This window comes from Thermobia domestica, chromosome 9, assembly GCF_964235325.1.
Source record: "Thermobia domestica chromosome 9, izTheDome1.hap1.1, whole genome shotgun sequence".
Lineage (NCBI taxonomy): Eukaryota > Metazoa > Arthropoda > Insecta > Zygentoma > Lepismatidae > Thermobia > Thermobia domestica.
Window position 1 is genome coordinate 129593899 of NC_137462.1, and position 144179 is coordinate 129738077.

Genomic DNA, 144179 nt, shown 5'->3' on the forward strand with positions numbered 1-144179 from the left:
ATCGAGGAATAATCACCGAAAAACGCTTACTCCTAGACCGTTTGGCCGATCTCAACCAAACTTAGCACGCTGATAGAGTATGTCGTGCTGAGTGACAACATAGGTTGAAATCAAAAATCCGATGTACCATCGAGGAATAATCACCGAAAAACGCTTCCTGATTACGTAGTTTAAGCTCGCTCAGCTCATTTCATTGCAATCGGGTATATCCATTGCATTCCTAGTTTATATATAAAATAAGAATTGTTCCTCTTCTGGGAGGGGGGCGATCGCCCCCCCCCTGGATCTGCCCCTGCGTCCATTAGTCCTCACTTTGACTCTTGAACAAAGATGGACTCTTTAAATTCTGTTTTTCAATAGATACTTGGAGTGATTATCTCAGCTGAATTCGTTAATTGAGTCAATCTGTTAATAAACTTAACGGGTAACGGTGACTTACGCTCGTCTGTTACGTCATCCGATATGTCTTGAACGAAAGAGAATTTTTAAATTTTGTTTTCTATAACAGATAATTGGAGCGATTATCATACCATAAGTTAATGAAGTTAATCCGTTAACTTCTTAAAGGATAATGATAATTTTAACGTTAGTTATCCGTATCTCATTTTCTACTGTTGAAAAAAAAAAATAGTAGAAGTTACACATCTACCTGTTAGGTGACAACAAACACCCTCCAAAAGCTGACATCTACCGGACGAAATTGAAAGTTCTAGTGTGTAATCCTTTTTCACTATGTACCGGAGTCAGTATTCGTATTTGAGAGAAATGTCCCTACGCTCTAGAAATTTTGTAGGCAATTTTAGCAAATAAAAGAAACTTTTTTTTTCGATAAATCATGAAAATGCAGGGAAATTCTTGCGCTGCGTGACTGACCAATATAAATGGTTACATTTTTCTTTGTTCTTTAGAAATAAACTAATACAATAGAAATAGTTTGGGTATGTGTGTAGCGGATCAGTGTATCTGTTCAAAGTAGTATAATTTGCATCCATTGCAGGATAATTCAATTCCGGTTTTAACGTTGATTGCTATACATTGAAAACGATAATACATAGCGAGAGGCGGTTCTCTAGAATCAATTAAGTGTTTTATTTTGTCTCCAGTACAATATCTCTACTAAAACCGGAAGAGTTAATAAATCTACTACCACTTCTTGCTTCAATATTAGCTGAGAAAATATCACGGCATAAAAACCAAATTTCTTTACACGGTGTACACTTGACTAACACTTGTTTACCTGCTTTTCCATAATATCTTTGTAGAAATGGGGTTAAAACTCAACGCGTAAAAGTCTACTTGAAAATGGGGTAGATACTTCCCTCGTGTACGCCACCAATGGATAATGAAATAAGGAATTTTAAGTTAAAACTGTATTAGTTTACTATTTTTAAAAAGATAAAAAGAAAGAGTGTTACATATTATATTATTTTATTTATTTTTAGATCGAAGGAACATGGAATTTACAAGCTGTGACTTCCTCTTTTCCGCCATGCTTTTCACTATCTATTTCGAGAATCAACACTAGAACAGTATTGCTGGAAGGTCTCGTAAGAGGGAAAAATTCAATTAAAATTATTTGTCAAGTAGCTGGACCTGGATCACTTGTATGTCCAAATGAAAGTAAGTAGACACTTTCCATTTTATTTATTCTTACTCAAATACGAAAATTCATACAAAATTGATTTAGGATTTAAAAATTAGATTTCTGGATTGAAATCTACGACCAATGTTAGCCCCTTCACATATGAAGGATAATGTCCCTCGGCGATCACACTATCCGAGGAAAGATAAGGAAGAAAGAATTGGGGAAGAAAAGAAGCTGCCTGGAACCTATATGTTAGGTACGATCCCGGCATTTGCCTGGTGTGAATGAGATGAAACCCAGGGAAACCTCACTCAGAATGGCTGGCTTGAAAAAGTTTTCACACCTTTTTGGCCGAGTGTTCCCACTTGGAATCAAACCCGGGACCGCTCGCACCAAAGACGAGGGCGTTAGCTGAGCTACGCAAGACCACCTCATACAAAATTAAATACTATTATAAATTTAAGAATTAATCTTTTTACAAAACGTATATTTTAGAGCTAGTGAAATAATAAGCACGTCATTTAACAACAATAAATAAATTCAAACGATAATATATAAATGATTATAGAATGAATTATAAAAAGCTTAAATCAGTTATTGCAGAATGTCTATAAAAAATACTATAATACGGCTCCAAAGTTGCGCATTGTGCTGTAGCCAGTGGCGTATTTAAGGCGGCTTCCGGGCTTAAGGCCCCGAAATTGTATTTACTATGTTAAAGTAAATGAAATATTTTGGAGAATTTTCACATTTCCAGGAACAAAGTTAGCCAAGCCCCTCAGAAACAAAATCGTAAATACGCCACTGGCTACAACTATGAGCTTAATTTGAGTTCAACATGTTGGTTTTCCCAAAACAGGTACAAATATTTCTTATACCACCATTTTTAAGTGCTATTTGAAAATTGAAGTATTAAAACAGGATATTATTAAACTAACTGTACACAAGGTGAAATAGAATAAAAAAAAAATATTCCTGTAAGCCTTAAAAATTCTGTTCTATAGTTTGGTTCTAATTTCGTATTTGTACATTGAAAATAACACAAGCAATTAGTGTAAATGACTATTTTTATTTTGGAAGGTACGTCAAAATCTGATTTGCCTTTTCTGAAAATAATGTTAGATATACGAACATTGCTTGGAAAATGAAAAAAATGTAAAGGGAAACGATATTTCACATCAAAATTTGGAAATTTCTGTTATAGTACATTCACTTTTCCATAACATATTAAACTACTTGCAATAGAAAAAAATATTATTACGCATTGAAATGAAAGAAGTGGTTGTGCGAAGTGGTATGACGTTTTTAATTTGATCGTCATGAGGTTATGTTATTCATGCTAAAGGAATGGATGATATATGATGATAGTAGAATTGTTGATACCAGGTAGTGGAAGGAAAGGCGAAAATTGGAGAAAAATACTGGGACTCATCATGATCAAACTACTATCCCTTTCAACAGAAATGTCTTCTACCACTGAACTGTCGCTCCCTTAAAATACCTGCAGACTCCAGACATTTATATCTTGAGATGATGAAAAGTCAAGTTGACTATTGGCGGACATATGATACGTCAGAGTCGTTTTTTTAAATAAACATACAGAGTAATATAAAAAAAAAGTAACCCAATTAAAATCATAAACTTTTCAGCCCTGCACTTCAGCTGATAACAGGGATAGACCAAATACACTGTAAAAGGGGAAGGGGAGTAAGAATGCGTACCTTTACCTACGAATTTTTGACACAACCATGTTACTGCAATGTTATACTATGATGTTACATTGTAATGTTCCTCTCCTAACCTCTAGGGTCTTTCACAACAGCATATCTCAAAAGGGCCATTTTTGAGTTTTGCCACTTATCCATTAAAGAAGCGATATATCAAAAACATTGTATGAAAGTTCTGCAGAATACACAGTAGTTACTATTAATTTAACACGTTTTAACATGCGAACAAACAACAGCCGTTTAATTACACTTTCGATAAAGCAAAAAAATATCGAATTGAGTTTCAAATCCGTTTAACCAATAATGATGAAAAGTTTGTCAAAAAAAAAAAAAAAAAAAAAAAAAAGCAGCTTTGAGAGGAAGAGAGCAATTATATTAGAAAAATGAGAGCAAAACTTGAAAACTGCTAGAAATGGCATTTTGTCTTATGTAAATGTATTTTAGGCGGAAGCTCTGACTTCTAAATCCCCTTTGAATTCTGCCTTTCAAAAAAACCTTTATATATGAGGAAGGAGCGGAAAAATCTTTCTAATAGGGGTCCGTTATTATTTTCCAACTCTGAGGTTTGTTGCTATTAAGAAGAATGACATGCGATAAGTTATACAAAAGTGAAAAGGTATTTGCCAGGATATCTGGTAGAAGGCAAGCTACAATAAATTAACAAATAGTTGTTTTTGATTTGCCAAACTGGAAAATACTGTAACAATAAATGTTTGTCTCTGATTGGTCGAACAGTACCGACGGCACTTAAAGGAAACTTGAATCTTAAAATTTGGTTTTAACATTTTTGGGTTAGATCTAGCTCGAAATATATTCAAATTTCACATGAATAAATTTACGAGCAATAGAAGCACTTATCGTGCATAAAATTATTCAAGCTGAAATAAAACACTTTAAAATATATTTTTTTTAACAAAACACCTCCAGAAAAATAAATACGAGCAGAATCAAATTATGTTTCCTCTAATACTTCACACAAAGCCTACACGTATTTCCTTTAACCAACTCTTAACGTGCTACTAGCATCACTACTTCACAATATCCAGATACTTTAAAACAAATCGGAAATTTAAAATCAGTTTTAAAAATGTCCACCTTTAGAAAGGAATGAACAAAACTAGTTGAAGATAAAGAGAATGCTATTTCAAAAACTTTCTTGAATTTGCACTTTTTTGTGTGTGTCATTTGTCCTTGATTCAGATTGAGCCAACAAGATCTTCACCTTCAGAATATTACTTAACAATTTTAGAGGAATACTCACGAAGGGAAAACACCACGGAGATCAAACCCCACGAAGGGAAAAACTCACGCTACGATCTCGTAGTTTGTAATTAAAGCTTATATATACGCATATATCTTGTTATTTCATCTCATAAATACGAAAGGGAATTTATTCTTCAGTGACCGCTGAATAAAAAGTTGTTATACTTATTCTCAAGGTTGTTGATTTAAGTCATGCAAACGTTTGAACTGATTTCCCCTTACCCTATGTTTAATTATGTTCCCACCTACTTTCTTTGTCTTACATTTCAAACTTTTGTTGCCTCTTACATAGCGACAAATCTATTGCACTTCCAATGCTATTCTACGTGCGCAATGTTCTACTATGATTGGAGTTATGGTTGCCCACGAACGGAGACAGAGCTCTTCCAATAGATAGGCGACAGAGACACTTTTTGAAACAGAACAACACTTTTACGTGTCGTCTTTTCAAAACGAAGTAGCTTCAACTTCAATCTCGTAGACAATTATATTCGAGATGATCATGAACCTCACAATTTTCTTTTGCCAACTTTATTAGTGTCCAAAATTTAGTAGCAATTTATTTAGAGTCTAGGTTCTATTTCGCTTCAATTGCTCACCGCGACGTTCCATAGACGTGTGTTTGTGCGATTTTTAAGTAGGAGTACAATAATATCTTGCGTAACACGGTTTTGAACAGCGTGTGGTTCCCTCTACCGCGGTTATTATTATTACACATATTTATGAGTTGGTGATGTGCCTGTCAAATCATTTTTTCTTAAATAAAATAAAACCAGTTAAGTAGCACGTATGTATGTATAATACTGCGAAATCGAGTCGGCTAATGATTTGTGATATGATGATGTTAAGTATCGATACAATGGAAGGATGGGAGCGAGCTGGGTGCGGTAGAAGTTCCCGGTTCGATACCAGATTATGTTAGTTTGTGGTATACAACATCGTGTCCGTGGGTTTTCTCAATGTTCTTATGTCTTCTACCACGTTCTCATTCCATTAATTCAATTCAAAATCATCCGATTTCATTAATCGTCCTTCTCCTTTAGCCTACAGGTCATAAACACCGGTCGTAAAACCAAAAGATTTCCTTTTTCATTTGGAATTCAAGAAATGTTACAGTACTTTGCTTTTAACGTTTTCATGAATTTACAGGATATTCTGTATGTATATACTGAATATTTGCTTTTTATCCTAAATTTCTCAATTTCTGTGATGAACAAACTTAATTAAAATTCATTGCTTATAGACCTCGAAGACTACTGTTTTGCATAGAGAAAATACACGGTACTGCATTATTTTGAACAGCTTTTGTGCATTTGTTTTCCGGGAAAACGCACTCTACAATCTGCAACAAATATTATCATACTTTCTATCAAGTGCTGAGATCGCATATATCAAATTTGAGATCTCGTTTATATAGTTTATTTCCATCGAAATTACGTAATTTTAAGTTTCATCTCCATCTATGTCAAATCTTTAAATGAAAATAGTGTTGATGCAGTGCGAATATAGGTACAACATGAAAAGAATTAAAACCTAGCCTTTTGTTACTGTAAAAACATAATCTTTTTAAATAACTAAGAGGGATAAAATTATTATAAGGCATAAATGGCAGATACAATTGATTACAGGTAACCTAATTTTTTAGCACGTAGATTTAATTCCTTGCCCATAGGTACGTTGAATGTATTTCGAACCCAGGAACTCCTAGCGGCGCCCGAAAATCTAGCAAACCTTTGATATGGCAGTTGCTTATTAGCAGTCAGCTGCTGTAGGCCAAACAGTTTCTCCGAAATATATTTTGTTTGAAAAATCACCAAAACGTGTACCGTAAACGGTTGTAGGACTTTATTGTGAACTATTGCGGTGGTGAGATTTAGGAAAGTAAGTTAAGTCGACCCAGAATAACGTCAAAATAGCAATATTGAAGTTCCTCTTATGCTTAACTTTTAAGTATTTTTTTTTCTTATGCACTTCCAGAAACACTAATATCTCTCTTAAACTTAAAACCTAGCTAGTTACAAGATAATATCAGATAGTTGCGGGTTTGAAGACTCTGAAATGTTGTGATATCGTACTCTGTAATTTCTAATTCGTATTCAATTTTTTTTAATTAATGTTGTATAAATCAACAACTTTTTGTCTGTATTCCTACTGATATTATATTTAATTATCTATGATAAACAATAAACACTTTCTGAAGTTTATTCAAACTTGCAATATATATATTTAAAAAATAGTACTAATAACACATGTTTAAAACTCAAAATTTATTAATTTTTATTTTATTTATGCACGCCACAATTGTCTCTTATGAAAAAGTACCCAAATATTGGTTTAAAACCTCTTTAATCATTCTTCTTGAAGGATCGGTGCTAGCCTACCTTTTAAAATTATTTTGCTTTTTTTTTTTTTTTCAATATAGTACAAATCAACTTTGTTTCATTTTCTTCCCGAATCAATTTTCTTACAGAACAAAGACAATATTAACATCTGTGATATGCAACAATATTACTGTATTTAAGTATGTTTATTTTCTTCAAACTTATTTTAATATTTCATGTACCCAGTCATTAATATTTTATGTTGCAAAGAAGTGTAATCTAGTTCATATGAGACATTGACAGAAATATATATAGATGAAATGTCTTACAGGTACCCAGTTTAGAATAGTGAAGACTAATCCACGAAGCTATATGGTTGCGAGTTATTGCAAACTGAATGCCGATGGTACAGATGAGGATATTTGGACGGGTATCTTCACCCGCAATGAAGCAGTCGTAACAAATGCAGAAAAACGACAAATAAACAATGTACTTCGCAACGCAGGTATCAGCACAGACTCGTTTCAAAGTAATATTGCACAATATTGCTAATAATATCAATAATTTGTCATTCAAATATAATCTCGGAGTATTTCATGTGATATTCTAAATGTTTCAGTAATACAATACTTGTAAAGCTAATAAAGTTCAATTTCTTTTTTTCACATGTTTATTATTGTTATTATAAAATAGCGCAATTAACATTCTAACAATCAGCAAATTTAACATTGTGATTTTACAGAGCGATCAAAGTGTCATACTAAAAATAATGGTGTGGGTGACGAGAAGTCTGGTAATTAAGGTAAAAACTTACAATGCAGTACCACAGCAACAAAATGTACACATTGGAGGAAAGAAGTTTTATTCTGGAAGAGTATACATTAGGAGTTTGATTTACGAAACATGCCGGCAGACAATGCAGAGGTTTATCCAGGGAAGGAATCTCTGAATAGATCAACCATTAAGGATATCTAACATAAATTCAAGGAAGCTCAATGTACCAACTCCCCCCCCCCCTCAAACGGCTGACCGATGGCTCTGACCGAAGACAAATTGACGAATATCACTGCAGCATTAAAAAAATAATCAATAGAAGTTCTTGCGCACTTGGTCTAGTCAAAATGGTGTATCTTACGATACAGCACGTACCCCTATGAGTAATAGTAACAAATGTTTCGATGCAAAATCACAGTTGTGCAGGAGTCAGGTGTCAGGTGTTGAGAATTGCCACTGTTTCATGAACGCCTGATGGGAGACGTTGGACAGCTGGTATTGGTCATACGAGGATTGATTTCGCCTTGACGGATACATAAATTCAAAAATCCCCGTTTGTGGCCCATTGAGAATCCGCATGTACACACTAAATCTTCTTTTCACGCCCCCGAAAGATCGGATGGTGTACTACGTTTCCAAAGAGAATTTTCAGATTCTTCTTTCTCACGACGACCAACTGTGAGCATTATCTTAGCTGATCAGGCAATTTTTTGCAAATCTGATTAATGGGAAGGAAAGGACAGTTTTAACAGCACAGTCCAAATTCCCATAACGCTCATGTGACCATGGAATACTTGGAATTGGTCGTACCAAAGCGAATCATTTCCATACCGCTCCCTACCTTAACCCACCATACTTTTTTCTTATGGGGATATCTAAAATCAGCAGCTTGCGTAGTGCATCCGCATACTTTGAAAAAATTGGAGACCAACAGTCAACGAACTGTGATCAACATCCATCGTTTAGCGTTCCAGAACATGCTCAGGAACATAATCAGAAGGGTACACATGTATGAAACAGTAAATGGTGGTCATTCGCAACATCTTCCATGCGTTGCATGACATATTGATTACCCTGTATTAGGATCTTTTCTGTACGTATCGGACAATGTGATGATATACTGACTTGTGTTGGTAATATTTATGTTTAAAATAACCAACATTCACTAGTGACAATCTTCTGCACGCAAATTTATTGAACATAAGTTACTTCTAGTATGTTTGGAACTAGAAGTAACTAAAAATATATAACCTGAGGTTATATATGTTTTTTTCTGATGATAAGAACTGTAGTATGCTGAAATAAGTGTTTGTCTTCATTCTTCATAGTATAGAAAATACACGATTACTTAATATGTATATAGTTCTATAGAAAATTGTTTGATAGCTGATTTCCTACTCCGTAAAAGATACGTTTATTATATCTTTATGAAATTTATTTATTTGTAGAAGGTAATTTCAATATTTTCTTCAATACTTTAGAAGCAATAATGATAAGGCATATTATAGGCAACTGAAAGAGATCATTATTGTAAGTAAAACATATTGACAAAAATTAATTTAAGTGAATGAAGATGTCACTTTCGAGATCTTACAGAACCAGCTTATCAAGAACGAGATATGGAAATTATTTTGCTACGCTTAGTAATTATACTATTGCCAAAAGGCGACTTACACCTTCTATATTTCTACAAAAAAAAGTTCATACCGTATTTGGCATTCCCACGCTTATAAATTCTAAACTGTTATGTAAGAAAGTAAGAATCACAGGAAGGATAACCGAAGTTTGTGGATTATAATGTGAATATAAACCCATCTTCTACAACAAATATTCGTTCTGTTAATGTCTTCATCATTTGTTGACAATAGTCCAAACCATGAACAATTAAAAGTACTATTTAATTATGAAGTCTTGTTATGAGATTGGTGCTACTGAAATGTTCGACTTTACGTCTGGTAAGAAACTATCCTCTCTGATGCAATCAATGGATGGATGAAAGTCGCTTGTACAGTCCGCAGCAAAAAAAACTCCAACATGAACATGTAAGTTTATTGTAAAACGATTCGTGCTGCTTAGATGTTATGTTGATTCCCTGCGCATTAGGCGTAGTTTCACAACAAACTTACATGCTCATGTTGTAGGTTCTTTTGCTGCGGACTGTACAATGGCACAAACTTCACACATTTTCGGAAAACATGCTGAGGTGTTGAGTCAATAAGGTGTCAATGTCTTGTTGAACAGACATTCTAAACATCTAGGAGTTAAAAACATCAACAGTGTATTTTGGCAACAAGTGGTGAATGAACGCGCAATACTCAATTGGTTCGTGAAGTTCCCTGCCGGACGGTGACACAAAATTAGAAATATTCCTCACGACCTCCTACCTACAGAATATTCCGATGAGTTCCTCAGGAACATCGTGAAAGTGGATCCACGGGAAAATATGCCTGCAATCCCAGACAAGTTTGGCATACATAATATCACTTTCGTTCAGTGGAACTGGTAAAGTGAAAAAGTTCAACTTATGGGTTTACATCAGTTCATGCGGCCCACAAGGATGTGCGGCTATCCAGAGATGTACAGTTCTTTGGATCTACGAAATAACTAGGAAAGTTTCCTGTATCGAATTGTCACTTCTGATGTAATGGTATACGACAATCGTAAATAGTCAGAGCAATGAATTAATCATTATTAACGCCAGAGACAGTAGCTTAACGCAAAAATGTCGAGCCCCCCGCAAGATTATTTTTGGGCCCCCTTCCCATGCCCATTAATTTCCCACTATATAATGTCCCAGTAGAAGACAATGGTTAGATCCATGGAATATGATAAAATTACAATTAAAATTAATACTCACCGAAAGAAACAAAACCTTCGAGTGCTAAGATGATTTTTTTAAACTGATGTTGCTAGAATGGATGAATATTCACCCAGAACATATTTCTATTTTCTAAAGTAAATAATGTTGTTCAGGGAAATGGAAATTCTATATTCAACTCACATTTTGTAACCTATAGTTCATGGAATTTGCTTCGCAGTGGACTCCCAAACGCTGCGGGCATCCCCGCACTGCAGGCCTACGGGCCCCTCAGTTACGCCACTGGCCAGAGATGTTTTCTAAAATCACCTCTCCTTCCAGGTTCACGGTAGCTCACTGGTAGAGTTCTCATCTCTGATGTCTGGGGGTCTCCAGTTCGATGGCATGTTGCGCCAAGTGGACTTGTGGTGGGCAAACAGCATGTCCGAGGGTTATCTCAGGGCTCTTCATTCTCCTACATTATTCATTCCATCCCATCATTTATTAATCTTCGTCTCCTATAGCGTACCTGGCATAACCGGGGGGATAAAAAATTGATTTCACTAGTCCACACACAGAAAGTATTGTTGCTGGTATGGTGATCTATAGCAGTTTTGATTCATGATGCCTTTCTCCATTGAATAGACACCATCATTGCGACACTTTTCAGAGTTGAACTCCATGAAATGCACCGTAAGCATCTAACAATATGACATGATAGCATCATGTTCACGACATTACACACTCACATCTCTTCACTGTTCATTTGAAGTCATGTTAGTTCGGCAAAATGTGGAATTAGTTTAAGTGAAAGTAGTTTAACGTCCCACGATTATGTTCTTCAGGCGAAGAGAGACGATTATTAAAACTAGTGAATAACGATGAAATACTTGTTGGAATGAGAAAGTGGGAGGAAACGGGAATATCCCGTGAAAGCCCACAGGCACGATGTTGTCCACCACAAATTTACTTGGCAGGGAATCGAACCGGGGACAACACACACTATTGTTAAGCACTCTACTATTGAGCCACCGTGTCCGCAGTTTTGATTTTAATGTCCTGCTTTCTTATTGATAATATGGAGTAAATGAAACTGTAATCGCCCGGGTGTCGGGTCGCTGTTCGGGCTTCCATTTATTTGTAACCGTTTCAATTCAAGGTCTCCTTTTGGGTGAACATTTATCTGTAACCAATCCGTGTAATCTGGTCGCTGTTCGCGGTTCGTGGTCCTACCAATAAGTATTCCCCTGAGACTGGAACTTACCTGGACAGGACGATGAAGGACCTCTCCAAGAAGAGTTACAAATTGTTCCCAAATCGCTCGTCGGTCTCAATGATGAGATGAGCATTAGGCGCCGAGAGGTTCGGGTGTCTCGTCTCGAGAATTTATATGCGTCGCAGAATAAAGTACAAATCGAAAATAATAATCACTGTCTTTACGAAATATACAGAGCGTCCACAAAAAATACTTCTATAACTTGGTGGCGGTTATAAAACTGATTTGAATATATATATTGCAATTTAAAATCTTTGTTTAAAACTAAATCCTACTTTGTCCTATGTAAAGTTGTGAGCAGTGGCCTACACAATAGGTTTACGGTGCTTAAACACTCTTCTGAGCAAAATATTATGGAAAAATAAACATTTACTGTATTAAGACACATACGAAAATCACACGTGGTCCTGAAAGGATATGCGATTCAGTACTTGTTCCTCGTACGTCACTGGTTGTCAGAATATGATGTTTAGAAGAGAGATGGGAGTCTAAGTTGTTTGGGAATAGAACTGTACTTTTAATTGTGTACTTAAGCTATTGTGTCTGTTTTGTTATAGTGTTGTTTTCGAAAACCATTGAGTAATTTTCCTGTCTGCACGTTCTTGCTACGTTAGTATTTTAGAGGACCACAACAAGCAAAACTTTGAGCTTCTGTTCTGAGAAATAGTATAACCATCATTAATCTACATTTTAGGTGTAAAAAAATCAGTTTCGTTTCACATTGTGATCTACTCGATTTCCAAACTATGCTAACCAAATACTGAAACCTTTGTCATTCTGATTGTTATTTACACAACAATGGAAGGGTGTCAATTGATACCACTGTGAAAGTACGGTACCAAATTGTGAACTATATGTTATATTCAAGTAAAACGAAATAGCAATTTCTTTATAAGCCTTATTTATTTATTTATCTGCTTCTATAGACATGAAACAAGGTTTTATTTGGAAAGACTCTTCATCTTTTGTGAAACACCACAAAATACAGTCCTTGCTTTGGGTTAAACATAGGCTAATGCCACCTTGAACTTGCTACATTTAATTCTGCTTCCCCCAACACAACTTCCTTTTTTGCATCGTTTCTCTTTTCCAGGGGCGTAATGTAGGGGATGCAGGAGGGGGCAATTGCCCCCCCCCCAAGAATTTGAGGAATGCATATACTTACTTTAATCGACTATCTACTAATATATAGTACAAAACGTGCAAGTCTTACGTCGGTGGTGCTCTTGCCCCCCTCAAGCGAAGTCTGAAATGACACCCCTGCTCTCTTCCTGTAATATACTCAGGCCAACGACTAAAGCCATCATACCTTACATCAATAATCAATCTGACTCAGAGGTGCTATTCTAATTGATTGACAATCGGTTCTCTCTCTCTCTCTCTCTCTCTCTCTATATATATATATATATATATATATATATATATATATATATATATATATATATATATATATACGAAGGGTGATCAGAAAGTAAGGTTACAAAGCCAGCAGTGAAACATGTATTTATTACAACCAGTACAGCCAACAGGTAGTACATACATTAGGTTATTTTTTAACATAGTCTCCATATCGGTCAAGGTACTTGTCGTTTCGTGGGATGAGTTTGAAGATACTTTCCTGGTAAAAATCCTGTCCTTGCGTGTCCAGCCACTTCGAAGTGTTTTACCTCCTTGTCTGAAACGAAACGACGGCCTCCTAGGTGCTCCTTCAAGTAATAGAACAGGTGAAAGTCGCTTGCAGCGAGGGGGGCGGTCGATGATGTCCTAGCGAAATTGCTTCAAAAGCATGATGGTCTTCTGGGCTGTATGCGGGCACGCGTGGTCGTGAAGGAAGCTGACGCTCTCAGTGAGAAGTCCTGGTTATTTCCTCCTGATTGCTTCGCGCAGTCGTGTCAAGGTCTCACAGCATCGGTCAGCGGTAACCGTGCGCCCTATTCCAAAAAATCTTCCCGTCAGATGATGTCTTTGCCTTTAACTCCTTTGTCTTTGGAAAGAGGGGTGTTTCTACTCTTTTGATGACCTCTTACTGCTGGGGATGTAGGGGCGCGGTGGCTCAGTGGTAGAGTGTTCACCTCCGGTGCGTGGGGTCCCTGGTTTGATCCCAGCTCGCGCCGTGTGGACTTTCTGGTGGACAAACACCGTGATGGGGGTTTTCTCGGGGTTCTCCCGTGTTTCTCCACTTTCTTCATTCCACCATTTCATTGACTTCTCATCATCACCGTTTATCTTGGCCTAACCGGCATAAACGTGGGACGTACAACTTAAAGATTTCATTTCACTGCTGGGGATGTAATTGTGGATCCATGTTTCTACACCGTTGAAAAGCAGTGAAGAAAACAGTTTCCTTTCGTGAAGAACTGTTCCACAAGTATCGGAATCTTGTCCCCATGCACTTCTCCATATGTTGGTTGGGCAGATTGTGTGGAACCTATCGGGAACAAACTTTCCGGTACTGCAGAATATCGTGCAGACTGTGACGAACGCTTCCGAACGACATTCCCAATTCGGTCATCATATGCCGTAATGTGATCTTTTAATTTCCTGAATCAGCTCCTTCACGCTCGGCCGCTGCGCTCCTCGTCGCGGGTCGGTGACGTTTTCTCTACCAACCGCTAACTTTCGATACAATTCTGCGACATGCTGACAAGACATTACAGTCCTTCCGTAAACCTCTACCAGCTGCCGGTGAATTTCAGCTGCAGTTACAGGTTTTGCCCACAGAAATCGAATAACCGACCGGACTTCTTCGCGAGACCAGTTTTCCAAACGAGTAGCAATTTATACTTAACTACAACTAGTACCGTACGTGGCGCGTGGCTGAGAGTCTGCACAGTTGCTGAAAGTCTGCACAGAAATATTGGTCTTGTAACCTTAGTTTCTGATCCTTCCTCACAAGCACACACACACACACACACACACACATATATATATATATATATATATATATATATATATAGAGAGAGAGAGAGAGAGAGAGAGAGAGAGAGAGAGAAGTAGTTCTCTTAGGAAACAAACCATACAAGGTAGACAAAACCATTTTTTACTGGATACCACAAGTGACAAATAGCGACCTACACAGCATCCTAATGCAAGGTGGTGTGACGAAATTATGTAGCACTACGAATATGTTGGAAATGAATTGTCCAAGATAGATAATTGTCAAAAAAGTATTGGAAAGACTTTGTAACGTATATTGGAACCACCATCTAAAATGTAACGATTATTAACTTATTATTTTTTTTTCACGTTACATTTAGCCCACAGTTCGTATAATTAGTCAACACGATCAAATTACTTTAAATCAGACACGTCACTTATATCTCTATTACCCTTTTTTTTTTATTCTTCCACAACTTCATTAATAATAATCTTCTTTTTCGGTCGTCATAGCAACCTTTAAACAGCTATTTGCTATTACTGTAACTAAGAGTACAGTTTATACATTTAAAACCAACATAGATTTTCAGCTACTACGATTAAATCTTATTTCTTTATATTTAGAATCAACAACATATCTCTTTTCTTATTTTTCTTCTACTAAACAGATTGTGTACTTTTACGCACCGTTGCCCAATCAAGATACGAAAATGGAAATAACATATGCCATAGATATACAATAACGTTGTAGACCTTCATCCAGCAATGAATCGACAATTGTTGATAATAATATGTATATATTTCAAATATAAATAAACCACTTCACCCATATAATCCCAGTTCTCATTCTTGATTCTCATTCTGAGCATTTGAAATTAAGGAACAAACGCTTATGTTTAACCCTATAGTTATAAGAATTTCTAAAAACAATGACACTTAAAATAAAATTTACCGTTCCCCCACCCCGGCATTAATCTTGTGGTATGTACAGAGCAAAGCAAGATTCTTTAAATAGGCCAATTGCTTTTGTCTGTGAAAAATTTATATTTAACAAGCTCTCCCCTCCAGCAGCGTGATAAATTGAAACTAAATGGCTTTCTACTGTGTGCGTGAGTTAATGATTTGGTATAACAAACGGTTCTGTGAACTCGAAACATTTTAACAACCGGTTCTAGCGACCCGGTGCGAACCGGCTGAACAGCACCGCTGGTCTGACTTTGGGTAACACAGGCACTGAAGAACTGGTATCATCTCCATCTTCCTCGAATTCAAATTCATCAGATCTTGGTCGTCCTCTTTTTTGGTGATTGTCTGATGTTCTGTGTTCTCCATCAAAGTAAGCGCTGCTTCAGCAATACTATTTCTGAACGTAAGAAGATCTATCATTTTCGCCCTATTACCTCATAATAGTTGCATGTCGCGCTGATTTGTAGACAGGAATTACATACAACCAAAGCTACTAAGTGAAAAATGACCTTGAATGTCCACTTCCTAGATTTGACTCAAATTCTGTCAAAAAGACACAAGGAAATAAATCTTGTCAACGCCTCCCATAAAAGTACAGTACTCTTTCGCAATACGAGGCCTGCAAACTGTAATATGAGCTTTCTGGGATGCACTCCATCTCTGAATTGTATCAATATTTTGAATTCCGGCGTATAATGAGATAAGCCAGCCACCAAACAATGCAGAAATCTTCCTCTATAGGAACATAAATATTAGCTGCACCTCTCTCTTCTTTTTGAAGTTTCTTTTATCCTTTGAGGTAGCATTTTTGTAACCTGTTACGACTCATACACAAAACAAGTGAACCCATACATAGGAATGCGTGGCCTCTGTAGGAGCAAACGAATATACGTATACAATACGTCTTCCAACTAAACTCACCCTACACGAACTATTTCATACAAAACGTACACTCCAGATCAGTGGCAGCGTACGGCGAACTAGGGCCCGGGGCCAGTGAAGGAAAATGAAGTCCTTTCGTGCACAGTCATAATTTATACTCCTAACGACGGGGACCCGTTTGAATTTGGGGGCCGGGGCGGTGACGCCGCCCACCCCACCCTTACGCCGCCACTGCTCCAGATACATCTTTCCCCTCGAACTAGGGTGGTCAGAAGGCAATGATTGAAAAGGCTGACACATTGACTTAGAAAGTCGGACTTTATGAATTTGTAAACCTTTTCCCCACATATGACAATTAAATTCATTAATTGTGTTTAGGCATCTTTGGCTCACGCAAGCTGGGAAAGATACATTTACATGTTAAAATTCTTATCTCATTGATATTTCTCTGCTCCTCGAGTGGCTTTAAATAGACGCTTGCTCTGCAAGAATTCTGTAAATACGTCACTGCACATTCCATTCTCACTTTTTCCTTCAAAGTTGAAACGAAGTTCGGACTTATTAGATATTAACTGTGGAGATATTAAGTCGGTGGCGTTCTTTTGTCCAAGCAGCATTTATTGATGAAAATACACGTTTGCAGTAAGCATTAGGGACTACAACTTTGTATGGAAAGAATATATGAGCAGACTTTCTTCAAATTCTCAAAACTTTTTCGCTTGCTGTTTTCACAGGTTCGAAAAGTTTTAAATACCTTTAAAACAATTCAAGGCTTATGAAGTAGACTGATATTTATAATTGACTAGCTGAAATACTCATTCTTTGCATTGGGGGGCTGTACTTGGAAGTGAATACCTGTGATATATCACCATTCATCTCAGCGACCGCGAGAACTGTATATTGGACACTAATATCGGTCATTTTGGATTATTTTTACATGTCTTGGTTTCCCCTCCTGTTCTAACAGCACACTTACATAGCAGGCATATGCCTATCATGTTCCCTCAAGTACATGGGAATGTGTCCAGTATGTGCCTTATATACTTCTGAGAAAGAAATCACATGGATGGCAAGCGATAGTCAGTCTATGTCCGCCCCTAGGCACATGCCTGACATGTAACTGGAAAACGTGCCTAGTATGTTCTTGATATGTTCCCCATGCCGTAAGCGTCAATGAACAACAAAATTAATCCCCCAAAATATGTTAAATCGCCAATATGCGTAATGTGTTTACATTAAGGTGAGTCTAAAAAACGCTTTAAAGAAGTAAAATAAAATATGTAGGGCTACCCTAGGGTGAACGCAAACCACCAACCTTTGGATTACTAGCCGCGTGCCCTTCCGACTTGGCACCAGAGGGAATGAAGAGAACGTCGCTTGTAGAGAGATAAATTCTTGAGATCTTTTGCATTTGGCTAATCAGAATGCTCCTTTAACCACATATATTAGACTATAACCGTTTGGGATCAGATAAAATCTGCTCGCCATGTAATTTTATAACAAATTAACGAGTGTCTATTTACTTTATTTCATGGATCTTCCATATTCACTTTCAAATGATCGGCGACAGTTTCCATCTAATAAAGTTGTTGCGTTTATTGCTTCTAATACACAATCGCTTAGAAAAAGAAGCAACAAATGCATCAAATGTGGGAGATGAATTTACAACACCTAAATGACGAATGCCTACCACATCTTGTGCTGTTAGGGTATCCGAAACAATATGTACCTAAAGGACGTACCTAGAACATGGCAGATATAAATGTCCCAAGTGACGACATAAAAACAACTGACTGTTAGAGTGCGAGCCAAGTATATAAATGCTAAATTTGTGGTACATAGTTGCAAATATCAATTAGGTGTAATAAGTACCTAAAACTGTAGGTAGCTGAAGTACATACTTAGCATATGAATATCATATGTGCCAAGTGTCGAGTACCTAAAAAGTAGCTGGGACACCTAAATGGTATATGCCTAGCACATTTTGTGCTGTTAGGTTGTGATCCTCGGCCCACAGCCGTATGGAGTGAATTTGGAAGTTAATGCGATGGGAGTTTCATCATTGATCTCAGCGACCGCGAAAACTATGAATTCGACACTAATATCGGTCATTTTCTACTACTTTTACATGTCTCGGTAACCTCCCCCACCTCCGAGACCCCTCTGGTTCGAATTTTGAAAAAAAGAAACTCTTCGTCTTGGTCTGGGGCCTGGACAAAGGTACCCGTGACCAATATTTGATAGCTTTCGGTCCACTCGTCTGGTCCCCGTGCAGAACACAAACAGACACACAAACAAACTCTTTATCTTATTTATATTAGATATGGCCTGGCCAGGGTTGACAATGTAATGATTTTCCTATCAAATTTTGGAACTCTAAACTTTTCTTACTTTGCAACTCTCAGAAATGTACTGGTAATAATTTGCAAATTCTGAAATGTCTGAAACTGGAGCCATCGAGCCATCAGAATAATGGAAAGTTAAACATTTATAATGAGAACTGAAGAGCAGGACAAATGGGCGTCCGGCTCGACTACTAAGCCGGACACGGGACAGGATCTCCAAAAGTCGAACACTCTGGTTAAAAGCAGGACATCTGGCCACCCTACCTCGAACTCTCTCCTACTGCCCCAAACCAAATTCAACTATTAAGGCATATCAACACTTATGCATGTATGTATACGTTCAATTGTTTATATACAAGACTATTTCCGCAACCAAATGTCAAAATATTTTGCTAGAAATGATTGGCAACTCCATTACTTACATTAGTTTATAGTACTCATTTAAACACAGTGTTGTCAAATGTCACTACGAATTAAAAAAAAGAAAGAAAGAAATCTGTAGTCCTTCCTAATACACCCACGGTTTTCATCTCAACAACTTAAAACCACGAGCCAGCAAGAAAAGGTCTCTGACAGCTTGCAGTAGCATTGCCACTACTCACGTGTCATGGCTTTTTTCAGTGCATTTATAATGCCAATTTAATTAATGGTGTAAGACAAAGTGACAGTGGTTGGTAACTCTAGTACCAAAGTAGGGGCTGCATTTTTCCTTCGGATGTGGTCAGAAACGTCAGAGACCATCTTTTGTTGGCCCTGCTGTAATTGTTTATAACAGATGATTTTATTAAAATAACGTATCAAGAAAGTGTTTGAAACAAAATGTGCTTCTTACCTATGTTATATTTACGTCAACATACCGGCAATACTCTTCGAATAAAGGCAATTCATGTGGTCACCAAGTAGTTATAAAAAGAAGCGCGGATGGCAGCACCTTCTGAAAGCTTGAAGGCATATGACACCGCCGTGAGTGAAAGAATACAACTCATGGAGTTGAAAAGTACAGTATGTAACACACTTGATCCTACCAGTGGCGGATCCAGGTGGGGGGGGGGGGAGGTCGGGGCGATCGCCTTCTCCCCCGAAGAAAAGCAATCTTTCCTATTTTATATGTATAAATAAAACCCATCCCAGAATTTGAAGCTCTTAAAAGTAGCTCTAACAAGTAAGTAGCAGTATGAAACTCCCCCCGGGAGTCGGTCCTAGATCCGCCCCTGGTTCCTACGTTTTGAATATACTGGGGACCGCTCTGTAACCGGCAAAAAGTGAACTTTAGGAAGCTTGCCCCAGTACCGGACACCTAAACATTTTCTCTATTTGCTTAAAAACTTACAAATCGATACAGGAAAACACGCTGACAATAATCACAGCATTGATAATGATACAGTATAACAAGAACATTTTTATTATAAGATTTCAACATTAAATTTTTCGATTTTCTGAAATGCTCAAAATGGCGTTGGTCAAAAAACTGTTCCCAGTACCGGACAGATTACTATAAATATCAAACCGAGGAGTGGTTGTGAATATGCAAGCAGATGTTATGTTGTAGTCGTCAAATACAAATTATTTGTTATATTAATAGTATTACATTAACAATTCTTACAATATTAGCTGACACGATGAGCTATATTAGTACTTCCAGTTTAAGAGTATGAGAACTGAGTAGAAAATTAAGAAAAAGCAAAATAAAACAGTGCTTCACCACAATAATATTTCTCTCCCTACTAAATTTTACACAAAAGTGACTACTGTTACAACCGTTGGTACAAGCAACATATTTTTAAACTTCTACAATAATAATAAAACTAAGACTACAGTAACAATAATGGGTAGGAAATTAAAGCCAAAAGATATTTTAAATTAAGTATTTCATCACAGTAAGCCAAGGTGACCAGAACTTTTACTTTCAAAAACGGGACGCATACGAATCGGCGATAAGGGGGGGGGGGGGACTTTCACATTGCATTTTGGGACTCACTTGTCAGCAGTGTTTTCAATTTACAAAATACACAAGTAAGAATGATAGCACAACGTTTCTAACTTAATCACTATCCAACAATACTTTTAACTACTTCAACACTTAGAATTCCCACTCAATTCCCACTTGAACCACAGAACACTCAATTCTTATTTGAATATTCAGAAGTTCTAGACACGGCTGAACCTTCCCAATGAGTGTTGGTACGGAAGAGTGTAGAATTAGCATTGACCATTTATATTTTGAATAATAATTACGGGACATCTGGGTCATGTTTGCTTAAAAACGGGACATTTAGGCGTCCCGTTTGAGAATCAGAAAAAAACGGGACAACGGTTGAAAATAAGGGACTGTCCCGGCTAAAACGGGACGTCTGGTCACCTTGCAGTAAGCTCACTGCTTAAATTTTCACAAATGAAGTAATCAATACTTTCATGGTCGATGTCAATATCACTTTCCTTATGACGCGATTTTTCATGTGCTAGCTCTTGTCCATGAATGAAGAAGTGAAATGAAGAAAAGGGAAGAACCCCGAGGAAATCTACGTACACGATGTTTGTCTACCACAAAGCCCATTTGACGCAAGGTGAGATCGAACCAGAGACCGCACACACCAGAGTCAACACTTTGCCACCGCGGTTTGAATACGGGTATACAGGTAGAGATTATACTTTCTTTTGGGACGCCATATCAAAAGCCATTTGTTGCTATATGTTATCGTTTCTCCCCATAGTAATTAAATTGAAACTGAAAGTGGTTGATTGCTACTTATTCTGGTTAGAATAGGTGGTCAAAGGTAGAGATTAAATACATTCTTGGGACACTGAATAGATTCCAAAAATCTATTTTTTTTGGCACCTCTTATCATTTCTGTTTTGATATTTACCAATAGACAAATATCCTATACTTATGTATAGAAAGGTTTGGAAGCCTAAAACTTATCTCTAAAATAATATGTTCGTCGTATTTTTAAACATCGTTTTTGAGGCATACTGTCTGCCAAGCTCGCATTCCCTTATCTTTCCTAAATGTAACGTATACAAGTTTTAAATTCATCAGTAAATTGTGAGTCTCTATGCTGGTGACAACGAATCCACTTCTCTACAAGTCCACAGCATGATGCTCTCTCTCTTTAAATCACGAGAACAACGTCATTGAGAGATTCTCTGACACTCTCAAGTGAGTGATGATGCGTCTTCAGCGCTGATGAAGGAAATTAACCTAACGACCATTACGACATCTTCCGAGAACTACTTCCACAATACAAACTGACACTGTTTGGCCTTGACTACAGTTTATTCACATTTTGTAGAGACACTAATGTAGTCGTTTCATCATAGCCTCTAGAATTGTACAGTAATGATGCCCTTATTTCAGTATAATAGTCTAAATAAAATATTTAAAGTCGTATTCTAACAAGAAGAGATTGGAAATTTTACATGATACGTATTTATCAATTTATTTTATGCATCGATTGACATACTTTTCTTTAAAATGACTTGTTGCTTTTCGAGACCTCAGAACACTGGTTCCCAACCTGAAGGACATGAGAGGTTATCAGGGACATGCACATGTGACACTGAGATTTTTTTATAATAGGTATGACTCAGTTAAAATACAAGCGCACCCTACAATTTTTTGTTGGGAGGGTTCCAAATTTTAAGTGGTTCAGTACTATAATACATTACTTTTATGGAGTATTGAACCGGTGTTATTCTACACCCAAAAACCGTAAGTACAGTAATTGTTAAATTCTATCATCTATATTCTAAGAAAAGTGATAAAACTAAATTGCTTTTATAAGAAAAGAAGAAATAAGCATGAAGTGTACAAAGTGTGAAATCTTTATGCTACATCAATCACTTCTCTGCTAAGTAACCATAGTCTTATTAAGGAAGTGTACAAATGTACGTAGAGTTAGAAATTTTTTTTTTGGGGGGGAATCCGAACCTGATGGACCTGCCACGTGGGTACGCCTCTGATTCTTTTATATGTATCTTGAAGAGCTTTGGAATTTCCAATATTAGTGAAAGCCTGAATTACTGAAATCAGCAGTAAAACATTAGTTTGATACTTTAGTATTTCATTACAACTTTTAGCAAAGGAATGCCCTGTCACTATTATTATTTATTTCACTCTAGAATATACACAATCAGAAAGATCAAAGACAGCAAGAGATTGCTAATATTGAATGATCCTTACCAGTTGTTGAATGATCCTTACCAGTTGCTCATGAACAACGGTGACGTTCACCTCATGGAGAAATCAAAGATAATACTAGAGATCTGATATTGAATGGTTCTAAGCAGTTGATCACGAACGTCGACAAGTTCACTTGATAGATAAGTCAAAGACAAGAACACAGACCTAATATTAAATGGTTTTAACCAGCGACACTCATTTGACAGAAAATTACATTTTAACTCAAACATTTTAACAGAACAAAGCAACGATGATAAAAGCTAGCGGAACTATGTCAAATGTAAAAATTGGAGGTCAGAAGCTAGAAGAGGAGACCAAATTTACGACAAATATCAATATTAGTGAAGATTTGGAATTTGAACATATATAAAAGCATGAACAGGAAATGCGAAAGAATCTTTTAAAAAGAAAAAAAATATATTACAAGGATCATTAAAGAGCTATGCAGGACATCTAAGTATTTTTTGTGCCGTAAGGATCAGAAATGCACGAAAAAACAACCGAAAATAATTGTAAGCGTTCAAAATTTGTGTATTGAGAAGAATGTAGAAAGTTCAATGGAACAAAGGAAAAATAAACCAATACTGGTCGTTGCTACAAGAATGAGAAAAAAAAGTGGTTAGGTTACAATCTGTGAAGACTGTCTTACTACGGTTTAATAGAAGGTAAAAGAAGAAACTGAAGAAGACTGCATTAATTAAGAATATTACATAGAAGAATTCTTACGTTAAAACAGCCTGAGGTGAACCGAACTTACAAAGCCGAAACATACATTCTGTTGCCGAGCCGAGCCTGTCCCTGATCGACCTCTGCTACCGAATATAGCAATATTAGTTCTTTGGACGATGGACTACTTGCCCACCAAACTTTGTTCCGATTCGGAAAGTAATAGTGAGTTATGGGTCAGTTGGATCGCTTGGATCACGATTTTTGACTGGGCTATCTGGGTCTGGGTCTCGCTTCTGGGGTCCAGTCTGATCCTGCGACTATGACACACCCTGTGACCCGAAGATACCTAACGATCCAAAAGCAGGAAAACATCATCTGTGCAGTATTACTGCAGAATTTTTTAGTTGATTAATGATTTTCACTACTCAAGCTCGAACAACCATTTCTTTTCTTCTCGATGTGACATTCTTCAATCAAAACATTATGTTTTGAATTGAGTTTTCCCATATGTGGCTTTTGGACATAACCTATACAAAAAGAATTAACAAGACACTATTTGAACTCAGAGGTACCGTATCTTATATCCTAAAGGACAAGTTTTACAGGTCGATTAAACTTTGATGATCCCTCATAAGAAAAACATGTAGTTTATCTTTTTTCAATATTCTGACGTATTTGTACTGTGATTAACCTTGTAGTTATCTTTCAGTGCAATGCCTGACACACAAACAGACGCAAGCAAGAAGCGAGAAAGAAAAGTTATATTTTGTGAAAAGACAATGAGAGAAGAGAATAATGCTTTTTTTTAAGAATTGCATTACTAGTCTCATACATATTCCTCATGTATGACGACGTTTCATATCCGAGTCACTCTGGATCATGGGTCTGTCTATCCGGGTCACATCAGGTCACTCTGGGTTATGGGCCTGTCCGGGTGAAAGATCGTGAACCATTCCGTTACTGAATTCAGTCAGTGGTTTCCGAGAAACAAAACACCACACACAAACCAAGCCTGTCCCTTGTCGAGCTTGGCCTCCAAATATAGTGGTCTAATTGCTCTGTCTCTAGTTGCTATTTGTATCAAAATGTAAGGAACAAACCTGTTATCAAATCTTAATTTGAGGTATAAGAAAGTAAATTATGAAACGGTTGATTAGCTATATTGCAAATGCAGTGTGTACTAATAATAAAGATACATGGAATATAAAGCTGTTATCAAACGTCATTTTAGGTATAAGAAATTAAATGATGAGGTTATTAATATCTTACCAGATAATTTTATTAATATTTTATATTACATGTAAATCTTTCTGCGACTTCCAATTCTTTGTTTGACTGTAAGACTACAATTCATTTTCTTCTTTGCAGTAATCAAGTAAACTAGTTGGGATGTTTTGGAAAACGTACTGGATCCATGATTTGGTGGTACAGTTAATTCTTATTTTCTAATTAAGGTCATAATTTAATTGAAGATAACTTTACACGAATCATAAATATGCAGGAATTATTGTTTGGGTTTATAGTAATCTAAAATGTAATTTTGATTGTTTTTTATTTATTTATTTATTTGATGGGAGGACATATATGCAAACCTTGAAGTTGCGTTAAGTATTACCTTGTGTTGTGTTTCCTGAAAATCTATTTGAACAATTATTCACTAATCAAACACTGAATCATATATTCATTTATTTGTATAACTACTTTGTTCGAGCGTTCGAAAAACGTATTTTTGAATATTACAATTTTTCTTGTTATTCGAATTTTAACAGCACTAAAACAAAACTACGTAAATGAAGGCAAAAAGTAGATGAGGGGTTACTTTCCGATAAGTTATTTAGATAATATTATTAGTGAAGATGTATGACACCGGAAATGAACACAAAGTGTAGGCATCATTTCTATATTCATGAAAAAAGTTCGAAGTTCAATAGTTTCGAAGAATATATTTCACACACTCGTAATTTAAATTTTCAAATGTATTACGGATTTTTACAAGAAAATCATCATTTTTTTTAGTAAATAATACTAAACCATTATGCCATTGTGGTTGTAGTAACAATGATCTAATTGTGGAATTGAAGATAAAGTTCTTTGTACATATATATAGTGCGTTCCACGAATAACACTAAGGCCCGTCTCCTGAAGAAACGAAGACAAATAGAAACATGAAACCTTTTATAACCTTCAAGTGACATTAAAAAAAAAAAAAAAAAAAAAAAACAAGATTATGCTGATAAGGAGAATCCCACATGAGATGGGCTTAAGAGGGTTACGGGGGGTAACTACAAAATTTTAAATAGCAACCCCCATCGTGTGGTAACTCATTTGAAAGGTAATCACGTGTCGAGGCCAGTTTTGGAAATTACATGTCGCTAGCTTGTCCCTATCCAACATGGCGGCCATCCGTAAAGTACGGTCGAAGTACGTTCCCCACACAACACTTAGGCCCGCCTCGTGAAGAAACCAAGGCAGGTAGAAGCATGAAACCTTTTGTAACCTTCAAGGGACATAATAAACAGCATTATGCTTATAAGGGGAATCCCCCAAGAGGGAGGCCTAAAGGGAGTTACATGGGCTAACTACACCGTGTGTAACGTACTTTACGGATGACATTTGGTTTTCGGAGAAATGTGTATTTATTTGTCACTGAATAAAAACTAGATGAAAGATTCAGTACTTATAGTAAAACATAGAAAAAACATCATTACTACGAAAAAGACACAAAATAACCTTCTAAATGAAATCAAATCAAATCTTTTAGTTTAACGTTTTAGAAATGAAATCTTTGAGTTTTACGTCCCACGGTTATGCCGGTTAGGCTAAAGGAGACGGTGATGATGAGTGATGAATGAAATGGTGGAATGACGAAAGTGGGAGGAAACGGGAGAACCCCGAGAAAACCCACGCACACGGTGTTTGTCCACCACAAAGTTCACTTGGCGGGGGCTGGGATCGAACCCGGTTTAACGTTTTAGAGTTATGAACTTCGGGCTAAAGGAGACGGATGATTCAGACAAGTGAATGAAGATGGAAGAATCTTGATGTAATGAGATTGTGGAAGGAAACGGGAGCACCTCGAGAAAACACCCGATGTTGCCAAGCACAAACTTACTTGTCCGGGATTGAACTAGGAACTTCACGCACCAGAGATAACCGAATAACGCTTTGAAATGTGGATATGGAGAACAAGAAAGAATTGGCTATTTTGAGAGTAGAGCAAAGAAAAAAACTAGTGGAGGAAACAATTGGAGGTAAGAGAGGAAACCAAAGAAGCCCATTGGAAGTGTTACCCACGAGATGAGACGAGACGAAACGAGAAATTATATATATATATATATATATATATATATATATATATATATATATATATATATATATATATTTTGGTAAAACTATCTTCTCATGGATTCTAGGAAAGATTTCTGGTCTCGTCACATTTAGTAAATTTAGATACAACATTTTGCCCTGATATTTTTCTTAATTTCATCTAGAAGTTATGAGAATCTTCACAAGGCTGTTCTATAACAACATTTAGAATATACTTATTATTGGAATACATTATGTAATGACTTGAGTATATTTAAAAATTGGAAAAAAATGTTCTTCCATTATGTTCATACAGTTACTTTATCACTTAATAGTTTCTATAGTATGACTCATGTAACACTAAAACTTTGTTTGATAGACTAAGACTTGAGTGAACTAGTGTTGCTCATAAGATTTCGAGAAATTTCTCATATCGTCTAGATTCTCATCTCTAAAACGAGACTTGAATAGTCACTTTTTCTTCTCGTCTAGAATTTGAAGATGTACCTCTCGTCTCGTTCTCGAGACCAGACAAAACATTTTCCATCTCGTGAGCAACACTACCTATTAGGAAACTAACTTTAATAGAAAATGATTAGGATTAGAATTTCGAATTAGATTTCTGGTCTTCTGCATCTATAACCAACCATGTTAGCTTGTCACATATGAGGGATGACGTCCCTCGACGATCACATTATCGATAAAAGGGAAGGAAGAAAGGATTGGGAAAGGAATAAAGCAGTCTGTGATCTGTATGTTAGGTACCATCCCGGCATTTGTCTGGTGGAATATGGAAAACCCAGGAAAACCTCACTTAGGATGGCTGGCCTGAAAAAGCTTTTACACGTCTCATATAGCCTAGCTGCTGAAAAGGACGTTAAATTAAATTCAACTCAATTGATAAGGCTTTTACACTTTTTCGACCGAGTGTCCCCACCGGGAATTCATACCAAAACGAGAGGCTTACAATAAGTATGTGCATCACACTTAAGTGCAGTTCTGTCATTGTTAAGCAGACGTTATGTGGCGCCGTTAGAAGAATAAAAACTACAGAAGATATTAATTAAAAAGTATGAATCTGCTCCAGCAAAATAAAGACTATCAGTCAGGTTTAGTAAGTAACAACCTATCACTTAGCGAATATATATATATATATATATATATATATATATATATATATATATATATTTCGATTTTCTCGACAATAACATATGAACATCTACATACGCCTATATGTTTTTGTTAAAATTTCAATCAAATCTATCGTTTGATCTATATCTATCATCTTCAGACATTTGAATAAGAATTCTTGTTAGTTGCTTGGATTGGAGTTCAGTGTCACTTTCAATACCGAAACCATATGACAGTAGATGTAACTGTAGAATAGAAGACGAACCACCGTAATGTGGGCAAATTTTAAAGTTCTCCGAACGGGAATAGAACCAGAAACCTCGCACACCAAAGGCTAACGCCCTTGCCATTAGATCAGTAAAGAGAGCTTAAATAACGCTTCTTACAACGTTATACATTAAAATTCATGTTTTGATATGTACTTATTATTTTAGCATCTAGTAATATGACTTCCTTCAGTTACAATGTATATCGGTAAAAACTACTACTCTGAACTAAACGCGCCTTATATCGTGTAACAATGTTTGTTCCACCGAGAGTGAGATTGTAAGGCACGGGAAGGAGTAGAGCGTAAAATAGAATGAACCAGATAAAGAGCCTCTTGTGTACGTGGCCATTAAAAACCAAGCGTGATGAAGAGAATAACCTCTTATAGAAAGATATCAAAAGGGATCACGACCCCTGGTTCTCATCGTCTCATGTCAGTCACGTCTTAGCAAGGCAACAAGAGGAAACATGGAGCTTCTCATACGACTTGGGACTTTTTGCTTGTGCCTCACCATTATAGGATCACAAAATATGTTTCCTTTCAACCCCCAAAGAATTCGTCGATCGATTAATCGGACCACCAACAGGAGCAGCCTTTGTCCAACAACATTTGCAGAAAATTTTAGTGTGGATCAGGTAAGTTTTATCTTATATTAAGACATTGCCTAATTTACTGGTTTAATTCAACAGAGTCTTCATTATTGATATGTATCAAGTTTTATCTCTTCGCCTATTTTTATAGAAATACTTTCTGTCTATTGTGCCATTAACAGGTTCTTTCTGCTCCAAAAACCCATGAAATTAATTAGTTGACAGACTATAAGGAAATTAGTATTGTACTATTAATATTCTTATTTAAGTGAAATTGAAATAGTAGCACTGGCACCTTCATACTGTCCCAGGCTGACTATCTTAAATTAGGTTTGCTAATCTCAATGAGAGGGAACACGGTGATTTAGTGGTCACCCCTCTCTGGTATGAGGGGTTCTTAATCTGATCCCAGCTATATGAGTTTGTGGTGGACAACACTGTGTCCATGGTTTTTGTCGTTGATCTTCCGTTCCTTTTCCATATTCTCATTTCACCAATTCTTTCACAGACCTTTATTTCCATTAATCAACTCTCTACTTTAACCTAAAGGATATAATCGTGAAATATTAAACTAGAAATTTCATTTGGTACATTTAATTATCTTAATATGGCTTAATTTAACTCCCAGGTTTGTAATTTTTTTAAAAGTCGGAGTTCGCATTCTTTATGAGACTAGCGCACTATCGATCTCGCGCTCATTGAATAAGCCCTTGCTTGCTAAGGTATTCGGTTCGCTACCGTTAATGGGGCTCGCATGCTCATGTTCGCCCTCACAAACCTTATTCGGATTCAAGTCCTCTCGGATTTTTCCTCTAGTTTGTGCTCTCCCAGACTTGCGTAGAATTATTGGACTCGAGTCAATTGAACTCGAAATTCATTCTCTGGACGTGCCTGGCATGTATTACTAACTTGCTTATACATGTGTTATACTATTACTGTGCTTGAGTAAACCTCTTCAAAGGCGTACTGTGAGTACAACCCGAGTATTGGCTTAAATCCTACTGTAATAATGTGTGCCATTTCTTATGATCTCCTTGTTGTAAACATATACAAACTATATTCTATCATTATTTTCTGGCTCCTGTACATATTAAACGAGATATCGATCAGCAGTTACCATGTTATCATACTATATTCTAATTATATTGAATACTCATCTACTGTGTATACTGTATATAAACATCACTATATATAGCTACCACTGTACGAATGTACTCCTACTGTAAATCCTACTGTACATAAATAGATTAACAATGTATTACTGAGTTATTTGATAATTCTTCACAAGAAATCTTGTTCATATTTCATAAAAATGGTAGCATTACAATCCTACAAGACTAAAGTATTCCGTCTTTAAAAAAAATTAAAAAACACGAGTTGTAATTTAGTTTTGGACTGAGTTTTCGGAAATTTTTTACTAATCCTACTCAGATTAGTTTTCTTCGTATTTCATAAACATAAAAAATCCCATAATATTATATTACTATTTTCTATCTAAAATAATATATATAAGAAATAATCCAGTTTTGGGGCATAGGTTTTTTTTAAATGTGCTCAGATAAAAAAGATAGTTTATCTTTGTAGGCAAGTTCTCTTCCTACAACTTTGGGAATGGGAAATATTATAATATATCCATATTTCATAAATTGGTAATAACTATTGGAGTAATAAATGAAGTATGAGATACTGCAATGTATAAAAGGGGAGCAAGAAATTTTACTACGATGGTTCGTACTTATTATTATTATTATTATTATTATTATTATTATTATTATTATTATTATTATTATTATTATTATTATTATTATTATATTTCTCTTGTCAAACTCACATTAAGTGACCAATAAAACTAATTAAGACAAGTATGAGATTCCGTGTTTGTATTTCTTGTTTACTTTTAGAAGATGCGAATTGAATTAAATGAAGTCATTATTGTAAGATCTTTATTATGCACTCGAACCTTATCGGAATTTTCTAAAAGTGACGAAGAGAAAGATAACACAGACGAAATTTGATTAAATAATTGATGGATTTGTGATTTGTGGTATAAGACAGAGAACATTCTGGCTGACAGTATAATCAGTGACGAAAACTTTATTTGTGAATTGACTTACCTAATTTTTAGAAGTACTTAACTTATAAAAAGAGTGCGATGATTCTAAGTACAGTATGCAGTATCAGAGAGTCACAGTATCCCTATATGAAGCTTATAATGGAAAATGTCATTGCTCCGTAACCTTTTCTGTAGTCCTATACTTCCGGTTTACCTTATACCATAGATGTCCATATGGTTGATTCCAAGAGGCAGGAGTGTGGATCGATTTTTGCAGATACTCAATTGTGTAGAAATCTCTGGGTTTTACGTCTTACGATTATGCTTTGGAGACTAATGAGACGATGATGATGAGAATGAACAAAATGGTGGAATGCAGAAAGTATAGAGAAACGAGAGAACACCGAAGAAAACCACGCACACAAAGTACATTTGGCGCAGCTAGGATTGAACCAGGAACATCAAACACTGGATATGAGCGCTTTACCATTGAGCCACAGCGGCCCTCAATTTTACAGATCTTAAAGTTCTGTGTAACAGGGTAGTGGCAACAATCCTCTATTTGAAATCAAATATATCACTAGGGCACAGAAGTAGCTCTGACAAACTTTGACTGAATACATACATAAACACTTGAATGTGGAATAACCGTACCCAAAAACTTATGGTCTATTATGGAATACGAGCAATAAAAAAATCTTGTTATACGAATATACAATGATACATGATAGGCGCCTATACAAATAAAAAAAAATAGTTTCAAACATTAACCTATTGTTTTTCATATTTTGGGATAGGATAGTCCAAAGTAATGAAAGTGTTAGAGAAAAATGGATATTATAAATTAAATAATTTACTGATGTAATTTTCTCTCATTCGTTTCAAGTAAAAAGTTGCCAAGGAGGAGTTTTCCCTCAATTGTCCCAATATGGATGGATGCCTATAGCGAATGCCATAAGTCATCAATCTTCTAAATTATTTAATCAAATTTCGTCTGTGTTATCTTTATATTTGTCATCTTTAGACTATTCGGATTAGGTTCGAGTGCATAATAGAAATCTTACAATAATGATTTCACTTAATGCAATTAATATCTTCTAAAAGTAAATTAGAAATACAAACAAGGAAACTTATATTTAAATACTTATCTCAGTCTTATTAAATATGAGCTTGATAAAAGAAATATAGGGATAATAATAATAATAATAATAGTAATAATAATAATAATAATAATAATAATAATAATAATAATAATAATAATAATAATAATAATAATAATAATAATAATAATAATAATAATAATAAAGTACAAATCACCGTAGTAAACTTTCTAGGCCCTATTTTATACATTAAAGCATATCATGCTTCACTTATTACTGCAATAGTTACTTGTGATAGGCCTATTTAGAGAAATTATAATATTTCTCCCAAAGTGTAGGAAGAGAACTCACCTACATGGATGAACTAAATCTTTTACTCGAGCACATTTTGAAAAAGAAAGCTTATGTCCTAAATTGCATTATCTTATATTATTTTAAATAAAATTAGTCATGTAATATTATCAGATTTTTAATAAGATTTTATTTGTTTCTGAAATGCAAACAAAACTAATCTGAGCAGAATTTGTGAAAATTTTCCGAAAACTCGCGCCAAAACTAAATTGCATCTTGTCCTTTTTTTATTTTTTAAAGAAGAAATGCTTTAGTCTTGTAGGATTCTAAAGCTTCCATCTTTATGAAATAAGAACAAGATTTTTCTGGAGCCCTTTCTGAGCACATCATCCGAAAGTCTTACCCAACATTAAACTAGCCTTCAAAATTTTCCTAGAGAAATTATTTTCATAATAAAAAAATGACTAAAAATGACTAATTTTCATAATAATAGTTCCATCCCCATCCCTATAGCAATTACCAATTTACAAGAAAGTATTCACACTTTCAAATCACTCTCTATTGACATAATTTCCGAGCTTCCAACTGTGATATGGTAAAAACGTATTTGCATTATGTTCTCGGAGGGAATCAGTTTATGCAATATTACAAAGGCATTATGTATGAATAAAAGTGAAATGTGTAAAATAAGAAAGTAACATTTTTAGCAATGACTTTTCAATGACAATTATTTAAAATTTCTGGTACACTTGTAAAACATTTCAAGCTCCTAAATCAAGTTGGATTCGGTGATCAAGTAATGAATGAACCAGTTAGTGGACTTCAGTCCCTTATCTACAAGGTGGCTGGGGTGGCTCCTCTTAAACTCCTCTTAAATGTTCATAAAATGAGCACCCAAAATTGTAAGGTGAACTCAAGTTAGTCCTCCAATAAATTAATTTACCTCCCTCTTGTCTTACAAGAGACTGTGCGAACTGTGACAGCTAGATATTAATGAAAATTGGTACCCTGACTAATTGTAGATTGCTAATCATCGTGGTGATAGTCACTCTGTGCGGAAATTCGTTGTTCAGTGGCTACGTATAATACATAGGTATACCAAGAGTGACCAGGTGAGGCTGTGCTGAGTCATATTACAAAAGCGCCAGAAAAGGCAGAAAATGAAAAATATGTGCAGGTAACCTGGTACCTACGGGAGGGGAACACGTGACCAAGAACACACCAGCAGTGTCACACAAGTAGTGTTGCCATTCTAACACAAACTTATAGTTTTTAAATAGAACGTATACCATGTTATGATATTAAAGAGATTGGCATAAAACGTGAAAGAAAATAAACAAAAGACGGGTTATCAGTGTTGCCAAATAAGGCTCTAAAGTTGGAAAATTATGGGGTCCGTACAATGAAACAAACAAGTGTACAACAACAACAAAACTGCAGAAGGCACAAATGTACAGAAGAAAGTAAACCACAGCATGCACAGCATCGAGTGATTCCTCAGAAAAGAAAATGTAAAAAGATATGCTAAATGGCCCCTTTCTTATTTAAAAAATGTAACTTAATCCAAAATGGCTGCCGCTGTCGCCATAGCTTCTATAAGTTGTGCCCCCACCGATAGACACCCCAAAGCAAACAACATTATGACTCCTCACACCGTTCGACTTTTATAGTGGTGTATTCAGACTTTTGCCTCAACTTGTATTATATATAGTCCGTAAACAAGGAATCCAAACCACATGAGCTCCCGTCGGGAATCGAACATCAAAGGCACGGACCCTATCCGCTTAGCCACGAACGAGATCTTTCTTCAAACAAAGTAGTAAGACTATGAAGAATGATAGTTTCATAATTATTTTCTAGTTTAGAAAAACTGAACATTCAGATTATATCGTTCTTCATGCAAAACCACATTTTTTTTTCAAAGTACGTTTGTTTATTGAAGTTAGCATCCCTTGTCAATACAGAGCTATATGAGATGTTGATCTAATGAAGTTTAAGGTGAAACCCGAACCACGGTAATACCTTCAATGCTCTCTTACTACGAATCGAACTTGAAACACTGTTTACGAAGTACTAAAACTGTTCAAACGTCTAGTAAGCCTAATTAATAAAAGTAAACTGTAAACCCTGTTTTAACTTAATAACATTATAATTGTTTTAACTTACTGTGATTAACATTCATTGTTTCATTTTGTATTATTTACCAGAAAGAAGAAAGAACATTAAAAGGCATTGAGGTCTTCAAGAAAACACTTGCTAATGATCTAAATGCTATTATATAATAATAGAGAAGTGCCTTCTCTATTATCAAGAAGAATAAAGAAAGGTAGATTTCACAAACGTGAACTTGCAACATTATATTACTCATTTTTTCCAGGTGCTACTGAGCATTTAAGAAAAAGAGATACTTTAAAAACAATTTCCCTTTCTGGATGTCATTTGGTTCTTTTGATATTATCTCAGGCTTAATTAGGATCAGTCGTAGGTGGTAATTACTATATAGCAAGCAAATGTAGTAGTTAAGCGTTCTGCCTACAAATATAGCACTGAAATACTAAATTATTTACACTGACAAGTGAATGTAGTCATAAGCCAGATTCTTCGTGCGTAAAACTTCTCACATCAATGTGTACGACAAATTTATATTAAATTTCCGAGTACAAAGGCTGTTTTCTCCAATACAAAAATATAGTCTTTTCAATGAAGGTAATTATAAGTATTCCGTAGGTTTGATGTTATAATATCAATATAAATCTTTCTTGTATATTAACATATTATGATAATCATGTGCTACCTTAAATTTAACTGGTAGTTTTAGCATCTTTTTGTTAGTGTTGTCTCGTAACAGTAACTCCATATTTCTATCATTGCATAGCTTCAAAATTTAAGCAATTACTTTCACATAATATACCAGAATACGCCTATGCAGTTTGGGTCGTACGCAGTTTGGATTGTACGCAGTTTGGATCGTACGCAGTTTGGATTCTACGCAGTGTGGATCCTACGCAGTGTGGATCCTACGGATGTAACCCTATACAACACCCTTTGAAGTGTGACTCTCAATGCAGAACTTTGGTTTGTTAGTTGGTTTAGAGTTCAACAACCCTTCCCAATATCTATTACATATGAGGCGTGGATTGTGGGTTTATTTATTTATATTTATGTATTTTCTTCCAAAAGGCTATTATACTATTATACCAATAGTTTAAAGTGCGATCTGAATCAATGTAGTGTGTTCAATATTCTCTCACTGGGACCAACGACAGGTGTTCTAGCCACTAGATGGAGTATGGGAATATAATAAGAATTATATTTTCCATTAAGTAGAAGCTTTGCTTTGTTATAATTAAATACAAACTAATTATTTGCTGAGCAAAACTATATATTTTCATTAAAATTCAACACGTGTTACAGTTTCACCAACTAACTCTTTGGCTTCATTAGGCACTATGTGATACAGGATAACTGTACATTCGTATATACATACAACAGTTAAGAGATCTTTCTTCTGATTGGCTCTCAGAAGAAAGATCTCTTAGCTCTTGGGGAATCCCTTGCGGCGCCATTGATGAAATCAGAAAACTGCAAATTTGGATAGAGCAGATTAGGATCCTTTGAAGATATCATGCCGCATCAGGCCTACGCTCAGTAGTTTGTGCAATATTTAACTCTAAAGTTTCTTTTCCCACGTTTTCGGCAACTTACAACAAGTAAACGACGCGATTTTCGCCCTTTGTTTATAGGAACTTTTTCTTTGTTTTGCTCTCAGGAATCACCCCCTCTGCTTTTGTACTACGAATTTAGCGAATATATATATATATATATATATATATATATATATATATATATACTGTATATAGTTAATGAACATGGAAAGTAAGATAAAATATGTTGGAGCATAGTTACTCGTAGTTTGTTCCGTTCCCAGATTTCGGTGGGCCCAAGCAATGAATGTAGTTTTGGGGTCCCATTATTGGAGTGAAACTAACGGTATTTTCAACAATATGAAGAATGGGGCCCCAGCTTCATATTGTCTAATGTGTATTGTAATACTTTATGAGGTTCCATATAAGAAGGGAAGATGAGACTCCTGCTCCAAGTGAGACTCCTGCTCCAAGTGAGACTCCTGGTAGGGCCCTATACACCCCAGTCCGAGACTGTTAACACCCATTAGATCCATGTGAAAAATGACGTCAAAGTTGGTCTGTTATGTTCAACTCTTTTGAGTTCTTAGTTGATTTTCTTTTTAATAAGCACTTTTGGATCTGCTTGGGCGTCCGACCAATAATTACAGTACTATAAGTCACTTTTTAAATGAAGCTGCTTCAAGCCCGAGTGCCTCTTCAGATAAACATTCTGACAACGAGTATCTTGAGAAATATATATATATATATATATAAAAAAAATCAAAGCTGATAAAGTATAGAATTTCAATCTGTATTTCCTATATATAGCCCTATACATTTCTATCTTTTATGTATTCTTTACACGTATTTCAGTTAAATTTTTATAATTTTAGCATTCTTTTTTTTAAAAAAAAGAAAAAACGGGAAGAGGAAGATATTACCAATTTCACCTGTATGTCTATTTGTATGCCTGTTCTCGGTTATATCAAGACCTTTGGGCATATTTAGATGTGGTTAGCAGTGGTCGAAAAAGTTATTCCCAATGAAGATTTACACATATAAAATATTTTTTTAAAAAATATTAGTTAATTAATTATTTTTTTAAGAAATGAAATAGTTCCTGCAACGCATAATGAGAAAAGCTTATCCTAAAATATGGTGTAACCAGAAAGTTAACATCTTAAGGTAGGTTGCGTATAACCAAGGGGTTGAGAATATCTTTGTACTCAGCTTTCTTCATATGAAAATGAAATGAAATCTTTGAGCTTTACGTCCCACGTTTATGCCGTTAGGCTAAAGGAGACGGTGATGATGAGTAATGAATGAAATGGTGGAATGAAGAAAGTTGGAGGAAACGGGATAACCCCGAGAAAACCCACGCACACGGTGTTTGTCCACCACAAAGTTCACTTGGCGGGGGTTGGGATCGAACCCGGGACCCCAAGCACCAGAGGTGAACGCTTACCACTTAACCACCGCGACCCCTTTCTTCATATGGTTTAACACCGTTTGGTAATGGGTGTTTAGATCATTAGTACTGGCATGACTGTCTACATGTCAGTCTTCCCAAAATTGTGCTTTATCATCCACTTTTTCTGTGATTCGTCAACCACGCAAGGGAGTATCTTGGACATTAACATTTCCAAAGCGAAAGCGAATAAAAAATATTTTGGCTGTTGCTTTTGATAATGTATCTTGACCATAAACAGTACAATGGAAAACGATCAGCCTCTCTAGTATAAATAAATCGTACATCGACATGACATGGATAGTTACCCTGTATACCCTGTGTAACAATGATATACCCTATTATTCTCGTATTTTGTACAATAATATTTCCCTATTCTATTTATAAAAAGACAAATGAGTTAGTGTGTCACACTCACTGGTAATAGTAAATAGTCACGCTAATAGGTGTCGCTGTCTAATGTCAACAGATGTTGCTAGAGTGCAGGCAATTTTTGCAGATTTAAAACTATTGTGACTATTTAATTGCAATTTAAAAGTAGATTATTTCAACTTAATTATATCAAAATAGGACAAAGGAGGTGATACCCTATGCATGAATAACGATCCGTAAACTCAGGAGAATTTAGGGAAAACCCCGAAATTTTCTTTTAAAAGATGTGTTTAGGTCAAGTTAGACATCCCTATAGAGGCCCCAGAGTCAGGTACCTGCACGAGAAGTAGTTCAAAAATTTCTTACATGTCAAAATGGGGCCCAAGTATCAGATGCTGCGCGAGAGGTACTCCAAAAAACCTCGTACATGTCCTAAGCTCTCTTGTTCCTCTCTTTCTCAAAAGTCTAAAAGCACTGTCCTTGATTTAGAAACTCACTATATTGCCATAACTACTAATCGTCTTTCAATTCAAGCTGTGAAATATATAACCTAGGACATGGAGGACTTTTCTGAGCTACCTCTTGTACAAGTACCTGACACTGACACTGGGATCCCGATGGGCCTAAATTAAAACATACTTTAAAGAATTTTTTTTCCGAATGTATTAATCATCACACATGTAGATGCTCTCATTCAAAAGCCTACATTATTCTAAAGGTAACGAACAGAAGCTTGTTGAGTACATTTCCGCTATTTCAATATGTAGCAATACATTTTTAAAGAATGCTGTCTTCTTAATTATCAAGTGTACTTTAAATAAACCTGGCAGAAATATAGTCCAAAATATGTAATAATATTTGAATACACTTGGTGTGAGCATATCACACTAGGGTCCCACCAGGGGAACCCAAATTGCTAAAAAATATATTTTTCAGAGATTTTTTTTTATTTACCGTAATTATAGATGGTGAGATTTCATTGAGTAGTATCATTCGAAACATGGATCATCACAAAGATAATGATGTACTAATTATCAATCTAAGTTAATTAGAGTGAATTTTAAATTTTATTTTCTTTTAAAAGAACGATTCTTAGAATGTTAATAATATTATTGGCATTATGTTTAAATTTGAGGAGGATACAGGACCGAAACAAGTTCAGATTCTTTTTTAGGAGTTTGAAAACTATAAGGAACACAATGTACAAAACAAAATCAATGTCGACCATGTTATTAGTGAGGTCGACATAAAGTTTGAATGTGAAATGTGAAAAGAAAGAATGAGAAATGATGAAAGAAGTATTTAAAAAGAAGAAAAGCCTATTTTATGGGTCTTTGAATAAAAAAAGCTTAGAAACAGACTCATAAAATGTTTTCTGCGGACTATTGTATTCTATGGCGCACAAACATGAACCTCATGCGTAAGCTATAAAAGAAGATTGGCAACATTTGAAATGTTGGTGTTGGAAAAGAATTGAGATAATTAGCTGAGTAGAACAGGAAACGAATCAGAAAATATTTGAAATAGTGGCGGGGAAGAATGATTTTAAATGCAATAGCAGCATTCAATACTTACATACAGTGGCATATTTAAGGGGGAAGCTTCCGGGCTTAACCCCTCCCCCCCGAAATTTTAATTACTATAGTAAAATAAATGAAATATCTTGCAGGATTTTCACATTTCCAGGAAACAAAGTTAACAAAGCCCCTCTTCCCTTCCGAAACAAAATTGTAAATACGTCACTGCTTATATGGAATAGCTTGATCATGTGCTTGATTATTTATATCTTTCAGGCTATTGTTAAAATTTATTTGTATTGTCTACTGACAATGTAATAGCTAAAAATAAATGAATAAGAAATAGTCCAAGTTACAATTAGTTTGCCGATTCAATTCATACAATTAGTAAGCCGAAGCAAACATACTTCAATTTATCTATAGACTAGCAGCAACAAACGCAATATTGATTCGTATGTAACATTTAGTTACATAACAAATAGAGACAAACAAAGATGAGACGCCGAATTATTCTTTCTTCCAAAGTCGTGATATGAAAGTCTTAATTGACAATGAAATGAAATGACAATGCATTTCTTTAAGCATGCATTCACTCTACTACAGTTTCTTTCACACTTGAGTGCATGCTATCAATATTTGATGTATATAGTATATGTAAGGAATATTACAAACCTACACACATAACAACTACAGAACCCAGAAAGCGTGAAGCTTATTTGTAAAATGTTCATTATAATTATTGATTTTTTTTTCTTCTGCGTTTTAAGTAAATGATTATAATATTATTAATAAAAAGTGGAGGAAAAGTTGTATACCAGTTAATGACTACAAACTTAAAAGAAACTAATTGTTATGTCCAGGTATCCACGTGCATTATTATTATTATTTTCTTTTTTAGCATAAATTCTTCCTGAGAAAACTTCCATACGAAATCTTAACTGTTAAGGTGAAAAGCGTATGTTTGTGTTGTGAAATTCCTGTATAATTTGCAAATTTGCACTTTTTATAAAACGCATTCAATATTAGTTAATTGTTTATTTATGCAACAATTTACAGTCAATAAATTTTAACTATCTTTATCCACGGAATTAATAGGTCTACCAGTATTCTTTGCTATCCCGCGTAACATGGATATCCCTCAAACGTCCAAGGAGTGTTACTTCCGGGATAGCGGAATATTCACGAGACGTTCCAATTTTGCAAAACCGTCCTTCAGAAGTCTGGACAGAGCCGGACTTAATATTTTCCGCCCCTAGGTAGAAGGTGTTTGCCGCTCCTCACCCCGAGTTACAAAACTTTAACAAAACAGAAAATAGTAAAAATAAATAAATGAATGAACTTTATGCTTACCTCTACTTCAACATTTTTGTATAAATGCTAACGAATTTTGGTATAGTGATGAGGTGTTGTGAGGCTCTCATGCGCATTTTGGGCATTTTGCGTTGTGAGGCTGCACGGAGGCGCGTCGCATATCAGAAAGTTAGCGTGCTCGCCCGTTCCTATTTAATTCCCTACTGCGAGTACTAACAGTCCATTCCACTTCAGCCACAAACTATTGAAGTCAATATACTCATTAAAGGAATTATTACTTAGAGGACTTATGCTGGATTATATCGAAGAAACTTTTTTATTTGGAAATCATGTTACCCTTAGTAGCCATTTTTTGGCCAAAATGGTGCAAATTGAGTTAATATAATGTAGAAAAATTTCAAATCGATACTTAATTTTTTGAAATAAATGAAACACATTGCTTTATATCGTGTTACTTTTAGTTATTAGTAGTATAGTGTTTCTCAAATAGTCTAAATGTAATGAAGAAAAGTTTTCAATTTTTTTTTTCGAGGTACTGGCATTTGTTTGAAGTTCAAAAAATATTATAAATGGTTATTTTTTTGAAGAAATGAAGTGAAATATTTATTACTTTATATCATGTCACTCTAAAAATATAATTGAAGACTTTGGGGCAAAAACCCGTCAAGTCCAAAAAGTGAACGTGTAAAAGACATAGCTTCGCAAGGGTTTCTCGCCATCCGATTTTCTTCAAACTTGGTACATAGATACTACACCGAAAATAAATCGACACATATTTTTGTTGTTGTTGTTGTTTCTTTCGGAAAATAGGTTAACGGTTGCAAAGGGCCCCCTTGATTAAAAGGGCCACTTTAAAGAAACGAAATTCTGCCGATGCAAAGATGACTTCAAAGTAGGAAATACGGGTTTTGTCGTTTTTGCGAGAAAAGGGTTCCAGAGGGCAATAGCCTCCTTCGAAATGAGAAATTACTCCGCACAATCCTTACGGAAATTGGATTTCATGGAATTGCTTGAAACCGTGATATACTGTAGATATTGTGTTAAAAAGAAAAAGTCTCAACGGGACAACCAGAAATAACTGACCGTTTGGCCACTACAGGGCCATTTAAAAAAAAACCGAAGATAATGACATTTTGGATTTTGGTAAAAATGACTAAAACTGTGATCTGTTGTAGATATTGTGATCCTGAGAAAAAGTCTTAATGGGCACAACCACCAATCATCGATCGTTTGACCACTACATGGTCACTTTTCTAAAAACAGCCGAAGATAGTGATATTCTGGATTTCGGTGAAATTGCTTGAAATCGTGATATGTTATAGATATCGTGACCTTGAGGAAAAGTCTCAATGGGCACAACTACCACTCACTGACCGCTCGGTCACTACGAGGCTCACTTTTTTTAAAGCAACTAAAGATACTGATGTTCTGGATTTCGGTCAAAATGACAGAAACCGTGATGTGTTGTAGATATCGTTATCCTGAGAAAAAGTCTCAATGGACACAACCGTAAATCACTAATCGTTTGGTCAGTACGGGGCTACTTTCTTGAAAACAGCCGAGTATAACGATGTTCTGGATTTCGGTAAGATTGAGTAAAACTGAGATATGTTGAAGATCTTCTCATCTTGAGAAAAAGTCTTAATGGACAAAAGTCTTAATGGACACTGAATTATAACTGTTTGACCATAGGGTTGCCAACTCTGGAAAGTGAAAAAAACTGCACCTCCTCAAAATTCCCTATGATATAGGTCTGAATGTGAAGTATCTCTGTTCGGACTCATTCATGAGAAGAATATGCACTATCGTGAACAAAAGTGCACTAGCACCTGTATTCTGCATATCCTTAGTACAATCACTAATAAACTTAATAGATATATTATGTTATAAATGAGAAACTGAAATCTGCATTGATCATTTTATTGCATTTGCCAGTAACTTCTACTTCTTTAAAGTCATCGAAACAGATGAACAAAAGTATATTAACTTTTACGTGACAATTTTGGATTTGGAAAATGAAATTTTTTCTTTAAACTTATACTTCAACTACAGGAAATTGCTTTAAGAAATCCTTTTTCACTCTTAATAAATGTATAAAATTCAAATTCAAGCAAATTTCAAAATTTCCTCGATACAGTCAGTCCCTGTCTTCTCTTTAAGATTATCTAAACAGATGAGCAAAATATATTAATCACTTATAGATGGTGAAAGATGACAGTTTTGAATTTACAGAATGAAAGTTACTTTTTAAATCTATACTTCGAACTAGATGAAATTGCTTCGAACTAGATACAAATTTGAGAAAAAGCTGGTCATAAAGGGGTTGGTAAGAAGCTTGTATCGATCACCGGCTTCAGGAGCAACCCTATTTGGCCACTACAGGTCCATTTTTTTTTTTTTTTTTTTTTTTTTTTTTACAACAGGCGGGTATAACGATATTTTTTATTTCGGTGTAAATGAATGAAACTATGATATGTTGTAGATGTAGAGATCCTGAGAAAAATTGTCTAGGGCTTTCCAGAGCTCTCCTTTGTCCAGTAAGATGAACATCTGAATGTAGTTTATGCTTAAATTATGTTGGTCGTTACTCTACCCATCCCTTTTCCGGGTTGTAGGATATGACTTTTCGGGGTTTCATACAATTCTACCAAAAATCCAGAGTATCCTTACCTTGTACTGTTTTAAAAAATGTGGCCCCGTAGTTGCCAAATGGTCACTGATTGGTGGTTGTGTACATTGAGACTTTTTCTCAGGATCACAATATCTGCAACATATCACGGTTTCAAACAATCCACCGAAATAAAGAATACCGTTACCTTCAGTTCTGTTTTTAAGTGTTCCTGTAGTGGTCAAACAGTCATTGGTTGGTGGCTGCGCCTGGTGTTTTTTTTTTTTTTTTTTTTTTTTTTTTTTAGGATTACAATATTTACAACATATCACGGTTTCAAGCAATTCCACCGAAACCCAGATTAACATTATCTTCTGCTGTTCTCAAAAATTTGGCCCTGTAGTGTCCAAACGGTCAGTGGTGGGTGGTTGTACAAATTGAGACTTTCTCAGGATCACAATGTCTAAAAATATCAGAGTTTCAAGTAATTCCACCGAAATCCAGAATAACACCCCGTTACCTTCTGCTGTTTTCAAAAATGTGGCCCTGTAGTGCCCAAACGGTCAGTGGTGGGTGGTTGTACAAATTGAGACTTTCTCAGGATCACAATGTCTAAAAATATCAGAGTTTCAAGTAATTCCACCGAAATCCAGAATAACACCCCGTTACCTTCTGCTGTTTTCAAAAATGTGGCCCTGTAGTGCCCAAACGGTCATTAATTAGTGGTTGTGCTTATTGAGACTTTTTCTCACGATCACAACATCTACAACATATCACACTTTCAGTCATTTTAATCGAAATCCAGAATATCACAAACTTTGGCTCTTTCAAAAAAGTGTCCTCGTAGTGGCCAAACAATCAGTGATTGGTGGTTACGCCCATTAAGACTTTTTCTCAGGATCACAATATCTACAACAGATCACGGTTTCAGTCATTTTTACCGAAATACAAAATGTCTTTATCTTCAGCTGTTTTCAGAAAAGTGGCCGTGTAGTGGACCAAACGGTCAGTGATTTGTGTTTGTCTCGTTGAGACTTATTCTTAGGAACACCATAGCTACAACATATCACGGTTTGAAGCAATTCCATTGAAATCCAATTTCTGTAAGGATTGTGCGGTGTCTTTTGTCATGTCGAAGGGGGCATTGCACTTCTAATCCTTTTCTCGCAAAAACGACAAAACCCGTATTTCCTACTTTGAAGTCATCTTTGCATCGACAGAGTTTCGTTTCTTTTAAGTGTCCCTTGTAGTTAAGGAAACCCTTTTTTGAAAAGGGGCCTTTTGCCCTCTTAACCCATTTTCCGAAAGAAACAAAAAAAAGTAGGTGTCGATTTATTTTCGGTGTAGTATATATGTGCCAAGTTTGAAGAAAATCGGATAACGAGAAACCCTTGTGAAGCCATTTCATTTACACTTTTACTTTTTGGACTTGACGGGTTTTTGCCCCAAAATCTTCAATTGTTCTCAAAATAGGTCAAATATAATGTAGAGAAAAGATTCCGTAAGTTTTCTAGATACCGCCATCCCTTTGAATTGTGGGGGAAAATAGATAAACTTGTATATTTGTGAAGATTCACTTAATCTACTTAAGTTTGTTTGTCTGAATATTTACTTGTTAGGTATCATACACAACGGAGTGAAAAATAAATAAAATGTAATGCATCCAATTTTTTTTTTTTTTTTTAACATTTGAAAAGTGTAAACATTTTAACAGTTTTAGAAACTTTTACTGTGATATATATCGTAATTTCTGCATTTCCAAAGCCGTACCGCAATCACAGGCTGTATTCTATCGGATCATCACCATTATGGACTATCGCCCGAGACTGCAATTTTCTGCATCAAACTACGTTGGAGCATAGGCATACGATATCTATTGCATACCTTTAAGAAGGTTTTTCACACGCCAGTGAAAGCAATGTTGTAGACATTTTAACATTCCAAATGCACATGAATCAATTAGACTGGCGTAGAAGCTTTCGACAGTAATGTGAAAGGAAATAACATAGATTCTCGTTTTCAGCTTCACTTTGTGATGAAACCGGATGTTGTGAGTGGATACATAGCTTGTATGGATCCTCATCCTTTTTCTAGTTGGCTCCGTACAAACAGAAGATCTCTTTCCTTCATATTCGGGCTATGATAGATCCCTAGAAGTAGATAGCTTTTACCTTCGCGTTTCTGTCCACCTTACGTATTTCCAACTTTCCCTTGTAATGCTATCCGATCACAATGACGATTTCCTGCATTGAAAACTTTCACAAGACTGGCGGTAGAACACGATACGCCTAGCCAGAGGTGTCCAAATGTCCAAATGTGACCGTAATTGTTTAAATGCTGCCATTATACAGGCAATGTGACAACGGTCTTTCATTTTGATGTTGCCAAGTGTCTTTCGTCTTACGTTCAGCAATGTGGTGGTGTAAGAGTTTGTGAACCATGCCCTTATATATGCACCGCAGGCCAAGGCAGTGACTAAAAATTGTAGTTGACACTGGAATTCTCCAGATTTAATCTCTGGACCATATGGTGGATTTAGTGTCTCCCTATTCTGCCTGCAATTCTCCAGCACTTTGTAGCACTTTTTACTCTTATCTTCACAAAAAGGGCTATTAGGCTTCAGGGAAATTTAATACTAAATATTTTCTCGATAATTGCAGTTGCATTCATTGCCCCTTGTTTCTGGTCTATCCTTTCAGCAAGGATGTCATGGAACGTATCTAATATTTTTTATACTCCAGCGTCGACGTTAGTGCGTCGTCTTTCTGAGGTAAACTTGTATACAATATATATACTTTGTTTGTCATTTGTTTGTGTTTCCCTGACAACTACAATATCTTTAGCTGTAGCCACTCTGACGCTTAAAGATCTTTCTGACACAGTTCCCAGCACCAAAACTTGAAACTTTTCCTGGTAAGGAGAAGCATTAATATTTGAATACACTAGAAAAATATTTTTTAAAAATGAAATATTTGAGTTTTACGTCCCACGATTATGCCGGTTAGGCTAAAGGAGACGGTGATGATGAATAATGAATGAAATGGTGGAATGAAGAAAGTGGGAGGAAACGGGAGAACCCCGACAAAATTCACGTAAACGGTGTTTGTCCACCACAAACTTCACTTGGCGTGGGCTGGGATGGAACCCGGGGCCCCAAGCACCAGAGGTGAACGCTCTACCACTGAGCCACCCCCGCGGTCCCAGAAAAAGAACTTTCTTTGGTGGGCAATTACCCTAGTAGCAGAAACAACTTGCAAACCGCTTTCTGTAAGCTTGAATTGGAAGTCGGCAAGCTTGCATCCGGCTTGATTGGAAAGCATGTAAGCATGCCGCAAGCTGGATTCCAGTAACAGAGTTGCACGGGGCCGACGTTGCATTCAGTGCTCCATTCAAGCGTTACGCAAGCGATTTCCGCTGGCGGCAAGTCAATAACCAATAAACGACCAGTGATGTTATCACGCTCTGCGAAGCATCTAAGGTATCGCTTGCAGGTACAACAAAAGGTAGATTGTACGAAAACACGCGTTGAAAGGGCAAGCGTAGAAAGCCGAAAGCGAAGCACGCGGCAAATGGCGGAAAGATTTCTTGCTACTTGGGTAGAAAAATATGGCAGTTGTTCAGTTGGCAAAAATCATTGGCAGTATTTATTCTACTGGAACAAATTGTTTATTTAATTACTTAATGTATATGTAAATAAATAGGGATGCGCACGAGACAAGATTTGAGACTGTCTCGACTCGAAAATGTTCTGTAAAAATGATGTCTCGACTCGAAAAATATATATTTTTCTATTGAAAGAGCTGTGTCTCGACTCGAATTTTGTCAGGAAAATTCTGTCTCGACTCGATTCGACGCATCCCTATAAATAAATATACAGTTAAGCAGTAACACGTATACCTAAAGTGATGTACATATTCCTTGAAAAGCCCTTTTCATTACAAATAAAGTAAGGTATGAAAAACCATTCTGCGTTAACTATAGTGGAGGTTAGATATACCTGTAAAACATTAGGATCTATTGGTCTACTCGCCACACCTCACACGTTGGTTAGGGGTGCTGCTGCCGTTTAGTCTGTTTGATGGACCGGTTCCATATATGCTGGACCCTTTCCGTAGTTCCTCCATCTTGCGCGATTGTTCTCGTGCACGTAGTATTCAAGTAGTTCCTCGTGTAAGTAGTTCCTCAGCCTTAACTCGCAATCGCTACGTAACCCCTATTCTTTAAAGAAATGGGATATCCCCTCTGCAAGAACAAACCGAAGTCCTGAGTGCAAACCAGTTAACCTACTGGTGGAGGTGGTCATGCTAACGAGTCAGGTCCACCCATGCTCTGTACGCATTGTGCCCGAGAGTTAAGTCAAACTCACCTCCAGCCCATGCTCGCCGATCCTGGTATAAGCTCACACAGACTACCGAATCCCATGATATGACAACAGCGCGGCAGAGTCCAACTCAATCCGGGAGTCCAAGGTACGCGCTAAAGGGCTTGTTCAACCCCGGGTCCTGCCTACCTGTACACGTAAAATGGCTACTGTCTTCGTGTGTAGAGGACGACATACGAGGTTGCGAATCTCCCGTATTTCATTCCAGATCCAATGGTACGTTTTATGTTACCATTGAGATTGATGTCTCCCTTCTACTGGGATCAGAAGCCGTTACCCAGATTCCTGGGGTAGGCACTTTCCCCAGTCACAGTTCAGTCCCCCTGCAGACAGAAATTTGGCATTCCCCTCCTGATAGGATCGTCCAAGCAATACGGGAGTTTCTCTAATTACGTAGGGATACATCGTACATTACGAACGCCAATGACTGATGGACCGTCCGCGAACAGACATTTTAACTTGGGAGCCGTGTCTCCCCTGGTAGGCTTGTCGAAGTAATGCGGGGCTACCTGTCTTACGTGCTTATACACTGAGAAAAATCCATTATCCGGACAGCGGTATATTGTACAAATACAAGGATTCGTTATGTTTACTAAGGAAATCTGTACGGAGCGTACTTTATCCATATACTACATAGGTACTGCCTTTTACCCGCTTAGATATTACATCATGTCTCTGCAGGATGTCTGATATCTAACAATCTTCTGTATTTTACATACGTATACGTATGTTAAATACTTCAGCTATACGTTATATACGTCCATCTGTGTGTAAGATCCAGACCGCCTATAGACACTCTTTCTTTCGCCATGGCTGACGTCATTGAACTACCGTCTTTTGCTTGCGAAACGAGGTTGTTTACAAACGGAACAGAAGAGAGGAAGGAAACCTGGGAAGCCTGGGTAAGTACAATAGTTAACTATTACTTTAGTTAAATATTCCTATTAATTATATATTCTTTTAGTGTAACTTGCTTTAATATAGTACTAAGTAAGTAATGTAGTTTATGACTACAATTCTTACTATTGTAACTCGTAAATGATTGAGGAGAATGGAATGGGTGAATCTGAATTTTGAAAAAACTTTGAATATTAATGTTTTGAAACATATTATGTTTCAAGGTAGCAAAATGAATGTTATGTGTTTATTCATTCCATTTTATGTGTGACGATTTATTACTTGGTGCAGATTTACTACAGGACTGCTTAACATAATTGCTAATAAACCGTTTTCAGCGCGGAAATTTCCTTGTGTAGTGAAGATTTAGGATTTAGATTTCTGGGCTTTCGGCATCAATGGCCTTGTTACCCCATATGAGGGATGACTTTCCTCGGCGAGTACACTATCCGGGGAAAGGAAGGGAAGAAAGGATTGGGGAAGGAAGAAAACGGCCTGGGACCTATATGTTAGGTACCACTCCGGCATTTGCCTGCTGTGAATGAGGAAAACCCAAGGAAACCTCATTCAGGATGGCTGGACTTAAAATCTTTTGATACTTTTTCGACCGAGTTCTCCCCCGGGATCGAACCCGGAACCGTTCGCACCGAAGGCGAGAGCGCTAGCGACTACCCTACGCGGGGCCACTTGTGTAGTCTAGAAAACTCATTTTTACTAGGATATTTGCAAATTTTTTTTTTTTTTTTTTGCTTTTAGTTTAACGCCCCATGATTGTACATCAATGTAAGAGAGAAGGTGACAATGAGATACATGATAATGGTGGAATCAAGAAAATGTAAGGAAACTGGAAAGTCTTAAGAATAACCACACCTACAGTGTTCACCAAAAGGCTATTTGTCGGGAGCAGGAATCGAACCAGGGACCTAACGCGTCAGAGGTAAGCGCTCTACTACAAAGCTTTCTTTTGTTTAAAGAACTTGTTTACATTGAAATATATATATTTTACGAAGATACTAACATATTTTACAGCCTCACTGAAATTAAAAAAAAAAAAGTAGTCAGGGAGAGTTTACTTGTCAGATTTTTATTTTTTAATTTAATTTATTTTTATTTTTATTTATTTTTGCTTTGTTATGTTCCCTAGTTAATTAATGTTTGGGTTACTGAAAATTAAAACCTTTTTAGTATTATTGTTATTTCATCACTTTGGAACCAAAAAAGTTAGATTTTTTTCTTGTGTTTTCATATAGGAAGTTGGTAAGTTTGTGCCTTAGCATTGGTTTGGTTTCTAGAACGTAATTGAAGGTCATGTTGAGTTGAGTCTTGGCGGGTTTAGAGTTCGTGAAGTGTCAGGCACTGCTTGTGCCCCTGTCTTCTGTCTGTGATGTTTCCTGGCTTTGGGCTGTGAGGTATTTATGTTGAGGAGTACCAACGCAGGCCGCGTGATATACAGGTAGCTTCAACAGCTACGAGTGCCAGATGTTCATCTTTCGTTACGGCGTGACTAATGCAGTATAGTACTAGGTTCAAATTCTATGGGTGGTAAAAATGGTCGTGGTGTGGTAAGAAATACAACGTAATTGTTATTAGTTTATTAGTGTTTCTTCATAGTATAGTTTCACTATTTCTAGAAGGAATTAAGTATTAACGAAGTAATAAATAAGCAAAAGCACACTTTGATTGGCGTTAACTATTTCTCATACTCCATTGAGAATGTTTTGATCCTCAGTTGCGCAAACATCCAGTGTGCGTTTTTTTGTTTGCTTACACTGCCTTATAGATGAGCTCCCTCGTGGCTAAGTGGTTAGTGAACACGCCTTTGGCGTGGGACACCCGGGTTCGATTCCCGGCCGGGGGCCGCGGTGGCTCAGTGGTAGAAGATTCACCTCTGGTGCTTGGGGTCCCGGGTTCGATCCCAGCCCCGCCAAGTGAACCTTGTGGTGGACAAACACCGTGTGCGTGGGTTTTCTCGGGGTTCTCCCGTTTCCTCCCACTTTCTTCATTCCACTATTTAATTCATTACTCATCACCGTCTCCATTAGCCTAACCATCATAACCGTAGGACATAAAACTCAAAGATTTCATTTCATTTTTTCGATTCCCGGCCGGAGCTTATGTGGTTCGGATTCCACGTTAATCTGTAGGTCCACGTCTCATACAGCCTTGCTGCTGAAAGGAACGTTAAAATCAAATCAGCACTGTTTTACAGATGCAATTGTTCGATTCCGAGTTCGAATGAAGCTTTTTACGGGCAGGGGGCGACTTTTATATATACAATCCAAGGATTTTAGTTATTAGTCAGTGATGCAATATATAGACCTATATATATTACAAAATTGAAAGTGACTATGTTTGTGACTCTTAATCTCTTAAGAGCTGCGGTAGCTCAGTGGTAGAGCGTTCACCTCCGGTACTTGGGGTCCCGGGTTCGATCCCAGCCCCCGTCAAATGAACTTTGTGATGGACAAACACCTTGTGCGTGGGTTTCCTCGGGGTTCTCCCGTTTCCTTCCACTTTCTTCATTCCACCTTTCATTCATTGCTTATCATCAGCGTCTCCTTTAGCCTAACCGGCATAACTGTGGGACGTAAAACTCAAAGGTTTCATTTCATTTTTTCTTAATCTCTTTGGAATCTTGTACTTAGGTTCACAGCGGAAGCGACGAAATAACTCGACTCATCCATTGTAGCTCTCTTCGCAACCAGTTTCCAAAATGTTGGCAATAAGTTTGCGAAACGGGATATGACGACTCCAATTTTGGGTGAAAAGTCGCTATAAAAAATAATAGAGAAATTCATTGTCTATAAGCATTGTTTTAAAGTTGTAGATGTAAACTAAACAATATGTTCTACTCACTGGCGCAAATCCGTGGGGGGGGGGGGATGACGGATACATGTCCCCTCCAATCTTGGAACTGAGGGGGACTTCTCCCCAATAATCCGATTTGAAATGTGTTTTTTGGGAGAAATTTGATTATTTTTGTCCGATTGCTACAAAGGAACGTGAGATAAAATAGATGTCCCCCAGAATAAGCCTCAAATCTGCAGCCTCCCAACGCTGAAGACAACTCTGATCCTCCACAACATTGTTTTTCAACTTCATAAGTATTTTGGACATCGTCAAAAAAAGTATGGTAACGGTCTTACCCCCCCCCCCTCCCAATGTTGAAGACAGATTTGCGCCGCTGGTTCTACTCACATCTTTGTAAATAGGGCGCAACCAATCCTTTAATTCAGGGATCATTTTTTTGTAAAAGAAAAAGTGCAGAATAATTAAAAGACCCCAAAGGACAAATATAACAAACATCTTCTTCGCCTTTATTCACGCAATCTATAGCTAATCTTGTTGCTATCGGTAATGATGTATTACGTGTGTTTCTCAACGGAAACTCTGCGAACTAAAGGACATCAAGTTTGTAGTTGTTCTTCGTTAGAGGGCAAGGGTAACATAACAATGCAGGATTGTGGGGCAGTGAGTATGCTGTATTTCCAAACTCTTCATCAGTTGCGCTGATTAAAACAAACAAACAGAAAAAAAGAACGTAAAAACTGTTTTGAACTAATAATGCTTCTCTACAGATGAACATTTTGTTTGGAGCAGAAAGTCGCTAAATGTGTAAGTAGGTAAATCGTCATTTAAAAATCACCCAAAAAAGTCTCCAATCGGAAAAAAATATTTTTTGTCGCTATCGTAGGGCGACCATACGTCCCGTTTTGACCGGGACAGTCCCGTTTTAGTGGCGTGTCCCGGCCGTCCCGTCAGTAGATGGAAAAAGTAGTATTCGTCCCGTTCTATGTAAATGAAAGAAGTAAATAACAAACCCAGTATCTTTACTCCTTTTAAAAGTATTAATAATTAATAATAACAAAGAGGCAAAAATTGAACTGAAATTCCCTATATTAAACATACTCTATAGTTCGCAGTACTGCTCGAAAGGCAGCAGAGGTTTTAGCAGTTGGTTGTGTGTTGAACAAATTTCAACGTGTCTTTCCTTTTTCATAAGTACCCGTTCTGTAACAAAGAGAGAGAGGAGGAAATCTGATATCAAGGCACTGATAAGAACAAAGGTAGATCTAAAAGTCTAGGGTTGCAAGAACCTGTCCCGTTTTTAACTGAAAATTTTATGGTCAACCTACGCTATCGTTGAGGTCGAATTCCCCTTATTTAGCGACTTTACCCAAAATTGGCAACATTGACCCCCACCGAACAACCAGGGTTGAATTCAGGGGGTAGCCCGGGGGGAATCTCCCCCCCGAAGAAAATTCATTTCCCCCCGGAGAAACTCCCAAAATTTCAGTCACAAAATGTAGAAATTACTTCACCCAATTATTTGCTTTTCTGTCCATGTACGTGCAGACGAAATCCGATCTCTCAATATACATATAAATGACGCAGACCCATTCTATATAAATGTTAACATGTAACATCTAAGATAGAATACCAAATAGTGAATAAAACTTGTATTTCTTAACGCTATGACTGAGTTTGGCAGAACATGAAATTGTTAACTGTTGAAGAAAGGTTTGTATTTTAGTAGGTACTATACTCTCGCCCTATATTATATATTAGTAGGTAGCACTAGCACAGTTTGAGATACGAAAGGAAAGATAGGGAAGATCTTTCGATCATTCCATATAATCTCTCATGTCAGCAGACTTCAGTTCTTGAAAATATACAGTTCCTACATTATTTGAAATAGGGCGCCTAAATCCCATTTCTCGCATCGGAAGTAACAGCGTGTTTTACGATTGTTAAAGTAAACACATCTTTCTTTAATTAAAAATAATTCAGTTAAAGGGTGAGATTCAGTGGGCGTCATTTAGAGGGATCAGGGAGGAACAGTTATCCCTCCTTGATTAGAGACTTATATAGAATTTATCAATATGATAATAGTATATAAGTGAAAGATTGCTATTGAAGGTGGCCAAGATCCTGCTCAGTGCCGTTCCATGGGGGAGGGGCAAGCGGGGCGACGGCCCCGGGGGCCGAAGTAAGGGGTGAAAAATTCGGGAGGGAAAAAGAAAAAAGAAGGAAAGAAAAACAGAGGAATGAAATACATGTGGACATATCTATTATATAAAAGAGAACGCACAAATCCTTTGTTAGCTCATCACGCTAATACGGCTGAACCAATTTCTTTCATTTTTGGGGGGTTATTAGGATTTGGACCCTAGATGGTTTTTATCATATCACTTTAATTTTTAATTACCAGTGTCTTGAGATAATTGACCATTCAAGTGTCCATAACGTACAAATCACTTTGTTAGTTCATCTTAGGTATAAAAATAAACGTATTTATATGCAACCCGCATGACCGTGTCACTCGGCGGGTTAACATAAATGACAGGCGCTATAATGTTAACATTTACTGCAATTTGAAAGCGAGAAAGTAAAACTTATCTAAGTAACAAAGTTTATTGCGTTCCGGGGTGACCGCAGCGAAGCGGGGCGGGTTAACATAAATGACAGGCGATATAATGTTAACATTTACTGCAATCTTCTATGGTTTTTATCATATCACTTGAAAGCGAAAAAGTAAAAATTATCTAAGTAACAACGTTTATTGCGTTCCGGGGTGACCGCAGCGAAGCGGGGTGAACGCTGCTAGTATAAAATGAAAGGAAAAAAGTAATGAAAAGTGCTCAAAATCAAGGAAAAGCAAGGTTTACTTTTTAAAATTTTCCCACCTTTGGCGGCTGGTCTGTCGACCTCACTCATATATACGGGGATGCCGTCGTATACTCTCGCGCCAAGCGCTGATTTTCCACGACACGGCACTAATCCTACTGAAGATTTCGTCAACTAAACTATTGATGTATATGCAGTGAAGAAACCAAGGCTAATATGTTTGATTTAGAATCAGAAGTGTGAGAAAGAATGATAACTTTTTATTAAGATATTCCTAAGTATGTTTGTTTTAGGAGAAATAATATTTCAGTTAATTTAAATCTTTTTAAAAATTTTTACATTAGTAACAAACAGTAATTACTGAATATAGGAAATAATAAAAATAGTTACTGTAAATAGCAGTTAAAGTTTAGTGTAAACTATTTTTGCCAGTCTTTATTTAATGTTTTAGATGAAATCAAACGATTGTTTTCTTAAAATTATAATCTCATTGAATATTTATCAGCAATTAGTCTCAATATTAGGTAAGATGTGTATGTGAATGGAATTGTTAAATATGCTGCTTTCTTGAAAAAAATACAGAAAAATAACCCTCCCCCGAGCAGTTGACATTCCCCCCCGGGTGTAAATGTCTGAATTCAACACTGCGAACAACACCCCGTTATCTTTAGCCTAGCCAGCATAATAGTGGGACGTAAAACTTAAAGATTTCATTTCGAACAACACTCCCAGAAACCTATTGTTATACCATTCCCAAAACACCCTTTTGTACAGTTCTCCCTATTCGAAAAAAAAAATTGTAAATAGCAGTGTTCATATATAAATATGGAACTCAATTTCCCTGAATTTTCCAGGTTTTCCAGGTATTAATTTTTCAATTTCCAGGTCTAGTGGAAGAAACTAATAGTACGAGAACACATAAATTTTAAGAATACTATATTTATATATTTGAGAATGGCCACCCTTCTCCCCAATGAACGATTGCAATTAAATATTGAGTCACAAGAAAATAAATAATTAAAATAAATAAAATTTAAGTTGAAAAATATGAAGTTGAGAAACCTACTAAGGGAATTATATAATACTTTTGTTCCATACTGGAATACATTCAAAATATACAAAAATATTGGCTTGGGGAAGAAAAAAGGGCCCGCGAGATTTTAACTGATTCTTATAGTACTCGACAACAGAAATAAATTACTGAAAGAATTTTCAAAATCGGCGCAGGTAAACATGCAGAAAATCGCATTTTCATGTACCGGTTCAAAATGGGGAAGAAAAGACGACCGCGAGATTTTAATTGATTCTTGTACACGACGAGAGAAATCGATTAGTGAAGGAATTTTCAAAATCGGCGCAGGCAAACATGGAGAAAATGGCATTTTCATGTACCCGTTCAAAATGAGGAAGGAAAAAGGTTCCGCGAGATTTTAACTGATTCTTGTAGTACTCGTCGAGAGAAATCGATTAGTGAAGGAATTTTCAAAATCGGCGCAGGCAAACATAGAGAAAATCTCATTTTCATTTTCCGGTTCAAAGTGGGGAAGAAAAAAGGGCCGCAAGATTTTAACTGATTCTTGTAATACTCGACGAGAGAAATCGACTAGTGAAGGAATTGTCAAAATCGGCGCAGGCAAGCATGAAGAAAATGGCATTTTCATGTATCAGTTCAAAATGGGGAAGAAAAAAGGGCCCGCGAGATTTTAACTGTTTCTTGTAGTACTCGACGAGAGAAATCGGTTAGTGAAGGAATTTTCAAAATCGGCGCAGGCAAACATGGAGAAAATGGCATTTTCATGTACCGGTTCAAAATGGAGAAGGAAAAAGGTTCCGCGAGATTTTAACTGATTCTTGTAGTACTCGTCGAGAGAAATCGATTAGTGAAGGAATTTTCAAAATCGGCGCAGGCAAACATAGAGAAAATCGCATTTTCATGTACCAGTTCAAAATGGGGAATGAAAAAGAACCGCGAGATTTTAACTGATTCTTGTAGTACTCGACGAGAGAAATTGACTAGTGAAGAATTGTCAAAATCGGCGCAGGCAAGCATGAAGAAAATGGCATTTTCATGTATCAGTTCAAAATGGGGAAGAAAAAAGGGCCCGCGAGATTTTAACTGTTTCTTGTAGTACTCGACGAGAGAAATCGATTAGTGAAGGAATTTTCAAAATCGGCGCAGGCAAACATGGAGAAAATGGCATTTTCATGTACCGGTTCAAAATGGGGAAGGAAAAAGGGCCCGCGAGATTTTAACTGATTCTTGTAGTACTCGACGACAGAAATAGATTACTGAAAGAATTTTCAAAATCGGCACAGGCAAACATGAAGAAAATCGCATTTTCAGGTACCGGTTCAAAATGGGAAGAAAAAAGGACCGCGAGATTTTAACTGATTCTTGTAGTACTCGACGAGAGAAATCGATTAGTGAAGGAATTTTCAAAATCGGCGCAGGCAAACATGGAGAAAATGGCATTTTCATGTACCGGTTCAAAATGGGGAAGGAAAAAGGTTCCGCGAGTTTGAACCGCTACGATGTATGTTCACGAATGTCCCCGTCTTCTCAAATTTAGTTAATTACTGTGACACTGAAACATGTGACACAGAGTCACATTGTGGATGACTGCAATCGGCAACCACTGCACATATACTCCTCCCGCCCCACAGTTTGATTATTTCGATCCATTCCTCACGTGCTAACGGCATGGTTCAACATCTGCAAGAAAGAGGTAAATGTAACGTTCAATTGGCAATAGCTTTTCACCAAATTAAGCTGCATGAAATCTGATTGCATATTTGACATACTGAGAAAATTCTAGTCCGTGGCCATATGTATCACATATCCCATCAATTCATAAAAATTTTGAACACAAAATTACGGTCGTCCGTGTGACGTACTCCCAAAAGGCCTAATGTGTATCACCCACCTCACATTCAATGAAACCACATCCGTGTAGAATTAAGAAAGGAACCTCTTATGATGTATACAGGATGTCTCAAACGTTCCCTGACATAGGGTAACTCTGTTATTATCAGAGTTACGACAAAATGTAAGAGGAAAAACATCTCGAAATATGACGTTTTCAATCTAAAGTGAACACTTTTTTAAAAAATCGGACAAGATGAATGTGCTGTATACTCTTTATGCACCCAATTTTAAATGAAAATGCAACGTTGTCATTTACCTGGACCCACGACATAAGTGAATGAAGTTACTGTTTGAAACGGGGGCTGGCCATCGACATGTTAGCGTAAAAGACAGTAACTTCACTCACTTCTGTTGTGGGTCCAGGTAAATGGCAACGTTGCATTTTCATTTCACATTGGGCGCATAGAGAGTGTACAGCGCAAACGGGTCATCCGATTTTAAAAATTCCTTCACTTTAGATTGAAAACATCATAATTGGATATGCTTTTCCCTCCTACATTCTGTTGTAACTCTGATAATAACAGAGTTACCCTATGTCAGGGGACTTTTGAGACACCCTGTATACCTTATTTAATGTATGTTTGATGTCACTATAACTGTAGTATAATTTAGTTTGTTTAAATTTACAATTTAATACAAGTAGATTCGGATTTACATGCGTAGGATTTTGTATGCATCTAACTAATGAATTCTTTTATTTTTATGCTTAACTTAGTGACTTGGCTTTGGACTGCAACTGATTATTGTAACCCATTATTGCTTGAGAAGAAACAAGATATCCGAATCTTCATTTGGAGAAATCAAAGGTCTATTGGAAAGCTGGGGATTACAATCATTAATTTCTACATTTCAAGGTGCGTAGTAAATTATATATTGTGTTTATTGTTAAATTACTATTATTGGGTTTAGAATCAATGAAGCACTTCATGATATTTTATGGGGATCAAGATGGGTGCCGGATAGATAAGTATTTGAGCGTCAGGCTCTTATTTCTTTTCAATTTAATATTTAATCAATGATTATTTTTCTCCCTCATTATTCCACCAAATCGTATTCCAAGATCATATATCCATTTTTGTTCGATATATCCATATTTTTGATCTCTTTCATATTTCTATATTTTCGATTTTTGATATTGTTTATATTTCGATATTGCTGTATTTTTCGATATTTCGAACAAGTTTCGATAGTTTGTCGACATCGATTATCTATATCTAAATTCGGATATCCCAAAGCCCTATCGAGCACCCTCCGAAATGAAGTTTTTGGCTATGGACCTGATTAGGGATGCGCACGAGACAAGACGAGACAATTTTTGTTACGAAATTCGAGACAAGATAGAGCTTTTCCAATAGAAACGGATCCAGTTTTCGAGACGAGACAACTTTCGCGGCACCTTTTCGAGAGGAGACAACCTCAAATCTTTTCTCTTGCGCATCCCTAGACTTGATCATGAGTTATCAAAAAAAAAAATGTTAATGAGAAATAACATGTAAATACAATATAGGTAGCTAAAACATTTTTGTTTTCATTCTTCAGTAATGCATTGTTATTAATCTCAGGGAGGGGGCGGTGGCTCAGTGGTAGAGCGTTCACCTCCGGTGCTTGGGGTCCCTGGTTCGATCCCAACTCGCGCCGTGTGGACTTTGTGGTGGACAAACACCTTGCTCGTGGGTTTTCTCGGGGTTCTCCCGTTTCCTCCCACTTTGTTCATTCCACCATTTCACTCATTTCTCATTATCACCGTCTCCTTATCCTAACCGGCATAACCGTGGGACGTTAAACTTAAAGATTTCATTTTTTATTAATCTCAGCATTTTATAGTGTATTCTTAAGCTTAAGGTGATGTATAATTAAATTTTGAATTCAGTTAACTTATTTTGTTTCTCAGATTGTTTTTAAAATGTATGTACAATTGTTTATGTTCATTCTCGAGAGTTTAAAGTGACGTATAGTTATTAAACATAGTATTTAATATTGTACTCTTAACGTGGAAGTGATATACAGTTAACTTTTGTATTCAGTTAACATTTTTCTTTCTGAAATTGCTTTAAAAAGTATGTAAAAACGTTTTTATTTTCTTTCTTGAGTGCTAAAAGTGATGCAAAGTTATTAAGCTTACTACTTTATATTGTATTCTCACAGTGCGTTTTTGAATAAATTGTCAAGTTATTTGAGTGATGAACACTGGTAGAAAATCCTGACTACTACTGGAACATTTTGATTTTAAGGTGACGACTACTGGTGCAAGGATTTTAAAATATTGTTTTTCCTTCAAGGGCTACTCCTTTTTGAATTCTGACTACATGGTCACTATAGGAAGGATCAGTGAGTCTTTCCAACTATGGTACAGCTCCGACAGATTCACGATGCTCAGAGAAGAGACAAAATAGTATGTTTTCAAACTTAAAGTGAGAACCACTGGCGTTTTTACCTTGCTATGCAAAAGTAAGTGAGTACTCCAATGGGGTTCCAATGCGGTACCTAATTTCTGCATTTTAGATATATGGAAATACATGTCTCTAAAATGTAAAGAACTGATTTTTTTAGGGGGGGGGGAATAAACTATAGGTATGTGGGGCTTGCATACTTGACGCTACAATTCGGAAATTGAATTAAAATATGACTAACGGCTATCAAGATGTTGTCAAATAAAGGGAGGACCAACACAGTTAAGGGGTTTTCGTGTTAGATGCTAAAATTTCCGAAATCGGTCATGGAAAGTTAATAAACACCAGTAGCAATTTCATCTTAAAGTAATTAGATATCTTCATGGGGTGTTAGAACATCATGGAGTCTACCAAAATTAAATTTTAAAAGCTTTTGAAAATATAATCTGACATTTGTAAACAGTATTTGAAATATGTATTTACCCAAAACTTCCAGCTAGTACATCTAACATCTGGAGAAACACTGTGAAATAAAAGCTTGAAATTTCGGAAACAATTATTGGTCGCAACAAAATTAAATAAGATGGTACTTCTATGGGTTAAATCAGTACCTCAGTACAATTTCGATCGAAAGATTAGTTCAGTCCTAGGTTTTCTTCAGGCAATTCCAAGGGTTCATCGAGCTGTGCAAAAGAATGAAAATTCGCTGTCAATATCTAAGATAGTAAATAAGATATAAGGAATTATATATTTTATGACGTGAAAATAGAGATCTTTATGGATTTGTACTTTTGGGTCTTTCCTAAAAGAAAAAAATTCAGAAAACTACTGTATATACCTTAATAGACAATTCAGTGGGCGGGGACACAGTAGCTTAGTGGTAGGGTATTTAACTAATCTTTTTTTTTTTTGCAGAAACTATTGGAGTATTCACTTAACCCATAGAAATACGATCATACTTAACTCCCTATTTAATTTTAAAATTAAATAAAAGGAAATATTTCAGTGTAGCGACCCACGATTATGCATTTTAGTCTCAGGAGATTATGATTAAAGCAAGTGAATGTTGTTGACAGAATTGATGGAATGCAAAGGTGGGAGGAGAGTACCCCGAGAAAACCCACGAATACGATGTCCACTACAAACTGACTTGGCCGTGGATCGAACCAAGAACCCAATACACCAGAGGTAAGCACTCTACCACTAAGCCACTGTGCCCCCGCCCATTTAATTGTCTATTAAGGTATATACGGTTGTTTTCTGAAATTTCTTCTTCTTACAGCAAATACTCAAAAGTACAAATCCATGTGGGTCTCTATTTTTACGACGTCATAAAATACATAATTCCTTATATCTCGCTTGCTATATTAGATATTGACAAAAAATGTTCACTTTATTTCAGAGCCCGATGAACGCTTGGAATTGTCCAAAGAAAATTTAGAGCTGAATTAATCTTTCGATCGAAATTGTACTGACGAGTCTGAGGTTCTCACTTAACCCATATAAGTACCATCTTATTTAACTTTTGTTAGGATCAATAATTGTTTTCTGAAATTTCAAGATCTAATACGCTTTTATTGTATGGTGTCTCTCTAGCTGCTAGATGTACTAGCTGGAACTTTTAGGTAAATACATATTTCTAATACTCTTTACAAATGTCAAAATATATTTTACAAAACTTTTAAAATTTAATCTTGGTAGACCCCATGATGTTCTTAAACTCCATGGAAATACCTAATTATTTTAAGATGAAATTGCTACTGATGCTTATTATCTTTACATGACCGGTTTCGGAAATTTTACCACCTAACACGAAAACCCCATAACTATATGGATCCTCCCTTTATTTGACAATATCTTGATAGTCATATTTTAATTAATTTTCTAAATTGTACTGTCTAATATGCAAGCTCCACGTACCTATGGTGTCGCTTTTTATTTCACCATATTTCGGTAACTGTTAGGCGTACCGACTTGCGGTTTCGGTAAACACACACCTCTAACGTTCTTTAAAACGTTATTAAGACATATTTTAGAATATTTAGAAATGAGAGTTCTGGGAATATCATGGTACCCGAAAACCCCCATCAGGGCGTGTGTGTAGTGTATTTAATTGAAACTACTTTTGAGGTTGTTGTAAGCCCTCGTAATTACGTTTCCGAAACTGCATCATCTAGTACGCAAACTCCACAGTTCTGTAGTGTCGCTCTTTATTTTCCCATATCTCGATATCCATAAGGCTTACCGAGTTGAGGTTTTCGGTAAACAGATGTCAGTTCCTTACTTTTTAGAGACATATATTTTCATATATCTAAAAAATACAGACATTAGGTACCCCATGGTAGCCCGAACACCATTGAGGTACCCACTTACTTTTGAATGGTAATACATTTTGAGTTGTTGTTCAGCATCAATAAACACTTCATAGTTTTTCTACGTGCAACCCAAAAGTCCATACCTGACCGAACAGATTTTGTCCATTTAATCTCAAAAATGTTAAGATACTTTGTATTGTTAAGTACAACCAAATTAAGCACACTGAATATAACATTTTAAATATTTTCTGATTTTTGTTGCAGGTATTTCGTGCATCAAACCAGGATTCTGCTTGAAAGACAGTCAAAAGAAGCAGTGTAGGTTGTGGCTAAAAGTACGCCCTTTCTGAAGACAGACTCAGTTGTACTTACATTATTTTGTACGAATATATAACCCTAATAAAGATACTGTACTACAAATTATTTCTTTCTTCCATAAATTATAATAAAATATTATCTCTGTTTAAAGAAAATGATTGTTAATGTTAAGTCATTTTAATTCTTTTTCTCTGTAATAAGAACATTATCCCTAGCAATATTTTTTATCTTTGTGCTATTGCGATTGGATGAAGTAAAATTCTATACGAAGCACTATTATTTCAGACATGCATTAATAACTAATGTATTGTTCTGTATGTAAGACAATGTGTATACTGAACATGTCTAGCGAAGGTGTTGTTTTAATACAGAATCTATAACTCAGCTTTTCAGTAGTCAACTTTATTGGGAATCCGAAGAAAGAAGTTAAAAAAAAAAAAAAAAAATGTTGGACTTACCAGCGTGTGTGTGTTCGAATTCTGGACTAATCCAAATTATCCAGAGAAATCATTATATATTTCTTTGTTGCTATTTCAGATGTATCCTTTATCCAAGTCGTATGAAACGGAGACTTCATACATCGCTATACTTTGTATGAACTATGTTCCGTATTTACTTAATCACTTTGTAACTTTCTCTAGTGTTGACAAGGCCGCAGGTGTCAATCGAATAGTTTAGTGTTTCACTCATGTCACCTTGTGACTAAGGTACGTCCTGTCGGTATATATATGGTACTGGGTTCAATTAGCGATAAAATACATTTTTAGCGTTAAACAAATGCAAAAATCTACACGAAATGAGATACCGTGATCTCTGACTTACGGATAACACCAAGCAACTAATGGTACTGAGTGTGATTGAGTTTACTAATTACTATTTGGCTAAAATCAGTGTTCCTTTATCTATAGTTCTTTTCGTGCTTTGAATTGCAAAGTTTGAAATAACCGTTTTAAATTATTGTGTATATATATCTTCCGAGTAATTCTGAGAATCATTGCTCTTTCTTTAAATTACTCTTTCCTTAAAATGTTGCACTAAGAAGGATGCATCCAGGAAAGTCCAAATTTGCAGAATGTCTATAGCAGGGAAGAATAAATATGTTTAGTCGATGGCTGCACAACGCCTCCGCTGTCACCACGTTGTCACACAGCGAATACAGCGAACGTTTAAGAGTATTCTGCACTTACTATTAGGTATCGGCCTGGGAACTTTGGCGCATCTACCGTCTCCTTCTTGGTGTTTCATTTTTAATGGCGAGTACTGAGTAGGAATAATATTGTAAGCGAATGCGTTTCCGGCTGACACCACACTTTTAATTATTGCGACATTAAAAAAAAAAAAAAAAAAAAACCTGTTAATTAAAATGTACAGAGAAGTTATTTCTGGAAAATTCTATTCAGGCCTCTTGTGGTAACAACTGCACTTTAGTAGAAGATACTATTAAGGAAAAGAATGAGGTAAAATAATCTTTATATCGTACAAGCAATGGATGATAACAGCTTAATAAATGATTGTACGTAAATCTTGTTTGAGTTTGAATATAGGATTGTATAAGGCTGTGCATTTTGCATTATTATTGAGGTGCTGCAACTAACTAACTGCAAACCATATGATAAATTCTTACAGTAATATATCACATATTGATTTACTCTGTATGGAAACGAAAATAGTTTAATATATGGTTAACCTCCTTTGTGCCAGGGGCGGATCCAGAGGGGGGCGATCGGGGCGATCGCCCCCCCCCCCACAAGAGGAAACTTTCTTATTTTATATATAAATAAACCCATCCATAACAAGTTTGGAGCTCTTAAAAGTAGCAGTATTACCGCCGACCGCCCCCCGCCCCAGAAGTCCGTCCTGGATCCGCCCCTGCTTTGTGCCCATAATTTTAAAATTAACGCTTGTGTCACTTTTCAACACTTGACTTTGCAGTAGCTTTCCAACGAATTAGCAGGAAGCCCAAACTTATAGGACACCCTGCAGGTAAATACATTTCTTTGGACAGTTTCACTGCTCCAAACTAAGATTTGAAAAGTGTAGTATTGTTAATTTTATTATTATTGGCACAAAGGAGATCAACCATATTTTAAGCTATTTTTGTTTTCATACAGAGTAAAACAATATTTGACAACATTACAGTAAGAATGTATCATGCACTTTGCAGTATGTTGCAGCACTTTAATAATGGTGCACTATACGTACACTCTAGATCCTGCATATGTCCGATCCATACATTACAAGAAGGCAATACGTATTCGATACAGGTAAAATCTGTATATTTCATATGGACAACCTATTAGCTATATACATCCAATCTATACATTACATATGGCCAACCTGTACGCGACATACGTATAATCTATATGCTGCATGCAGACAGTCTGTAAGCTACATATATGCACTCTGTATGGTGCATACGGATATTCTGTATGCTGTATCTGGACAAGCTGTGTGCGACATAAGGAAAATCTGTATAATACATACGTACAATACGTATACTGTATCTAGTCGTACGTATGGGGCACAAGTACAATATAGATGCTGTCTCGGGGTTGAACGCAAGAAACATACGTACAGAACGTATATTGCATACTTCTTGAAATCATGCTCCGTCCTGATAGTCAGTGTATGTCGTCATTATTAACCCACATGCTACATACGACCCTGACGTCACAAAGCTAGATATTACCTCCGTATATACTTGTTACTGCAGATAACGTCACACGAATGACGTCATTGCACTTGTGCAGACAGTACGTATAATACATACTTTTTCAGCTATACGTTTGCTGCAGGATGTTATATACGGTTGTACGTTAAGTCCAGAAACTACAGGAATTACGAATGTAACCTACGTTTTTAAGTATGCCACCTACATTTTTTTTTCTCAGTGTAGGTACCACATACACGTTGTAGCGTAGCTAAATTCCGAACCCAAAGGTACACTCATGTCCAAAATGATTGTCGCATATCTATAACTGTCTTCTTGTAAGAATACAATTTGATAATGTATATTTGTGGGAAATGTATATTTGTGGTAAATTTCATAGGAAAAGAATTATAAATACGAAAATTAGAATGAGTAAAACAAAATGTTGCTAAATGGACAACAAAGTTTTATTTTCGTTTTATTGTTCTTATTTACTGCTCTTTTGACACGAAACTTGCCACATATATGTCTTTACCGATTATACACATACTAACATTGTAAGAATTACCGGGCGAATTCGTTATAAAATTATATTCCTACAACAACATATTTATAGACATGCGACAATAATTCTGGACATGAGTGTACATATAGGCCACCATTGAGAGGGATCACCACATCTTCTCTCGGTAGACTCTTCAAGCAATGCGGAACTTCCTCTAATTACGGTAGAGGTACATCATACATTACCAGATCCAATACCTGTAAAACAGTAAAAATCTTTAAAAATTAAAGCTGTAAAGATTACCTTTTCCTTATTCTCACTTAATCTAGCTAATTTCTAAGTCTTTATGCCACAATTTTAGCATTAAATCTGACCGTAATAGTCTTCTTCATAAATTTGACAATATCAAATGTATTTTATGTTTTTCTATTAATTTCAGATTCTAGGAAGATGGTACATGCAGAAAATTAACATGCCTCAAGAGGAAATAAGCTTCCCATGTTCTACTATGGATCTGCAGCGGGTAAATCAAACGTCTTTAAACATGATTATGACGATAAGATCCGGTCAGCATCAGTTTCCATTCCACTATAATCTTAATATATCAAGTCCAGGATTTTGGAAATCCACAACGCAAAGTAAGAAAGATGTTTACAAATCTTCATTTTGTATCCATATTTTGTATCATAGTTTTATTTATTTGTCCATTTTTACTGTATTGATATGTTAAGATATTAATGTTTCACAATTATTTATTATTAACTTCATTTGCAATCTCTGCTGTCACAACATTGTTTTACTTTCAAGCGAGAGGCCGCTGTGGCTCAGTGGTAGAGCGTTCACCTCTAGTGCATTAAGTCCCTGTTTCGATCCCACTAGCGTCAATTGGACTTTGTGGTGGACAAACACCGTGTGCGTGAGTGAACAAATCTTAGTGAGCATAAAAAATTCGAAGTTGAGATTTCAACGTATTCAGGTCTACATATTTTATAGCCTCTACATGCCGAAAAAAGTTATATTTTTCATGTATGACCGGCTGTAAGTTCATCCCGAAGTATGCCTACACGCCTATTTATTTATGCACCGAAACGTTGGAATTGAAGTAAACAAAAGGACATGGCTGTGAGTAGACTTGCTTCCACTGGACTCCTTGCTATTGGCTTTTTGATGCGACTCTTGTTAAGTCCACTAAAATAGTTCGAATGAAATGTGAAACTGTTAACAGCAATACGCTCCATCGAAATGTGTAATGTATCTGTAGCAGTAACTCAGTAAAGTGCTTTATTATTTGATATAATATACGTATTTCTAAATAGATAAACAAATAATCTTAAAATACTTTTCCGTGCAGGAAATGTGCGGAAAGCTTACATAAAAGTGAGAGTTGCCAAATATGTTATTTGAAGCTATATTCTATTTGGAACATTAAGAGATTGAAAATACAATAAAGATTCAAAATGGCGTAAGATTGTTTGAAATATACACTGACTGACAAAAATAAGTTAAGCAACTGGAAAGAATGGTTTGATGTCGAAGTAATTTCGTAAACGTGCATACCATCAGCGGATATGTAAATAAATAATTAAGAGTTGCAATGGCCTGTGATATCTAGAACGCCCACCAAAGTTTATTATTGTTTTATGTCGTGTAGGATGTTGTATCCTCATGAGCTTGGATTCATCACTGATTCCGTTGGGAAGGTGTCATACAGCTAGACTTGTCAGACATTATGTTTTTCCCCGTTACGGTTCTCTGGCATACTTTATATTATATGCTTTTATTTTCCCCGTAAGTTGATTTCTTCAGTTTTTTAAATAAATAAATGAAACTATAGTTCTGAACACTTTGACAATTATTTTACATATTAGTGTGGTAACAGAAAATGCACTAATATGCATAATAGTGCACTAAATGAAGCTCAAATTTTAATGAAGAAAGGAACAAATTAGTAACAAGCTGAAAATTTGTATAAATATTGGGAATGATGTTATAAACAACATATTAAAAGTTCACTAAAATCCCAGCTGACCTTCGCCCGCCATATTGGAAAATGGCCGCTGGAAGTGTCAAATGAACAATAACCAGATAAAACGGTTTTGAAGTTCTGAATAGATTTAGGTCATGTTATATGTGAAATGTACTCTGCAAAGTTTCGAATTGAAGAATAAAGATAAAGTGGAAAATAAGCTTTGTAACATCTCACATTACGTATTCTTTAATAACCAGCAAAAGAGAGAGCTAAAACTCATAAGAGAAATACAATTCTATGACATGTGCAATATGTCCACCGTTTGTTGTATGCACATCCTTAACCGTGAGACCCAGTGCTTGTGCACTCTGCGGAGAATTGTCGGTTATATTTGTTTATAGGCTGTAATGATTATCCTTTTCAGGTGGGCAATATCATTAATTTTACACTGGTAGATAATATATTTAAAGTCTCCCCAAAGGTACAAATCCAACGAAGTTAGGTCGGAGTACTTGCTGGCCACTCAACTGGTCCATGCCGACCTATCCAGCAACGCGGAAACGGTTCATTGAGGCATCGATTACATTACGACCATAATGTGGCAGTGCGCCATCTTATCGCCAATATTGAGGAAATCTTTCCTCGTTGAACAAAAGTGGCATAACAGTGATTTTAAGCAAATCTCCAAGCATATATCCAAGGTTCCATCAATGAAAACAAATCCAATAAGTTTTTCGTCCAATATTCCACACCACACTATTACCTTACCTGCACCTTGCACCTTTGATGCATGTAACCAATTAAAATTTTTATTAGCCCAGTACGGAACATTTTGGTTGTTCTCAATTCACCTGTTAACTCATTTGTTACGTGGAAATTTCCCTCATAACTAAAAACAATTTTATGAGGAAACACTGGGTCACAAGTTATCTGGACCAACGCCTACTCACAAAACTCCATTTTCAATTACAATCATCGTCTGGCAGTTTTTGTTTCAAGTGTAATTTGTAAGGGTGCCAATTTTCCTTTTTAAGATTCTTTGAATACTTTTGACACTAACATTATTTTCATTTGATAGAGTTGCACACTCTTCGTAGGACTTTTCACCAATACAACCAACACAGCTGTTGATGTATCTGAATCAGGTACACTTCGTGGTCGTTCTGATCGATCATAAACATTTCCCGTTGCTCTGAATTTGCGGATTAGTTTCCGTACAGTAGTGTCCATCACCGGCTCGCGATTAGAATGTCGCTCCTTGAAGACGGCTGTTATTATTGCTGAACTGCGCTCCCCAGCCAAAAGGATAACTTCGGTCTTTTCCTCTCGAGTTAGCATCTCGTTGTACATACAGGAAAAAAATAAAGGGACAGTCAGTTTCCGTCCATACAATGTTACACATATAACAAAATTAAAGTCTAAAAGATAACATAATTTATAATATATCCATTCACAACTTCAAAACCGTTGTAGATTAAAAAGAAACCTTACCGTAGGATTTCTCGGTACTGGACAAAATGTTCGAAACTAGGCAAATACAAATCTTAGTTGGATAGGTGCATCAAAGATACAAGGTGCAGGTAAGGTAATGGTGTGGTGTGGAATATTGGGCGAAAAAGTTATATAACTGTTTTCATTAATGAGACCTTGGATGCTGCACAATATGGAGATATGCCACTTTATGCCACTTTTGTTGAACGAGAAAGGGAGATTTCCTCAATATTGGCAACAAAATGGGGCACCGCCACATTATGGTCGTAATGTAATCGATGGCTCAATGAACAGTTTCTCGGTTGCTGGATAGGTCGGCATGACCAGTTCAGTGGCTAGCAAGGTATCCCGACCTAACTTCGTTGAATTTTTATCTTTGGGGGCACTTTAAAGCTATTGTCTACCAGTATAAAATTAAAGACATTGCCCACCTGAAAAGGAGAATCGTTACAGCCTGTAAACAAATATAACCGAAAATTCTTCGCAGAACCGCACGGTTAAGGATGTGCATAAAATAGAACGGTGGACATGTTGAACATGTCATGTGATTGTATTTGTCTCATGTGTGCTAGCGCTCTCTTTTCCTGGTTATTAAAGAATGCGTAATGTGAGATGTTACAAAGCTTGTTTTTCATTTTATCTTTATTCTTCGATTCGAAACTTCGTAGAGCACATTTCACACATAACATCCTAAATCTATTCAGAACTTCAAAACCATTGTAGGTTTTGGAAAAATAACATTACCGTTGGGTTTCTCTTCGAACGAGGATGTTGTTTGATATGTTTCGATTAAATAGCGGTTTAGATCGATCGTCCTATCTTGATGTCAGGAACAAGAGCTACTGTGAACTAATGAAAGCAGAACTAGAAATGAGTTTTGAATTTCAAGACATGTATGTCCTGCAACGATCTTTTGAATGCATATAAAAGCATCTTGAACTTCTAACAGATGTAAAGTACATTTCCATAGATTTGTTTGATATTCCAATGTAAACTATCGTTCAGCTATATCTGGGCAATTAAAATTGGTAATTAAAAAATTATGTTGGTAATTAAAAAAAATTAAAGTCAACAAAGATTTTCATTGGATATGCTTGGTAGGTTGGATTTGAGTTTAGCGTCCATTTCCGCACCGAGACTATGTGAAACGAGGATCTACAGCTTAACGTGGTATCGTAATGAAATAATTCCCTACTCGGAATTGTAATATAGTGTTTAGTATTTTATATGTTGCAATTATTCTTTTTTTTTTATGAAACTACCCTAGTTTCAAATTAAACTTGCTACCATGTGTAACCATGTAGGAGTTTGTTAAATGTAGATTCTGTATATAGCATATTCCCTTTCTTCAAACTAAAAATCGTAAAATTTTACCTGTTTTTCTATCTTTCTCTGAAGAATTTTGCAACTCTACATACAGCTGTTGCTTCCTCTTCTGAGTTAAATTGATCCACAATTGTTTTAACTGTCTTTAATTTCTTGAATATTGGCACTGAAACCGAGTTGATGTCTGAGCTAGTTCACCATATGTTCTATCAAGGACAGTGGAGGATTTTTGCGGCCAATGCCTTAATGTCACCCAGGCAGTTCATAGAGACACATGGGCTGTGAGGACAAGCGTTGTTCTGTTGAAAGACTCTCATGAGAGGTAACACATGAGAACTGAAAGTGTTTGTGACGTATCATTGTGCCGTCAGTTCTCTGAATCGCTATCAGACGCGACTTGAAGTCGTACGTGATGGCTCCCAACAAAATGCCAAGAATATCACTTGTGTGTCATTGCAAAACATTTGCAAAATGTGCCCTCTCCTCTCGGCGTCGCCATCCTCATAGGCGATTCCATCCAAGGTAGTGTCGAACCAAGATCCATCGCTTCCCGGATTCGGTACCACTCCAAACAAAGCAGGATATGTTGTGGTCTTAAAAGTAACCTACGCATGAGAAGGTAATTCAGTAGTCCAGCTGCTGCTAGTCTTCGACCAGTTGTGCGAGATGACATAAGATGTTGTAGTAAACCTATCACCTCTGTCCGGGTGGCAGGCGGAGATGTGAATGGGTTATGATATGCTTGGAGCATAATACGGCGATTCTCCTTTGGTATGGTCGTATTTGGTCCACCAAAACCCTGATGATGCTTTCCCTCACGTTTTCATTTAGTGCAACATCGGGCAACTGTTATATGCGAACGCTCCAAATGCCTGCGTGTTGCACATTTGGACCAGCTTCCCACATGCAGAACCACAATGAAATCCTTGCAAAATTTGTCAAATGCTGGTAACGTTTTTTCACAGGAGCACACGTATTTTAAATGGTCATTCACCATCTATAACTATATGAGGCCTGATAACACGGTCACGTTCTGACAATATGAATGTACTTTCGTGGCCGTTATAGCTGTTGCTGGTCATTGCTACTTTAATCATTTACTTAATTGTCGATGGTATATACGAGTACGAAGATACGTAGACATAGGACCATTCTTTCCAGATTTTAACTTTTTTTTTTTTTTTGTCAGTTAATGTAGTTTGTGAATATCTTTGTCGCAGTTGCAGTTGTTGAGTGTAAGCATTATCACTATGATTCATTCTTCTATTTTCGCGTTATAATGTCTGAATAAGATCACGGAGTGAGATATTGTGTTGTTAGTACATTTATCCGTCTGTCCATTACTCAGTACGATAACTCTTGAATGGACGCAAAATTTTAATTTCGGTTTTCCGTTAGTACCTTAACTGATAACGGAAGTATTAACGGTGGCTGTATATAACTCATATCCCATACATGTAAGCTAATATTAGAAAATCAGTTTTTCTTTTCTTTTGTAACAAATAGCTAGAGCGATTATGTCAACCGAATGTTTTAATGGAATCATTTCGTTGACACCTCTTAACGAGTAATTGCAACTTTATCCGTGGCTATCAATAGATCATATCCCATACTTGTGAGCAATGTTTTTGAATTCTAGTTAAAAAGAATAGATAGCTACAGACATTATTTCAACCAAATTCCTTAATGGAATCAATTCGTCAACATGATAACGGATAACCGCGACTTTAACGGTAACTATTTATAGCTCATATTCCATACATAGGCTATAAACGAAATTTTGAATTCTGTTATTTGTAAGATATAGCTGGAGTGATCATATCGGCCGAGTTTGTTAGTCATTTGATGTTTTAATGATGATATCTATATTCCATATCCAATATATGTAGTCCCTCTCCTTTAACCTAGTCGCCAAAAACGTGGCACATAAAGATTTCATTCTTCAATATATGTGGCTTAAATGACTATTATTATTATTATTATTATTATTATTATTATTATTATTATTATTATTATTATTATTATTATTATTATTATTCAGTAACTTAGTAAACCAATTATCTCGGCCGAGTTCTACTTCCGCAGCACAATCGCTAACGTTCTCGCCTTTGGTGCGAGCGATTTCGGGTTCGATTCCTGGTGGGAAATCTCGGTCGAAAAGGTAATCAGTATTTTCAGGCCAACCATCCCGAGTGAGGAATTTTCCTCATTCACACCACGCAAAAGTTGGGATCATACCTAACATACAGGTCACAATCTGCTTCATTCCTCACCTCTTCTTTCCAATTTTCTCCGTCCCCAAATATTGATTGACTTCATCCTCCATATCTGATGAGCTTAAGGCCCCAAATACCGGTAATGCCCGAAATATGTATAAATAAATAAATGGGCCAATCCGTTAATATCCTAATGGATAACGATGATTCTAACGACGGTTATCCGTTATATCTCATTCAGAAGATCAAAATTTTGAATTCTGTTTTGGAATAGATATATATAGGTAGGTATCCTGGCTAAGTTTGTTGTTGGAGTCAGGTCGTTAACGTTTTATTGCATAACGGTGGCTAACCATATTCCAAACATGTTAATTTCGCCTGATCGTTCGTCTTTACTCTTTCCCAGTTTATTCCGTGTTAGGCCTGTAGACAGAAACTCATTTTGCGGAAAATTTTTGTCCGATTGTTGCCACTTTTAATGGTAAACTTGAAAATTGCTACTTAATTTTCTTGATTTTTAACTCTCATGTTCATTTTCTGCTTGATTTAGGCACCATGGATCCTTCTCCTTATCTATGTCCCTGTGGACTCGCTCCTCCAACACTAGGGGCGTCATTTGGAAATGACAATGGCGCCAATTGGGCTCTTTGAGTTTAGATGTCGTACTTTTTAAGCGATTGAATACTAATATAGTGATACAAAAAAAAAAAAAAAAAAAAAACGTGAAACTCTTATCTTCCTCCCCTGGCAAAATCTGAAATGACTGTACTGGGACAAGCGTACTAAAAAGGAAAACCAGGGAGTAAAGTAACAGGAACGCAAGATTTTGAACTTTTTTTTTTATCACCATTACCTATCAACTTCATGTGAGATTCTTAACTTTGGCATTTTGCCACCGCAAATAGGGAAAACAATTTATATACAAATGAAACGAAATCTTTCATTTAATGTTCAACGATTTTACCCTTTAGGCTAAATGAGGCAAATAATAATTAACGAAAATGAATAAATAAAAAAAACTTGATTATGTCTGCGTTACTAAACAAAGAAATATAACTCCGCTATAAATGTAAGATGTCTCTCTTAGACACATAACAGTAAAGTGTCAATTTCCGATTAAAAGGTAAGAAAATAAATATGTTAGTAAAAAACAGAAATAAAATAATAATAACATTAACAGAAAAAAGTATTTTAAGCCAAAAATGTATTAGACAAAAAGTGTGTTGAATTTGTGTTAATGGAAATCCGTAGTTGTTTTGATAGCAATCTTTGATTAAAATAAACCTCTCATTTCATGGATTGATGTGAGGACAGTTTTCTTTGTATTCTTTAACTAACAATTGTCATTTATTTAAGTTTCAGTGATATATCCTAAAATCGTAAAACCCGTATGGCTGTACAACACAATAACAGCTAGAAGACGTTGCCCATGTAATTTTGTATAGGATCTTGTTATTTTAAGTCTCAATTTGTTTACATTGGTTTAAATCGAGTTTTCTTCTTTTTTAAAAAAAAATATTATGTAGTCTGTAGTCATCTACTATTAGTGTTTGTAAATTCACAGTTCCATTTTGAGACCTTTGTCTGAAAATTGAAAGAGGCTTACATTTAACGTCTTACAATTTCTTTATATCAAGTTCAAAATGTTTTTATTTTTCTGTTGTGTGGGGTTAATATAGGTATGTAGTCTACTCATCACATAGATACAAGATAGAGAAATACGTATTTCTAATAAGTTAATATCAACTAAATAAAAACAAAAACAGTTGTCAAAGTACTTGAGGGAAATAGCAACTTTTTAAATCTCGTTTCACCTTATTTTTTAGCACCCTCTTTGCCTTTCTCATCTTATCTATTAGCACCTTTTCCCTTTCTTTTTATCTATGAAAACCACTTCTAGAAATACTAACCCTGTTAACGGATTTCAAAACGCAGAATAATTTGAGGTGCAAATTGTAATACATCTGGTTAATAGCTGGATTACTTAATTTAGATAAACACTTTTAATTTTCTTATTAGTGATGCTAATAGATTTACCTGATTTCGTATATGTACCAATCTCTAATGTCTGTTCTGTTTAATATCTATTATTGTCATTTCTCTTCCCACCATAACAGTCGTCTGGTTGTCTTCAAAGTAAGCGCGCGATTAGATATACTGTGTTATATGCATTTGTTTATTTACTTCGACTCTAAATTGTCCGCTGGACGTTACGGTAGAGGTCAGATCGTTCAGCATATCTAACCCAATTTTAAATTTAGGTTCTACAAAGATATGTAAGATTTTCTTTCGAACTTTCTTCCTAATCCAGTTTGACGTGGGAGACTCTGGTTCGATTCCCGGCGGGAGCTCATGTGGTTCGGATTCCACGTTAATCGGAGGTCACGTCTCATATAACCTCGCTGCTGAACGGGACTTTAAACTCAAAATCAACTCAAAGTTTCCTTTTTAAAAAAAAAGTAAGAATAGTTTATTGTAGGATGAAAATTTAAAAATTTGATTTTGTCGAGAAAAATTTGTAACGATTTTCTTTTATTTCATAAATCGAAATGCAGTGAATAATCTTAATATTGTATATATATATTTATGAGAAAATTCAGAATAGAAAAGATTTTTCCATACGCGCCTCTAATGATTTTGTTCATAATAAATAAATATTCATTACAGCTCTACAGTATGACATATACGTAAGAGATTCTCCTGAAAGCTCCACAAAGGCTAGTTTGCTCTCGTGGTCCGTTTTATTTTGAGCATTTTTTTCAGTAATGTTTGGGGCGATTGTTTATACTAGTATTTCATAAATATTTCATTAGCAACCCTAGAATATCGCATGCGTAATTTCCAATGTAAAAACCAACAAGGAGAAGTTTATTGGTGACGGTAGGTTTTCTTCGGACCAAGTTTTACGAAAAGTCTATTATATACATTTATTTATTTTTCATAAATACATCGGCGGATCTAGAAGGAAAAAATGGAGGAGGGCAGAGCCGTAGCAAGAGATTTTGGTGCCAGGTGCGAAGTGGGTGACCCCGCTAGTCACGCTGCTTGGACAGCTCGTTGCAACAGCCAAAAGCAACCATTATGTATTCTTTTACAAATAAGAGCTGCTTTCAAGAAGCTTATTTTGGACTTTTTGTTACACTCGACAAGACTACCTTTGGTTGCATACAAATACACTTGTAAAACAGTTACGGAAATTTACAACTATGTACAACGTTTCACACTATCAATAAAAAGTTAAATTTCAATACATTAGAAACTATGTGTTTTTAAAATCTTCGAAACGGGTAACAGCATTAAATTCCCGTAATAGTTAATTGTAAACGTTTGTAATTTTATTCTTTATGCGACCACACTAATAGCATGTTAATTTCTATTCTTTTACGTTAAAAACTTTTTGTGAAATGTAACGGAAATTCAGAAAGAGTTTTCTTTGCAAATTTCTCAATACTGATCGATGGAGGTAAAGAATATGTTTAATGTTTGTATTTAAAATCCAAAATACAGTTTGGCTACTACATATATTTGAAATTATAGAAATTACTTAATTTCTTGATGAATGAAGGTTCTGTAAAAATATCACACAAAAAGTATCCTGGCGATACAAGTAATTGATGAAGAAATGATCCCAATAAATTCATTCAAATTAAAAGCATTCCATACGTCAATGGAATAAAAAAGAACACTGGTAGTGATCAGCCTTTGAAAAGGGCAAAATTTGTTTGATAATTTCTGACCCCTTAAGCTCCTATTTTACAACTGCTTAAAGTTCGAAAATGTTATCATTCCCCTTGTTTACCTTCATTGTTAATACTCCCACCTAAACAGCAGCTTGTGTGTGTCTCTACACTCCATTCATTTTCATACCTTCATTCTGAACATCATGATCTATCCGATTGGGTAGAAAAGCGTGATTAATTGAGCAAACTCGTCACCATCAAAGCGCCGAACACGTATTTCAGACTTCGACCGTTTCTGATTTTGAAAACGCTCCAGTGTACACTACAAGGCGTATTCGGAAAGTAAGTACCGTTTTGGAAACCACAAGAAAGAGCATATCTTACACTACTTTTCCACATAGTTTCTACCGTTGAGCAATTGTCGTAGCGGTGGATCAACTTATCTAGTCCTTCCTCATAGAACATTCCACCAGTGATGAGAAACAATTTCATGCAAAACTGTTCTGGAAATTTGCGGGAATTCGCCTGAAAGCGTTGTCACAGTGAAACGTCTGTTCTCACGGATTTTTTCATCGATTTTCCTCACCAAGTCATCGTTGACAACAGAAGACGGACCACTCCAGGGCTCATCGTGGTCATTAGTTCGACCCTAATTAAACATCCTTACCCACTTTCCCACCATTCTATCAGTCATTGCATTTTTACCATAAACATCTTTAATTTGACGATGAATTTCTGACGGTTTCACATTCCTTGCGTTTAAAAATCGAATTACCGAACGAATCTCACAGTCGGCGGGATCGTCAATTGTCTTAGACATTTTAAACTTGCAGTTTAAACAGACAACACTGTGCAGAGCAACCAAAATGGCATCAGTTGCGAGCAAACAAACAGGACGACTAGCGCGCATGCGCGGAACGCCATTTGCAGCGCAGCAGCGGCGGGAATGCGAAAAGGTACTTTCTTTCCGGATACGCCTCGTGTAAGTCATTATTCGGCACCTTGTATATCACATCGTCATTAAGGAATCATATATAGAAATTTGTTTTTTAAGTAAGAGTAAAAACTTGTGACTATTATTGATACGTTTGGGTTGTGAGCGGAGCGATCAAATTTTATTTTTTAACAAATCAATTTCTTTGCAAACCGACAACAAATTTGATTTAATAGGACGCCAATACTTTCTCAGGGCGACACTTCGTTTACTCATTCCAATACGATTCCTTTGTTCTTGTTCTTTCGTCGCCCTCTTGCTATCAGCACCCGGGGAAACAGCCCCGTTCGACCCCTTAGTTTTTATTCTGGGGAAGGGGTAGCCACAACCCTGATTGTGATAGGTATATCATGAACAAAACTTTAAAAGAAATAGAATAAATTTTATTAATTAATTTTTGCTTCTCGTGCAAAATAAGAGAAAACACATATCTATGTTGTTTTTTGTCTTCATTTTCTTATATTTTACTTCCAGCACCAGTGACACAACGATCAAGTGTGTTTCTGGCTTATTTTCAACTCTACTTATTCCTTGTTTTTAGTTGTATTCGTGTTCATTATTTTGAGTTGGATATTAGTGTCAATATTGCTTAAATTATATAAATATATTTGCCTATCTATTTTCCACGTGTTTGGTGCCTAAAATATATGGTCTCTAGTTATAATTTTACTATAACTATATTGAACATTTAAATATATCATATTCTTACATTGTAACATTTTTGTAGTGAAATTGCATTAAATTACTGACAACATGATGACAAACTATAGTTGCAAATCGTCTAATTGCAGTAGCACGACAGAAATACGATTTACACTAAAATAATAACGATTTGTTGTTCTTTTTATTGCTTGTTTTACACTGGCTTAGTATTTAGCTACAATATTATGGCAGGAAAATTACCAGTGGTTAGTTACAATTGTGAACAAAATGCTATTTGTTATATATATACAATCACCCACCGCTGTATTTGCATTACTTCCCGTTACACCCTGCATATATTGCAATGTGTTTTGAAGAATGAATGTACACTGTAAGAAGGGGTTCTTTACGACATATATTACCCATTGTAGTCTCTAATGAATAAAATGTAGCTTAAATGCCTAATATTGCCTGTTCGTTGTCAGTATTTTTTTTCAAAGTCAGTTCTTCACTGGGTAACTACATATACATTTCAAGAAATGTTTCTGTCTGTTTCCAGAAAATTAAAAATAACCGTCTAGGTAAAGGTTAAGCTTTACCCCGACTAGTAACAATTTTACCGGAGAAAATGTAAGCAAGTTATTACGACCAATAACGACAAACTTGAAACGAACTAAAAGTGCTCATGACGAAAATATATCAAGCAAATTTGAATCGCAAGTTCTTGCGTCTTTAAGTCTCTGGAAACATAAGAATTGTTTTCGATTAAAAAAATAAAATAAAATAAAAAGTTTTACGACCAATGACATAATTGAAAATCATGACTTATATGTTATCACTAGACTTTGGACCGATATGCACTAAAAACACAGTGAAATATGCATGCAAATATGCGCTAAAAATCACGAAAATATGCAAATATGCACTAAAAATTGTAAATATGCACCAATCAAAAGCTAAAGTTAAGTTAGGAATTTTAGTATCTTTAGAGAAAAAAGTTGTATTACTCGAACTACATATACTTGGTGTATAATTATAATGCATCCATGCTACAATACACAACTATGTAGTTTTCGGTGTTTTCTGGCAAAAACCTGCATTTATCACTCAAAACATTACCGTACATCGAAAATGTTTCTTCTGAGTCACGGGTCGTTAAGGGACAGTATTTCAAAGAAGCAATGTTACTTGTCGATAGATCTGAAATTCGTGCGTCGTTTTTCCCAGGAACACTTTATTTACATTAGACAAGAATTTTGTGCCAGAATTTTTCACATCTATTGACTTTGAGTTTCGAAGAAATGTTTGTCCGATTGGTCTTGGCGTCTGTTTCGTTATTGATTCAAACAACTCAAATGCACTACAAAGTCTTAATCATTGCTTTTCTAATCTCGTTATGATCATTGAAATTGAACTAAAATGAGTATTGATAAACGCAAGGTCGCTTTCAATGTTTCCAGCTCCGCCAGCGTCCAAGGCTTCTTGAATGTATTTGGTTTCTTCGAGTTTAAATAGCTTACAGTCAGTATGTGAAATCAAAATGCATCTACTTATAACACACACACACGTACATACAAATAAAAAAGAATGCTCTGAGAATAAATATTCTCAGAGAAATAAATAAACAATTCTGGCATAAGCATATAATAAAACCTGCCTAGCGAAATTGAAGAGGACTCGCAAAAATTTCCGTTAAAGGTTTTAAAGTTAACGAAGGTAGATCTATGAAAATAATAAGTAATGTAATAATACATACATATAATGGACATAGTGAGATAAAATAAAATGTTGTACATAGGCCTACCACATTCAATTATATTATTTATTTATGCTACGAATTAATACCCTTAAAACGTCAATACAAAGAAATCTACTTACGGTTTCAAAGGCCAAGACAAAAAGTAGGTGGTATGCCCTTTTCAGCAATCCTACCTCTACTTTTGGCTCCCTTATGATCTATTGTTTATATTGTGCTCCTTGTTCCATGTCTCTAGACCAGCTAGAAAACAAGTTATTGGTATTTGGAAATAACTATGTACATTGCACTTCGTTCAAAAACCCGCACCATATCTAGGGCTTTACATTGTGGCGGACTAAAGGTTAAATGTGTTGGGTAACAAGGAAACGAAGAACTTTACAGACGACGTGAGGTTAGGTGATTTTGAGTTTTACGTTCCGTTCAGCAGCGAGGCTATATGAGACGTGGACCTACTGATTAACGTGGAATCCGAACCACATGAGCTCCCGCCGGGAATCGAACCCGGGTCTCCCACGCCAAAGTACAGACGACGTAGTTCATATACCTGATCTCTCATAGAGAGTCTGAATTTTTTCTGAACGCTACATTCCGCTGCATTTCCGTGAAAAAAGTATAGTTTAACATCAGTTGTTCGCAACACAGGTTCCGCCTATTCAAGAGAATTTAACCTTCTTTCTTTTTATCTTTATATTCACCATACCGTGAAATATTTCCGTTTGAAATAAATTTCCGTTTAATAAGGGGCCTGCTGAAGGCAGTTTTTACTGTATAAAAAGCCTGTAATCAAAAACCTTATTTTCTTGTTTAAAAGAAAATAAATCCCCTTAAACTTACTTTTTGTATCCAATTATGTCTAAATCCTAAAATATTTTCTTCTAGCGTAACATGGTCCGTTTCAAACAGCAATAGTTTAGAATGTATAATATTGATACTTTAAATGGAATAAAGTGATTTGAGCGAGACATGGAGCATGAATGGGAAGAAAGTAAAGTCACATTTCAATATCACATCAGGAAACGTGAAAATATGCAAAAATCCGAAGTCTAGTTATCACGTGCAATCCTGATCAATAATTCCTTGTGATAGATTGCCAAAATGTATTAAATTAAAATATATTTACAATTTATATTATCTATTACTTGAGGAACGTGATGGAAGATACAGCGGAAGGAAAAAGAACAAGGAGAGAAATAGGGTCGAATTGATATACAGTATTAAAATATAATATTGCTATGTAAATACTTGGATGAGGATGTAAATACTTCTGCAAGCTTCTCGGTTTGCAGAAAGTTCTCTGGCAGTACCCCCTAAATACTTTATTATTATATTTTATTATTATTATATTAATACTTTATTATAAAGCCAATAAACACGTTGTTGTAATCAACCACAAAACCATATGTTGTAAAGTCGAACCAGCGACCATAACTCAACAGATGAGATCTAAACCACTGAGTCACCGTGACTCTGAAATAACCTGGTCCGGATGTGAGAGAAATTATAATGTAAATCAGGCCTGCCCATGAATTGGCTCCCGGAGCCGAAGCGTGAGCGACAACGAGCGGAGATAAGAACAGGTGAGCACAGGTGTTGGTAGCTCCGCCCCTTCCACTGCATCCGATAAGTGTTGCCAACCACACATGATGGTAAAAAACCTACGGCCAAGCCTGGTCACAAATTCGCACGATGTTGAAGCATTGAGCAGACGCAAGCGTGAAATGTGCAGGTGTGCTCTCCCCCTCCCCATTTCGAAAGCAATGACGCGAAAACACTGCAGGAAATAAAATTGGTACGTTTTTTGATCGAGGAAGACGCATGATAGAGGTTACAGTTAGCGTTGAAGTAACTAACAAATGAAAAAGAAAGAAAGAAACTAATATTAAACATGTCAGCTTACAGACGTAAAACGACTGCAAAAATCGGAAACGAATTGTTTCAGGCCTTTTTTTAGCTTGCTTACACAATTCGTGACATTGTATTACATTAGCACTCGGTCTGTAACTTGTCACTCGCTTCACGTTTGCTAAGTTGTGAACGCCTTTCGTTGCTAGATTGATAGCAGAACGACGGGAGGTTGAAAATAATAATAATAATAATAATAATAATAATAATAATAATAATAATAATAATAATAATAATAATAATAATAATAATAATAATGCGTATTATTATTATTATTATTATCATTATTATTATTATTATTATTATTATTATTATTATTAGTAGTAGTAGTAGTAGTAGTAGTAGTAGTAGTATTCGGACCAAAGACGGATGAAAATGGGGATTGGAGGAAATTCATAACGAGGAATTGCATAGTTTATACCGCTCACTTAACATTGTTAGGGTCATTAAGTGTAGAAGGCTCAGGTGGCCATTCCGTGTAGCCAGAATGGAAGAAATTAGAAACGCTTTCATAATTTTAACTGAAAACTCAATTGGAAGAAGACCACTAGGAAGACCTAGACGTAGATGGGAAGACAATATTAAGATGGATCTTGCAGAAATAAGAGTACAGAGTAGAAACTGGATCCAGTTGGCTAAGGACAGAAGTTAGTGGAAATATGTTGTAAACGCCGCATTGAACCTTCGGGTTCCATAGGCCATAGAGTTAGTTAGATATTATTATCTAAAAGAAATGTTCAAATGTTGTTAAGAGACAATTACACAGAAGAACTGAGTTCCGACCAAACACTAATTTGCCGGAAGGAAATTCCAGTGCAGTCCAGCACACTTTAAGCGTTATCCGTGCAATCCACGTTTCATGTTCAAGACATTGGGAATAATTGTTCGTATCATTCAGTTGGAACGTTCCCTTCCAAGTTTACGCTGTTACAGTAGGCCTACAACATCGTGACTTTCAAAACCAGTCAGTAACTATCGAAGAAAGACAAGCGTGTAGCTTCAGTCGTTGATATGATTTAACATTCTTTTTCACTTTTAACAAGCTACCGGCAAGCAACCAGCCAGGGACAATATATTTTTCCTTATTAAAAAGACACTCCTTGTTAAAAAAAAAAAAAAAAAAAAACTAATGGTACCCACTAATGGTCACTCTTAAAAATGGAAAATCTCTTTGGCTCTCTTAATATTTTGTTTGATTCTTTGCGATCAAAGTAACATTAAAAGTGGATAAAATGAAATGAAATCTTTGGGTTTTACGTCCCACGGTTATACCGGTTAGGCTAAAGGAGACGGTGATGATGAGTAATGAATGAAATGATAGAATGAAGAAAGTGGGAGGAAATGGGAGAACCCCGAGAAAACCCACGCACACTGTGTTTGTCCACCGCAAAGTTTACTTGGCGGGGGCTGGGATCGAACCCGGGACCCCAAGCACCAGATGTGAACGTTCTACCACTGAGCCACCGCGGCCCCACTTTAAAAGTGGAGTAAGAAATACTATTCTTCCTATTGATAGTGTAATAGTGGCTTCTAATCTCCACAACCAACCCCTTGCTAAGCCTATTCGTACGCACATACATGCATAAGCTAATTTTCTGGAGATAATACTTAGATAATTACAAACAAGTGCTACAGTATTTTTATTTCGTATCAACAGATTATCTCTTTTCCTGAAAAGCGAAACAACATACCCACACTCGGATTAAGAACTTGATAATATATATATATATATATATATATATATATATATATATATATATATATATATATATATATATATATATATATATATATATATTGAAAACTGGTTTTCCATTGGGCAAACTGGCAAATTTTTATAAATGTAAGCGATGGTTTGGTTCCACCACATCCTTCTTTAACAAAAGGAAAGAAAAAAGAAGAAAAGGAACGTACATAGTTTATCATTTGATTGCTGTTACCAGCTTGTGTTGTCTATAGTTAACGGTTACCACATTGTAAAAAACACTATACACTAAATGGCAATCAGTTACCATACATACTTTTTGTTTTATTTGGTAAGCTAGTGATTACCGCCAAGGTTGACAACACTTCCGCTCCTCTAAGGACAAAACCCGAAGATTCACGAAGCACGAACAACGGTATTTGCCCGTAGAATGCTCGTGAGCGTTCACGAGGAGAGTTTCCACTATCTGCTCGCCGTGGCCAGGGCTGATGTAAATGAACTGTTTAGAATATTGAATCGTTCATTATAGATGTTTGAAAACTGCCGCATGCCTTTTTCATAATATTACTCGTCCATTAGAAACCTGTAGCTCTTCTTTTCGTAGTATTTTTAAACCGACTCGACGGAAAGTAGGAGATACTGTATTAAACTCGTATGTACAAGTTTACTTATTATATTATATTGTGGATGCGTTCACTCATAACTTCAACTTCCACCGATTTTAATTATTTATGTGTTGAAAGAGGATGCTTTCGTGGTGACCTCTAGTAAATTTCATCAAGATTTATTGATAACCTTGGGAGCTGCATCGTGAAACTCCTTATTGGTTGAAAGTGTTAATACCGTAATCAATGTGCGTATGTTTACTCACAACAACTTCGATATAGGTGCACCGATTTTGATTATTTATTTACTTGAAAGAGTATGTTTTTGCGGTGGTCTCATATAAATTTCGTCAGTATACCTATTTGATTATAGTCTTTGAAGCTAGATCATAGAACTTATAATCGATTGACAGTATTAATAACTTTAGTACAAATTTATGTGAACTAATATCAATATTACAATACATAGAATGAAAGTTGTAGGCACTGACTGTATTACTTCAAAACTTTCATAATATATATATAATCCACAATTTATCTGAAGCAACAACATGAACTACATACCAACAGGCAAGCAAATAAATAATAAAGTGCATAAGCGGAGATTGAAATTCGGACATTCTGTTGATATATCTCTACCAGATAGACAAGGAGAGAACCGCCTTTTACTTTACACAGCAAAGTGATTTAAATAATGAATTGACGTCTTAACTATCAACATGTTTAGCAACTTCGTAGTTACTAGTATAATGATTATTCTTGCAATGCAAGTTGATAAAAAACAAAAACGTGCTTTTTGGAATAATTTAACCTGTTTTTGTTTATGTTTATGCATTAGTTCATGTTTTCACTCAATCTTTAAAAGACCTTTTTTTTTTTTTTTTTTTTACGTAGAACATCAGAGATATAAGTAGTTATTAGAAAACATGTTTGTCTTGCTGGTATTTGACTCTAGGTTTCACTTAACCAAGTTTCACTATTATCCCTTCATATTCACACTTCCAAAGTCTTTAGTCCCTTTCCGTCAACTTCACAAAAAGCAATTATGAAAGCAACAGAAAGCGTTCGAGACCTCTTGCTTGTCTAGTGGTACGCCAGCGTCTTTGATGCTCGAGGTCCGGGGACTGATTCCCGGGTGGGAGAGCATTAAATACATTAAAATGGTTTGGATTCTATCTTAAACTGTAAATCAACATCTCATATAGCCTTGGTGATGTAAAAGAACGGTAAACTTTAATAAACAAACTAACAAACAAGATAAGTATTTGAAACATGAGTATCAGGAATGAAAATGAAATATTTAATGTCCCTCGTTTATACTAATGAACAGAGCCCGGATCTTGTTGACCTAAAAAAAATTTAAAAAGTGACCTATAAAATGATACTAAAATTCCTGTAAAATGACCCTAAAAATCACAAAAATTGACCTTAAAACTTACGTTTTCTCAAACTTTTATTTCATTAAACATTGACATTTTTTAATATCCATTGGATTTTTAATTAACATTTCTCACTCATATTCAAAAAGTATTGTTTCACTTAGTTGCAGTCCATTGATCATTTATTTCTATTGATCAGTCCATTGTACGGCATTGTAAGTATTGAAAGCGTCAATTCACTCCCGAGTTAAAAGTAGGAAGCACTCTTAAACAATAAAACTTAGCAAGTTTAGACTACACGAAAATAATAGATAAAAACCTTCTAATGCATTTTTAGTTATTCAGGTGATCACATTCTTTGTGGTCAATAACCCAAAACTATCTGTTTGGCCACCTACCAACCCCCATCTTTCGTTAACCAGCTACAGTTTAGTTTTCATTAGCTTGTTAAGAATGCAGTTTTTCCACCCCAATAGTCAGGAGGTAAGAAAAGAGATTATTCAATTTCGTCTTTTCCACATCCGTAAACCGTGTTCATTTAAAGATTTCCTTATGTAGAAGAAAAGGAATAAAAAGACCATAAGTGACCTAAATGTTACCTTAAAATATTAAAAAATGACCTGAAATTTCAAAACGGCAAAAAGTGACCAAAAGTTGGCCCTAAAAAACTATATTTTTAGAATCTAGAGTTTATGGATAACGTTTTTATTTGAACTTGCCTTGTCCATTGCGTAACAGAAAAAAGTTGACTTATCAACAAGATCCGGGCCCTGCTAATGAAGAATGATAGAACATAAGAGGAATGATTATGAAAGAAATGGTGGACTGAAAATGTGGAAGGAAAGCGAGAGTACTCCGATAAATAACTCATGGAAGAGATGTTGTTCACCATAGTAAGTATGGAGATAGAGATAATGGAAAGAAGAAAAGTAATTTTTCGACATCTATCTGTTTGTTCGTCCTGATATACATACGCTTAGAGGCCATACCATTCCATGTATCGAGACCAAATTTGAAACTTAAGTTTTTTATGCGATCCTCCAGAGGACTTTTTTCCTTTTAATTTTCTTTCTACCTCTAAAAAAAAGGTAGTTTGCTTAAGGGTGAAAATCGAAATTTGCGAAAAAAGGCTGTAACTATTTTGTTATTATTTCATAAATGCATATTTCACTTATAACCTTACAATACGGAATAACTCGTTTGCCTTGGGGAAAAAATGTATGAAAGGTAGTTTATTCTGAGGAAGAGTTCTTTTTTTCCGGATAGTTTTCTCAAAAATAACTCAGGCAATTTTGTTCACATTTCATTGTTAAGAGCCTGCCTTACTAAAAATAATGTAAAATTTACCATTTTTCTTTTCCTTGTTTATTCATAAGTGAAAGGAGATAATGAATTCAACTTATTACAATCATAGATAATGTTGTTCTACAACAGAAAATATGAACCTGAAGAATTTTCAGTGTTGCCACCCATAGAAATGACAGTGTTGCCAGAATAACAATTTCCCTAAAATTTAAGTTAAGACAGCGACTAGAGGAACGATCTCAACTGCACTTGGGGCCATATGCATAGTCGACCACGTAGGGGTCCCCTAGACGAACCGTGCCTGTGGGCTTCCTCAACCTTCCCCTTGACTGTGCAATGCATAAAGCTTCCAAAGTGATCCCTCAGGTACGGTTAACACTGAGAGCTGATTGGTCTAGTACACCTCGAGCGAGGCTAAAATTTTGTCAAAAAAAAAGTTGAAGGTAGAACTCCGAAACTCAATTCTACTATGATAAAGAATTAACATCGAAGCAGCAACTGCATGGATACAACGTATGCTATATCAAAAAATGAAATAAATGTTCTGAATTTTGTTCTTGCCAAGGCGGAAAAATAATGGTGTAGATTAGGAATACAGTTCTTTTTTTTTAAATTTTCAGATAAAGTCTGTTAACTTGAAAATAGTTATAAAGTGATATAGAAAAGCGGAAAATATCGGTGTAGATTAGCAATACATTTCTTTTTCATTTTCAGGTAAAGTCTGTTAACTCGCAAAAAGAAATATGGATATGTAGCTAGAAAACATGTGGGGCTGTAGCTTTACAATAGAGATCCCACTAGAAATAAATTACATATACACTGTAATTTTTTGGACAAAATCAGCCCATAGTATTTTTGTGAATGTATTTTCTAAACAATTTGCCAGTAAAAGTTAACCTTAGGAGGCATAAAAGTTATGTCTATAAATACAGTATTTTTGGGAGGATATTCCATGCAAATAGCGTAAAACTTCTTATCTACTTATTCCTAGAGTGTTATCATCTAATTGCGTACAATTGTATAAGACATACATACATATAGTGAAAGCCAGACGTCTCAAAACCATGCACCAAACTTTGGAAGCTGCTTATTACAAGCAATTTTTGCATCTACTACGGTTTAATGCCAAGGTGAAGCTGGAGGGCTACAGTCGAGGTCCGTCCGTAGGGAACGGGCGAGATTGCGATGGTGTGTAAACAAATTAGGGGTTCACTCGAGCAGACACTTTTACGAAATAGAAAATTTATAGGTAAAATACGATGTGAAGCCCTACATTTTTCGTGGAGGAATGAAAGAGTAAATATAAGTAATTGCCATCAATGGCAGCATATTGAAATGATTTAAGTGATAATGAAAGTATTGTAAGTGTAAGTGTGCTTTTCCACTATCCTCGTATATACATATACCCCCATCGCTGACGCGCCTGCTCCCTACGGACGCACCCGCTCACTATCACTCGGAGCCGCCTGATGCGCTCCTACCATAACTCAGTTAGGTAGCATTCGTGCTTTTAGCCACATAGCACAAATTGATTCGTATCTTATGTACTGTAGTTTTTGTTATACGCCCACACTGTATTTATACTGAGCCCTCCTTTAGTTAATCTGCAAGTAGTAATGGAGCTCTTCATATAGACATACTTTGCTAAAAGAAATACAAAGCTCTAACCTAACCTGAAAATGTAAGAAATGTGTAAAATTTGATAGAACGGTTTACTCGAATAATGATCAAATTAGTATAAAAAATATGCATCTATCTGTAGTAGGTGGTCACTAGAACCTAGTTTTGCATTATAATTGCATAATTATGAGCCATACTTCTTAACACTGTTTCCATAATCACGTGAACCGATGCATACTTTGAGCAATTACAGCGCGTCGATAAACAGGAGTTCGATGATTTCCACTTGTCTTTCCTTATACGCATATCACCAACACTAATGTGCCTGCTTCCGCGGACAGAATCATGATTGATCCCTCAAATTGTGCCCAGCTTGGAATCGGAATAAATGCAAACTTTTCCTGTGTTGGGCATGGTTTTTCGCACTTATTTATTTATAATATATAAGTTTGCAAGCATATTATAAATGTGTACGCAGCTGGTGGTCAGGTAAGAAACCAAGAATGCAGAAGACGTTAGATCATTAGTGAAAAAAAAAAGGATGTTAGCGCTCCTCAACTTTACCTATGCTAACTGAGAAATGTAGGAAAACACCAACAGGGAGAAGGATGTAAAACACATTCGAATAACATTTTCACGATGAAATATGTGTAACTATTGAGTCAATTTTTCCCATCAGTGATGATTCCAGTTTTTTCTGTGTGTGTGTGTGTGTGTGTGTGTGTGTGGCGATTTCAATATACTGCGGATGAAATGTATTAGTAACGAAAATACTGAGAATTCACATTGAGCACGATAGGCTATGTGGTCCTGAGGGAATGTCATGGTTCTCGGGGAGAAATCCCCCCCCCCGGCCGATCCTTGAAATCACCACTGGACCCCTAGAATCAATTCTGAAGCTAATCTACAATCTAATCTAAAATCTACTTCAGTACCAATACTGTAACAACAAGCATCTCTCGCTTATTTTATTTCAGGTAGAAGTTGTTAGTCCATTCTTTGACCTTGTATTCAATATTTGTACGAGCGGAAGCAAAATATCCTGCAATCTTCTTTCAGGAATTGGTATATATTTTAAAATTGGTTGCCATCAATATGTCATTTATTATCGCTTAATCAGCTCAACGAATTCGGTAAACTCATTAACATACTCAAATATTTTGTCAGCACGGAGCATATGCATTTTATACAACAACACAAACTGCTACGGGCTAGCAAAGGGTGCGTTGAAGCACCCCTAGCCATTCCCTTGACTTACGGGAAGGTTGCGGGCTTGTTTGACCCTGCGGGAGAACTCTGCAACGCAAATTATCACGTGTCCCGTACGTAGCCCCTAAGTAACCCGCAGAATAACTATGCATACGGCCCTTGGTTACGTATTGTGTTGTTTTGGTTTGCTGTGAACTACTTTTTAAATAGCATTATTATTTAGTTTTAATAACTGTATGTTAAAACTATTTTGTTTATTACAAACTAAATACAACTATTATTTAAAAAGTTTTGGCCCGCGATATTTTGGGCGGCAATATTTCTGCCGCGAGATTTTGTCTGTATCCCAGTATAACAAATACAATTACAAATTTATCCAAACATGGGCACTTTTTCATCATTGAGACGAATGATAATTCTTTACGTATATGCTACCAAATTAAATGAGTCCTTACAAGAATCAAATTGATATTAGCGTAAGTAAATGTTCATTTTGTGCAATTGTAATAGTATTAATTTTAGTATTTACTTTTTAAATATTTGAAAGGCTTGGAATTCCATCTGAACGTGATAGACCGCTCAAGATCTCTCATCCTAAAATCATGCTACACTAAAACTAGAGGAAGAGTGTTATCTTGGTACAGCCTGTTCACAAAATCCTCAGCAACGCCACTTGAACTTAGAGCCTTTGACCGAATGATTTCAGCATCGGCGTTGGATCCAAGAAATACTTATCGGATTCCTGACCCAGAATGCCAGAACTATGCAAGTACCACAAGTTCACCCAACAATGTTTAACTAAAAAGACAAGTAATCATACCATTCTTATGTGTTCATACTGAGTAATTATATAGATTTGATTTTTAAAAAATGTACCTAGCTTTTTAATTTGCGTGTTCTTTAATAATGATTAGAAAGATTATTTCGGCCTAGTTTAGTATGGCAGAAAATGTAAATTATAATTGGAGATCGTAGGAAAATATGTAAATATATTTCACAAATATCACTAAATAACTACATTATTTCAAGAACATTGTAATACTAATTTTCACTATTAGAAAGAGTTTCTAATTATAATTAGTATATTAATCTTTTTAAAGAATTGAAAAAAAAAAGAGTAGCCTAAGCATTTAATTAGTTTCTTGTTACTTTTATTTTCAATTACAAGTCTATTGGTTAACATGTATTGCATATCTAACATTTTTTGGTGTATCTAAAGAAATACTTGTATTTTAATAATAAAATGAGTGAAGTATAACATAGTGGAACTATTTATTAACACTTCACGTTTTGGCGACAAACTTAGTAGTAGAAACAAGACATCATGATGCGCAATAAATACGTTCTGAAAATCACTAATTTGTTTGAATATTCACAAATGGTCGGTGACGGGGCGAAGTGGCGTATGTTGATTTTTATAATTTTACAAGCAAACAATGTGAAAGGTGTCTTTAACGTTATATCGTACTACACATTTCAAAATATACCATTTGCAGAACGTTTATATCTCACTTATCTCAAGAATTCAGCTAAGAAAGTCTTATGGTTGATAGAGCAGGTTAAATAACAATCGATGAATGATGGTCATAACTCAAAATCGTGTTTTCCAGTTACGCTACTTTTCCCCTTCCCCGACGGAATTAGTAATTTTTACTAATTGTTTACCAATCACTAATATATTTTTTGGAAATAAGAGAGTAATTATTGACAGATTACTGATATTTAATAAGGACGTCAGCAGCTGGGCTATTTGATCCGGTCACAGAGAGTAATTGTAAAGAGAGAAATTATAAGCACATATAGCTATTGTGTAAAAGTTTCAAGTATTTTCGTTTTCGTGTAATAAATTCAAGTGTTTAATTTATACTTTGTTTCTATTTTTTAAACAGTCAATTTAAAGTGACCCAATAGTGCATTTTTAAATTGATATTAATGTTTGTTTGATTTGAATATCACATAACATACAATATTACCGTGTTTCCTTTAAATAATACCTAACCAGAAAATTTTACAATATCCATAGCATTCAACGAAAAACAACTCCAAACTAAGACATATACGCATACTAATGGACTTTATTAAATTGAACAAAGTAATATGGGTTACTACATAATCTGATGTGTAGTGTTCGAGAAAACTAGAAAAAAAATTCTTGAAAGTATAAAAAATTGATGTACGACAAACATGCCACCTATTAAGATATGACTGAAACTAAAGTATACTATCATCAAGTTCTTCAATGTCACATTAGAAGAATAACAATACACTGGATGGTGAATCAAATTTAGACCAAAATTAAGATTAACCCTAAACCATGTTGAAAGGTCATATGAAAGGTCATGAAAGGTAATGTGTTGAAAGATCATACATCAGTCGATAAATTGAAAATGATATGTTTGACATGAGTAGTTTATTTTCGACAAAACGAGCAAAACGAATTTTTGTAGTGCTACAAATGTGTCATGCGTTTCCAATAATGAATGAGTTTTTATTATGCGGAAAGCAGATTGTTTCATTATTTGTTTGCCTTATCCTAACACTGAAATATATTCCTAACAGTCACACAGGTACGATCGTATTATTTGTAAGTAGTATCTTATTTATTTTAGATTGCTTGCAATACAGTTATGCCTATTCCAAAAATAATCCTTACCCTCAAAAGTATGTTTTAGTAGTTGCAGTATTTGAAACGATATACTTCCCACATAATAAATCTCCATACATATATTTGCATTTCTGTACAAAAATAATAAAATGTATTGTGTCTTTCAGGCAATAATAATAATAATGTTAGACCCGGTCTTACTTTCGGGGAAAAACAGTATGTATTAACAAAAAAGGAAAACATACTCTTTTTCATATACGATTATAAAGAATATATTATCAAGGAGTCACTAAATGCTAACACAAAATTGGTATTGAAGACCTATTTTGGTGTTGATAATATCTGTGTAACCATAGCCACAATATTATGTTTTATTCGACGTGTCCATGAAACGGAAAAATAAACTCTTGTGTGAAAAATAACGAATCAGCAATTTATCACGATAGTATTTTTTTACAATCAGAAATTAACTTTACTACAAACTTATATTAAGTTTATTTTGTAATACGTTGATTTATATTTATATTGTAAAACAAATTATTGATTTTTCTATTTTCTTTGAGATAAAGTGGAATGTTAAAATATTTTATTTTTACTGTTTACTTCTTCAAATTTATTTTAATGTCTCCTGTTTCATGAAAATTGAATTTTGTTATATTTAATAATAAAATTCAATTTAAACAATAATACATGCATGTGTAATGTAAATTCAGATTTTTAAAAAAGACAAGAACCATTAAACAATACTTGAAGAAATTCAGTAATAACATAATTAACATTTCAGTTCGCTTAATAATAATAATAATAATAATAATAATAATAATAATAATAATAATAATAATAATAATAATAATAATAATTTTGCATATAAATAATCGACTAGGAAATAGAGATGTTATAGGTACTAAAAAACTGTTAAGAATTTATATCAAGGTATCTACAAAAAGTTATGAAATCTTTATGAGTGAAGGTGTGATCATAATAAAACGAATATTGAACAATTGCCTTGCCATGACGTGTCTAGACATTTGTTTATTGTTGTTAGTTCTAAACAATAGAATGTAGTAAATGAGAATTTCATTTCTTTCTCCTGATAATGTTATTTTAATATGTTGCATTGTGAATTTTTCATTGTGTTACTTCTTAAGTTTTATTACCTAGGGGATGATAATGTTGTTTTCCTATAGTTTAACATATCTAAATTTATAACTTTAATTGCATCTTAGTTATAAATGTCTATCTATGTGTCAGTGTGTATACGACCATAATAAATCTTGAAACTACAATTAAGCGAAAGTTAAGATGTGCACTTTCTTTGAAATAAAATTAAGATTTAAGAAGCGGAAAAAGTAGACAAAATAAGCCAAATTCAAATGTCGAAACAATTACAAGTTTCTAGTATACGTAGAAAATATCGTTACTTTTAGAGAGATGTCTAAGAGCTGTTGCAGAAAGATAATTAATATTTTCAATTCAGACAAATTAATAATTGCATTCATGTTACAAGTGTCCATAGCTACGACAACTCGATTCGCTTTCTAATCCTGTGTAGACACAAACGATGTGGAGTATTGTTAGAGAAATAAATGTGTAAATAGGCTATGAGTATTTTATTATCCCAGGGCTAATAGTCAGATATGTAAAATAAATATGTAAATGATTTTTTAAATATATTAAAAACCTGGTCCATCTTTATTGTTTACTCCATTGATATATACGCAAAGTTATTTCTGTGTTTTCTTTGAAATAAACAATAATCTTAATAGTTTGGTTTTTACTGATTCCATCTTCAAATCTATTTAAATATCCCTTACTTGATTAATATTAAATAATTGTTATATATAATTAATGCTTAAAATGAAAAATGACGTAAGCGTCGTTAACATTCAGTACTTTTATGAAGTTTGAGTGAAAAACAAATGAGAAAAAAGCAGCCACACTGAACAATGTTTATCTTTCTAAACATTAATTTATGTTGAAATGCCTCTCCCATTTATTATTACACAATGTAAACACTGTATCTTTATTTTTCATATGTGTATTCCACAAGTTTTATTATTTTTCCATTATCTCATTTTTTCTGTACAAATGAAACATGTATTAAGTATGTTTACTGTTCGAAAGAATAAAATCATAAGCGTGAGCATGAGAGGTAACAAGCAAATGTCTTTTCTAAACTTTTGAGGACTTCTTAAACAAGATCCAGCGTCTCTTTATTAGGAATTATAGTTATGTGTTTCCCCATTTCTGGAGGTCTGCGCACGCTTATGCATAAGATAGGACAGACTTGTAAACGATTATGATATTAAAAGAATATCGAAATAAAGAGAATCAGAGATACTATGCTATCATTTGTGTATTATTTCTTCTGTATGCTGCCTTTTATCTGATTTAGGGAATTTAATTTTTCAACTTTGATTTTATTTTTTAACTTATTGACAATTGAAATTTAAAACATTACTGCCTAGTTTTTATTTGTATTTTGTATCGCTTTAACTATTACAGATTTTGCTTTAAAAAATGTAAATATCTTTAGTCTCGAAACTAAACTCATTTCACCGAAAGAGAAACAATGTTTTCTTTTTAAATATTATTTTACATGCATCCTTATCAATAGAACACATCCCACAGGATATCCTTTATATGTCCCAGAGATACAAAATCTGTCCAGAATATTAGATTCACAGTAAAGCTTTAGGGATAATGGAAATATATACAGGATTTCCCTTGGAATTCAATAGGATGTACCTGTTACGAAAAAAGTATTTCGATGTCTAAACTTCGTCCTGTAGTTATCCCGCAGAGGCCAGAAATAACCCGCAGGATGTCCCGTTTGTAGTACGTAAGCGGATATTTGAATTTGCACAGGATATCCAAGAGATATTCATTGGCAAAATTGTGATATTGTGTAGATATTCAGATATCCTGAGGCTGGAATCTCTTTGATTGGTTGGTTGAATTTGAGATTATCGTCTCTTCAGCACTGAGATGGACATACTGCTTAACATGGGATCCCAAGCATAGGAGCTCTCTGACATTGTTTGGACATCCAAGGAGCGTATTGCTTTGTGCTTTGTGGAATGGCTCGTTTTCGATATCATCTCACTTTCTGTAGTATAAGAGCGGATGGCGTCAGGATTTCTTTCATCTCATTATCGAAACGATTTAGCTTACCTATTTTTGCAAATAAAACACTTCCTATTTTTATTCTTTCATTGGCAATCGTTATAGTACTCTAAAATGACAGTAAAAAATCGGCATTCTATGTTGAATAGCATGTAAGATGGGTCCAAAGGAAGTAAAAAAAAAGTCAATTCTGGGAATTCTAATGTATATGCTTCCTTTATCATTCTCAAAGAGAGAGATGAGTAACTATATTGATAAATAATTTTAAATCTGAATTTTACATTATTAAAATTTACGAAATGTAATACGCTAGATTTTGTTTACATTTAATCAAACAATATTACGCGTAAAATATAACTTAAAAACTGAGAAAAAATTATGTGTGAGGAATGGATACTCGGGAGGAAAGTGAGATAAATAAAGGTTAACATTTTATCTCTACAAAATAAAGGAAGAAATCTTTCTTATGTTCTAATCTTTGTATACAACAATTAGAGCGTTAGGTAAGATTTTTTCCCTTAGCTTGTAGAGTTAAAATTCTAATTTTTACCAATGTGACATCCCTCACTAGCCTAAGAATTCACAAGTGTAGGATAGAAAATCCTCATGGCTTATATGGTTTGCGTATGCGGGAGACCTGGCTTCAACTTCATGTGCAAATAGTGCGCCTATCATCAGGAACTAAATTCAAAAGTGTGTAAAGCAAATATCCAAAATTGATTTTACAGGAAGCTGCGTAGAACCCAATCAAATCACTTAGTTAAAAGTACATGCCATTGGTCTCAAATATACAGGGTTCCCAGCAGGGAATAGAGTCACTTTCGAAGGTGATTGAAGAGGTCATTCTGAGCAAAAAAAAAAAAAAAAAAGTGCATGTGACCATGCGTTCTATTCTCCCATTAGCATTATTTTAAGATTGTTTAAGAAAATTGGATGGCATTACTTGATTCGCAAATTCCTCTTAATAGCTTCCCTTTCATAGACACCACTGAAACATGCTTCATGTCGTTCGAAAGGACATTCTACAGTATAACCTTTCAAATGTGCTATTTCTTAATTCCATATAGTAACTGCAGGATGAACAATAAACAACATAAGGTAAGAAATTATTCAGAACCTATAGCTCTCAAACTGTTGAGAATAGAACATATGGTCATATGATTTTTTCTTTTACTTTGAACAACTCTCCCTATCATCTAACGAGGGGAGTTTCGTAATTGAACACCTTGTATATATATATATATAATTAGTGGTGTATGCATAGGTTTGTAAAGGAAGAGTTGTCTCCAAGTCCATATAATTTCAGATGTTTGTTCATATGTCTTAATATGGTAAATGTTCATATATGAATATCTTGCTCAAGTCGGGGCTAAAGCCCCGAACACCACTTGTGTATGCCACTGTATAAAAAAACAATTTTGTAGTAATATTTTTATTAGCAACATATGAATATGAAATATGGGTCATTTTGTTGGTACAGTAGAAACTCGATTAACCATCACTCTTTTAACCGTCACTCTCTGTTATCCGTCACTGCTCCGGACAGTACTGTACTTTAAATGTGCCGTAATTGACACCGTGCTCCGTACAGAGCACGGAATAAAGTGTAAGCGAAATGAACTGAAATAGTCATGCGTCACTTCCGGTCATGCTAGTTTCAACACGAAAACTTGGTACAGTACTGAAACCCTTATGGAGAAAAGCATGAACTTGAAACACTCAAGATGCCAGAAATTAAATTCCAAACTGTTATGAATTGTTTTCAAGACGAACCTATATTAGTGTAACATGGAAGGAATACGGTTTACTCTGATCCTGTTCAATCATTATAAGTTGTGATGGATATTTATAAAAATCCATTTTAAAAAAAGAAGATGTTGCTTGATTTCCACTTTTTCAACGCCGGTCCGGCTTGCGGCAGCATTGCACCAAAATGCATTACTCTGGTGCATTACTATGTGGAGCGGAGTTGCCCTTGGAACAAGCGGAGAGCGAGACATCATCTCCAATAGGATTAGCTAGTACAGGTATACAATGGAATAAGAGATATAAAAGTTAGTAAACTGGAGGTTTGTGTCTAAGATTTTCTTAAGAGAATTGCTGATTAGATACGCTTCCATAAATATCTAGTAAAATTGAAAATTCTTTGTTTAAATTAAAGTTTAATTTTCTCTGACGTCATGACTATTTTTTTAGTCCATTGTTATTGAACGCGACTGTCCATTGTTATTGAACGCGGAAAATCCCCACCCCTACCCTTTCGTAGGCCCCGCCCAATTCCTACTGTTTTGGTAACTCAATCAGTTACTGTCAGTTTCACTGGACACCTTGAGTTGGCACGCAGATTTAGTGTGTACAGTACGAGTACTGTTACAAAGCGTACAGTGTACATACTCCTTATCAACTTACTGTTGATTGTGATGCTTGGAAGATGGCTGAAAAGCGAAAATGAGTCGTGTTAGGACTTGACCAAAAACTCAAAATTATTAAACGTTTGAGGAAGGGCGAAACTGCAACAAGTATCGCGCTGATTTATGGTGTTGGTAGAATGACCGTCAATGACATAAAACGGGATGCCGAAAAGATTGAGCAGCATGTGTCAAAAATGCAGATCACCGATGGAGATGTAAAAACTCGTAAAACTATGAAACCTGTTAGATATGAAGAACTTGACAATGCTGTGTATCAGTGGTTTATTCAAGCTCGAAGTCAACGAATTTCAGGGCCAATTATAATGACAAAAGCAATCGAACTTAATAAAAAGTTAGATGGGGATCCTAACTTTAAAGCTAGCATGGGTTGGCTTGATAAATTTAAGTTTCGTCACGGCATTCGAAAACTGGACATAAGTGGCGAGAAACTTAGTTCAAACAGCGCAATCATAGAAGACTTCAGAGAAGAGTTTCAGGCAAAAATTACTGCTCTTAAACTTGTGAGAGAACAAGTGTACAACTGCGACGAAACCAGGCTCAGCTGGAAAGCTTTGCCGTAAAAGACATTGGCATCACTTTCAGAAAAGACAGCACCAGGCTTTAAGGTCCAGAAAGATCGCATCACTGCAATGGACTGTGCGAATGCAACTGGCAAGCGTAGGTTATCCTTAGCAGTGATTGGTAAATCAAAAAAAAAAAAAAAACGCGCATTTAAAAACTTAAATTTGAATGCTCTTCCTGTGAACTATTATTCACAAAAAAAAAAAAAAAAAAACGCTTTGATGGACCAAACCATTTTTGCGGAATGGTTTCACAAAGTGTTTATACCGCAAGTTAGAGCACATCTCGCCAAGTTGAAGTTGCCGCAGGAAGCACTTCTCATTATGGACAACGCTCCATCACATCCCTTTGATGAACTTAAAAGTGACGATGGTAAAATAACGTGTCTCTTCCTTCCAGCCAACACAACTCCCCTCATTCAACCTATGGACCAGGGGATCATTGAAAACATGAAACGTCGGTACAGAAGAAGTTTCATTGAAAGTTTGCTGTCATCTGACTATGCAACAACAGTTAAGGAATTTTGGAAAACCTACAACATTAAAGATGCTATATTTAATCTTGCCAGTGCGTGGGCGGATCTTAAAGATTCAAGTCTGAAAAAGGGGTAGAATAAGCTTTGGCGTGAACCTGAAGCTGAACTTCCTACTGATGATACGGTTAGTGTTGAGGAAATTGTGCAACTTTGCAATAACAGATTGGACAGTGAAACTTAAACGACAGAAGAAATAATAACCTGGTTAGAATGCGATAAAATGGATGGAGGTTTTCAACTTTTGAGTGACGACGAAATTATATCTAATGTTCTGCAGGCCAACGACGAAGCAGACGGCGGAATGAAGAACCTGAAACTGAGCAACGACCAGCCACTAGCCACTCCGAAGCCGAAAAAATGTTAACCCAGTGCATCGACTGGTTTGAGAGACAAGAGGAAGCGAATGCCATGCAGATACTTCTTCTTAGAAAAATACGCAACATTGCCGCACAGAAAGCTCGGCGTTCGAAGAAGCAGATGACAGATTATTTTTAAATGTGTCGTTATTTCACTACCAGTTCATTGTTACTCTTGTATGTAAGTACAGTACAGTAATTTAAATACAGTATAAACATGTATTATTCACTTGTATAAGGTTATTTATTTCTTCCAGAAACCTTTAAAATCTACTTACTGTAGAGTTTTATAACGATATTTCTGTTATCCGTCTATTCGCTTAACCGTCATGGTCCCGGTCCCGAGGGTGACGGTTAATCGAGTTTCTACTGTAGATATATGTTGTGCGAATACGATACATATGACTGTTTTTTGTATTTAGACTTACGTATATTATACAATGAATTAATTGTTTACTTCAGAAACTTAATTATTTTAATCTAAATTTACAAGTTACAAGGATCATTAAATGTTTCCGGTAATTTATTTATCAAATGTAACGCTTTAAAACTGAACAAGACTTTTAGGAATATCAAAAAATGGATCAAAAGATTGCGATCTTGGCCAATAATTTTAGGATTGATCCAAAACAATGCATCAAAAGATTGCTATCTTGGTCAACAATTAGTTTTTGGATCATGGGCCACAAAATTTTTGAACTGCCCCTAAATCGAGTGTTCATATTTTTTCTTTCTTTTCTTTTCTTTTCTTTTCTTTCTTTCTTTCTTTCTGTTTTCTTTTTCTTTTTTTCTTTTTTTTTTTTTTTACGAAACAATCATATATCACTGAGTTAAGTAATAATTTTGGTTTGGCTATACTAAATGTAGTTCCCCACATATTAAGGCCTACAAGAAAATTTCTGCCTAAAGTATATTGGATCTTTTGAACCCCCCCCCCCCCCAAAAAATATAAATCATTATGCAAGTGGGCGAGAACGTTACTGTATTGAATTTGTACAGTATTTAACGCCACCTTTTCAAACAAGAGAAAATATTACGATTTTGCTATATGTATATATAATAAACTATATAATAACTTAAATGGGATTCCGTGGCGCCAGACTTTCACTCGTCATCAATTTACTCGTGAAAGTGATAGTAAAGGAAGTAGATAAACGAATGTGAGTGTTTATAGCAGATGACACAAAGTGTAAAAGCACAACAGCTATGAGAGAAGATAAAACGACTGCCTCTTCCAGGATGTATTGTCTGATAGAATTATCAAAGTCCATTATTGTTCCAAATTGTTTCACAATGAGAATAATGGCTATTTTCTGAGTGGCGTATTATCTTCGTTCTTTTAAGTTTCATTTAGAAGTTTATTTAAAAAAAAAAAAAAAAAAAAAAACTTTTACAGATAGTGTCATCAATAAAAGATTGCCCATGATTTATTTAAAGCTTATGAATGTCTGTCTGTCTATATGCGAGTGGAATCTATTTCTTTTCCTAACTTTTCGAGACACGGGGCTACATCCCGTATTTGATTCCGACAACGAAAAGCAAAAATTGCATATTAATTTGCAATATTTAATATCACATACCGATTTTGCGATGTGACGTCAGTGAGGCAAATTTTGCACTTGAGAGTAATCTAACCTCTCTCTCTCTCTCTCTGTCCCTTTTCTTGTTTTGTTTTGTTTTTTGACAGACTTACTACGAATAGTAATTAACACATATTTTGAGTTGCTTTGCGTTGCAGTCCGTAAATTTGAAGATTGGTACAGAATGAGATCAAAGATGGTTAATGAGTCTGTAAGTTTCGGATTTTTTTTTTTAATAATGCACTTGTCTATTATTTCTTTTCTGTAATGCTACTTTGTGTATATGCGCGTGCAACACATTTACCCTTCACTCTAATTCTTCTCAATTAGCAGAGAAAAAGACGTCCATGAGCTTGGCCCCCCCCACTTTGAGCACTAACGATAAAATTAGTATCAATCGTTAGTGCATCGTTAGTGCTTCTTAGTGCACAACCCCTAACGTTAGTACTTAATAGTGTAGGAGCTACAAGTAAAAAACCTTTGGGTGCCCAAGATCACGCTGCCCCCACTTGAAGCACTAACGAAATAACTAGTGCCACTCGTTAGTGCATCGTTAGTGCTTCCTAGTGCACCAACTCGTGACGTTAGTGCTTCGTTAGTGTAGGCTCTAGAACCAAAACAATGGTATACGTTGGCCCCCCACTTCAACCAATAAGGAAAGGAATAGTGCCGTTCGTTAGTGCATCGTTAGTGCTTCTAGAAAATACTAAAAGTTTCGTTAATATTAGTGTGGTTATGGCTAAATACATGTCACGAAACTCCCATAAGAAATGCATGGGGAATTTTTCATTGCGTCGAATTACCGCCGAATACAAAAGCACTAATGATCTATTTTAGTGCAATCCTTAGTCCATCGTTAGTGCTTCTTAGTGCACCAATCCTAACGTTAGTGCTTCATTAGTGTAGGAACTACAAGTAAAAAATACTTTGTGCCTAGCATGAACTTGGCCCCCTAATTTGAGCACTAAGGAAAATATTAGTGTCATTCGTTAGTATATCGTTAGTGCTTCTAGAAAATACTAATAGTTTCGTTAGTGCTTCACTATGAGTGTAGATATATGCAATTATGTCACGAAACTCCCATAAGAAAAACATAGGGATTTTTTCATTAGGTCAAATTCTCACGAAATTCAAATGCAGTAGTGGTCTTTTCTAATGTCCTCGATGGTGTTTCGTTATTGCTTGCTAGTGCACCAAGACCGAACATTAATGCTTCTCATCGTGAATGCTTTTATTGGCTAGCGTATAGTTAGTTTCCCCTATGTTTTATTTTCTACCATCCATACTGTTGATGCACTAATGTTTGGAGTTCTGCAATAAGACCTACTAACACTACACTATATTATAACCATTACACTATATGTGGTTATTAGTACTTTTAAATATGTGGGAAGTTTACAAAATGAAAAATGCTGTGTCTAAATTTAGCCCCGCACGATTCTCAAGTGCTAGTAAAACTATTTACATGTTTAGTGCTTAGTAATTGCATATTAGTGCACTAAACACTAACGATAGTACTATCATACTCTAGAACTTATAATGAATAACTCGTTCGGGGCTAACTTTAGATTTTTCAACTTTTACACAAATTTTTTAGTAATTTTGTCACAAAAGTGGGACTAACACCAGTGAGTAGTGCATTAATAGAGCTCTATTAAACACTGATTGCTGTCATAGTTTAGGAGTTATAAGTGAATAACACACTCCGGGCTAAATTTAGATTTATCGAAGTTTAAAATAATTGTCTCACAAAGGTGGAATAAACGTCAAAGGTTAGTACAGCGTTAATACTCCAAAAAGCTCTAACGTTAATGCTACCTTAGCTCTAACGTTAATGCTATCTTAGCTCTGTGTGTGTGTGTGTGTGTGTGTGTGTGTGTGTGTGTGTGTGTGTGTGTGTGTGTGTGTGTGTGTGTGTGTGTGTGTGTGTGTTTCTATAATCCTTCGTTTAAAATAGCGTGTGTCGTCTTTGATTTGGAGTCATCTTAAGATCAGAAATATACGGTACAAATGTGTCGCAATGTAATCACTGGTGTGCCGGGAGAAAGTCATGACATTGACACTAAGTAATGATGCAGATTTCATAGTGGAATCATTTCTCATCTTCTGAAATGACACATTATTTACGTATTATATCACCTTTAATGATCTACCAAAATTCAATTGTTTTTTTTATTATTATTATTTACACCCTAATATTTCTTTATGGTCTAAAATACAAAATAATTTGCTTTGGCCTTGGAAGGAAATGTAAGGATGTGCACAGAGCTTTAGCTAGAGATTTCGGGATCCGGGGTGAAGTAGAATTTGGCGCCTCATACCCTCGCCACACCAAGTTTTTCCTTCTTTTTTATTTGCATATAAGAGAAGCAGCTTTTTTTGTTATACTATGTTCATATTTTTTTAAAAGCTGCTTGGACAGACCATTGCAACAGCCAAAAGCGATCATTATGTATTCTTTTACAAATAAGAGCTGTTTTCAAGAGGCGGACTTTTTATTAAACTTGACAAAACTATCTTTGGTTGATGTACAGATCCACTTCGAGATCAGTTATGGACGTCTACAGTACAACTACTTGCAACGTTCCATACTATCGATAAGAAATGAAATTCCAATAAATTAGAAACTATGTGCTTTTAAGATGTTCGAGATGGATGGCAGCATTAATTTTCAGTAATAATTGTAAACTTTTGTAATTTTATTCTGTATGTGACCATACAAATAGAATTTTAATTTCGATTCTTTTAACATTAGCAATTAAACGGACTGAATTTGTTAATGATAGATTTTGTTTTATTACTCTTAAGGGTCAGTGGGGTATCACGGGCATTTGACTAAGTCCCACGCTACCATATGAAAATTCTATTAGAAGATTTTAATGCGAAGATAGGGCGACAGAATAGGGAAAATAGCCGAAACTGCGTTGGCTTCAAAATTGGAAAGATGTAACTACACTAAATTTCGTTGACATTAGGAACTTTCAAAACGTTTAGAAGAGAGAAACGTGATTTTTTGAAAGGTTAAATTATGAACTTGAAAGTAATAGTAAAAGAAAAAACATTTGAGACATGTTCAAAGGTATCAACGAATTTTAAAAAAAGTATCAACCTCGAGCGTATACGTATATTGAAGAGAGACGACGGAACAATTCTTACAGATAGCATCTTGAATAGATGAAAAGATATCTTTGACGATTTGCTTAAGAAGCAGCCAAAAGCTAATATTCGTGGGGGAAGGGAAATACACAGCAGAACCACAAATTTCAGACCCTAGCCAAAAAAAAGTAGAAATTGCTATAAAGATACTAAAGAAACACAAATCTCCTGGTGTAGACAAAATTCCGACTAACTTAATATTAGCTAAAGGGGGAAATGTGGAACAAGATACACAAACTCATTCTCCTTATCTGGAAAAGGAGGAATTACCACAAGAGTGGAAAGAATGAATCATTGTTCCAATTCACAAGAAAGGCTACAAAACTGATTGTAATAATTATCAGGCATTTCTCTTCTGTCAACATCCTATAAAATCCTCTCAAACATTTTATTAGCAAGATTAATTCCATTCGCAGATGAAATTATTGGGATTTAGTAGTGTGGATTCAGACGAAATCAATCAAATATGGACCAGATATTTACCATCCGACAAATACTCGAAAAAAAATACAATACCCCAGTACATCAATTATTTATTAACTTTAGAAAGGCTTACGATTCTATCAGAAGATAAATATTATACAACATTCTTGCATAATTTGGAATACCGAAAAAGCCAATTAGTTTGATTAAGATGTGTTTAAATGAATTCGAAAGTAAAGTCCGAGTAGGAAAATTCTTTTCCATGAACTTCCTCGTCGAGAATGGCCTGAAATAAAGAGATGCGTTGTCCACATTATTATTCAACTTTATTCTGAAGTATGCTATAAGGAAAATCAAAGATAGCAACCGTTGCCTAGAGCTGAATGGTATTCACCAGGTTATGGCGTATGCTGATGATGTAAATCTGGTAGGAGACGATAGAAGAGCAATAGAAAGAAATGGAGAGACAGTATTAAATGTTTGCAGGGTTTAGAAGTAAATGCAGAAAAACCTAAATACGTGGTAGTTTACTGGGATCATAATATTGCAAATTATGGATGCGTCAAAGTATGAAATAATATTTTCGATAAAGTGGATACTTTCAAGTATCTAAGGTCAATATTAAGAGATCAAAATCATATCAACGAAGAAATTAAATGTTGACTGAAATCAGGGAGTTCGTGTTATTATTCAGTTCAAAATCATTTGTTGACGCGAATACTGTTAAGGAATTTGAAGCTCAAAATATATAGAACGCTAATCATGCCTATTGTTCTGTATTGTTGCGAAACATAGTCTATTACTTTAAGAGGAAGAACGCAAACTGAAAGTATTTGAGAATAAAATCCTGAGACGAATATTCGGACCCAAGAGAAACGGTAATCGGGAATAACGGAAACTTCATAACGAGATGCTGCATAATTTATACCCTTTAACAAACATTGTTAAAGTCATCAAAAATAGGAGGCTCAGGTGGGCAGGTCATGTAGCGAGAATGAAAGGAAGTACATAGGAACGCTTTCAAAATTTTGACTGGAAATCCAATCGGAAAACATCTATTAGGAAGACTTGACGCAGATGGAAGGACAATATTAAGATGAATCTCCAGAAACAGAAATACAAAATTGAAACTAGTCTCAGTTGGGTAAGGACAGAAGTCATTGGAGAGGTTTTATGAACGCAGCTTTGAACTTCCGGGTTATATAAGCCATAGAGTTAGTTAATTCTTTTAAGGTAAAAAATATTTTGTGAAATACTATATAACGGAAATTCAGAAGATTTAGATTTTGTCTGTATGTTGATAGATAAAACAGAGCACAACTGATACGTATGCACAGAAAATATATCCTGGCAATACTACTATAGTTGCTGGAGAAGTGATCCTAATAAATTCCCTTAAATTGGAAGCATTTCATACGTCAATGGAATGAAAAAATTACTGGTAGCGATTAAGCTTTGAAATAGACTAAATTCGTTGGCCTAAGTTCTGACACTTTTAGCCTCTACTTTACGATTTCGAATATATTATTATTCCCCTTGTTTACCTTCATTTTTAATATTCCCGCTCAAACAGGAGCTTGAGTATGTCTCTTTGCTCCTCTCATTTTAATAATTTCATTCCCACTGTCGTGATTAACCCGATTGGGTAGAAAAACGTGATTAACAAGCAAACTCGTCACCATCATACGTATTTCAGATTTTGACTGTTTCCGATTTTGAAAACGCTCCTGCGCACACTATGTCATTACTCGACACCTTGTATAGCACATCATCATTAACAAATTGTATATTATAACTTTCTATCGATCTCTTTTCGTTAAACGCTGATCTATATAATGTGGTGTAATTTTTAACATAGGTGAAGTTCGGATGTGGGTTGGTTTTGTCACCACTTTGACAGTGCAACTTAGGAGAAAGGAAGGGGAAATATATATATACAGTACGTAAAATGATCGAAAATGACCGATATTACAGTCAATCCACAGTTTTCGAGGTCTCTGAGATGAATAGCGACACTTTCGATGCCGTTTTAATCCAAAGTCAGGCCCGCCGCTTTGGGAAGATGGGTACATATATATATATATATATATATATATATATATATATATATATATATATATATATATATAAGAGAAAAGTTCATATGGACCTATGGCGAAAGTGTATAGTTTCAAAGCTAGGGCTGTCCAAAATCGCGAAAACGCCAAATTTCAATAGACCCTATTTTTAATTTCAGAAACTGTGGATGGTGGTTCTTATCAGCGTAAAGGAAGTTACGCATATACAATTCAAAAGTGCATATTTCATCAATTGTCATTAGGTATAGATGGTATTCCCTGCGGAGTGTAATTCTCACATATGTTTTCATTAGAGTTTTCAGATATACCCTGATTTCAAGAAGAGTCCAAAGTCGGCAGGAGGTAAATCTTGACAACAATGGACATTCAATGCTTCGGAGGGAAGGCAGAAGTGTTAGAATCCAGCAGCTCCATGTTTCTTAGTGTTCGGAATAACGTGTGATGATATGTATTTCGTCACGATATATTTCACGATTTCTTCATTTATAATCGTGAAAGAAAACATTGCAGCATACGTTTTCCCGACTTCAAGAAACGTGCTGATGACGATCTTTAACACTTCGGACATCGCGCGAAAGGCTTCAGCGTTCACTGCTATCAAGGCTTATCGTTTGCCTACTTAAGACCAATCATAAAATCAGAGCATATCTCAAAATTCGGTTGATGGCATGTCTGGGAATTTCACCCTACAGGGAATAATCTGTACACCCATTGAACATTAACGAAATATGCGTTTTTTGATTGCATATGCGTGACTTCCTTTACGCTGATAAGGACCACCATCCACAGTCTCTGGAATTCGAAATAGGGCCTCTTGAAATTTGTCTTTTTTGCGATTTTGGACAGCCCTAGCTCTGAAACTATGCACTTTTCGGCAGAGGTCCATATGAACTTTTTGTCTTATTTTGATGTGAGGAATCACCTCTTAAAGTTCGTCGGTATAGTTCATTAACACCCTGTATACATACATAAATGATCAAAAATGACCAATAAAAGGAGTGCTTCAGCAATAGTAAAAAGTAACTGACTAACCTATTACTTCTTTTCCTTATTTTAGCCCAGCGAAGCGGGTAATTGACCCTAGTAACAAATATAGAAGAATTATTTAGAGCAGTAATTTATTGGGTTGAGATTTACGTAACCGAGGACAAAATAATAAAGAACTTTACATAATTAACAAAAAATAAACATATTTTTAAAACATAGCTACTTTTAACGAATGTTTTGAATAATTGAAAGTGGAACTCGACATTGAAAGTGAAAGAAGTAAGAAAAAAGGAGGGAAAATTTATAACAACCATGAAGTATCACGTTTTTTCATCACGGCTAATTACAATAACACACATGACAATGTGTGCGTAGTGGGTCATTTTGATTTACTATTAACATTACTTTTCCTTGGCCATATGACCATGCAACTAAAACAGTGTAAAGGAGGAGAGAAAAAAGCGTAAGCAGTGTTTTGTCTTCTGTAGAAGAATTTAGGTCAAATACGTAGTGTTTGCACAGCATAGTCGAAGAAAACTTTTATCTAACGTAAGGATAACGACCAATGAATTTATGACTCTGGGAAATTTATCGATAACGAAACCTTTAACAAGGAACACACTTGATTTCCTGAAAGTTGATTAACTTTCAACTTTCTTCCTCGTTAATTAGTTATCGTAAAATTCAATGCAAAAGAGTCACTTACAAAGATTGTAAGATAACTGTTTTAATCACATGTTTGTATGAAAGTGTATATACTGTAGAAGCAGTTTATTTACTCCAAGTATATTCGATATAGTTCTTTCTCACCTTCTTCCAATAGTTTCTGATTTTTCTCCATTTGGTAATTATTTTCAAATCATTCGGTTGCATTGATTAGCCTGTCTTCTCCGTGGCAAAATAAAGGGACGTTAGACCCAAATTATTATTAAGGAAAGTCCGTAATATTATCAGTACCTAACAAGGAAAAGAAAGTCCTAAGACCAGACTATACAAATTGATAAATCTCAATAAACTGACTAAAGAGATATGATTGTATGAAAATCCTTATATGTAGTTTTCGACATGGACACAAATTAGTTTTTTAAAATTCAATACCCCCTCCCCCTAACAAAATGAAATGTAATCTTGGAGTTTTACATCCCACGGTTATGTCGTGTAGACTAAAGGAGACAGTAATGATGGAAATTAGGGATGCGCACGAGACGAGTCGAGACAGGATTTTCCTGACAAAATTCGAGTCGAGACACGGCTCTTCTAATAGAGAAATATACATTTTTCGAGTCGAGACATCACTTTTACAGCACATTTTCGAGACGAGACAGCCACAAATCTTGTCTCGTGCGCATCCCTAATGGAAATGAGTGAGATGGTGGAATTTAAAAAAAAAAAAATAGGAGAAACGGAAAACCCCCGAGAAAACCCACACTCGTACTGTGTATGTCTACCAAAAAAGTAAACTCGGCATGAGCTAGCAGGGAACCCACACACTAAGAGATGAACGCTCTACCCAGTGGCGGATAACAATATATTTTTCAAAGATGTCATGCTTAATTTTCAATAAAATCCAGAAAAACGTTTTTTTTTTATGGTGGTATGCCAATAATAATTTCTAGTTTTTATTTAACACGAATAGTATTTTATTAAAGTATTTTATATGAAAAATACCTTAGTTTTAATTAGATTATTGCATTTTTTTTTGTCCCCCTAATGGCGACACACTAACTTCTAACAGTAGCATACGTAGCCCTAACGTTGACTAACTTCTACTAGTAAATAGAGATTTTTTTTTCAGATACTGTCTCATTTTTTTCAGCATGATTATACGTCAGTGACTTATCTTAAATTATAAAATAAATACGAATAGGTATCTTGGCAGTCTTATGATAATTCTCACAGTAATTTCCACGGAAAAGGGAACTGTTCTTTTTTTTTTAAAAAAAAAGAAAAGAAAAGAAAAAAGAAAGAAAATCTTTTTAAAGAGGTCGAAGAGTAAAACCTAAACCCGTAAAATTTATCCTTATAGGAGTCCTCAGCCTCACAGTTAACTCGTACGAGGTCAGTCCTCTGTACATAATTTGGAACATTGTCATTTCTCTTAAACTGTCTTCTTTGTCCAACAGGCCTGGAAGACCATGATCGTAATCATTTTATTGCATTCACAAGCAACAGCAATAAACATTTGGAAGACAAATGCTATAAACTCTTCGGTGTGTAACAAGTATGAAGTTTCCCAGCAAATATATATATATTTTTTTTTTAATTTTACACCACAAATATGTATGTACTTGTATGATAAATATATATTTTGCTTCCTTGAACATAAGAATCAGAACATGAAACTTTATTGTATGTATAACGATAGGGTTGTCTTAAAGACAAAAAAGAAATAGATATCATTTTCTTCTTTGGGTATAGGCTACTATGGAAGATTAAAGAAAATAATTAGTATGGATATAACGAAGATTAATATCTTTAATTCTATATTAGCTACTTGGTTAGTAGAAAGTAGAGTTAATCCAAGTTAATCCGGTGCCATTTGTGGTAAGTGATCGCATTAACTGAAATAATCTTAAAAAATAGCAGAAAGTGCATTACTATTTATAATAAGACGACACGTTTATTATTGTGTATTTCAAGGACATAGGCCTAAATACCCATACAATACTAGTATATACATCACAAAACTCAAAGCAATGTGGTTCGTACCACGTTTTTCCTTGTATGATGATGATGTATCACAATTGCAGGGGCGGATCCAGGGGGGCGATCGGGGCAATCCACTCCAGAAGAAGAAACTCTTATTTTATATATATAAATAAAACCTATCCCAGAATTTGGAGCTCTTAAAAATAGCTCCAACCAATCGCCCCCCCCCCAGAAATCCGACGTGGATCCGACCCTGCACAATCATATATACCAGAGTCCCATTTTATCGAATTTGATCGGACCGATAGTACTTCGGTTGAATGGAAATTCAGTTAAACCGGAATAAAGGTTTTTTTATATACAGTACTGTACATGATGTATTTTTATGTATATTCAGCGTGAAAGTGTCGGGAATATATGATTAATTCAAAGGTGTACATTAGAGCTAAACGTTGTTAAACTAAAGCCGTACGTCTAAGACAATGAGATTTAATTCAGGTGTTTAAATAAATAATTATATGTTCTTTTACTTAAGATTAGATGAACACTTCTTTGCAACTGGTTCCGAAAATAAATCTCAAGATTAGTGAAACAATGTTTAAAAGTTTACTATAGCCTTGAGTTATTTTAGAACTTTTAGTTTTTAGTAATCTTTGCATTTTACTATGTTTACCTTGTTCCTGTTCCCTAAGGTCAAAATACAAACTCATCATTCCCTCCCTACAACCTATTATTAATAGTGTAATAATATTACCTTCTAATTGCACCATTCTCATTTTATAATTTACTATTTACAAAGAGTCACAAAACTGATTGTCACAATAAAGAAATTTCGAGATGAATCCAAAGTAACCTATAATGTTTATATGACTTTTACAAGATGATACAATTTGCCTCGTTTTTGCTCTATATTCGAGGCATAATAGGATTTACGTCTATCCGTATGGCCCTGAAGTCCGTAATTGAATATCAGTTCTGATTGACCACTTTCCACATGCGTTGATGAGAATTAAATCTCGCTTTGTATAAGTAAATTTACCAGAGATGTAACGGAGAGTATACGGGGATATAGGGCATATATTCACGTAATATTTTTTATAGCTCAGCGTATACTTATATAAGGGATATATAAGGGATGTGATTTACGAGAGGGTAGGCGTGGAGTATACGGTATATTTTTGAAAATGATCGAGCGTATAGGGTACAGGCCCGTAGCCAGTCCAAAAATTTAGGGGGGGCCCGGTCGAAGTTAGGGGGGGCCCGACCCAATCATATTATACTTCATCACTATATTATAGTTCATTTGCAGGCCTACCGTGAGACTTTTATTGGGGCCAGCCAAAGTTTAGGGGGGGCCCGGCCCCCCCTAGCCCCCCCGTGGATACGGGCCTGATAGGGTATATCAACCTCAAATTCTAACAATACATCAGTGTAAATTACATAGCTTATCTATCTCTCCTGCAACACGATCCTTCATTCAATACTGCTATAATTGTCTCATTCGAGGTTCTGTTGAATAAAACGTTTAACTTTTCCTTGACGGGCGTGGCATATAAACACATGCGATTTTTCTGCTAAACGTGTGTTGTATATAAACACGAAATCTGATTAGAGAAGACCAGTGTGGTTTATTAGCCACCTTTGCGTTTATTTTGTCAAATAAGAAATTCTATGTATTGTAATATAAAAATTCGATGTGATAATTGTTTAATTTTCATTTTTCTCTTTACTTTTTTTGCCTCTGAAGAAAGACTGATTTAAAACAACAGTCTCAAAAGAGTTAATATTTTTTATGGTGTAGTCTTCTATCTTTAAATAACATAAAAGATGGGTTTTATTATTATATGAAACGAAACATCTTACTGCATAAGAGTATTCCATTCTCTCCCTAGCCATTTTATTCTTCATTTGAGTTACACCAGTAGGCCTACAATTAGTGCTCTCAAATAGGTCAACTCGGGTCAGCTCGAGTCGGGTTACGGGTCGGGTCAACTCGGATCGGGTTGTCGCGTCGGGTCAGTCAGGTCAGCTCGGGTCGGGTTGTCGGGTCAGGCTACTCGGGTCGGGGTGTCGGATCGGGTCAGTCGGGTCAGCTCGGGTCGCGTTGTCGGGTCGGGTCAGTCGGGTCAGTTCACTTTGGTCAACTGAGTTTAGGTTGAGCTTAAATTCGACTGGAGTCGAAAGCTGCTGTTTTTCACTAGCTACCTAATTAAAAATAGCAATTTTCAATTGATTTTATAGAAGCCATAAATCTATTTTGAACACTTGCAGCTAGTGTTTTTATGATAAATGCTTATTTTTGGGCTAAGTGGGCTTTGTGGTGGAGAAACGCCGTGTAGTGGGTTTTCTCTAAGTTCTCCTGTTTCCTCCCACTTTCTTCATTAAACCATTGCATTCATTTCTCATGGTCACCATATCCCTTAGCCTCGGTGCAGAATCGAGGGACCTTAAACTGAATATTTCATTTTATTTCACCAAGCCCAAGAACATCGATACAAGAATAAGATAAAGATTGGATATGCAAGACGAAGTGCATAGTAATCTTGCTCTTGGCCTTGTTTTGGTGATCACGAAGTAGCGATGAGCATATTTTCTTGCTTTCCGTATAGTATGAAAGACCATAATCAAAATCACATTTGGTCTTCATTTGTACCGATGAGGTGAGCATTCTTGGCCCTTGTATAGCATGAAAGTCCATCAAGACTACGAAGTGCAGGACCAAGACTTGACTGTGCAAGACAAAGAATAAGACGCAGTATTGAGGATAAGACCCAGGGTGCGAATTGTTTGAATTTCATTTTTTGGGTTAAAAGTGATGAAATAAAATTAGTACTTTATAATTAATTATCATACTGTATTTTTAAATTTTAAATTACAAAATTCATATTATGTATCTTCTTACTTGCAACTATATATACATTTTAATTGCCGTTTTAATTGCCGAGAAAGAAAAATCAAAGTGGCGCGGGTCCCGGAATCATAAGAACCAATTTTTGGAATGAAAGTTGAAGGGTTGGAAAAAATTACAGGTGTTTTTCAATCCCGTTTCCACAACCCTTATCATTGTAGTTAAACGATTTCCTTTTGCCTCTGCCAAGAGACTCTTGCTACTGCCTTGCGAGAAGACCCCCTGCCGTCCGAGCAGGTGAGAACACTGACCTTGAAGAAAAATTTCGTCACATAGAACTAAAGCAAGAAAAAAATAAATTTCTCCCACGTCGGACACTGGTATCAGTTAATATAAAAAGAAATAACCAAACCTCAAAAGTGCCAAATATTCATTAAGACGCGTATACAAATCCCCCGCTTGATCTAGCTAGTGGTTAACGTGTAAGACTTCGGTACACGTGATCAGGGTTTAATTCCCAATGAGAGTGCAATTTGGCGTTCACCCAGTGTCGTGACAATAGTACTCGCAAACGGGTCGGGTCAGTCAGGTCGGGTTGTCGGGTCAGCTCGGGTCGGGTTGTCGGGTCAGGTCAATCGGATCGGATCACGGGTCGGGTCACTCGTGTCGGGTCGGGTCACGGGTAGGGTAGGGTCGGTCTTCAACCCGACCCGTTGAGAGCACTACCTACAATTTATTTGTTAGTGTACAAAGAGTAAGTATTCACATGAACATTCTAAACATAATCGAAATTCTACTTCCTTAAGGTTTCAAAACAATTTCCGCTATTTCTATAACTACTCATCGCAAAATAGATATAAAAACCATTTCATATTCAGACAACCAAACTCATATATATATCGTATATATATATATATATATATATATATATCGACACGTTCTCTATCGATCCAAACGATTTATGGTATGGATTCCAAATCTTAAGAATAGATTTCATCTCGCTTCATTCTTCTATTGAAGCCAGAAGTAGTAAGAACTAGTACAACTTCCGGTTTCAATATTGATGTTTACATATTAATAATTGTATGCATTATAAATCTTAAAAATAGATTTCATCTCACCTTGAGTCTTCTATTAAAGTAAGAACTAGTACAACTTTCGGTTTCAATATTGATTCCTAAATATTAAAAATCGTAAGAGTTAACGAGAAATCGTGTTTGATGAGAATTCAGCTTCCGATAAACTGGTTGCATGTCTCACATTATTGTTCTATTACTGCCGGAAGTTATAGACAGGCTCGTATCCAGGGGGGGTCTAGGGGGGCCTAAAATTTTGACGGTAGACTTGCAAATGAACTATAATATGGTGATGAACTATACTATGGTTGGATCGGGACCCTCTAAATTTTTGGTCTGGCTACCGGCCTGGTTATAGATATATTTCCGGTTTCTATATTGAATCTGCATAATTCTGAAATCTACAGTAATTTAACAATGTAAAAAGAAACTCACATGTAAGAGAACAAGGTATAAATGTTTTCATAACTTTGCTTACTGCACCGAACACCAGTAAACCTAGCCCAGACGGCCAGCCAACTGAATAAGGGATTCAGCTAGATAGTTAGTAGATAAAGTTCGCTTCATCATATGGACTTCAGGAGCCGATAACCCACGATGTTACCACTTGTCATTATACGTCACTGCGGTTAATGTCTTACACTGGTAACAGAATGCCGTGACTGGACTATAAAAACGAATAGCATGGTGCGATGAGTCTCGATTTCAATCTCATCGCGTCGATAGTGATCTATAATTTGGCGCCAGCCCAACGAAATTATGCCAAGTTGGAACTGTACAAGATAATGGAGACTCCATGTTGATTCAGAGTGTTTCTCTTTAAGCAATGTTTTGGACCTTTGGTACCTACTATTCACCCGTATTGTATCGAAGATCTCCAAAGTCAACTATATCTTTATTTATTTATTTCTGTAATACGAGTGGAAATGGAGTGTACCAGTGGGACAACCACCCTCGTAACAGATCCCGGTTGGTCACCATCTGTTTGGAGGAGCATTCCACATCTTCCTGTTGAAAGAACAACTGAGAAGCCCGGATTTCAATCTCATTGCACATCAGAGATTTATGCTATGGACATTCCCGGTAGTATGTGAAACGAGTGGAAATTCAACTCAAAAATTGTAATTTCAAAAGTAATAATAAGAATTGATATTTTTCTTCTTTCTTCGTTAGTAACACATTGAGATGTTTGTTGGAATTATCCAAAGAGCAATTTGTCAGCGGAGCGATTTGTCGCAACACTCATTTCGATCACAGTTGTCCATTGTTAAGTTATGAGCAAATTTAGGCATCTTTTGTCAGATCTAGCTCGAAATATTTACAAATTTCATACGAATTATAATTACGATAGAATCACAATAGGATCCCTTATAGTGCATTAACAGTTTCAAAAAAGCATTGCAGCTGGAATCAAATCCTCTGAAAGATCAGCGAAACCTAAAATAAAATAACTTTTGCATCCACATAAAAAGAAACACAAACTATATTTCCTTTAGCATACCAATTAGCAATACCATTTGACAATATCAGATACTTGGAAACAAACTGCAAACTAAAAGTTACTTTTGAACAGCGCTCACCTTTAAACAAAATTAATAACAGATGTAACATTTTGTGTTTCTCTTATCTGAAATATAGTCACTATACACCCTGTGAGTGCATCCATATTCTCAAAATGGAACGGAAAAGTAACTGTATAATTGTCGAAACATTTTTCCGAAAACAAATAGTCCTATTACAAATTAGTTATGGGAAAACTAATTTGTATTTCTCAGTTCTTCACATTGTAGGGATTTTTTTTTTTTTTCGAAAAATTTCCCTCCAGTTTTATCTCCACGAGTTTTTTTATAGTCCGCCATTTTAAGCAAAACGAAGATTAGGCCAAACGAGTATCCATATTTCGCCTAAAATGGCGGACATAAATCTTCTTTTATCTGTCATAAAAGTATCAGATAATTTGTTGGGCGAAACGAGGATTATACGATGCAACGATGCAACATCATCTCGTTGAAATACTGATATTAAAAAAAAAAAAAAAAAAAACTATGTATGTCTGTATGTGTGAGTTAGAGTAAAAATTACAGTTGTCAGGTTATTAACCTTACTGAAAAGTAGCTAATAATAAACGTACATTTCAGTATGCTTATCCTTACATAAAAATAATTGTATACATGAAAAACATGAGGTAACTTTATAGTCATCCTTTATATTAAGATATTAAGGTTTCATGTAAGCCTATACTCAAAGTGTTAAGTGAACAGGAAGGGACAATGCTAGGAACTATTCACTATCTCCTCGTATTTTATTGCCTAAGGGTTCCCACAAAATCTGTTATAACCATTGCTTCCGGGCGCCAGTAGTCGGATTAACAATTTACTCGTCTTTGGTGCGAGCGGTACCGGGTTCGATTCCCAGTGGAGACACTCGGTCGAAAAAGTGTAAAAACTTTTTCAAGCCAGCCATTCTGAGTGAGGTTTTCCTGGGTTTCCCCTCATTCACACTAGGCAAATGCCGGGATGGTACCTACCATACAGATCCTAGGCCGCTTCCTTCCTTCCCTTTCCTTGGATAGTGTAATCGCCAAGTGTGACCGACGGATCGATGTGTGTGACGGGCAAACATGCCATAGATGCCGAAAGTCCAAAAATCTAATTCCTAATCCTAATCCTAACAATTTCTTTAAAAGTCATTTAGAGACGTATTTAAGAAACTTCGTTAGAAGAGTGGCAAAACAACAACTTTACATAATGAATTCCATGAAATTGGGTAAACCTCCTGTTTCATGTTGCAAGAATTGGGAGTCGCTAAATCTCGACTTTGAGAAAAAGTCATATAGAAATATTTTAATCGAATATTCCAAACGTCTTGTGAATTTGTGTCAAGTTTCACCAGCCTGAATCCAAAGACTTATATAAGTGTGTACTTCAAGTATTTCCTATAGTCTTATATTTTATAGGACGCAGAATGGCTATCACTCTAAGTATGAGAGACATAATTTGAATAAATAATACCGTTAAAATAAATTGTATTATTGTTTGTTTCCTTGTTTGGACTAGTTAAGTCGAGTTTTATGTCTTTTCTCTTTAACACAAAGCAGGAATACCCATAATATGATGCAGGTAATGACGTGATGTTTATAATTGAAATGCCAGGAGAGTCGAACTAAGTATTCGAAACGTTAAAAGCAGGATCTATAGAATCGTATAAAAGCCTAAGTCAGGAACAAGATCATATACTGCATCTCCGCACAGTGGCGTAACTAAAGGCTTGGGGGCCCTCCCGCAGACAGCGTGGAGTGGGACCCCTTCCCTACTTCCCACTTCACGATTTCGGGGGCCCCTGATGGCTTGAGGTCCCCGCAATGCGGGGTCTTCGGAATCCTTATTTACGCCTCTGTCTCCGCAGGACTACTGGCTAGCAAGCGACCCTTTGGTACACTGTGCCCCGGGTTCAATTCTCGATGGGAGAGCTTAAATTTTAACGCATTACGCTGGTTCGGATTCCACCTCAAACTGTGGGTCCATGTCTAACACACAGCTTAGATACTGAAAAGGGACGCTAAACTTAATCAACAAGACCATACACAAACTGGAATGAAAGTCTTAATGATTAAATTCAAAAGCATTTATTTTTGAGAAAATGTTAGGAGAATTACGGAGGTGGATGGGAACTTCTAGTATCAAGGCTAAATGAGAGTACCTGCTGTTTAAAGCGTGATCTAAACAGGGGCGTCATTTAGGGAGGGCAGGAGGGGGCAATTGCCCCCCCTCCCCAAGAGTTTGAGGAATACATATACTTTAATCGATTGTCTACTAATATACTAGTACAAAACGTGAAAGTCTTATGTCGGTGGTGCTCTTGCCCCCCCCCCCACAAGGAAAGTCTGAAATGACGCCCCTGGATCTAAACTATTATACGGGTTGTATCTAAGGCAAATACCAGGGATCAAACACATGCCTCATGAAAAAAAAAAGCACTTGGGTTAGTTACTCGATCACGGAGACATTTTATTGCATAGGTTAAACTTTTTCTTCAGTATAGAATCTGTATGATATCTGTATGATATGTGGACTTACATGAAAATGTGCAATTCAAACTTTAATATGTACTCCCAGCGTTATGATAATTGGCTTTTCCACATCCAAGCTAAGAACATTTTAACCATATTTAGCCACGGACAAGAAGCTCATATGGGGGAGTGGGGACACTGTGGCTCAATGGTAAAGCGCTTACCTCTGGCACATGGAGTGCGTGCTTCGATCCCAAGAATTTAAACTTTGTCATAACAATGGCTATATACGGGTGTCTGTATTTTCATTTATTTTCGATGGTGTCTGAAGAAGGATATGCTAGATATCCGAAACAGTTACAAATTATAATTTAAAATAAAGTGGGTTTTAAGCTTCGATCAGTGTCTCTTTTCTTAAAATAATCAATCCAAAGCCATGAATAGTCTTACTAATGAGTATTTTATCAGTGATAGCACTTCATGAGTATTTCACATATAACCAACGTCCTGTATCCGTGTTAGTCATCTGGGATCAAATTCTCTATTTGATATTTAGAAACGAATGTATATGGTGAAATTCCAATTTAACGTTAAACTGAAAGATTTGAAGCTCATGTGCCGTATTTCTAGTGTTCAAAACAAATATACAAATAAGGCACATATTAATCAATTCCTCTCCAACTAATTATAATGAAATAAAAAGTAAATGACTGCTTTTCTTTTATACGTTCTGTCCTGTGCTGTCCTGCACGCGATGTTACAAATGCATACCATGCAAACATATGAACCAAGTCAATCATGTCCTGCATAGTAAATATATTTGGTATGGATGTAGAAAAAGAAAACTTTCTTTCTGTGATTATTCATTTCTTTACTTACGGAATGTCTTTTCACCTGTTCAAGAGTTTTAATTAATGCATATCAAGAACACTTTATGATCTTACATTTATGTGCTGGTAGATGATATAGCTGTAAAATGGAAAGTTTTCTTGTTTTTGTTTTCGTTTAGTGGACTATATTCACCAACGAAAATAACAGTTTGATGATGTGATGTTTTGTTACTGCGTATTGTGTATTTTATTTCTTTATTGTTATTGAGAATGCAATTGTTTGTTCAATGGGTATTGTAAGTAGCGGCTAATGCTTTGTTTATCAAATACTAATGGAATATTAATTTATGTACATAATTTCTATAAAAATGTTTCATCTCTTTATTTTCCATTAGTGACTACAGCGGCACTTTATATTTTATTTTATTTTATTTACTTATTTAGTTATTTTTATACATTTACAGCGTATAAAATTCTACATTCCTATCAATGTTTGTTTTCTTCTGCGTACCTAATGAAAAGTTACTTTGTTTTTTGATCATTATAAAACATTGTCTCTGGGCAGGGGCGCACCACGGAGGTCCACCGGCTCCGGACTCCCTTCCACAAAACTTCCTAACTCAACATACATTTGCACACTTTCTTTAGAAAAAATTATACATGTTTAACAGGGAAATGATTGATATAGTATGAACGTGTGATTTTACACTTCGTCTGTACTCTTTCTCTTATAAAAACAATCTGCCTGACTGACTGTTCAATAATCTTGACCCCCGGAGCTCACTTTAGTAATAATTCGTCAGGAAAAGTAATATATAATAATAACCGCATGCGTATGACTGGCGATAGTTCATGTTGGTCCCTTCGCGATTGTCCGCAACGAATCGAAGGAGCGCGGACCAAAACGAAGTCGTCGCTACTACGCGGTGGTAACTTCAACACCCCGACTCTAGATATTGTTTCGGCTCGACGAAACCCTGCCTGCCACTAGTGGCACAGTAGCGGCAATCCTTCGCTATATCGACGATCGACATTTACCGGAAAGGAGGCCGCTATGTGGGGTTACATGCACAGGACCGACACGGCATAGGATCGACACGGCATAGGATCGACACGGCGTAGGATCGACACGGCATAGGATCGACACGGCGTAGGATCGACACGGCATAGGATCGACACGGCACAGAACCGAAACGGCACAGGATCGACACGGCATAGGATCGACAGCAGAACTTTCATACGATCGAAATAATAAAAAATACATTATTTTATAATTACGCAATATTAAGTAACAATTATTTTCTCAAGGATATATAGGAGAGAACCGTCATACGATCGAAACGGCATAGGAACGAAACGGCGTAGGATCGACACGGCATAGGATCGACACGGCACAGGGCCGACACGGCATAGGATCGACACGGCACAGGATCGACACGGCACAGGACCGAAACGGCATAGGATCGACACGGCACAGGATCGACACGGCACAGGATCGACACTCTGTAGGGTGGTCAACACTTTCTGAAAATATCAATATCGCATATCCCTCACCTTGAATTTGTGGATATAAAAAATTGTAAGGATAAATAATTCTAAATGGTCTATTTTTTAAAAAATTATGTATATATATATATATATATATATATATATATATATATATATATATATATATATATACAAATTGTATAAAAATATTGTGCGTAATATATCCATGCCGTAATAAATACACCTTTAATTTTGTGATATTAAAAAAAATACGCTAAATAACTCCAATAGTTGATTCGAGGTTTTCAATACCGAATAAATAATATTATTTGTCTGATATTTTTATAATGCTGTAATTTTTTATGTATACTAAGTTGAAGTATGTACATGTAACTGCAATTTTAAAACTGTAGGCTTAGAATTTGCGTTTGGATTTTTTTTTTAAGCGAAGCAATGCACCTATGTTAAGTTGCCTCCTTTCAAATTTCGAATTGAAATCGGAAGCCAATCGTTTGTTTTTCGTTTGTTATTTACTTTTTTGAAGAAAAATAGTAAAAATCGTATCTTTCTTAAAACATAAAGAGATGTTTACAAAATAAAGTTGGTATATGGCCAAATTTACCCTTGTTCCTCCACTTAAAATTTTGATTGAAAATCAAAATCAATTGTTTGATATGCGTATGCTACTAATTATTTTGAAAAAGAATAGTCTGTTTCGAAAAACATAAAGAGTCTTTTCAAGAGAAATGGGTGATGGAATTTCATATTGGCTCCACTTTAAAGTCTCGAATCAAAACCGAAGCCAAGCGTTTCTTATTGGTTGATTTTAAGAGCAAATCGCTTGTTTCGAAAAAATAGAGAAAGAGATTTACAAAATAAATTTAGAATGTGATCAAATTCAATCTGATTCCTTTACTTACAAATTTCGATTCAAGACCAAAATCAATCGTTTGATATGGATTTGTTGTTGCTTGTTTGGAAGAAAAGTAATTTGATTCGAAAAACATAAGAATATAATTAAGAAATAATGTTGATGAAGGTGATTTGTTTCGGGACGGTTTGCTTATTTTGAAGAAAAAATCACTTGTTTCAAAACAACCAATAAAATATATCTATTTCCAGGATACATTTGGTGGTCAACTTCATACTGTTTTTTCTGCTTTTAAATATCGATTCAATACTCAAGCTAATAACATGTTTTCCTTTCTTATTGATTGGTTTGAAGAGGAAATAGTTTGTTTTGAAAATTATTAAGAGTCATTTACAAAATAAGGTTGGGTGGGCCAACTTTTTGGTGGTATTTCAAATTTCGATTTAAAATCAAACTCAATCATTTATTTTTCGTTCGTTATTGATTGTTTTGAAGAAAAACTAAGAACCATTAAAGAAATTTTTATAGTAAAGGTGGTCACCTTCACAGGGTTCCTGCACTTCAAATTTCGTTCAAAGCATAAAACGGTTAAAATAATAAGAGAAACACAATCAGTACTCTACGCAAATGTTTAGGGGGTTCAGGGGCTTTAGGAACACAGGTTTATAAAATATATCAAGTGTTTATATATATAAACGTGCTAATATGATAAACGTGCTTAATTTTGCATAATACCTTGCTCAAGGGGGGTTTCAAAGTCCTTAATCCCTTTACTTCAGTACGCCACTAAACATCAATTATAAGTCATTCGTTATCCAAATTGTACTTCTTGTACTGATTCAATCCTTAATTTTAAAGTTCAAAATTATATGAGCACTTATTATGCTATTGGAAAAGAGCACATATTTTACGACAGTGCAAGGTAGTTTCTTGTTTTAACAATTGAAAGAAAGGAAAACACCAATAAAAGTAATAATAATACCTGACACGAATTCCGATAGTAAATCATATTTTATTATCTTATTTGAAACTTTGAGAAAATTGAAGCTCTTCACCGAATACAAATTGGATAATAAGCAATGCTTTATAATTGCTTGATAAATTTCAAATTGAGAACAAAGAGAGTGATACTGTTTAAAAGAAAGATTGGATAAAAACAAGAATTTTAGGAATGATCTAAAAAATGGATCAAAGTATTATGATCTTGGCTAATATTAATTTTTGGATCAGTTACCATAAAATATTCGAACGGTCTCTAAATCGAGTTTTCTCCAGATATGTAGTTTTCCAGGTATAAGGAGTACAAGAAAAATTTCGATTAATTAAATATTTTTGATTTTTTTTATAACGGGCCACAAAATTTTTGGACGGTCCCTAAATCAACTTTTCATATTTTTTACGCAATAAGCATATCTCACTGAGTTAAGTGATATCTTGGGTTGGGTTACACTATATGTAGTTCTCCATATATAAGACATACAATAAAATTATTGATTGAATGAAATATATTGGACTTTTTGGATCAGGGGCTACAAACGTTTGGACGGCCCCTAAATCAAGGTTTCGTATTACTTTCGGATAAGCACATCATGCTGAGTTAAGTGATAGTTTTGGTTTGGCTGCACTATATGTAGTTCTTCAGATGTAAGACGTACAAGATTTTTTTTTTTATTATTATTGAATGAAATATATTAGATTTTTTGGATCAAGGGCAACAGAATTTTTGAATGGCCTCTAAATCGAGCTTTCGTTTTATTCAGGCACTAAGCACATCATACTGAGTTCAGTCATAGTTTAGGTTTGGGTACACTATATGTTGTTCTCCAGATATAAAGCCTACAAGAAATTTATTGTCTGAAATATATTGGATCTTTTGATCCAATAATAGTCCTTCATCCTCCATTTATACATTAAGAAGTAACAGTATAACGTGTACATTACGTGATACACTTTGTATTTTATGGTGTGATGTTTAATAATAAATTATTAACAGAATACCCGTTCTTCGCACGGGGAGAATAGTTTCATTTTGAGCATAAAGGGCAATGGAATCTGAGTATGGATTTAAACTGCATCGGGAGTGTTACTGTTCGTCTGAGTGACTCCAAATACTATTTCATCGACACTAATATCGGTATTATTTTTTATCATTATATATATAGTGTGTAACTTCATTAATGTAATGAACGTCTGGAGGTGATTCCTGGACTCGGAAGAAGAATTTAAATGAAACGAAGTCTTTAGCTTATCATAATTATAACTTCTATGCCAATAGTAACGGATGATCAATCAACGGCTTCCTGTTCAACTTAAGAGTGTGTAAAAATGAGAAAAAAATAACTTTGATCCAGAGTAGGTTTATAACGACTGTGCATAAGACAGTCAGGGGCAAAAGATCATGTACGATGAACTAGAGCAGCGTTTCCCAACCGGTGTGCCGCGAGGAAATGAAAACAAAATTATTAATTATATAGGAACCTAATTGCAAGACAGGAAATATGTGTATTTAAATTTCACATTACTATGAACCTCTACAATGAAAAAAATACTGTAATTGTACTATATTATTATAGATACATTATTACTACATAGATTGTATTTCGAAAACAGAATTTTATTAATATTTAAAATTCTGACGTATATTAACCATGTTAATAAATTATAAGTTTCACACTGTGTTACTTATCTGTTCATTTTTAATGTTGAAAAAAGTACTAATTATCACTGTTATGACCATTATTGTTTCTTTATTGTTTCAGATTATTTCGTAACTTGAAATTTTAAAATCCCATTATATCCTTTCGACAAAGCAAACACTCATACAAATTACCGCAATTCTGTTTTAAAAGTACAAGAGATTTGTTTGTTCGTTCGTAATTTAGTGATCATCCTTGTGACAGGTTGGATACATTCTTCGAAAAAGAAAGCGTATTTTTTTAAAAGACTGAGTTCTATATTTCATTGGAATTGTTTTCTATTTTTTAATTTGAATGAAAAGTAAGTATAATGATTTACGATGGAGGAAAACCAGTGATTGAGCTTTATTCTTTGTGAGAAGGAGGTCAGTAATCAAAGAAAACAAATACGACGATATTTTCTATTTACAAATAATAATAATAATAATAATAATAATAATAATAATAATAATAATAATGATAATAATAATAATACCTATGAGTGTGCCGTGAGAATTCAAGTTAGACCCGTAGTGTGCCGCAAGTTGAAAAAGGTTGGGAAACGCTGAACTAGAGTATAAGGGATTCTTCACATAACAACAGTGATTCCCACAAATTATGTGAATATAATTTGAGCCAAAGTAAGCTAGATTAAAAGATTTCCTCCCCGTAATGCGTAAATTCGTGGAAGATAATAACTACGAGTACAGAAGGAATGAAACTCGACGATACTCAAGGTTTTGCGCGTGTTGCACAAGGAAAGAAAGAAATACAATTTCAAATTATCGATTTATTCTGTTTCGGAGAAGGTAGGATAACTGGAATACTCAGAGGTACCTTGTACAGTATTTGTGCAATGCAGTATGTGTACACGAGACAGCTATGAAGAATAACAGTTCACAGTCTGATATTGTCGACCGTTGACTGCATTGCAAAGATGACATCGGCGAAGCAAATTTTTCCGCGTGTGATCAAGCACATCTGAAATTTCGTAGATGATTGCCGCAGCTATATTACATCGAGCTACAAGTTCTTCGACTGTCGTGGCCGGAGTTTCATACGTATCCCCGAAATAAAAAATCAAGCAGCGTGAGGTAGAATGAACGAGGCTGTCATAACACAGGTTTTTCTCTCCCAATCTGGGAATGTTTCATTTAGGTAAGTCTGCATATTCCTGTCAAAATGTGCAGGTGTACTATCATACTGAAATCACATCTGCTGTCTTATCTTCAAGGGCACATGTTCTATCAATTTTGGGAGAAAATTACGTAAAAATAAAAGATACGTACTCCCACACAGGCAGACCGATAATAAATAAGTTCCTACCACAAAATTATCCACCACACCACACCAAATTTCTGCTGCTGATCGTTTACTAGAGTTGCATGTGGGTTTTTACGCCATACACATGATAGTTTCAAGACGGTTTTGATCATTCGACGTACGCTGTCTTCAAGTTCAGCTGTCCATATGGGGCTATTTCCTCCGATTTCACGTACGAGAAACCGAAGGGACCCCTCTCTCGAAGTCGAATATGGAGGCGTGGAAAAATACAAGGAAAGTTACTCTCTTTTGAGGGCGACGGTCACGATATAAACGCCTCACTTCTGGGCTATTGCCCTTTGCTACTCCATAAATGAGTTGCATATCTGCCAGCTCGTGGACAGGGTAATCTTCCATCGCGCAGGCGTGTACAGGTTAACACAATCAATTTTACTTAAACACCAACGTCTACACTTTTACACGACCTTAAATACCTGGACACAACCCTCTACCGTTGAACACAACATTTCCCATCCTGTTATACAGCAATTACACGTGTAACAGTAGAGCATCTGACTATGTATATCACTCACAAGTTGCGTAGATGCTTATTACAACTCAGCCATGCTAACTGAAGCCATTCCACAATAAAACTTCAAGACAGCCTTCTGTAAGCCACTCGCAATTGGCACACAAGGGACGATAGTTCCGTAGGTATTCCTCCGTGTAGGTATTCCATACAGCTCTAAGGTATGTACATTAGAATGTCGAAAAAAGACTATCCTTTTTTTAAAATGTACTTTCAACGAGCTTCCTTTGAGAAAATTTCTCCGGCAATGATAAAATCAAAATGTAAGTGGTCTACACTAGGATAGTATTTTGGTATATTCACAATAGCAATGAAGTTTTTCATAGCTCAAGGAAAAGTTGAGGTTTGCCAACTCGAAGGAAGGGGAAAACGCCATCAAAAGTATTCCTGGGAGAAGATTCATCTAACGGATAAATCAAGTATACTATTCCAGCGCACTTCTTGGTATCGTTATGCAACGTGTACAACATCCCTTGTTTCTCCACTTTTGTTGCTTCTGTGCACAGAAGTACCATATTCCACGGAATTACATATTACGAGGAAGAAACCGTTTAATGCAGCTTACTTTTGCCCCATATCTATTCACACAATATTTGGAATCCCTGGGTCATGTGGAGAATTCCTTGTACACTCGTTCATCACATATGATCTTTGCATTTTTCGATGTTATATTTATTTACATGCCGCCTGACTGTCCTATGCACAGTCGTTTTAAACCTAATCTGGATCAAAGTTATTTTTCCTTTTTCACACACTCTTGGACAGGAAGCCGTTCATTTATCATCCGTTACCATTAGCCTAGAAGATATAAGTGTGATACGTTAAAGACTTCGTTCCATTTAAAATCTTCTTCCGAGACGTCATTATGTACTGAGACAAAATAGATGAATCACACATGTGTATCTCTCTTTCTTTCGAATTCTGAGTGTTCTTCTAACTTGAACGATGCACTATTATTTTTTAATGTTAAATCTTGTACTTGATTGATCATTTCTTCATTCAACGTTTGATAAAATACTCAAAGGAATACTCCAGTTTCTTTGGAAGTCATCCTTGCATCGTCACTGTACACTAATCGAATCTACGACTAAAAACAATGGACATTCTTTTGCCCGACTTCAATCCGACGTTTTGTTCATGAGTTATGGCGGTTTATACATTTTTCCGACAAATTTTCGGGTGTTACACCCAGGTTGTTGTATAGTTTTTGTTTTATTTCGGTGTCAGGAATCACCTAACGACGTTTGTTATATTAATTAAGTTACACCCTATATATATACGGGCGCCATTTTATGTATTAAAAAAACCAAATTTGTTTAGTAACGTCAATAGCTAAACTATGTAAACGTATTTACTAGAGAAACACTTTTTAGTTTTTGTAATAATTTTCTCTCAAACAAACTGAAGGTAAATATATACCAATAAATCAATACAGCTATATTTTAGAAAATGAAATGAAATCTTTGAGTTTTACGTCCCACGGTTATGCCGGTTAGGCTGAAGGAGACGGTGATTATGAGAAATGAATGAAATGGTGGAATGAAGAAAGTGGGAGGAAACGGGGGAACCCCGAGAATATCCACGCACACGGCGTTTATCGACCACAAAGTTCACTTGGCATGAGCAGGGTTTGAACCCGAGACCCCATGCACCAGGGGTGAACGCTCTACCACTGACCCACCGCGGCTCCAGCTATATTTTAGAAATACAATAGGCACTGATTTTTCGAAGACTGCTCTAATACATAGGAACAATCAAATTTGTAAATAGAGAGTTTTCTTTTTAAATAAAACAAACTGAATTGCTTAAACTGCGCTATATCGATTGGTTTCAGCATCTGATTTTTTAAAAATAAATAATTAGCAGCACGAAAAATTCCTATATTATCTTCGAAAATAGACCTACATGTTAATTGCTTTACTGGCTTTATACATTTTTTTTTTTGAAAAAGTGATTGTAGGGGAAGATGGGGCTAGTTGCAACAATTTTCAGGTCTGTTTTTTTACTCGAAAATTATTATAGATATAAAAACTATATTGAGTGTACTAAAAGGTACATGCCTTAACTACATACCATAAAAAGAGAAGTGCAAAACATCGAACGGCAGTTTTGATAGCATCCACTTTTTGAACTAAGTCCGACTGTTGACACTTGCCCCACCCATGGGGTAAATTGCAACATCATCTGGGGTAAGTTGCAACAATCGGACTTGATTCAGAAATTTAATGCTATCAAATCTACAGCTTGAACATCGCTTCACTCATTTTCACTGTGGCAGTCAATGTCTATAAACTATACAGATGTAGTACGGATTTCTCTCGGAACACGACCAATGAGACCACTTCTCACAACATAAACACTGTACCTAGTCTTCTTCTGTATCCTGTTCTTCGTACGGTTCTTCAGAAACCAAACAGACGACTTGAGAATAAATTCTTCTCAGCTGATGATTTTACGTTTTCGGTTGCTTTTAGATGCTTCTTTTTCATTTCGAAAGTACTTTTTTCTAGAGTGTCTGTGAGAATAGCACATCTCTTCCTTTTCCGAGCTGTCAGTTTTCTAGTTCCAGATTTTGGATAGAACCATACATGTTCAGGAGATCATCTGAAGGATTCTACACTATCTTCTTAGATGCATTTGCAGGTGATCCATGAAGCTCACTTTGACCTGCAGTCTGAAGTTCTAACTGAGAAGATGAAAGGAAACAACTACTACTGGGCACTGCAAGCAATAAGCCATCACTGTTGTCCTATAATAATAATAATAATAATAATAATAATAATAATAATAATAATAATAATAATAATAATAATAATAATAATAATAATAATAATAATAATAATAATAATAATATTCGACAGGCCATCTGTCTATAATGACAATTTAAAACTTTATTTTTAAAGAAAGAAATGATTAAAAAGCATTCTATTAAGTATCTAAATCTCATATGTATTAATGTATGCAGGTTAATATCTGAGTAATAAAGCTATCATTATTAATTTCCTGTGTATAGTATCCTAATTTGTAGTTTGTCCAGTTTTTATATACGTGACGAATCACATTAGAAAGAAACTGATCAATTATATAATGACCTCTATAACTATATCTTAAAGTTAGAAATAATATACTTACAAGCAGAGCACATAAACAGGCAGAATCTTTATTAAGCCTATTACTAATATTACATATTAATATTAGCAATAATAATAATGATAACTAAATTCATGGCGCAACAGCCTTTAGAAGGCATGGACTTATGGCACTCATTTCTGTGGGGTAATGTGTTTATAGGTCTGCACGGGCTCGGGCTACTATGATAACCGTAATGGGGTTAGCCATACTGAGAGCTTTATACAGTTCTACCTGAGTTAGAGCGGCAACGCCGGAATCTGGTTACAATGAAGGATTTATGGTAGGGACAAGTAAACCCTTAGATCTTTACTTACTATATATATCTATCTATATATATCTATCTATATATATATATATATATATATATATATATATATATATATATAGATAGATAGATAGATAGATATATATATATATAGATAGATAGATAGATAGATAGATAGATAGATAGATAGATAGATAGATAGATAGATAGATAGATATAGATAGATAGATAGATAGATATCGAGTGTTGCAAAATAAGTGTTACAACTCTTGAGAGGTGACTCCTGCCACTGAGACAAGAAAAAAAGTTCTCTTGAACTTTCGGCTATCGGACATAGTTTCAGATCTACAAAGCGTGGAAAAATGAGTTTCGGACGCCAATAGTTCGGAAACTAACCAACATAAAGAGGGCGGGTAAAAAATTCACTGAAGAAGTCATACCTGCTCCATTGAATTTTGCATGTTTCACAATCCTACCATGCACGCGCAAGGGTTCCCCAAAGGAACGTAGGGAGTTCCGGATAATCTTCCAAGTGAAACTTGGTCTAAATGGATATGAATTGATAGGCTTGTACCAGGTAACAATAATTCGTTTGTATTAAGTCGATATCTGGAACAAATATAAAATGGCGGACACCATGCCCATTGTGTGTGGTTGCATAATCGCCAGGTATGGATGCCGGACAACAGTGATGTTCTGAGTATTAAGTATAGCGAATTTGTACTCAAATGCTCTAGAAAGACATCTGCAGTGTCGGTAGAGCATAACAGTGAAGCAGGGTGATTCAAATGTGTGGAAACACTTTACGAAAAATCCCCAGAATGCACTCATACTCAGTAAACGTGAGTTCAAATCGTCGGAAATGTAAGGATTAGTGTCAAGAACATGAAAGCCATTGCCAATTCATCAATAATATTCCCTCAAACTGATGCAATGTGATGTGCACGGTTGCATACCAATAAGGATGCGATAACTGAAGCCAAGTTACTTTACATATATATGATTGTTATTAGTAAGAAGATAAATAAGAAAATAATCAGGCAGTATATTATAAGGAAAGAACATTAATGATCATAACGAAGGATTAGGTATAGAATGCACGATACGTATGATATAGTAATGGGCGTGAATGATGTGGCGAGATGCATACACAGGACAACACGTGGGTGATATTAGTTAGACAAATGAGCTTATCTTTAGCCTAGAGGCTGCTCTATTCAATGATGAAAATGAATGAGTCCCATGTTAGTAAATAATGGTAATCACTGTGCTGGAAATGATGGGTGAATGAGAGGAAGATGTTCATGAATGACGTAATCGGCGATGATAAGTAAAGAGGGATCTAACGGTGGTAGATTATAGGAGCGAAAGTGGAGAATGATAGTAACGGTGAGGTGTTGGGTGAAGTGCTAAATAACGCATTGTATCCTGAAGTAAAGGATGTCGGTTTTCGAAACGTCTGGTGATATATGTTAGCCGAAGTTTTCCAAGAAAGTATTGTAAGGTCGGAAAGGTAATTTGACGGAGTGTGCAATTAAAACAGTTATCGTGGAATATGAAAAGAACACGAGAAGCTGACTTCCAATACGAGGCCGAAACGTGTAAGTAGCCAGTAATGAAATTTAATGCATAAATGATATATTTACTCTTAAAACAATTCTAAGCGATATAGCCCAAGGCTTATCCTATGTCTGGCGTGTTATTTCAAATCATTTTGCTAATATGATAATCTTTGTAAGTCAAACAAAATATCTATTATTATTTTAAACTCTGTTAAACTAACCTTTGTGACACACAGAGTTTGACCCTGGTTTAGCAGATACACAGTAGTGACCAACAGATTCCCTTTTGTTGTATGTATACCTTATATAAATAAACTATCATCAACATTATATATTTTCTCTCTTATTCCATTTTGCAATTGTTAAATAAGATTAACAAAAGGTTGTAAGAACTAATAGCGTTATATTAACAAAGGTTCACCAAGTAGTTTATAAAATAATATCGTCCTTATTTGTAATGGAATTGCTGGGGCTTATCGCCCAGCCTTGTTAGGAAGAAGAAGCATATACAGTTTATTGCATTGCAGATAGCATACCCTACAGGGAAATAAAATCATAGGTCACACTCTATCACTGTACTACCAAACCAAACTAGTAATATTCCAAGACAAGAACCATTGTCTTGTTCTAAAAATAACACTAGACTAGTAAGTGATAACACAATACGTGTACAGAAACCAATACATAGTCATTCAGGGTATAGCCAGCAAGTTTTTCTAGAGGGCCTTCATTTTTACAAACTAAAAACAAATCAAAAGTTTCTTTCAAGATTATGAAAGAATTAATAACACATAGATACATATGTATTTCAGAAGTACATATTATTATTATTATTATTATTATTATTATTATTATTATTATTATTATTATTATTATTATTAATATTTAGTAGTAGTAGTAGTAGTAGTAGTAGTATAGTAGTAGTAGCAGAAGTAGTATATTTCATATATGCTACATTTCTGAGACTTGAGTCTTGATAGTACGTGAAGTTTAAATCAAAGGTTATGTTACGGACGGCAAATGATGGCTTACCACCAAAAACATATTCTGGCCGGGACCGGAGGTTAGTCTGTTTTATGTTTATTAAACGTGTTTAATAATTACAGCAAATGAAATATGTTTATAATAGAATGTGAAAGAATACAGTTTTAAAAGAATTAAACTACGTCAACATGTTAAAATAATTAAAAGAACCTAATTAATCAGCCACTTTGTACTCTCGTTTGCTTAACTGGATGAACCGAGGCCTAAAGGAAAAAGAGTTTTCTGCCCAAATCTCATAAGCAGTGGGATATTTTAATATTATAGAAACTGACTCTCCTTTCGCTTAGAAGTGTAATTTTCAAGACGCTGAAACATATAGTATTTTATTACTTTTAGTTAAAAGTTCAAATGCCGAGTTTCACGCATCTAGCTTAAACAAATCCTTCCTTAATTTATTTACATATTTTCTGAGTAAGTAATGGGGAAATCGAACATTAAAAAATGTGCTCCCTTTGCTCTTTCCCTTTTATGTGTTCAATTTTTAATTTTCAATTTTCAGTTTTTTTTAATAGGAAAGCTTATATGCCAAGTTTTATTTTACTAGCTTTAGAAACTTGCGAGATACACTACCCTTTAAAAAAATCTTACCCCACCCTTTTTACGATACTTATTTCCAAAAATTCTTTCTTATGTACTGCTTTTATAAGAAAATTATATTTTATAACTAAAATTTATCGACTCTACTTGTAGTAGTTTGCCCAAAAATCATTCATCTTTACTCTTTTATATAAGAGTACAGAAGATAAATACAGTCAAACAAATGGACTTCCATGAACAGTTTCCGATTTCTTATAACTAACTTATTCGTACATTTCCCACAAGCTGTGGTTTTAAATTTACGCTCTGTCAAGGTCCAGGTTTCAAAAAGGAAGTAATTGGAAATACAATAATATTATGTATTTATGTACATGTGTAATATGTATAAATTTATTGTCTTATTGAAGCTTTCGTAATCTGAAAATAAACTTTTGATTTGCTTTTAATATATAAAAATCAAGCTCCCCTAGAAAAAATTGCAGGCTACACGCCTAAATGACTATGTAGTAATTTCTGCAAAAATGGCACAGGACCTAAAATTTAGGTCTAGTGCCTATATTTTTAGGACTTGTGCCGTTTAGAACTTATGAATGTCACCCAATGTATTGCATAATAAATGTTCTTTGTTCAATTTTAAATCTACTGCGTTCTTTATGTATACCGTTGGTATTTAATGTTCACTCGTGAAATGTCTAGTGAGCTTTTGTCTTAATTAAGTAAACTTTGGTGGATTTTTGTCTTACTCTTAATAAAATTCGCTCCACACAGTATATATTGAAATTCTGAATGTTTTCTTGCTTTCAAAAGTCTGGTAAAATATGCTTTTTAAACATTTTTTCAATTTTTTATTTATTTATTTTTGTTTTAGGAATTTGTCTTGGGATTCTCGTATCTCCATTCGAAAGAAACGAATTTCTTAACTAATTATGTAATTAATTCTTAGAATGAAATAAGTTGTATTATGTAATTCACGTATAAGTGCAGAACAGATAGTGATAATAATAATCTTAGTAGTACAAATATAGCTGTTATTGTTGGAATTAGCTACGTTCGTGACATTATTGCCAACTAGTTGCTGCATCGTCGCAATTTCGTGGGGTGGTGGCGAATTTCAGAACTAAAGCAAGTGAATGAAAAAGGCACAAGACCTAAACGGCACAAGTCCTAAAAGGCAGAAGTCCTAAACGCCAGAAGTCCTAAAAATCATATCGCGGCACAAGTCCTAAACGGCAGAAATCCTAAAAATCATACCGTGCCACAAGTTCTAAACTGCAGAAGTACTAAAATTCAGGTCTAGTGCCTATATTTTTAGGAGTTCTGCCGTTTAGGACTTCTGGATGACACCCGACACATCATGCTGCCTCAGTGATGGTTTGGTGGGGAGTGAGCTACTCAAGCACAACCCAGCTGTATTTTTGCGAACAAGGTGTTAAAACATCTGCCAAGGTATACCAGGACACAGTGCTAACACCTATAGTGTAACCACTATCTGCTACCATGTTCCCTGGAGAAAGGTGGACCTTCCAACAGGATTCCGCTCCAGGCCACACAGCGAAACCAACTTAGGACTGGCTGGCGCGGAACGTCCCTCACTTCATTTCTACCACTGATTGGCCTTCTAGCAGCCCGGATCTTAACCCGTTGGACTACAAACTTTGGGCAGTACTTCAGGCAAAGGTCTGCCATAAACGGCATCCATCTGTCGACAGTCAGAAACAATCTTGGCCCGAGCAGTGGACAATTTTCCCATGGACAGTTTTGGGTAAGTTACATGTAAAAATGTAACGCGTTACAAGTTACTTTACTTTTTCCTAAAATGTAAGGCGTTACTTGCCCCCAAAAAGTAACTGTTACTTTACTTCGAAAGTAACGCGTTACTTTTAGGTCTGAAACTTAGAATATGTGAACAAATGTTATCACTTCAATTTTCCGTACTACTATTACTATCGCTTTTATTATTATTATTATTATTATTATTATTATTATTATTATTATTATTATTATTATTATTATTATTATTATTATTATTGCCCTTTCTGAATTGCTTTATGTAAATGCAAGGACACATTTTTACTTGACAGCTATAAGTTATGAATATTTTCATATAAGGTAACATTGGCTAAAATGCCATACTGCGTTTCTCGTAGGGATGGGCTAGGGTAATCAGACGTACTGATTTTCGCAGTACAGTACTGTTTTTCAAAGAGCTGTCCTGCGTGTTGCGAAGATGTCTAGGAAATCGAGAAATATCCTTCTTCTTTAAAATGTCCTGCGAAATGTCCAGAGTTAATTTATTTGCAATATCTTAATGTTTCATTCTTTATTCACAATATTTTGAATCAAACACACTCTTTTCCTGAATGATGAACCGCTGTGTTTTTTAACACTCCTCAGAAGACTAGGGATGGAGAACAATCAACAAACCATTTTTTACAATACATCGCTTTTACTGAGAAGGCCTTGTTGAGATATCGGTAAAGTAGGAAAGGTTTCTTATTGAACTTATGACAGTGATGCTAACCAAGTTAAATAGAAGTTCCTTTGTGCCGGTCTAAATTTTCTTTCATTTCTTAAAATAATACCACGCTTCGAAATTTATTATTATTATTATTATTATTATTATTATTATTATTATTATTATTATTATTATTATTATTATTATTATTATTATTATTATTATTATTATTATTTAGCCCAACACGAACTTTGACTGTACGTTCATAAAATAAACCAATTTGTTATTCATCAAAGCATTTGGAGTTGTGTTTAATTCCTTTAATAATTTTGTTCAGTGCTTCTTCTTAACAAAAATGTTCATTAACTTAAGGTTAACATTAATTGAAATAATGATATGCGTATTGCCGACGCAGTAAGATATCATATACAGTACTATTATACTTGTGTCCTACTTTTCGATTGTTAGAATGTGGTCATCCTACGATGGGCACGAGTGAGTACGAGCGAGTATTCTTTGAAACTCGATTCGACTAAAAACAGACATCTTTGAACGCGATTCGAAAAATTTCCTCCAACTCGACTCGAATTCGGGTCGAGTCGAACCAAATCTGGTTTGTAGTTTCGAGTATTCTCTTCAAGTATCTTGCATAGACAATATAGGTTATCAATGATACTAGTACTACTACTAGTACAACTTTTATTATTATTATTAATAATAATAAATAATAATTATAATTATAATTATAACAACACTGTGTTTAAACATGAAAGAAACGCGGTCTGTGTTTGAATACTAAAAAACTAGTTTATTGCTAACCTCGGTAGTCGTGAATTCTAGGAGTCAAGGATATTGTTCACGAGCTTGTGAATTTGGGTTGAGGGTTTAGGTTGAGTATTCGGGCTCGAGCCAAACATTGTTAAAAGTTATAGGGCACTGGCCAAATATCTTCAAAACTGTTCGGCCCGGGTTTACAATTGTAAACAACTTGAGCAGCTGGGCTCACAGCTCACTCACTATGGACCCGAACCGAGAAGTGAGCCGAGCCAACAGCTCACCGAACCGTGTCAGCAAGAGCCTTCGGCCCAGATGAGCCGAACCGAGTAGATGGTTCATCCAACCAAGCCAGCTCGAGCCGATGGTTCACCCCGAGCGAGCCGGCTCGAGCCATCGGCTCAGTTATTACTTCCCAACTGAGCTTCTTATTAAAAAAGTCTCTTGTGGTCTCGATATCGAGACGAGAAGACATGCGAGCATGTTTCCTCTAGTGAGCAACATTAAAAGTATTCCATATTACTACTTAGCTTACATTTCTCATGGCTTTCGCTTTCTAGTGGAATCAGGCCATGATTTCAAAACGAGTTAAAACGTAATAATAATAATAATGATAATAATAATAATAATAATAATAATAATAATAATAATAATAATAATAATAATAATAATAATAATAATAATAATAATAATAATAATAATAATAAATATAAGTATTCCATACATATAGAAATGCTTTTGACCAAGCACACAAGAAATTATATTTTGTCCATTTAGCACTATCATTCTTTTGTCACTCACAATTATTAATATTCATATAGTAAATATCTTATAATTCTTATATTTTAAAATCAATTGACAGGTCTCTGATTGCTTTTATGAGAAATAAATATTTGGTTTTATAGATACTACGCAGTGGGGATGATCGTGCGTTGTTTCGGTCCTGTGCCGTGTCGATCCTGTGCCGTGTCGATCCTGTGCCGTTTCGTTCCTATGCCGTGTCGATCCTGTGCCGTGTCGATCCTATGCCGTGTCGATCCTGTGCCGTGTCGATCCTATGCCGTGTCGGCTCTATGCCGTTTCGATCGTACGTATTCTATGCATATAACTTGCACAGGCATAGAATCGACAGGAGTTTATAATTTGTAAGAGCAAAGATTAAACAGATAATAAAAATATTATTTTTTTAGGCACATGATTAAAAGTTAAATTATTTCAGAGCAGCGGCGTGAGAGCAAAACGGCACAGGATCGACACGGCATAGGATCGACACGGCATAGGACCGAAACGGCACAGGATCGACACGGCACAGGACCGAAACAGGTTTCTGAGCTGAATTGTCGGTCGTATGCCGTGTCGATCCTGTGCCGTGTCGATCCTGTGCCGCATCCCCGCTATGTGTTGGTGACGTTTACGGCATGGTGTTTTTGCCGGCACATCAGTGGTTCCTCCACGTCACACTAGTTGGTGGGGGAACACCGTTTGAATATCGCTGAACTAGACTTTCCAAAGAATCCTTTACTTACTGGTGGCAAATAACCACTCTCAAATACCATTATTTGAAAAAAAAAAAAATATATATATTTAGTATCACTTAAAATCATTAGCAACTTATGGTTGTAATATAAATTGAAAATGAAATGCAATCTTTCAGTTTGACGTTCCACGATTGTGCCCTTTAGGCTAAAGGAGACGATGATTAAGCAAAGTACGATTATGGAAGAATTGGCAAAATGAGGAAGTGGGAGGAAACGGAAGTATCCCGAGAAAACCCATGGACACGATGTTGTCCAGCATAAATTTACTTGACCGGAAACCTAACCAGGGACCCCACGAACCAGATGTAAGCGCTCTAAATATAAATTGAGATAAATTAATCGATGATATGTAATCGATAAAGTTGGGAGCCCAATTACATGTTCTAAACAACATTTAGGAAAAGAGAAATATAATATTTTATCAATATCTTAGATTGGGTTTTGTTATGTAGTTTTACAAGAGGTCCTGGCTGCTCAGTAATAGAACACTCACCTCTGGTGCGTAGGGCCCTTAGTTAGGTTGCACCTCGTGGCAAGCGGTGTTTGTGGTGGACAAACACAGTATGCATGGGTTCTCCCGTTTCTCTTGCCTTTGTTTATTTCGTCATTCATTCATTAGCCTACTCACCATATCCCCTTTAGGTTTGATGTACAATCATGGGATGTTAAGATAGAAATTTCATTTTGTTTCATTAGAGAGTTTTACATAGCTAGGGTTGCCTAAGACACAATATTTGAAGAAATCCCGTCTCGGTTAGTTTTGGAAATTTTCTTGTTTTTATTGAAAGAGTTCTTGTCTCGTAACTACTTATAGACAAATACTGTAATTACGATTCACGCTTCTGCTGTACGTTGTCCTTGTTTTGGATTTTAATTTGGCATAGAGTTTTCAGTGAGCCATCATCACATGATTAGGAAACAATCTCAGTTAAGATGAAGCAAATAAACATCTAGGTAACGACAGACAGCTGCAGTAGGAGTTAATGTGCTTATCAAACTTAAAACGATTTAAACCATATAATGCTTCATAGACTTCAACCTAAGTAGTTTAGTTTGAAGTAAGCTGAGTAGAAAGTTAGTTCAGGGTAAATTATTGTAAATTACCTTACTCTAAACTGGTCTACTCTATAGAATTACATAATAAATTGTCCTGTAGATAATGATATGAATCTTGAAAAGCGAGAAGTAGATAAATAATCATCTCTCATTATCTTAATTATCCGTTCGAAATGTCTATCTCGTTAACACTTGTCTGTTTAAGATTCTAAATATCGTCACAACGAATAAGATTTAATAAAGATTATCGACAGTAATCTCTAATTACCAAACAGAGGAACCTTATTTTTTTTTCTAATTTTCCAGCATCTATAAAGAAATCTTATTCTGCCTAAAATACTTTGAAATAATCAAGACGTAACTCTTATCATATTCCTTCATTGACCTTATTATTCATATAAGATATTTGGAAATGCATCTTTATATTCCTCTCCAACTAGCGAAGTACTCTAAGTAGTCAAGCATGTTGGACAAACATGACTTTAGTGTCTGCACTACGGTTTAGGGATTAGGAGTTTTCAGCTTAAAGTGTAGCAATGATTTGAAGTACTTAACAAGACTTAATGGAACCAAGATTTTGATATTTCAATCACTGCATTGGAAATAATTAATACTGCAAGACGTGATATCAAAACTACCTCTATTCTCTCCCTCTGCAACTCTACTCGAAATATCAGCGTTGTTAATGCTATTATCTTCACAAATCATACGGAAAATATCAGAAGAATTAATGCAAGACATTTAATTTCCGAAGTATTGAGCAACCTGTGACCAATTTCAACTGGAATATACTAATTGTCGGAAGTTGGGGTGGGAAGTTGGCCATGATCGACATTTAAAGGTATCATACCGTCATTCGCCTGCTGAAACTGATGAAAAACTAGTTGGAACGAATATAAAGATAATAGGTAGATGATATGATATTCACAGTTAACACATATAAATTACGAATGACTGATGTATGTTGCTAACATCCAAATGATGGATTTCAAATTTACACAAAATATTTATATACCGCATAACGGACATATAATAATTTCCGAGTGTGGTATATTAGGATGACGGGTATCAGTTTCGTGGATAATATCCAGATTACAGATACCGAATAAATGGATAATATCCTGACGAAAATAAGAGAAAAATAAATATCCGAAGAAAGGATATCGGATACATTAATCATTGGTACTTAATACATTGAACTAATATCACATATTCATATATCAACATGACTAATTGAAAGTACCAATGATTCATGTATTAAGTAATCATGAATCATTGGTACTTTAAATTACTTAATAATATCTTAATATAATAAATTACTTAATAATATCCAGATTATGCATATTGCACACATTAATAACAGTCAAATGAACTTAAGGTACACAGATGATATCATTATGATAAGTGTTTGGTGTATAGCTAATATGCAAATGACAAATATGTAGCCAATATCTGGACAGTGCTTATAGGATAAATGGAAAATATTACCATGACAGATATCAGATATGTCAATAATACACAGACGGATACAGAATTTTCAATTAAAATGAACATATCTGACTTAAGAGATATAAGCAATTTCGGTCTGTTTGTTGAAGTTTTAGTGCCTCTCTTAAGCACCGTAGCTATATACAAGACGAGGACAAAGTGGAACACGAACAACCGTAATGCATTCATTTTCTTGAGACTACGTGTACAAAAGGAGCTACTAAATCAACGCAGAAAAATAGTATTGGATAATGAATATTAAACGGAAAACGAATTTGAATATATAATGCGGGATGAAAAGCATGTTGATACTTTTTTTTTTTTTAATTTAAAGGTTCGTGATTCGTAATTGCGGGCAACTCGACAGATCCAGACCGAACGAGGATTCTCAAGGATTATCGGAAATTTGATTATAAAGATTCCGTACGGCGTAAGTGGAGAGAAGCCTTCCGAAATATCTGCCTTTGCGGAAATCCATTTACCGTATAAGAGACGAATTCAAGAAAATAGATTCAGCGAACGTGTCCCAAAAACTAGACATTCACGGCCCGTTACTATTGAGGAAAATGAAATGCGAATAGTGTTTGATTTTTGTGCATAGTCCAGATCCATATAGTCCGTCAGATGGGCGTTATCTGAGTTCGGCATCACACGAAGGTAATTAGTCGTTTCACGAAAAAACAAAAAACAAAAACAGAACAGAACTCATAAGTTTGTGCTGTGAGGTTAATGTAAATTTAGAACTCCTTGTGCCGTGTTTGGGAATACTCCCATTGAGTCACAACTCGCAAGTAAATCTGCTTTGGCCTCACACTATATATAATATCCAGATGATGGGTATGATACAGATACAGAGATAATAGTGGATGATAAATATTAGATGGTTGACATATTTAGACCAGAGATAATATTCTTTGGGCTCCTTCATTCGATACGCTTTTTTGAGTATGAATCTCCTTATGGTAATATCAGAAATAATATAATAAGAAAATAGGAGATAATTGAAACAATCTCAGGAAAGCTCACAGATGCGATGGTACAACAATTCAGCTCCCTAATCTAAGATGTAACGTGTAGCTGTTTGCATAAGAGAAAATCATTTTTTTTTAAATTTATGCCGCCTTTTTTCCAAAGAATTGTATCCAAATCATTAGTAACACGTAACGCTACCTAATATTCTACACTAAAAATATTCCGCCTTATGCAGAGTCGTTTTGACGTATGATTAGCGTCATACTAAAGGCCTAACTACTGTAGGAAAGATATGTTAGTCGAACTCTTTAGTATGACATTAATCACGTGTCAGAAGGACTTTGCATAAGGCCCATTTTGTCTGTTTGAGTGTGCTGTCCAAAGGAGGTTGTATCCCCTCCCTAACGTAGTTAGATGGGACCACTAAGCAAGTTATGCGGGCAAAGAGTGGTCAGTTTCTTACTAGATAGTTCTGAAATTAAAATCAGTAAACATGGCAGATTTTTACAGAGAATATTAGGAATATAGTATAATTATACTTGAAATATGGAAATGTGTGGTAAAAAGTATAAACAAAGGATCGATCAAATGCAACGAACTATTTGCTCCGCGAAGCTAGAAATATTTCAAAACTTGCAAATTCTTGGCGACAAATTTCTCCTTCTTTCCTCCTTTCGCTTCCTTTATCCGTATACAATTTTTTTTTTTTTAAAAACTGATAATTTTCTAATTAGTTAGGAAGAGTATCGACCTAGATCGCTACAAAGCTTCCGATGTTTCTCTCTGTACATTTTTTTATTCTTATTTAATACATTGCGCGTTCTGTTTAAAATCACACGCAATATATGATTGACCAGCCCCAACCATCCCAAAACGCAAAGAAGAAAGTTTGCCTGGGTGCTTTCTTCGTATACAGAAATCCATTGGTGCTTGTCAAGTTAATTCAAAGTGCGTGATAAAATGTGACTAGAAGACGCTTAACTCAATAAAATTCACTTTTAATTTTTTTATGGGTAGTGGCTATACAGCAAATATAATATAGATAAGAAGGAAGCAAAGTAAAAGCGCGCGCGTGTATGTTTAATGAACACTTTTATACAGGGGGAAAGTTTCTGTTTCTGTGCATAGAAGCCTGACGACATATAAGAAGTGCGACAAAATTAAATAGATCACCATTCAGTCATTGCATGTCATAAGCTTCGAATCTTAGTAACTAGTGTTGTCCTGGTGGTGTTTGGTGTTTTGTGTGCAATACTTTCTTCCATATGTGGGCTTTTCAGTGACTTTTAGTGGAGTGTGACTATTGTTTTGTGGTGAACAGAACTCTTGATAGTGCGGCGAAATGTTATATAGAGTAAGTGGTTCTTCTTCGGCTATTGTTTGCTTTAAACAATGATGTATGCAAGTTGGACTGTAAGATTAAAAAAAAAAAAAAAAAAAAAAAAAAAAAGTTGAGTTAAGCATTACGGACGCATGAAGAGAAATTTTTTTTTTTTTTTTTTTAAGTAGAACTGATAAAACTCTATAACAAAAATACAATACGGTTTTCCTCGTCCAAAAGTTATCAAGATTGAAATTACATACTGTAATAGTGTCTATTATGTTTACTAATCTACGAGGTGTTCTGTAAAATTAAGTGGTAACGTTTCGCTGAGCGAAAACTGTTCCTCAAAGGCGAATAGTTAGCTCCTGTCTTGGATACGAGTTCGAATCCTGATGAGTATACAGGAAGTCATGAATATCGACAAGGAGCCTCTAAGATGAATTTGTTTTATCCAAATATCAAGTTACACAATCAGCCAGAACTATTCGGAAATTCTGATACTGTGGCGTCTATGGAACCCGGAGGTTCAATGTGTCATTCACAAAAGCTTTCCATAGGCTTCTGTCCTTTGCCAAGTGGATTCAGTTTCTACTTTGTATTCCTGTCCATTTGAGATCCATCTTAATATTGTTCTCCAATCTGCGCCTACGTTTTCCAAATGATATTTTTCCAATTGGATTTCCAGTTAAAATTTTGAAAGTATTTCTACTTTCTTCTAGTCTAGCTACATAACTTAATGAACCTAACAATGTTACGAAAATCGTATAAATGCAGTTCGCTGTTATGAAATTTCCGCCATCCGCCATTCCCGTCCTTCTTGCGTCCAAATATTCGCCTTAGAATTTTATTCTCAAAACAATTTCAGTCTGCTTTCTTTCCTTAAAGTGAATGACCATGTTTTGCAATTGTACAATATAATAGACATAATTATCGTTTTACATATTTTTAAGGTTCAAATTCTTCAACAACATTCGCGAAGACAAAAGATTTTGAACTGATTAATAACACGAATTCCCTGCTTTCAGTCGACATTTTATTTCTTCGTGGATATTATTGATTCTTGATATTTGAAAGTACTCATTTAGTTGAAAATATTACTTGATATTTTAAAATGTCCATAATTTGCAATATTATGATCACGGCGAACTTCCATGAATGTAGTTTTCTCTGCATTTACTTCTAAATCCATGTCCCTGAAGTAGAGGTTTGTACGAGTCGGAATTTTTAGCCCGAGCCTGGCCAGTTCCGTGAATTTACAATGGGGGGCCCGACCCGAGTCCGAAATATGATTTAATATTTAGGCCCGAGTCCGGCCCGAGCTCGCGTGATAATCAAATGAGCACGAATTACAGAAACTTAATAATTAATGCAAAATTGTATTTCTATTTACAATAATTAGAGGTTTAATTTTGTAGTTGTGCTTTAAAAGTTCTCCAGAAAAAACGGTGGTGCAATATATATCCTTGTACAATACAAGGTGGCCCACAAGTAGGTATACACCCCTTTATTGATCAAGTATAACATTCTAGCTTATAGGTTTATTTGCTTTGGCTGTTCCGAACTGATGATATAAGGGGAAAGACATTAGGAAAAAATAATGAAGAAACTAAGTCTACCGGATGGATAACAATAAGAAATGATATAAAAAGCAATGAATTGATCAGTACGGGACTGTATACCTACTTTTGGGCTACCCTGTATATTAACTAAGTTGATCCCGAAAAGGTTCGAAAATTATGGTTGTATATTCAAAAGTTAAGGGCCCGACCCCGGCCCGCGGGCCGAGTCGGTCTCAGACCAGCGAGTTCGGGTCGAGTCCGTGCAGACCTCCGCCCTGAAGGCATTTAATGAAATCTCTGCATTTATTTCTATTGTCCTCTTATCAGATTTACATAATCAACGTAAGCCATAACCTAATGAGTACAATTCAGCTCTAGACCTTGGTTGCTATCTTTGATATTCCTTATAACGTATTCTAGAAGAAAACTGAATAATAATGAAGACAATGCATCTCCTTGTTTCAGGTAATTCTCTACGCGGTAGCGCGTGGATAACTATTTCCCCACTCGGGTTTTACTTCGAGGTTCACTTAAATACATTTTAATTAATCTGACTAACATTTTCGGTATTCTAGATGTGTAAGAATGGTATAGAATGTTTCTCTCCTAACAGAGTCCTGGCCTATCTGAAATCTATAAATAATTATGTACTGGCATGTTGTATTCCTATCTCTTTTCGTGTATTTGACAAATGATAAATATAAGGTCGATTTCGCCTAAACCCGCACTTATAATTAACAGTGTGATTAAGAAGATTTTATAGGATGTTGATAAAAGAGAGATACCTCGATAATTATTACAATTAGTTCTCCTACCTTTCTTATGAATTGGGACAACGATTAATTCTTTCCACTTGTGTGGCATCCTTCTTGTTCCAGATGAGAAAAATAGGTTTGTGTAACCAGGGGTGCCCACAAGGGGGGGCTATGACGCAAACTGCGTCATTGAAATATTTGGGAGGGTTAAAAATCTATATAAATATGTTTGATGGGGGGGGGGGTAAAATTAATCGAAAAGAAGATTTTTTCATGGAAGAACACCTACCGATAGACAATTGGGGGGGGGGTGCGTCATGGACATAAGGGGGGTGGGCACCACTGGTGTAACTCATTGCACAGTTCATCCACTCCAACTAAAATTAACTCAGCTGGAATTTCGTCTACACCCAGAGATTTCTGTTTCTTTAATTTGTTTATAAGAATTCCTATTTCTGTTCAGTTA

The 144179-nt window shown here is 35.5% G+C and overlaps 3 protein-coding genes across 3 annotated transcripts in view; all 3 read left to right on the forward strand.

The window, feature by feature from the left end:
- LOC145694121 (uncharacterized) overlaps positions 1–7559 on the forward strand; it is an 11210-nt gene extending 3651 nt beyond the window's left edge. The window contains exons 2-3 of the mRNA XM_081770240.1: positions 1443–1620; positions 7228–7559. Coding sequence (XP_081626366.1) covers positions 1443–1620; positions 7228–7448 — 399 coding nt within the window. The 3' untranslated portion in view covers positions 7449–7559. The remainder of the gene's footprint in view (positions 1–1442; positions 1621–7227) is intronic.
- Positions 7560–28729: 21170 nt separating this feature from the next.
- Positions 28730–94068, forward strand: LOC145695018 (uncharacterized). The gene is made up of 3 exons (XM_081771846.1): positions 28730–29002; positions 65753–65951; positions 89663–94068. The coding sequence occupies exons 1-3, from the start codon at positions 28835–28837 to the stop codon at positions 89911–89913; spliced, it is 618 nt and encodes a 205-aa protein (XP_081627972.1). The 5' UTR covers positions 28730–28834; the 3' UTR covers positions 89914–94068.
- A 47206-nt stretch (positions 94069–141274) lies between these two features.
- LOC145694122 (uncharacterized) overlaps positions 141275–144179 on the forward strand; it is a 22203-nt gene continuing 19298 nt past the window's right edge. The window contains exon 1 of the mRNA XM_081770241.1: positions 141275–141429. Within this exon, the coding sequence (XP_081626367.1) occupies positions 141418–141429 (12 nt within the window). The 5' untranslated portion in view covers positions 141275–141417. The remainder of the gene's footprint in view (positions 141430–144179) is intronic.

Bases quoted from the DNA above. Each gene is read 5' to 3' on its own strand.
- LOC145695018 (XM_081771846.1), top strand. From the start codon at position 28,835: ATGGAGCTTCTCATACGACTTGGGACTTTTTGCTTGTGCCTCACCATT. The intron at 29,003-65,752 runs GTAAGTTTTATC...TATTAATTTCAG, and splicing joins AAAATTTTAGTGTGGATCAG to ATTCTAGGAAGATGGTACAT. The intron at 65,952-89,662 runs GTAAGAAAGATG...AATATTTGAAAG, and splicing joins TTGGAAATCCACAACGCAAA to GCTTGGAATTCCATCTGAAC.